General features: G+C 40.3%; 1 protein-coding gene across 5 annotated transcripts; it reads right to left on the bottom strand.

Annotated features, from left to right (window-relative positions):
* Nucleotides 1–9,891: 9,891 nt before the first annotated feature.
* On the bottom strand, nt 9,892–84,085 carry LOC136863361 (uncharacterized). 5 transcript variants are annotated; one of them, XR_010859207.2, is made up of 3 exons: nt 42,786–42,953; nt 41,162–41,450; nt 10,168–10,299 (listed from the first exon to the last, which is right to left on the bottom strand). XR_010859207.2 is itself a non-coding variant. In XM_067139754.2 (2 exons), exons 1-2 carry the CDS (start codon nt 83,963–83,965, stop codon nt 10,037–10,039), a joined length of 279 nt encoding a protein of 92 aa, XP_066995855.2. In that variant the 5' UTR covers nt 83,966–84,085; the 3' UTR covers nt 9,892–10,036. The 5 variants fall into 5 exon arrangements, 4 of the variants coding, with proteins under 4 accessions (XP_066995855.2, XP_066995853.2, XP_066995856.2 ...); XM_067139754.2 differs by lacking the exons at nt 41,162–41,450; nt 42,786–42,953 and adding an exon at nt 83,950–84,085 and having other exon boundaries at nt 9,892–10,299; XM_067139752.2 differs by lacking the exon at nt 41,162–41,450 and having other exon boundaries at nt 9,892–10,299; nt 42,735–42,953.
* Between the last annotated feature and the right edge of the window lie 37,811 nt (nt 84,086–121,896).

Below are 121,896 nucleotides of genomic sequence, written 5' to 3'. Positions count from 1 at the left end.
CATGTAAAGAAATTGGAGAAGATCTGTCCACTATGCGGTGTGTCATCCAATGCTATAAAACGAGGAATACCATTGTTAGTCAGCCTAGGAAAGGTGCTCCACCAAAACTTATAGAGATAAAAGACAAGTGTTAAAAATGGTGAAGAAAAATCCCAGAATAACATCAACAGAAATTAGAGCACATCTGGAAGAACATCTTGGGAAGGTGGTTCTTAAAGAACAGTTCATATGGTTCTGAACAGTAATGGCTACAATTTCAGAACCTGAAGAAGAAAATTAAACAAGAAAACGCATTTAGAGTTTGCCAATGAGAGTGTAACAAAGAACAATTAGTTCTGGGATCATGTGTTATGGTCAGATGATAACAAATTCTATGTACACCGAAGTGATGGACAATTAAAGGTGTGGAGACGAAAGAATGCCGAGTGGCATCCTAAAAATATGGAAGCTACGGTCAAACATGGGTGTGGCAGTGTAATGGTATGGGGATGTATGGTGTCAAGTGGTTTGGGTGAGCAAGCTTTTATTGATGGCAACATGAACAAGTGTGATAATAAGAACATGCTACAAGAACATCTGCCAGAAGTTGCTAGGTTATGGATCATCTATAACACACCCCCTACACTCAAAAGAACACCTCAATCACCTGAATTGAATCTGATCAAGAACATTTGGCAAGACTTGGAAGATGGGACCAGGAAACACCACATCACAAGCAAAACAAAACTAAAATACATTTTTATGCAGGAATGGAATAAATAGATTTGGACTTAACTAGCAAACACATACATTCAATGCCAAGGCGTTTGGCAGCAGTTATTCAGAGGAAAGGCATGATAATCAGTACTAGAGACCTGTGTTTTGTTTATTTGAATACATATGTCCAACTGTTGGGAGAACATTTTTCATTAAGAATATGTATTTACGTTTAATTTATGTACATACACATGACATTAAAAATTAAATAAAGGCAAGTTAAAACATAGAAGAGATTTGTTTACAGTAGTTCTTGTGTATGTTTTGGTAGTTAAATATCCTCTTGTAGTAGCATAATGTTGCATTTGAATACTTCTGTCTGGCTCTGTACGTGGTACCATACTGTCATTATTCAGTATAGACATATTCTTTGTTTTACTGCAATTAACATAAATAAAAATTAATAAGGTGTTACCAGTCAGTGCATATGAATGTTACTTTTAATATAATGTACGCGCTACTGAAGCTAATCATGTGATGAAAAAGACCTTTTCCCCGATTCCAAAATGTTGCAACCATAATTTTTTTTTGGCTAGGGGCGTTACGTCGCACCGACACAGAGAGGTCTTTTGGCGACAACCATAATTTAGCAGCCACCTGTACTAACCGCTATTTCTTCAGAAGAACAACAAGTGGCTGCTTGGCTTGACTGAGGCACTCCCAATTACTTGGGGTCAGATGACCTTACCGACACCAACCCTATGCAGAGGGATTAATTCACTACTGCACATTTCTGTGATGGCTGGTAGAGTGGTGTGTTGTGTGTAGATGACAAAATGTGCATTCAGACAAACCTAAACATAAGGACACAGCCAGGCATCAAACCCAGGACCCTGTAAACTAACTATTCAGCCAAGGAGCCAGATGAAGTTTGACACTGTAATAATGGAAATAACAATACAATATTACATTCTAAAGGAAGTGCACACAACTGTACGATATTCTGAAGTAGTAGCCTTGTTTACTGATGCATGATAACAGATTGTTTCAGTCTGAATTATTTCCCCTATTTTGCTCTGTGTTCACTTAGACTTTCACCAGGTTTAATCCAGATGTCTTTTTCTCCGTCAGAGAAGTAAATCTGAAATGAATCATTTCTATATTCTAGTGTATTTCTGTTGCCACTGCTGTCTTTATAAGCAATCCAGTTAGTTTTGAGACAACCAAAACATTACAAGGACTAGTCAGCAGGTAAGTCATGAATAGCTGTATAAAAAGTCATATTAAATGAAATACAAATTCATTTATGTGACCTTGTACTTCTCGAATTAATCTTCAATGAAAATCCACAGCCTGTTTCCAGTCATTTGACTGGGTCAGGAATGGAATGAATGAAGCCCCCATTTAGCGGCGAGGATAGGAATTGTGCCGGCTGCGAAGCCTGTCACACTCCCGTGGGGCAATGGTTAATGAATGACATACATACATACATACATACATACATACATACATACATACATACGTACATACATACATACACACGTTGTCATTAAAGACGGTTATGCCTTTCGGCGTTCAGTCTGCAAGCCTCTGTGAATTTACTAAATGTCGCCATAATCCTCTATTTGCAAGTAGTGCTGTGTCCTCATTTAGTTCCATACCTCTTATCTTTAAATCATTAGAAACTAAGTCTAACCATCGTCGTCTTGGTCCCCCTCTACTTCTCTTACCCTCCATAACACAGTCCATTACTCTCCTAGGTAACCTATCCTCCTCCACTCGCCTCACATGACCCCAACCACCGAAGCCGGTTTATGCGTACAGCTTCATCCATCGAGTTCATTCCTAGCCATTATCTCCTCATTCCGAGTACCCTCCTGCCATTGTTCCCACCTGTTTGTACCAGCAATCATTCTTGCTAGTTTCATGTCTTACTTCTAACTTATGAATAAGATATCCTGCGTCCACCCCGCTTTTGCTCCCGTAAAGCAAAGTTGGTCTGAAAACAGACCGCTGTAAAGCGAGTTTCGTCTGGGAGCTAACTTCCTTCTTACAGAATACTGTTGATCGCAACTGCGAGCTCACTGCATTACCTTTACTACACCTTGATTCAATCTCTCTCACTATATTACCATCCTGGGAAAACACACAACCTAAATACTTGAAATTATCGACCTGTTCTAGCTTTGTATCACCAATCTGACATTCAATTCTGTTGAATTTCTTACCTACTGACATAAATTTAGTCTTTGAAAGGCTAATTTTCATACCATACTCATTGCACCTATTTTTAAGTTCCAAGATATTAGACTGCAGGCTTTCGGCACAGTCTGCCATTACGACCAAGTCGTCAACATAGGCCAGACTGCTTACTACATTTCCACCTAACTGAATCCCTCCCTGCCACTTTATACCTTTCAGCAGATGATCCACGTAAACTACGAACAACAAAGGTGAAAGATTATAGCCTTGTCTAACCCCTGTAAGTACCCTGAACCAAGAACTCATTCTACCATCAATTCTCACTGAAGCCCAATTATCAACATAAATGCCTTTGATTGGTTTTAATAATCTACATTTGAAGCGTCTAGTATCAAAACCGGCCAAGTCACTCAAGGCATATTTTTCAATACGGACGAAAAACCTGTAGAGACAAAGCAATGATGGTCAGAAAATATTTTTTTTCACAGTTATATCCTTAATGGCTTAATATTTAAGTTCCGCTGTTTTGAGAAATCTAACTCATAATTAACCCATCTTTTTTGTTAATTTAAATTTTGACTTGGCCGTTTTTGTTGCAATTTTGTACAATTTCACAAGGTATGAAAGTAAATCTTTCAGTTCAACACTCGGAACAATATCCACGTTACAGCATACAATAATGACAAAATACGAGCACACCGGAAATGGGATTGCTTTGGCGCCAATGACGGTAAGAAGCCCGCAAATACGTAAATCAGTGTTGCAAACGAACAAAAGCAAAATATTATGACTTCAAAGAATATACATTACAAGGAACGATTTTGCCTACTGATATTATCACATTGTTGCTTAATGTAACAACACAAGATTCCAGATAATGATGCTGCATCATAAAGATTGTCGCTCGTTCCTTGACTTGGCCGGTTTTGAATTCACTGGCTGCATGACTTGGCCGATTCTGTTGCACGACCGAGATTTCAGTGCTCTATAACATGAAGACATGGACGATTTTAAAGCATATTCTTGTTTCACCTGATAGTGTTATACTTCTACTTCAAATTTATAACCTTAACTCATTTTCGTAAATTTTGTGACTTGGCCGGTTTTGATACTAGACGCCTCATTTAATTCCATAGTCCCCCAGTATGGTGAACAACTTTTCCCTCGCTACCCTGTCATATGCTTTCTCGATCTACGAAACATAAACACAACTGCCTATTCCTTTCATAGCGTTTTTCAATTACCTGGTGCATACTGAAAATCTGATCCTGACAGCCCCTCTGTGGTCTGAAACCACACTGGTTTTCATCCAACTTCCTCTCAACTACTGATCGCACCCTCCCTTTCAAGATGCCAGTGAATACTTTGCCTGGTATACTAATCAATAAGATACCTCGATAGTTGTTGCAATCTTTCCTGTTCCCCTGCTTATAGATAGGTGCAATTACTGAGTTTGTCCAATCTGAAGCTACCTTACCAACACTCCATGCTAATGTTACTACTCTATGAAGCCATTTCATCCCTGCCTTCCCACCATACTTCACCATTTCAGGTCTAATTTCATCTATTCCTGCTGCTTTATGATAATGGAGTTTATTTACTACCCTTTCCACTTCCCCAAGCGTAATTTCAGAACATCCTTTTCCTCCTCCCCATGAGCTTGGTTGGCTGTTCGTGACACCACCAGGAAGATTTCCTTTTACGTTGAGAAGATGTTCAAAATATTCCCTTCACCTCTCCAGTGATTCCCTGGGATCTATTATGAGTTCACCCGAATTACTCAAAACACTGTTAATTTCCTTTTTCCCTCCCTTCCTAAGATTCTTTATTACTATCCAGAAAGGTTTCCTTGCTGCTTGACCTAGCCTTTCCAGGTTATTACCAAAATCTTCCCACAACTTCTTTTTGGATGCAACAACTATTTGTTTCTCTCTGTTTCTTTCATCTATGTACAAATCCCTGTCTGCCTCGGGCCTTGTTTGGAGCCATTTCTGATAAGCCTTCTTTTTACGTTTACAAGCTGCTCTCACTTCATCATTCCACCAAGATGTTCGCCTTTTCCCATTTTTACACACAGTTGTTCCTAGGCATTCCTTGCTGTTTCTACTACAGCATCCCTGTATGCCACCTATTCTCTTTTGTATATCCTGAACCTGCTTACTGTCTACTGTTCGAAACTTCTCACTAATCATATCAATGTACTTCTGTCTAATTTCCTCGGCCTGGAGATTTTCTACCCTTATTCCTTTGCAGACAGATTTCACTTTCCCTACCCTAGAGATACTTAGTTCACTACAGATCAGATAGTGGTCTGTATCATCGAAAAATCCGCGGAAAACTCGTACATTCCTAATAGATTTCCTGAATTCGAAGTCGGTTAAAATATAGTCTATTATGAATCTTGTACCCCTAGCCTCCCATGTGTAGTGGTGAATAGCCTTATGCTTGAAGAATGTATTCGTAACTGCTAAACCCATACTAGCACAGAAGTCCAGCAAACGCTTCCCATTCCGATTAGCTTCCATATCTTCCCCACATTTACCAATCACCCTTTCGTATCCTCCTGTTCTATTCCCAACTCTTGCATTGAAATCGCCCATTAGCACTATTCTATCCTTGCTGTTGACCCTGACCACGATTTCACTCAATGGTTCATAAAACTTGTCAACTTCATCCTCATCTGCACCCTCACATGGTGAATACACCGAGACAATTCTCGTCCTAATTCCTCCAACTCCCAAATCTACCCACATCATTCGCTCATTTACGTGCCTAACAGAAACTATGTTGCATGCAATGGTATTCCTGATAAACAGCCCTACCCCACCCTCTACCCTTCCCTTTCTAACACCCGTAAAGTACACTTTATAATCTCCTATATCTTCCTCGTATCTCCCCTTACCCGAATATCACTTACTCCTAGCACATCCAGATGCATCCTCTTTGCTGACTCAGCCAGTTCTACCTTCTTTCTTCCATAAGCCCCATTAATATTGATAGCTCCCCATAGAATTCCATTTCGTTCGCCAAGTTGTTTCCAAGGAGTCCCTCGCCTGTCAAATGGGAGTGGGACTCCATTACTCCCATAGGTCCGAGGCTTGCTTAAAAGTTCTGAGCTCGGTAAATTCATGAAGCAGGATGCTACTCTACTTACACATAGTCCAAGTGAGGATCTCTCCTATAACGGGTTATGGACCACCGGTGGATTGTATAGTCCTAGCCGCCTGAGCACAAGGAGGGCCACGACTCAGAATATGTCCGAGATGCCCACTCCCATTCCATAGCAACTCGTATCCCGATTCTCAGAACCACTTACTAGGCCACTCAGCCATTGCCCCTGGTTCACGAACTAGGACGTGACTACAGTAACCTACACCATGAATGACAGATGAAATGAAATATTGGAGTGTGTTGCTGGAATGAATTATGACAGGGAAAACCAGAGTATCTGGAGAAAAACCTGTCCCGCCTCCGCTTTCTCCAGCACAAATCTCGCACAGAGTGACCAGGATTTGAACCACGGAACCCAGAGATGAGAGGCCGGCGCACTGCCGCCTGAGCCACAGAGGCTGTCCCAATTTAATCTTCACTAATGGTGGTAAATGAAAATGAAATGGAAGTACAAGAACAAGTTGTATGGAATCAGGTGATAGAAGAGAGTTTAGAATGAGAATAAATGTAGAGAAGAATAGAATGGTAGTAATGACAAGAGATAGGAAGGAAGAGGGAAGACAGATGTAAATAGAAATTGTGAAAAGTTTTAAATACTTGGGAGTGTATTCACAGAAGATGGGAAGATAACTGAGGAGACTGGAAAGAGAGTACAATTAACAAATGGCTTTTACCAGAGTGTGGGGGCTATACTGTGGAACCACTAAGTTCCAAGGAAATGCAAAAAATTTCTCTATTCAACCTATTATACATAGTCAAATTACATTATTACGACCAACTGCTTGTATCCGGAGTAACTAGCTAGATGTGTTGGATGTGACTCAGTTAGATGCTCATAGGTCTACACGAGTAACTGGAACCATGCTGTCTGCAGTGTCTCCCACAACCATTGAACGGTCCTTGGCAGAGGACATTGACTGTGAACACTACGACTGAGAGTGTCTCACAGATGTTCAACTGGATTGAGATCAGGGCTGTTTGGGGACCAGGGAAAAGCTTTGAAGTCTTGATCATGCTTTTCCAGCCATGTGTGGACACTTCTAACTATGTGGCAAGGCACAGGTATGGGTGGACGTGATTACCGAGGATGGATTCATAAGCAAAGCATAAGCACCTTCCAACTGGATGACAGGACGTAGAGAATACACTGGGAACATTCCCCACACCATAACACTAATCCAACTACCTTGTGCTCATCCAGCAGTGGTTGCAGGGTGTTGGTTCTCTGAAGTTTCTCGTCCGACAAGCTGATGTCCATCTGTTCTATACAGCTTAAAACAGGACTTTTCGGAGAAGGCCACCTGTCGCCCATCAGTAGTGGCCCATCTGCCATACTGTCAAGCAAATTCTAGTCAATTTCTTCGATGCACCTGTGTTAGCATGGGTGCAGTCACTCTCTGCCTACTTCGGAGACCCATTCGCAGAAGGATTCACTGAACCATTGCAGTAGAAATGTGTCTGGATGTCCTCTGATTCATTTGGAGGGTGAGCTGTTGCACTGTAGCCTGTAAGATGGCCATACCGTCGTAGTCGACGTTCACCTCGGACACCAATGGTGCATAGAGCTCCACAGTTTCCATGACAGTTATTCCCAGTGGTGCTACTTGTCCATTCATAATACACCTTTACCACACAGGCATTTGAACAGTTCACAAACGTCGCCATTTCCAAAATGCTGCTCTCCTTGGCCAGAACGTTAAATTTCTTCCCATACCCATGGCAGCCAGCCTGTTGGCCACATTATATATCCACATCACCAGCCCACGTCATAAGGAATATGTCGTGGGCTGCACGCAGCCAATGGCACTTCTAGCAGGTGGTCATAGTAATATGATTCGACTGTGTATAGCAATATTGACATATGCAGTAGGTTCATGGGCAACAACAAAATGAGACGAGGGTAATGTTCAGGTGGCTGAGATGAAATTCCTTAGAGATATCGTAGGGAAGACAAGAAAATATAAAAACAGAAAAGAAGATATTAGAAAAATAATTGAAGTTTTAAATCTACAGGACAGGATAGAAATAAGCAAACTGAAATGTAACAGGCAGTTGGTGCAAATATAAGAAAACCAAGTTCCAAAAGAAGTATTCACAGAGAAACCTACAGGAAAGAGACCATAAGGAAGGCCTCAGATTGAGGTGGATGGATACAACGGAGGAGTATATATATACATATATTTTTTGCTATTTTTTTATATCACACTGACATAGACTGGTGTTATGGCGATGGCGGGATAGGACAGGGGTAGGGTTAGGAAGGAAGCAACCATATCCTTAATTAAGGTGGTGTGAAAATGGGAAACCATGGAAAAACATCTTCAGGACTGCAGACAGCGGATTTGAACCCAGTATCTTCCAAAAGCAAGCTCACAGCTACGTTACCCAAACCACTTAACCTACTTGCTCCCTGAGGTGAGTAGAAAGAAGACAGGGAAAAAAAAGATAGAAGAAATAATGAAACCAGCAAAAAAGAGTAGCCGAGAGACAGGCAACGATGGAGGTCCTTGATTCATAACCTGACCCAGGAGAGAACTGGAAACAAGAACTGAATAAGATACTGATAAATGTGAACAGAGAGAGAACGGAATATGTTGGAGAATATACTGTATTTCTTTAGGACAGATTGTGTGTAGCAAGATCTAATCCCTGGAAACAAACAAAGGCAATAAATGTAGTGGTATCCAAGAAATGGACAACAGAGAAGTGGATGTCCATTGTCTAGGTGGTCTGATTATAGTGAGGCAAATTTTGGGGCATTGTGGATGAGAACTGCTCAAGGCAGATGGAAGATGATGTGGGAGGCCTTTGTTCCAAAAGGGATTGATCAGACTCCAATGACGATGATGATAATAATAATAATTTGATGAAGCTATTGCTAGCCTGGTGCATCCCTGACCCTGTATCAGGAAATGAGACTAATGATTTAAGTAACAACAAATTCATTAACATATGAGAAGTAATTTAGTGATGCTGTGCAATATTTACTGAAAACATTTTCATGTCTGTATGGCCATCTGTATTATGTGAGTTTCCACTTATCCAAGGTGGTCTCTGTCCCCAATACTTCAGATAATTAATTATGCGCACTTCCTTTGAATAAAGCTTTCTCCTCTTTTTTATAAAACTTTGTACTGAACTGTAAAATTATCGTTACTTATTCACAAAAAGGAACGATGAAGAACAGAACGTCATTTAAGCTACAAAAGCAGCTATATAAAACAATATACATTATTACTTGCAACTATACTTTCCTTTCTTCCTGTTTGCACGTACACCTACACTATTTGCTGTGAATGGAAGGTCAAACAGCTCCTGACTTGTCCATTTGACCGAGTCATCTCAGTGTACTGTGTGATGTAAGAAGTGTGCTCAGTCTTCTTAACAGACTGATGACAGGGGTCTTCCTCCGTCACACACGAGGCAAGTCCTCTCATTTCCAATCCATATTCCAACATTTTGTGCAGCCATATTAATTCAATGAAGTTCACTCACACTAGATAAGATTAGCAATTGGATGAGCAACTGATGAACTTGAGAAAAGGACTGGAGACTTGGATCTTGGTAAACTAACATACTGGTACTACTACTTACTTCACTCTGAAGTGAAGTATGTCAAAAAAACTATTCTGGTTTTTATCTGTATAGGGATTTATATTTATATAGAAAATTGTATACACCCTGAACAAGTACTTCTTTGTTTTGTTTTTTAAATCACAGGTTATTTAAATAAATTTAGATTCAACATTGAAAAAATGATGTTGAGGATCAGGGGTACAAATCTGCCATTTCTTTCAATATATTATCAAGTATAACAATGTGTTGGATGACACAATCTTTTGAAACCATTGAGCCTTTTTATTCACTTTAAAAATTATCATAGTGCCAACAATAACCATTCAGGTATTAAAATATTTTTCAAAATCACATCATATATTAAATCTCTCAAAATAAAACTACAAAAGAACTATAGTTCAGTATGTTGTTGAGCAGGAAATTTCTTAAGAATTGCATAATAAAGGTTCATAAATGCATAGAAACTAACACCAATAATCATAAGCAGAACAACTCCAAACACAACACTGAGAAAACTTCCATCAATTATGGATTCTCCCGAGAGCTTTTTTCTTTTCTGTCTCTTTCTTTCCAAATCATCACCCATAAGTCTTTTCATAGCATCCAAACGTGCACGGAGTTCTTCAACCGACTCCACGAATTCTTCAGAAGTTCCTGCAACAAATACAATCAGTTTCAGGGTTAAGTACACTATATAATATACATAAAAGCTCAGATTATTTGTTAAAGGTAACAATTTTTTATCTATTAAGGACAATTTCAAGGGATAGAGTAATAGCTGAAGATTTAAAAGCTACAAACAGGAAATTTGGAAAAATGGTTTTGAAGAAACACAAAATACACAAAAGTAAAGTAATTGGGAACATGCTGCATACACTGACATAAAGCACTATTGCACATATAATCAGGAGGGTTAGAAAACCTTACAGGTAGTTCATATATTCTGATAATAATGGCACTAATCTTAGAACATTTGGATTGTACTTCTGACATATTGCATATTGTCAATCTTCGCTGAGTAATGGAGAAAGCCAGAGAATATAAGTTCTTTTAAATAATGTATGCTTCATTGTTTGTTTAACATAACAAGACAAAGTTCACCCTCATTCAAACTCTGATCTTCTCTATCACGACCTATGCAGCAGAAACTTGGACAATGAAGACAGCAGATCGCCGCAGGATTGATGCTCTAGAAATGTGGTGCTATAGGAGATTACTGTGAATACTATGGACAGCACACCGCACTATCAACCAAAAACAATTCAGGTATTTTGGTCATATTGCCAGAAGACAGGAGGCAATAGAAATACTTATCATAGAGGAAAAAGTCGATGGCCAAAGACTTAGAGGACATGAAACATTACGATGGATGGACCAGATCACGAGCTTGACCAGGATGAGCTTACAGCAAGCAACTCACCATGCGCAAAGCAGAGACTCCTAGAAGAAGATCACCAGTGGGATTGTTGCGTGATGCCATTACACCCTTACGAAGGGTTGGACTAAAAGAGAGATGCTTTATCGTTTAACATGACAAGCCATGGTGTTACTGGAGGAAATCTGAACTTCAGCACACCTGATCAAACTAATTAGCTATCTACATCAATCAACAAGCAATCGTTCAAACGTCACATCAAACTGATTCAACATTAGGAAATGGACTCATCCAGGTTGTGCCCTATCACCTTCAGTTTTTAACATGTAAGCCAAAGCTTACCTTGGACTCATCAAACTTCCACAATTAAAGGCTAGAGCATCCCCCGGAAGCAACGCACGCCACTCTCGCCTGAATGATGTGAGAAATGGCCAGCAAAGTCTACTACCTGGTGATGGATGGAGCAGGCTGAAGACATTAGTCCACCGTCCACAACAACAGTAAATATGGCTTCCTACCATCAATATTGGTATGTTGACAGGTTGAAACTGAGTGTTTGCTGGTGTTATGAGATGCTGAAACGTAGACATAGCATGCATACAAGTAATCCAATGGACTGGTATTAAAGTGTGTGAATCGGAGATGGCTTAAAAATATTCCACAATGGGACCAATATCTACCGCAATGGTGAGTCGAAAACTTTGTGATAAGGTTGCCAAGTTGCATGAATATCTGACCAACTCATGTAAATTAGAACTGACATCGATGATCACACACTGCGAATGATATTCTGCTATGCACCACAAACTGAGTGTACTGAAGACTTCTGGATTAGCCTTGAAGCTCACCTGCATGTCATTGAAGATGAGATGCTTTTTGTAGGTGCTGACCTTAATGGTCATGTAGGAAATTTGCAGGATGACTTCCTCAGAATCAAGAGAGTCAATGTTAGACAAAAGGAAGATATATTTCATATTCTAGAATATGCAGAGGTATTTAACTTGGCTCTAGCTAACACTTTCTTTAAGAAAAGATCATCTCATCATATAACTTACAGCAGTGGAGGGCACAATACACAGATGTTTATTTTGCTATTTGATTAACGTCACACCAACACCAATATGTCTTACAGCAATGATGGTATTGGAAATGGCTAGGATTGAGATGGAAGTGACTGTGACCTTAAATAAGGCACAGCCTGGTGTGAAAATGGGAAACCACGAAAAACCATCCTCAGGGCTGCCGACAATGGGGTTCGAACTCACTATCTCGCAAATCATGTGGCCAAGTTGCTCTGCTTATACGCAGATAAGATCTCAAGCTCGTGACCGATACTAAATAATGATAATCCCATCCAATAATATCACAACATGACTCCACTTACTAATTCTTGACATTAGGATGCAGCTTAACATATGGCCAATATCCAAAACAATATCGTAACATATTAAGTGGTGGCAACTGCCTAAACAAAGCTGAGCTGAAATCAGCTCTAGGACCACTTTATGACAGGTATGGCCTGACAGTGACAAATTGTTTGGTTAAAACCTTTGAACTGCTTTGGGGGCATGAAGTTATTAGTACTCCTGCCTGTTTTATTCAATAGAATGGTTAGTGAAAACCAGATACTGTTAGCATGGCTCATGAGCACTTCCATTCCAACCTGGAAAGGAAAATGGTGACATCAGTGAATGCTCAAATTATAGACCAATTTGTTTATTAAGCCATACCATGACGACTTGGAGCAGACACAGGTACATCCATGAAACAGTAGGTATTATAACGGTTGCAGCTTACTTGATAAACATTTACTGCCGTATCTCTGTGCAATCGCATCACTCCGCCAATACTACTAGCTTTCGACGAGGTGAATCACATACTGAGCAACACTACTGGTGCATGAGCTTACCGTCTACGTCACCTGAGACGTCATGCTCGTCTTCAGCCTTCCATCAGAGTTCTAGCGAGTTCCATGCACTATGGTATAAATACGTCGGATCAACCATCCGGACACATCTTTGGTGTGATTGGAGGATGCTGCTCCTCACTTATTCTTTCCCTGTATATCTGGACTTCATAATATGGTGAGTTAAGGAGACTCTCTCATATATTTCTCACCCACGGAACTTGGGCAAGTTTCACTTTGCTTCAATTTCAAGTCGAATATACAGTATTTAGACAAGGTTCTTTTCTAATTATGAGTGGTTGACACTCAATTTTGTGAAGTTGTTTCAAACAATGTTAGGAATTGGACTCCGGAGATGCAAGATCTAAATCCATATTTAATTCACTTATTCTGCTAATTGAATTTTTAATACTTTTAACTCTTTATTTCTTTTTGAAATTACCATTTTCTCTAGAATCTTGTAAATATGTAGTCTTCAAATAATGTTTTAAGGACATGTAAGGCCTGATAATCTTTATGAATCTTATTGTTATGAATTAACTGGTCTGAAGAATTCTCTATTTGTTAGTTATATTTGTTTCTGCTGGTATAGGAACTTTGTTAACTGTTGATGTTCGGATTTTCTTCGATTCTAATTGCCTTATTGAAATTTCGGTGATCATTCCCTGTTTTTATTCATATATTTTCTGCCATCCAAGTACCTAAATTTCTAAACTAACAAGATACCCATGCTTCGCTACGGTATTATACTGAAATTTCTAATTGAATGCTTAACGTTTTATATATGTGCCAAATTACGCAATCTGACTCGTTTTCTGAGAGAATCCGGCTAAATTTGCTATCGGACTCATTTTCTGAGAGATTACGGCAAAGTTCCTCCCATTTTTCAATCTTTCTTTCCAGCATTCGATTTCGTACTTCCCGGACTAGCTCCAGGTATTCCACCCGGTCAGTTGGTCCATAAATCATTGCCATCTTTTCCTATAAGCATTTTTAATATGGATCAAATCCTTGAGGAGATTGGCTTGGGTGCCTTGGCAGAACGGAACCTGCGGCTGGACTGCATTCGTAGTCATTACCCGGCCAGGAGCCATTTCCAGCACGGTCCGCACATTTTGACGATGGTCCAGAACATTACTATTATTAGGGTGGGTGATATTAGTTGAATTTAGGTGGTTATTATTATTATTATTATTATTATTATTATTATTATTATTATTAATGTTCTGGACAATGCAGCAAGATGCAAGACTGCTACTTGGCGGTAAATTACATCTGCTGCATTGTCATTGCTGACAATGTGACCAGCACCATTGTCACGCGTAGGCAAGTGTGCGGGATTTCTGCCAATACAAATGATATACTTATCTTCATTATTGACCTTATTATAGAAGTGAACAATAGCATGGTCAATATCATTTCTTTTGTTTATTTCAAATGTGTTTAAATTTATATTTATATGCCAGGAGAATCTACTGTAATCTAACTAAGTTCTCCAAAGGAAAAGATGGCTCTTGAAAATGAACCCAGGAAAGATTAAAAATGATTGGTTTATGCTTGGAATAATTACATTATGAACAGTAAAATAGATTGGTCTTAACTCCTTTTTCACCCCACCACCATTAAGTTGATTTACGCCTCCCCCCCCCCCCCCCCGCAAAAAAAGGCGTGTTTCTTTATGTTTAAAGGACATTCCAGATACCAATGTTCATGCCTGATACCTTCAGTTTTGAGATATAAGTACTCCCATGAAAAGAATTCACATTTTTTTCACTTCCTTTCACACTCCCCACCTTAAGTGAATTTTCTGGGAAAAAATACAGTTTAAGATATGTGTCCTCATAAAAGGAATTCAACCCCTTTTCACCCCTGCTCCCCCCCCCCCACCAGATGGTTTCCCCCCAAAATGCGTTTTTCTTTGTTTTTAAAGGAGATCCAAATACCAATTTTCACGTCTGTAACATCTTCAGTTTTTGAGATATCGGTATCATAATAAAAAGAATTCAACCCCATTTCCAGTCATTTTTACCTCCCACCCAAGTGGTTTTTCTGAAAACAAAAAATACATGTTTCTTTATTTTTAATAGAGATTAAAAATACCATTTTTCACTTCTGTAAACATGTTAAGTTTTTGAGATATACTGTAGACATGCTCATTTTAAAATTTCACCCCCTTTTTAGCTCCCCTTAAGTGGAGTATCCGAAAACAAATCACCTATGTTTCTTTACTTTTCAGGCGGTTCCAAATACCAATTTTTATGTCTATAACATTTTATGTTTCTGAGATATACTGTAGATATAGTCTTTCTAAAAATTCACTCTATTTGTCACTCCTGTTTTACCCCCATTAATGGCTTTTCCAAAAACAAGAAAAGATGTGTTTCTTTATTTTTAAAGGAGATTCCAAATACCAATTTTTACATCTGTAAACTTTTAAAGTTTTGAGATATAGATACACTCATTTTAAAAATTCACTCCCCTTTTCACCCCCCTTAGTGACGGAATATCCAGGAATCCTCCCTTAGCAAGCACCTACATTGTAATATAAATGTATCCTCAAAATTTCATTTCTTTCTGTCCAGTAGTTTTGGCTTGGGGATGATGAGTCAGTCAGTCATTCAGGACATGTTCTTACATATTGCATTGTTGGATGCGCTTGAGAACGGTTGGCTGTTGAGAGAGCTCTTGCATTATTGTAGTGATAAAGTAGTGAAAACCTATTGAAATAGCTAAATTTTGTGTATATCTGATTCATTTAGTGCTGTTTATATAGTGGTGTTTAGTGCTTGTTGGTAGAAATTGGGAGTAGTGACATTTATTTAAATTTTGTAACAAGTAATTCAGTTGGTCCTCAGTAAATTACGTTTTCTAGGTTAAGTAGGCTAGCTAGGTGTACCTTCTTTCGATTTTAGGTTTAGGAAATACTTTAGGTAATAATATTAACTTTAAAAATATTTGTAAATATCTGTAGGTTCGTTGGTTATACTTACAAAGGTAGGTTATCATAAGGAATAGTACCGTAACTTCTGCAGCAACTTCTCCGCTATTTCGTATAGATAGCCATTCAAACTGTCGCGAAGGTAATAATTTACTACATTAAAAAAAACACGATACGCCTGTAAACCTCCATTTAAAAAGAAGTTAAAGAGATTACACGGTAATAGTTAACAGTCGTTGTATTGTTATTGATTATTGTCGGTCCTCATATTCAAATATTGCATTGTTGGCTAAGTTGTGAACAAAGGGTGTAGTGTAGTCAAGTAAATATAAATAAAAATCAGCTGATCTTGTATTCCATTCATTGGTACTTCTAAGCAGGTAGTTAAAGTATCCGTAATTTATATTTCGCTCCCTCGATCTTTCAATATTTATGAGCGGTTAGCTAATAATAATAAAGTTCATATATCCCAGTAATTGCAGTTCAAGTCCCTGGAGTAGTAGTAGTAGTAGTAGTAGTATTTATAGAAATATTTGAGAAATTACTGTAGACAACCTCGTATTTTTCAGTAGGCCTAATTAAGGACACTTTTATTTTCCGTCCCGTGGAGTAGGGAAAATAATAGTAATCCACCAGCTGTAATAATCACATAACCACATTTCAGTAGAATTGTAGTGAAGATAAGGTATAATATATTAGATAGTATCTTGCCAGTTATATTCGTGTTTTTCTTCGTGTACGGCAATCTTTTCGATACTTCAGCATTTAACCAAACGCAGGGTAGTGTAGTGTAGATACATTGTAGTATAGATACAGTACATTTAGATAGTGCCGTATCTTGCCTGCTATATTCGTGTGTTATTTTTCGTGTGTATCTATTAGACCGTAATACTAATAATAATTTGTCTAAGCATTTAGCTTCGTTGGTAATCTTTGAGTACAGTAGTTCTTGCAAATTTCATTTCTGTTGTGCTTAGTTTAGTGACATACGGTACGGTTCCGTAATTAGGATACGTCTGAAAGTAGTTTAACATTACTGTAGTGTACTGTACAGTAGTATACGAGTAATATCCTATTAGAATTTAGTGTGATTATTTTATTATTGTAAAATATTTGTGTAGTACTGGTGTAGTAGAGGTATCCGTAGAAACTCGTACTAAAATACTGTTGTTGTAATTAGAATAGGCTTAATTGCAGTTTGGAATTGTGTAGTTCTTGAGTAGGCTATTACTTTCGATATTCAGTAATTAACAGCAGTTTTTATCCTGTCAGGGGTTGTAGGATAAAAAAAATAGAGCACGACTAAGTAGTATTGTAGTGTAGTCGTATATTAATTACCTTATTGTCGTGTACTATCCCAGACAATATATCCCTCCGTTCATTTATTTTTTGCAAATAAGTTATTTTATTTTTAATTTCATTTTCCCCCCGTAAAGAATGGCTAAGGAGCGCGAGTGTAGTTTCTGTGGGTGTGGCGAGGCATTGAGGGGTATGAGGGAGGAGTTGGAAAGTTTGAGGGAGATAATTAGGATTCTCACAGAAGACAGGAGGGAAGATAGGACTCCCTCAAACAACGTACAGGTTACAGTAGGTGTACAAGAGGGAGGGGAAGGAAAGGGAGGAGTTGTAGAAGACAGGTGGTCTAATGTTCTAAGGGGAAGGAGATTGCAGGCTAAGAGCTCTATTCAGGATCAGAATTCAGGACAGGTGTCTGTGCAAAATAGGTACGAGTCACTACAGGTAGAACAACAGAGGGAAGATGAGGGACAGGGAACTGTTGCTGAGATGTGTGGGAGTAGGAGGAAGGGAAAAGGTAGGAAAGGAAAATGTAGAGTAGATGATAGGAAAAGACAGGTGGAACAGGGTCATGGGAAGGAGAAAAGGGAGGAGGAAATAGCTTCTGCAGTTATCAGGAAAGATAGGGCTGATCAGGAGGGGAGGGGATCAAACGAGGTGGGTAGGGTTGAGGCTCTGGTCATGGGAGATTCCATCGTTAGACACGTGGGGAAAGTGTGTGGAGGAAAGGGTACCAGGGTAGAGTGTTATCCAGGAATTAGGTTGAGGCAGATGTTGAGGAAAGTAGAAGAGAGGGAGGAGGGGAAGGAGAAGGTGGTAGTGTTTCACGTTGGTACCAACAACGTAAGGCAAGCTGATATAAGTACCAACATAGTTGGAGATGTGTGGGATCTGGTAAATGCAGCACGGGTGAAGTTTAAGAAAGCGGAGATTGTTATTAGTGGAATACTGTGTAGAAGGGATACTGACTGGAGGGTGATTGGGGATTTAAATGAGACTATGGAGTGGGTATGTGGGAAACTGGGAGTGAAATTTCTAGATCCAAATGGGTGGGTAGGAGATAGGGATCTGCGCTCAGATGGCCTTCATTTAAACCGCAGTGGTACGTATAAGTTAGGAAATTTGTTTGGAAGGGTAATAGGGAGGTACATTCAGGGAAACGGGATGGCCTAGGGAGCGGTGATAAGGGAACAGGGAACTGGAAATCAAGTAGGGATGACATAAAATTGTTAGTGTTGAACTGTAGAAGTATTGTAAGGAAAGGAATAGAATTAAGTAATTTAATAGATATATATTCACCAGATATTGTAATAGGTGTTGAATCATGGCTGAGAAATGATATAATGGATGCAGAAATTTTCCCACGGCGCTGGAGTGTGTATCGTAGAGATAGGATAGGAAGGGTGGGAGGCGGAGTGTTCATTCTGGTGAAAGAAGAATTTGTAAGCTACGAAAAAGTTAAAGATGAGACACATGAAATTCTAGGTGTAAGGCTCATTTCTAAAGATAATATTCAACTTGATATATTTGGAGTGTACAGATCGGGAAAGGGTAGCACTGACGCGGATTCAGAATTATTTGATAGGATAGTCAGCTATGTGGGAAACGACATGGAAAGAAATGTGATTGTAGCGGGAGATCTGAATTTGCCAGATGTCAATTGGGAAGGAAATGCGAACGACAGAAAGCATGACCAACAAATGGCAAATAAGTTAATATGGGAAGGACAGCTGATTCAGAAAGTGATGGAACCAACCAGAGGGAAAAATATCCTGGATGTCGTGCTGATAAAACCAGATGAGCTCTATAGGGAAACTGAAGTAATAGATGGTATTAGTGATCATGAAACTGTTTTTGTGGTAGTTAAAAATAAATGTGATAGAAAGGAAGGTCTTAAAAGTAGGAGTGTTAGGCAGTACCACATGGCTGATAAACCAGGCATGAGGCAGTTTCTAAAAAGTAGCTATGATCGGTGGAAAACGGTAAATATAAATGTAAACAGACTCTGGGATGGGTTTAAAGAAATTGTTGAGGAATGCGAAAACAGGTTTGTACCATTAAGGGTGGTAAGGAATCGTAAAGACCCACCTTATTATAATAGAGAAGTAAAGAGACTAAGAAGGAGGTGCAGACTGGAAAGAAATAGAGTTAGAAATGGCTGTGGAAGTAAGGAGAAATTGAAGGAACTTACTAGAAAATTGAATCAAGCAAAGAAGGCAGCTAAGGATAATATGATGGCAAGCATAATTGGCAGTCATACGAATTTTAGTGAAAAATGGAAGGGTATGTATAGGTATTTTAAGGCAGAAACAGGTTCCAAGAAGGACATTCCAGGAATAATTAATGAACAAGGGGAGTGTGTATGTAAGGATCTTCAAAAGGCAGAAGTATTCAGTCAGCAGTATGTAAAGATTGTTGGTTACAATGATAATGTCGAGATAGAGGAGGAGACTAAGGCCAAAGAAGAAATAAAATTTACATATGATAACAATGACATTTACAATAAGATACAAAAGTTAAAAACTAGAAAAGCGACTGGAATTGATCAGATTTCTGGGGATATACTAAAGACAATGGGTTGGGATATAGTACCATATCTGAAGTACTTATTTGATTATTGTTTGGTCGGAGGAGCTATACCAGATGAATGGAGAGTTGCTATAGTTGCCCCTGTGTATAAAGGAAAGGGTGATAGACATAAAGCTGAAAATTACAGGCCAGTAAGTTTGACATGCATTGTATGTAAGCTTTGGGAAGGCATTCTTTCTGATTATATTAGACATGTTTGTGAAATTAATAACTGGTTCGATAGAAGGCAATTCGGTTTTAGGAAAGGTTATTCCACTGAAGCTCAACTTGTAGGATTCCAGCAAGATATAGCAGATATCTTGGATTCAGGAGGTCAAATGGACTGTATCGCGATTGACCTGTCTAAAGCATTTGATAGGGTGGATCATGGGAGACTACTGGCAAAAATGAGTGCAATTGGACTAGACAAAAGAGTGACTGAATGGGTTGCTATATTTCTAGAAAATAGATCTCAGAGAATTAGAGTAGGTGAAGCTTTATCTGACCCTGTAATAATTAAGAGGGGAATTCCTCAAGGCAGTATTATCGGACCTTTATGTTTTCTTATATATATAAATGATATGAGTAAAGGAGTGGAATCGGAGGTAAGGCTTTTTGCGGATGATGTTATTCTCTATAGAGTGATAAATAAGTTACAAGATTGTGAGCAACTGCAACGTGACCTCGATAATGTGAGATGGACAGCAGGCAATGGTACCGGTATGTTGATAAACGGGGTTAAAAGTCAGGTTGTGAGTTTTACAAGTAGGAAAAGTCCTCTCAGTTTTAATTACTGCGTTGATGGGGTGAAAGTTCCTTTTGGGGATCATTGTAAGTATCTAGGTGTTAATATAAGGAAAGATCTTCATTGGGGTAATCACATAAATGGGATTGTAAATAAAGGGTACAGATCTTTGCACATGGTTATGAGGGTGTTTAGGGGTTGTAGTAAGGATGTAAAGGAGAGGGCATATAAGTCTCTGGTAAGACCCCAACTAGAGTATGGTTCCAGTGTATGGGACCCTCACCAGGATTAGGCCCCTACCTGATTCAAGAACTGGAAAAAATCCAAAGAAAAGCAGCTCGATTTGTTCTGGGCGATTTCCGACAAAAGAGTAGCGTTACAAAAATGTTGCAATGTTTGGGTTGGGAAGAATTGAGAGAAAGAAGAAGAGCTGCCCGACTAAGTGGTATGTTCCGGGCTGTCAGCGGAGAGATGGCGTGGAATGACATTAGTAGACGAATAAGTTTGAATGGCGTTTATAAAAGTAGGAAAGATCACAATATGAAGATAAAGTTGGAATTCAAGAGGACAAACTGGGGCAAATATTCATTTATAGGAAGGGGAGTTAGGGATTGGAATAACTTACCAAGAGGGATGTTCAATAAATTTCCAATTTCTTTGAAATCATTTAGGAAAAGGCTAGGAAAACAACAAATAGGGAATCTGCCACCTGGGCGACTGCCCTAAATGCAGATCAGTACTGATTGATTGATTGATAGACTAGCAATTACCTGCAGCTTCGCTCGCGTGGATTTCGTAATTTGATCAAAGTAATCGTTCCTCGGCATTGTACTAAGACATTATCTGAAAATTCCTAAAGTATAAAAACTCGCCCAAAAATTTAGTTTCATTTACCCCAGAAATTCTCTGTAAACCATGTTTGTGGTTTTACCTTTTGGGGCTAAGACGACCATGCAACATAGAATAGTACATGTGAGAAGAAGTCTTCTCTCAAATCGAAAAAATAAATACATGTCTTTTTATTTTTCCACATCTGTAACATCTTCATTTTTGAAATATACCTAATTATCCCCATAAAAAGAATTCAACCCCCTTGATCAGCCCTTCCCCAACTTCACCCCCATCTAAGTGTATTTTCCGAAAACAAAAATACAGGTTTCTTTATTTTTAAAGGAGATTGCCAATACCAATTTTCACATGTGTAACATCTTCAGTTTTTAAGATATAAGTATTTCATAAAAATCATTCAATTATTTTTCACTTCTTTTCACCCCCAAGTGCCTTCTCCGAAAACAAAAAGGTACATATTCCTGTAATTTTAAAGGACTTTCCAAATACAAAGTTTCTTGTCTCTAACATGTTACGATTTTGGCATATAACGTAAATACACCAGTATCATGTTCAAAATTCACCCGCTTTTCCAATTCATTTCAGCCCCTTAACTTAATTTACCAAAAACAAAAAAATATGTGTTTCATAATTTTTAAAGGAGATTTCAAATACCAGTTTTCATGTCAGTACGTCTTTTAACACCTTCAGTTTTTGAGATAAATGTATACTCATAAGAATAATTCAACTTCTTCTTCTTCTTCGCTTCTTTCCACCCCTCTCCCACCTTAAGCGGACTTTTGGAAAACAAAAAGTATGCGTTTCTTTATGCTGAAAGGAAATTCAAAATACAAACTTTCGCGTCTGTAACAGCTTCAGTTTTTAAGATAAAGTATCCTCATAAACATATTTCAACTCCTTATGTACTTATTTTCAACACCACACAACTTACGACGATTTTCCGAAAAAATAAATGCGTGTTTATTTATTTTTAAAGGAGATTCCAAATACTAATTTTCACGTATGTAACATTTCACTTCTTTTCACCCTCCCCCCCGTAAGTGAAGTTTCCGAAAACCAAAAATACTTGTTTATTTATAAAGGAGATTACAAACGCCAATCATCACGACTATAACATCTTCAGTTTGGAAACATATGTATCCTCATAAAAAGGAATAAAACTCCTTTTTCACCACCCACGCCCCCAAGTTGATTCCCCCCCAAAACGCGCGTTCCTTTACTTTTAAAGGAGATTCCAAATACTAATTTTCACGTCTGAAACATCTTTAGTTTTCGAGATATAAGTATTCTCATACATAGATGATGCTTGTAGCTTAAAGAGGCCTAACATCGAGGTCATCGGCCCCTAATGGTACAAAATGAAATGGCAATAAAAAGTTCAAAATCATCCACTGACCAAAATAAGAAAATGTCATGAAGAATGAATGGACATGAACAAAAAAAAAAAAAAAAAAAAAAAAAAAAGAACAGTGAATCCTATGCCAGAAAAGATCATAAACAATACTATTACTGACCAAGGGACCACTTATAAAGCATAATCCTGAATCGAGGATGCTTGATGTCTAAAGGGGTCCAAAATCCATATCTAAGTCCCCACAGAATGGTACATGTCACAAGTAAAGTAGAATCATGGTATTGGTCATGTTGGGGTACTAATCAAAAGTAGCAAAGACTCACGGCGTTCCACACAAGATGGTACTACTCACAAGTATTGTACTTCATACAGGTAACGCAGACCTATGGTATTTCTCACACAATGGCGCCACTCATAGCCAACGCAAACTGATGAGGTTCCTCACCTAGGTGTACTAGTCACGGGTGCCGGTATTCCCGTGGTGTTCCTCACATAGCGGGTACTAATCACAGGCAACGCATACACACGGTGTCACTCATATAGTGGTACAACTCACAGGCAACACCCAGACCCACGGTGTTGCTCATGTGGGTACGACGCACGGGTACTGGAAACCCACAGACCAGCCTCTTTGCTGCTACTAATCACAAACCTATTTCGTACCTAATATAGTGGTACTACTCGCAAGTACAGGCAACCCATGGTGTTCCCCGCGTGATGGTACGAATCAAAAGTAGTTTCATGGTTGGTTGCCCCTTTTAGTCGCCTCTCACGACAGGCAGGGGATACAGTGGGTGTATTATTCGTCTGGGTCCCCCACCCAATGGGGGTAAAGAGAGAGAGAAAAGAAGAAAAAAGGGATCCGTCACTTCGAAAGATGAAGTAACGGACGAAGAAAGGCAAGGGCCACGAAGGGCGTGAAAACGAAAGATTCCTTAGCCCTTGCTCTAATACCGTCGGAAAAGAACAAGAGTTGACCAAGGGAGGTCGGACAGGATAGACGAATGTGAGGAGCCTGGCACTAGTAAGTGGAAGCAATGCCAAGACTCAGCTAAGGGCCCCATGGTCGCCAACCCACGCTCCCCAAGTTGAGAGCCCCTTGGGCCCCTTTTAGTCGCCTCTTACAACAGGCAAGGGATACCGCGGGTGTAACTAATTTTTCAATTAATTCACCCCCCTTAAGTGGATTTTCGAAAGACAAAAGATTATGTGTTTCTCTACTTTGAAGGAAAATTACAAATACAAATTTTCATGTCTGTAACATCTTCAGTTTTTGAGATATAAGAATCCTCATGAAAATAATTCAACTCCTCTTTCAATCCACCCCCACCCCTTAAGTTGGATCCCCCCGACCCAAAAAATGCGTGTTTATTTTTAAAGGAGATTACAAATACCAATTTCCACATCTGTAACCTTCAGTTTTTAGATATAAATTTCTCCAGAAAAAGATCTTCATTTCTTTTCTTCCTTTCACACTCCCTCCCCACTCAAGTGAATTTTCCAAAAACAAACAGTACCCGTTTCTTTAAAAGAGCTTCCAAATACCAATTATCATGACTGTAACATCTTCAGTTTTATGACGATATATATATATATATCCTCATAATACGAATTCATCTCTGTTTTCATCCCCCCTACCAAGTTGATCCCCCCAAATGCGTGTATCTTTATTTTAAAGGAGATTCAAAATACCAGTTTTCACGTTTGTAACATCTTAAGATTTTTGTTGTATATACATACATTATCATACAAATAATTCAACTAATTTTTCAGTTCTTTCAGCCGCCCCTCCATTAATTGTTTTCTCCAAAAACCAAAGAATAGGCGTTTCCTTATTTTTAATGAAGTTTCAAAATACCAATGTTCACGTCTGCAAAATGGCAAATTTTGAGATATACTGTAGATATGCTAATTTTAAAAATTCACCCCATTTTCAGTTCCCCTTATGTGGATTTTCCAAAAAATATAGTTATGTTTCTTTACTTTTACTGGAAATTCCAAATACCAGTTTTCAAATCTGTAATAGGTTACATGTCTGAGATAATTTGCAGATATTGTCTTTTTAAAAATTCACCCCGTTTTTCACTCCTGTTCACCCCCTATTCATCAGATTATCCAAAAATACAAAAATACGTGTTTCTTTATTTTCAAAGGAGATTCCAAATACCGATTTTTATGTCTGTAACATCTTTAGTTTTTGAGATATAAGTCCCTTCATAATAGGGTGTTCAAGCCTTTTCCCCTTTTTTGACCCCCCCCCCCCCAATATCATTTTCCGAAAACAAAAAAATGTGTGTTCCTTTATTATTAAAGGAGATTCCATATACCAATTTTTACATCTGTAAACATTTAAGTTTTTGGGATATAGATATCCTCATTTTAAAAATCCACCCCCCTTTTCACCCCCTTAGCGACGGAATATCCAAAAATCCTCTCTTAGTGAGCACCTACATGTTAATATGATTGTATTCCCAAAATTTCATTTCCTTATGTCCAGTAGTTTTGGATCGGCGATGATGAATCAGTCAGTCAGGACAAGTTGTTTTATACATATATAGATGAGATTCTAAATACCAATTTCCACATCTGTAAAGTTTTAAAGTTTTGAGATACAGACACACTCATTTTAAAAATTTCTAAAAATTCACCCCATTTGTCATTCCTGTTTAACCCCCATTAATTGAATTTTCCAAAAACAAAAAATGTGTTTCTTTACTTTTAAAGGAGATCCCAAATACCAATTTTCAGGTCTTTTATATCTTCAGTTTCTGAGATATATGTATCCTCATTAAAGGCACTCAATCCCTTTTTCACCCCCTCCTAGAGGTATTTAAAAAAAAAAAAAAAAATGTTTATTTTTAAAGGAGATTCTAAACACCAATTTTTACACCTGTAAACTTTTAGTTTTGAGGAATGTGAAGGAAGTGGCCTGGCCTTAATATAAAAATGGGAAACCACAGAAAACCATCTTCAGGGCTGCCAACAATGGGGTTCAAACCCACTATCTCCCGGATGCAAACTCACAGCTGCGCGCCCCTCACTGCATGGCCAACTCACCTGGTGCTTCTCTACAATATCGCCAGCAGTTCAGTTTGCTGCGCAGCAGAAAACTCTCATCCACTCAATGTCCATGTGGGTGTTCACCAAGTTTCTGCCATATCACAACTGAGGGGCTTGGGAGCAAATAATGATAAAGGACGTGGCATGTTTAATAGCATCCACAAATTTGTCAACGTTTAGATTTATTTGTGGTTTTTATTACTTAAATAATGATGATTATGACGCTTGTTGTTTAAAGGGGCCTAACATCTAGGTCACTCGACCCCTAATGGTACGAAATTAGAAGAAATGCAATGACAATTTAAAATTACAAAATTCATCCACTGACCAGAATTCAAAACGTGATGATGAAGAATGAATGGATGAATATGAATTAAAAACAATCAGTGGATCTGACTCACAATGCCTCACCTATCAGAAACAATATTACTGACCAAGGGACTGCTTCCAAAGTACAATCCTGATGATGGTGATGATGCTTGTTGTCTAAAGGGGTTCAATACCCACGTCAATGGGCCCTCATAATGGTGCTTATCACTGGTAAAGTAGAACCATGGTATTTCTGAAATTGCGGTACTAATCAAAGGTAGCATAAACTCATGGTGTTCCAAACATAATGGTACTACACACAAGTATTGTACGTCGTACAGGTAACGCACATGTATGGCGTTTCTCACATAATGGCGCCACTCATAAGCACCGCATAGTGCACCTCACATAGGTGTACTAATCACAGGGACTCGCACCATCCCATGGTGTTCCTCACATTGTGGATACAAATCACAGGCAACACAGACCAACAGTGTCGCTCATAGTGGTACTAACCACAGGCAACACCCAGACCAGTGTTTTTTCTCATATAATGGTACAAATCACAGGCAACGTAAGCCTGTGATGTTCCGCATATAGTGGTACTAATCACAGGTATTGGAAATCCACAGCAAACCGCTCTCTACTGCTACTAATCACAAACCTATTGTGTACCCGACATAGTGGTACTACTCGCATGCAAAGGCGACCCATGGCTTTCCCTGCGTGATGGTACTAATCACAAGTAGTTTCATGGTTCTAATTAAATCATCCCTTGGTCGCCCCTTTTAGTTGCCTCTTACGACAGGCAGGGGATACTGTGGGCGTATTCTTCGTCTGCGTCCCCCACTCACAGGGGGTAAATAAATAAATTAATTGAATTAATTAATGGTAGGGGACATGGCATGTTTAATAGCAACCGCAAGTGAATCACAATATTAACAAGTTTGTGGTTGCTATTAAACATGCCATGTCCCATACCACTGTTTACTCCTGAGCCCCTCAGTTACTCTTTTTTCTCTGCATTGACACAGTCGCCAAGGATTTATGTACACCACATCCCTGGACCTTGTTTTACAGTGATGACATGATGGTGGCATCTGAGTTACGACCTACACTTGAACGATTAGTCCAGGGGCGGAAAGCCCACCTTGATGAATATGGATTGCATTTCAACATCAAAAAGACAGAATATCTTGATGTGGGGAGCAAACAGGGTGAACATTATCCACTGATGGCTTCAAACTTATTACTGATTTGCATTAACTTGGATAGCATCTGACATCTGACTGAGGCACCTTAACAGGGTCAGTGCCACCTGGATGAAATGGCGTCAAGTTACAGGGGTTCTCTGTGACAGTAAAATTCCCGTATAACTCAAGTCTACAACACCATGATAAGAACTGTGCCACTGTATGAAGAAGCACGTTGGCCATTACTAGAAAACAGGAACAAAAGGTCCATGTAGCAGAAATTAGGATGCTGCATTGCTCACTGGGTCATATCAAATTTGATCACATAAGAAATAGAGATCAGGGAAAAACTGTTTAGTCCCCATACTCGGCAAAATGAAAGAAAAGCACCTACAATGATACGATCATGTATTCCGAAGTTCTGAAAATTCTGCACTTAACGTCTCTCCTGCAGGGCCCCAACCAAGAGGACAGCCTAAGAAACAGTGAATGAGCGTTGTCAAACAGGATGTGGTCAGAGTGGAGTGACAGCTGACAATGCCGAAGATCATGTGAAGTGGCAAGTCATGTGCGGTACAGCAAATGCTGCTATTTGGGACAAACACAAAGAAGAAGAAGAAAAGAAAGAAGAAGCCAAGTCTGTTATGTGAACAGCTAGTCTGGTGAATCTAATATTATTGTGAAAATTGAATAATCATAATAATGAATAATTTTTGGTACACTGATTATACAACCAGAATGGTGGAAAGAGAAGAGGATCTTGAATACCTGATAAGGAAAGTGAAGGATGAATATGAGAACACTGAAGGTCATACACTTAACCGCACATAAACCAGCCGTTGCAGAAGATTACTTTCTTTCAAAATCCTTGTTTGAAACAGGATGACGATACTGTGCAGGTGGTAGGATTTAAAGCATCATCTCTTCAGCCAATGGTTATCCACAGTATACGAACATCCTTGCATTCTGAGAATGTATCAAATTAAATTTTTCTTTGCCAGCCAATTTTTGTGTGGTTGAGTGTACATGATCATCAAACTATGGAAACAACAGTACATTCAAATATAAAACAAAGATTAATTATGACTTTATTGTTAGGGGTTTAACATTGCACTAATACATCGAAGGTTTTTGGTGATGCGAGAGTGAGAAAGAGCTACGATTGCGAAGGTAGCGGCTGTGGCCTTAATTAAGGTATAGCTCCAGCATTTGTCTGGCGTAAAAATCTTAAACACAGATAAACCATCTTCAGGGCTGTCAATGGTGAGATTCAAACCCACCAGCTCCTGAATGCAATCTCACAGCCATGCAATGCTAATCACACGACCAACTCGCCCGGTCAATTAATTATGAAGAAAGCCAGGTGGTCAAAGATTTCATCTTTCTCTAAAATTGACTATGATTGTGACCGCTCCTCTGGCACCAAGAATGCTATAAATAGCTTGACGAACATATGGAAAAGCATAAACAACAACAGGGTCCCTAAATGTAGAATGGTCAGTGTCAATGCTTTTCTCAATTATGGCTATGATACTTGGACCCTGAAGAAAACTGACAGGAGAAGAGAACTACAAGAGGCAATAGACCAGGAAGAAGAACAGACAAGGCCAAGTCAAAATCTCCTTTGAGAACAAGATAGGGAGACAAAGGCTATTTCACTTCAGCTACATAATAAGGATGTGATGTCATGCTCAGAATGTTGGATGGCAAAACAAGAACTGGTGGGCCACAAACTCAATGGCTGAACTGCATAAGAACTGAGTTATAATCATCACAAAATATCAAAGCCATTACATTAAAACATCTGTTGGTATTATTATGAAAATTTGAACAGCAGATATCAGCAGATATTTTTTGGTTCAGAACCGATTTTCAGACTCTAAGGTCCATCATTAGTAATTAAAAATTATTTACAATAATAATTTTGTGTGGCTATTTCTAGCTGAGTGCAGACATTGTAAGGCAGACCCTTCGATGAGGGTGGGCAGCATCTGCCATGTGGTGGAGGATAGTGTTGTGTGTGGTGTGCGAGTTGTAGGGATGTTGGGGACAGCACAAACACCCAGCTCCTGGGCCAATGGAATTAACCAATGAAGGTTAAAATCCCCGACCCGGCCGGGAATCGAAACCGGGACCCTCTGAACCGAAGGCCAGTACGCTGACCATTCAGCTAACGAGTCAGACATTAAAAATGACTTAAAATATGTTAAGCCGCATAGGTGTGTTGTCAAGATGAAGCCTGGATGAAATAAACATTAGAAGGGCCGGCTGGACATGTCATTTAAGCTGTTGGGCAGGTACCAGTATAAGAATCACTGAACTAAAAGCAGCAGTCCAGGACATGAGAACAAATGATCCATAGGATGAACATGAATGATCCCAATTTTTGTAGCCAACATCTAAGATAGGATGTCTTCGTATACAGCAGGCCTTGGCAAGACAGTTTGGCAGTCAGCAAGAATTGATCTAGCCTGGTGCGAGCATTCACTGCGCAGTGTCAGTTTCTGAGTACTAAGCGCTAGAATCTGTTCAAGCACAGGCCTTCTTTCTTGCAATTGAAGTTGATGGAATGCACCATTCTTTCAGTCACCTCTTGAAGTAAAAGAGCACAGATAGTGATGATTGTGTTCTTATATTAACTGTAACTGTCATCTGAATCAACTGGAGAACTCTAGATGTAACTGAGCATGCACCCACTCATCTGGACCTTATCACACATTTCAAGGAAACTGATGTGTAGTTAAACAATCACTCACAAATAATATGCAGTCGCTTCGTATTTAATTTGGCGCATTATCAAATGCAACCACGGCCTAACTGCGACACCACCAGTCAAATTCTTTTCTTTTTTTCCTACTGTTTAACCTCGCGCTAACAAGTAGGTTTCTGTAGGGTAAGAGAGCAAGGACAAGAAAAGTACAGGCCATGGCCTTAAGGTAAATCTTCACCATGTGCCTGCAGTGTAAAAAGGAAAACTACCTTCAGGGCTGCAGAGATTGGGGATCAAACCCACCATCAACTGCACACAAACTTACAACTACACAACTCACAATGTGTGGCCATTTCATTGGTAACATCAAAATAAATAGAGAAATGTAGAATCAAAGAGTTCAGGCACTTTTAGCAGTCAAAATGAAAGAAAAAACTTTTACTATTTGAAATTATTCATATGTTTTTTTTTTTTTTTTTTCTTTTTTCTTTTGGGGCAGTAATTATCTTACATAAACCTTTAATAAACAGCAAATCAAAGCAAACCGATCTTGGTACAGGCCATACAGAGGAAAATAAAGGCTTTTACTCACTAACTACTACCTTGGCACTGAGTGGGATAGTGCAATTTGTTTTATCCGCATTCCTAATCAACTCCACAAATTACCTCCTCCTCCCCCACCACCCGCGGAGGTCATCACTTTGGAGGGAGGAGTGGCAACCTTGAAGTTCCTAGCTGAATGTAGCCTACTTGCACCAGGCTAGTCATTTTCGTATCGAACCTTCCTTGGTTAACTCGTATTTTCTTCTGACCATGGCTGTATTAAGTTTGTGAGGCCTCGGAAAGCTTTCATTTTTATGTCCTCTTTGTCCCTTTCCTTTCTTTTGCCAATACCTTAATTTTCCCAGAGTCCTGCATCTTCCCTTTTGCCAAGCTCGATGGCTCAGACAGTACAGCACTGGCCCTGGCCTTCTGAGTTCAAGTTAGTGGGTTCTATCCCACTTTAGTCTTGGTAGTATTTGAAGGAGTTCAAATACTTACCCATGTGTTGGTAGATTTATTGGGACATAAAAGGACTGCTGCAGGACAAAATTGCAGTACCTCAGGAACTACGAAAACTGTAAAAGTAGTTAGTGGGATGTGAAGCTAATAACATTATGTTAATTACACTGACCTGAGAATTCAAACTTTCCGATCATTACATGAAGTTTACATAGTGATCTTTTATATTTCGAGCATGCTGATTCCGGAACTGAAGTCAGTTTTCCCCTATCACATCAGGTTTTTGTGCAAATTCAAAATGAAAATTTGATAAATATGCAGCATGCGCACATGCAAGATTACTATTATCACATGTAAAGAACGCTTCTTTCTTATTATTTTCACCCTTTTGAACACTCCTATCTTACACTGGTATACTTATGAACACAATATAAAGATATGTAGTGTATTGTGTTAACAGATCTGTAGAAAGCACAGCCAAATGGACCAAAATTCACCATGCATTAAGCCTTATAACGTACTGAGAATAGTAAGTCTACGGTTTCAATTTTATAATGTCCTACCTTAATAAATAAGAAACGTCTTCACCTTGCTTTTCGTGCGTGAAGAGTAGTTGGACCTTTTCTCTTTAGTAACCAGCAATAATCTGCCAGCATGTTTTTGTTCCATTTCCCTTGATATCTGCGTTCTATTTCCTGTAGATCCTGATGGAATCTTTCTCCTTGTTCTTTGCTCAGCATTCCTAGGTTCTCAGGGAAATAGTCCAGATGTGAATGTAACATGTGCACTTTCAAGCTCAGTTTGCAGCCTAAATCTTGGAAATCTCGGAAACAAGCAATCTATCCACCATTTGTTTGTGGTCTGAATCCTTTGTTTCCAAGAAAGTTTTTGACCACATTCCAGAACGCTGTCCATGCCGACTGCTCTGCAGCGCACATAACATCTTCAAAATTAGCATCACAAAGAAGTTTTCTGATATCTGGACCTGTGAAAATACCCTCCTTGATATTGGAATTACTGATGCCTGGGAATCCATGACACAGGTACTGAAAGCATTCACCTTCATTGTTTAGGGCCTTAACAAATTACTTCATAAGCCCTAGTTTGATATGAAGAGGAGGTAACAGTATTTTGCTCTTGTGAACAAGAGTTTCTTGTTTTATGCCTTTCGACCTTACAATCCATTGTCAACGTGGCCATTCTTTTTGAGTCCAGTGATGTAACCTTGCTGGACTGTCCAACTCGCACAGAAAGCAGGGGTGCTTTGTGTAACCTCCTTATAAACCTAACAAAATACATATCACTTTGAAATCACCACACACTTGCCACTTGTGTTCCTGGTACTTCAGTTTACACAACAGCATTTTGAGATTTCCATATGTTTCTTGCATAATAACTGAATGAGCAATGGAAATGGATGTAAGTTTGTTTTCATTGTGAAGAAGGATGCACTTCAAACTACGCTTGGAGGCGTCGATGAAAAGTCTCCAGTCAATAGGGTCATACAGTGATGCTCCTAGTTTTGAGATAACCTCCGGAATGTTGTTGCAGTAAACCAAGGCTCCCTCTTCAGAAAAGAAGGGTGTAAATTCTCGTTCACGATGTCTGTACCAATAGTACATCGTCCCTGGTGCCAACATGTTCCTTTCATGAATTCCAGAGCCGAGTAAGTCGGTAGATTCCTTTGTAAGGCCAAGATCTCGAACAAAGTCATTTAATGCACTTTGCTCGAACAGTTTTGATTCTTTTTTAACACATTCAGGGGAGAAATCACAGTCAGAGTTAGTGCCCTCCATTTCTGCGTCAAATTCAGAAGAGGGACAATCCTGTAAATGTTCTGGATGCTGTGGTACTGGTGTATCAGGGCCATGAGGAATGGGTAAAATTGCAGATCAAATATTGCTTGGATACACAATGTTACCTTTGTTGCTGCTGTTAAATCCCTTCACATTCACAGAACAGCAGTAGCAGTGAGTACTGTGGTCTGGGGGTTCTCATCACGCCATTGGAATACCAAATGAAAACTCACTTCACTTACCGTTCACCCATTGCCGTAACTGCTCTATACAGGTTCTACAAGCCTTATGTGGTGCCAACGGCTTGTCATGGTCTCCAAGTTTCGAGCCAAAGTAGGCATAGTAGGCCTTTCTCACGAACTGTGTTATATTGCGCCGCTGTCTCATCGGCACTAAACTTCCACATACATAGCAGAATGTACCTGGATTGTTCTTGCAGCCACGTCGTGGCATGTTGATAGATGTACGTTCAATAAAAATATTAACACAGTGAGTCACTCACATATAGAACTCTTATGAAGACAAAAATCTCTTCACTAGCAAGCGAAACAACTCAGACCGTCACGGACGAAGCACAACGAGAGAACAATGCCACTCAGCCAAAACCGCACGTTGCCAGCTATGTTGTACATAGTTGCCAGCTCTACACTCTGAGCGTGATAATACAGGACTACGAGATGGCTGGAGGAAGTTGAATTAACAAAATAATAAAATAAATTAATAAAAGAATATGGAAATCTGAAGCAACACTCTTCCCAACAATGTAAGAAGTGCATTAGTGCATGTGATGAAATAAACTTAATGTAGGATTTTTGAGAAACTGTGATGTGATGGGGAAAAATTAACATCGGATCCTGATTCAGGATGCAGAAGTCATCCTAAAAAGCAATACAGGATGGTGGCAATGAAAACATCACAGAACAGTGTTATTACCTCTCCGTTTTTCACTTATGATTAGTAATAATAATGGCGTGTGGCCTCCGGAGAGGCCTGGTGCAGGTCTTTCAATTTTATGCCGTATAGGCGACCTGCGCGTCTATGAGGATGGGACCCTACCTATGATGAATTACAATGCTGAAGACGGCACACACATCCAGCCCCCGAGCCATTGGAATTAATCAAAGGTTAAAATCCCCGACCCGGCCAGAAATCGAACCCGGGACCCTCTGGACCAGTGATAAAAGAGGATGGTTATCATGTACCTCCCCATAAAACCATTAATACCACTTTTTCGAATAAACCTGTTGCGAACTAAGTCACATCCAGGTCCATATGCTTCTCCAAAAGCGGAAGTCTCCTTTCTAAATTTCTTGACTTCCTGACTCAGAAATGAATCAGTAACCTTCCAGGTGAACAAAGCATGCCGTTAATGCTTTTATTAGGCAGGTTGCCTTTACTAAAGAGGATTTACTGTAGCTTAAAGTGGAAACAGTCCCTAGTCCTATAAGATTCCACGAAACATAACTTTTACAGTATATCAGTACTACTTGACTTAAAAACGACATGAGACAGAACTAATTTACACGAATTACATTCTACAGTCTGCAAGACTCTAAACAAACTAAGCACCTCCAGGATCCTCGATTCATAGTTCACAGCTAGTGTGCTGTATGCACTTCTTCATATCTTCAACTCACGACATACTAAATCTTACCAGTATCTCTTAAGTGTCTTTGGTCTCCGAAAACCGTAAAAGTAGTTAGTGGGACGTAAAGCCAATAACATTACTGTGTGAATATTGGCTTCTTTTATCCACTGTCTGATTCAGTTAGGCCTCTAGGCAATCCACTCCTTCTTTGAATTCCACAATAATAATAATAATAATAATAATAATAATAATAATAATAATAATAATAATAATAATAATAATAATAATTGTAACCTTTACTACGGTGGTTACACAAAACAAGTACTAAACACAATAAAGGGGGGAAGAAAGAGCAACTACACACTATCAGAAAACACTATACACTGAGAGAAACATCAGCTGGCCTACGCGGATCTCAGCCATCAACAACATAATACGAAATATCAGTAGGGCCAACTAGTGGACAATGAATCAGGAAAATGGAAGGAACTACGACCTTGTGAGGGCATGGATATGGCTTAGGTTGCAGATTCTGAAATAATTCGCCGTGATCCTTAAATTTGAAAAATATTATTTACAAGTGAAAATTTTACAAATACTTTCCGAACAAAATCCACCAATTTACAACTTACGAACTATACGCTCCGTGATACACATATCTTAAAGGTTCTTTGATAATGGGCTTCACTACGAGTTTCAAACTTCAAACCAACTATACAACTAGTTACAAATCCAGTAGTACAATGCAAGTTAGTAGGTTAAAAGCAACATAAAAACAATTACAATTTACAGTGAAGTGAATGTACTCTCCTAAACTCTAGCGTATATCAAGAGACACTGAACTACCAGAGGCAAACCCCAAGGTAAATGTATTAAATTACAATCTACATATTTAGTGAAGTAAGAAATGGGAATGCCTCGAAAACAAACAGGGAACCCCAGCAGAAAAGCTAAGGCGTCGTAAATAATTAATTTGGCGAATCTAGGTTAGGCTAGGGCAGACTCCTATACGAAATTGCAACCGAAAATTACGGAAATTTTAGCCGGATGGAATTCAAGAGTGCTTACCCGAAGGTGTGCCATCCCGGAAGCGAGGCGTCGCACATGACGCAGATCAGGCCAAGACAAGACCGAATTCCCTCAAACACTGCCTCGCTCACTATATATAGAAAACCCTGGCCTAGGAGTAGCCAATCAGAATGCATGAGTCCGCCCATCCCCTCCTAGGTTCACCAATCACAATTCCTACTCCCGTCGCAAACTTTAACTAACATTCTCAAATACACACGTTCGCGAATCTTCCATTTCGAGAACAGTTAGAAAATTCCTTCTAGAAAACATAACCCACAAAAGGCACACACCCTGTTCAACAATTTTCTAGATACTTCCAGTAAGTACAGAATAGAAATCTACTATTTACAAATACATATGTTACAAATATTACACAGTACAGGTTAGGTCATTACAAATAAAACATTATATCATACTTTACAAATAAAGTCTTCAAAAACACTTTCCACTTCCACTATATTGTTCACCTGTGACAATAATAATAATAATAATAATAATAATAATAATAATAATAATAATAATATTGATTTTACATCCCACTAACTACATTTTTGTTGTTTTCAGAAATGCCAAGGTGCTGGGAATTTTAACCCACAGACGTTCTTTCACATGCCAGCAGATCTACAGACACGATGCTGACATATCTGAGCACCTTCAAATACTATCTGACAGAGCCAGGTTGGGCTCAGAAGGTCAGCGCTCTACCGCCTGAGCTACTCTGCTCTTCCACACCTGATTTAATTCATAAAGAATGCTGCTTCTACACTCTTAATCTCTAAACTGGCTGAAGAGAACAATAAACATACTCCAAGATCTTTGTAGTATGGCATGGAGATGCAGTTTATTTGTACGATTCATCAATATAATATATTTTGTATATTAATACGTTGGCTGCCATGGGGGTCCAATTGGACTGGCAGCATACATATTCATAAAGAACTCCACTCGTCCAAACGGGCGGGCAACACCTGGTTGCAAGGTAATGAAAAAAGAACTTTTATACTAGCTGCATGCATTCTAGCACAGTAATGAAGAACCATGGTATCTTAACGACACTTTGCTGTAAGACAATGAGCCAGGCTGAGTGGCTCAGACGGTTGAGGCACTGGCCTTCTGACCCCAACTTGGCAGGTTCGATTCTGGCTCAGTCCAGTGATATTGGAAGGTGCTCAAATATGTTAGCCTCCTGTCGGTAGATTTATGGGCACGTAAAAGAACTTCTGAAAGACTAAATTCCACCATTTTGGATTCTCCGAAAACCGTAAAAAAACAAAAAAGTAGTTAGTGGGACGTAAAGCCACTAAACGTTATTACTGGAAGACAATGAGCAATGTCACCCGACTAGTTCAGCTGGCAGCATAGAACACATAAAATGGTGTAGTATGTGATGTTTATTGGCCCGACTGGGTTAGCATATAATTTTATGCAGTAATGACCAAGGTGAGATTGAGAATTTGTACACATTTTTTGACAATACAATATATTTCAGTTGAAAACTATACAAGCATCATTTGCTTGCACTGAAAGATGAAAAATAATCAATTTTAAATATCTGAAATGACCAAAAGTAAACATGCAGACACAATCAGCATGGCACTTGTGAGCACCTGTATTTGAATATTATTTCCTTGTTTATGGTAAAATAAACAAGGAGATGCAGACAAAATAAGCCCCCCTGGGGTAGCCTAAATTAACGTGGCAGCTAACGTGTTAAATATACAAAGGTAGTTCATAAGTCATGACAATGGTGTTACACTGTCTGAACATGTGGCAGCATGGGAAGACCACTTATTACGTCAGAAACCCTGTGGCATACGCTACCAAAGACCACCAACAGGTCATGTCTGTAGGCAGGGATGGGTGGGTGGCGCCCGATACAGTCCGTGTGCATCCAGCCAAGCTCCAAGACGAGTGAATGACTTAATTCCTGTTGCAAGAGCATAGGGCTTCCGTGAAACACGTCATCTGGTCCTATTGTTGCCCAGTCTCTTCACTTCATTCCAAGTCTTTCCCATTCCTAGGCATTCTTCCTCAACCATATTCTTCAAAGTCTTCTTCGGATGGCCACATTTTTTAGCACCTTGTGGAGTCCAGTCGAGTGCTATCTTTTCAATGGTTCCAGTGGTCTTCTTTAATGGTTAGTCCACACCAAAGTTAATAAACAATGTTAACGAAACAAAGTTAATAAACAATGTTAACGAAAACATTTCTCAAGATGTTAATAAACTTTTGTTAACAAACCTCTTTAACATTGTGTCCACACCAAATAAACTTTTGTTAACAAACTTCTTTAACATTGTGTCCACACCAAAATATCTGTTTGTGAGGTTACAATGGATAGGGTCAGGAAGAAGAAAATACAGCTGCAGTTTTCATTATTTTAATGAGTGCAATTAGAGAAAAATGCAGACGCAAAGTGTGGCAAAGAAAAATATTGGAAAAGCGTTTAGAATTAAGTTTGGAGAGGACACTTAGGCCTATGTCAGAACTTTCAATTCATGATGCAGCAGGCTTTCAAAACTTTCTGAGAATGTCCCCACAAGACTTTCAGTTCTTGTTGACAGTAATTGAGTCTGAAATTGCAAGAAATTATACAAATTTGTTGGAATGTCATCTGCATTAATGTTAGACTAAGTATAACTTGAAGATTCCTAGCGACTGGTGATTCCTACCAAGGATCATGTAAGAGAAATACTCCTACACTTATGTATTTGTATGGTGTATATGAGTTGCTTGCGATTCGACAGTCGATTTCGAAAAATTAATAAAAGTATTGTATTCCGCACTACGAATTTGCGTGTTCTAATTGCGTCTTTGTGCATGTTCGAACCGAAATGTTAACGAAAACACGAAATGTTAATGAAAAGTTTCATTCACAAAATTTAAAGAAATTTTGTTTATCAACATGCTCGAAAAGTTAATGAACACGCTATTTTGTTTATTAACAGACAGAAATGTTCATGAACATTGTTCATTAACAATGTTTATTAACAAAGTTAACAAAAACATCTTGGTGTGGACGCACCTTAAGAGTGTGGCTTATCCAACACCTCTTTTTCTCCTTTATCTGGATTTCAATTGGCAGCTGATTTGTTTCCTCCCATAGATCTTCATTTGATCTATATATATATATATATATATATATATAAAATAACATGTAATGACTGACTGACTGAATCATCATCGCCGAGCCAAAACTATTGGACATAAAGAAATGAAATTTTGAGGATACATTTATATTAGGGTGTAGGTGCTCACTAAGGAAGGATTTTATGGTATTCCGTTGCTAAGGGGGTGAAAAGGGGGGAAATTTTTAAATGAGGATATCCATATCTCAAAAACTTAAAAGTTTACACATGTGTGAATGGGTATTTGGAATCTCCTTTAAAAATAAAGAAACACGTGTTCTTTTGTTTTCGCAAAATACCATTAAGCGGGGTGAAAAAAGGGAAGAAAAGTGGTTGAATACCTTTTATGAGGATACTTATATCTGAAAAACTGAAGATGTTACAGACATGAAAATTGGTATTTGCAGTCTCTTTTAAAAATAAAGAAACACATGTTTTTTAAATCCAATGAATGGGGGGGGGGGGGGGGGGAGTGACAAACGGGGTGGAATTTAAAAAAAATATACATCTAGGCCTACAATATATCTCAGACAATTAACATGTTGCAGACTTGAAAACTGGTATTTGGAATCTCCTGTAAAAGTAAAGAAACATAGATAATTTGTTTTCAGAAAATCCACTTAAGGGGAACTGAAAAAGGGGGTGAATTTTTAAAATGGGCATATCTACAGAACATCTCGAAGCTTAACATGATAAAAGATGTGAAAATTGGTATTTTTAATCTTTTAAAAATTAAGAAACATGTATTTTTTTGTTTTCAGAAGAAACCACATAAGAGGGGGTGGGGGGGTAAAAAGGACTGAGAAGGGGGGGGGGGTTGAATTTTTTTACCAAGATAGTGATATCTCAAAAACTGAAGATGTTTCAGACGTGAAAATTGGTATTTGGAATCTCCTTTAAAAATAAAGAAACAAGGATGCTTTTGTTTTTGGAAAATCCACTTAAGGGGGTGAAAGAATGGAAAAATGAATCGAATTATTTGTAGGGGAGTGCTTATATCCAAAAATCTAAAGATATTACTGCGTTAAAACAGATAAGTGGAATATCTTTTAAAAATAAAGAATCACGCATTCTGGGAGGAAATCAACTTGGGAGGGGGGGGGGGGAGGAATTGAATTCTTTTTATGAGGATAAATATATCTCAAACTGAAGATGTTACAGTCATGATAAATGGCATTTGGAAGATCCTTTAAATATAAACACATATTTTTTTGTTTTCGGAAAATTCACTTGTGGGGGGCATGTGAAGGTAAGTGGAAAACGTTGAATTCTTTTTATGGAGAACCTTATATTTCAAAAACTGAAGGTTACAGACGTGAAAATTGGTATTTCAAAACTCCTTTAAAAATAAAGAAACACTTATTTTGAGAGGGGGGTGAGGTGAAGAATGAATTGTGTTCTTTTTGTGAGAATAATTATATCTCAAAAACTAAAGATGTTACAGACGTGAAAAGTGGTATTTGGAATCTCCTTTAAAAATAAAGAAAACACGCATTTTTGAGTATGGTGTGTGTATGTGGCGATCAGATTAACGGGCGAGGGTGAGGGAGACTGAAAAATGAGTTGAATTCTTTTTATGAGGATACCTACAGCTCAAAAACAGAAGATTTTACAGACATGAAAATTTGTATTTGGAATCTTCTTTCAAATGAAAAAAATACCTATTCTTTTGTCTTCCAAAAATCCACTTACGGGGGGAAGGGTGTGAATGAATTGAAAAATTAGTTGATTTCTTTGTATGAGGATACTTAAATCTCAAAACCTGAAGGTGTTACAGACGTGCAGATGTGAAAACTGGGATTTGGAATCCCCTTTAAAAATAATGAAACATGTATTTTTTCGCTTTCAGAAAATCCATTTAAGGGGCTGAAATGAATTGAAAAAGCGGGTGAACTTTTAAAATTATTTCCGGTATATCTACAGTATATGTCAAGAACATGTGAGAGACAAGAAACTTGGTATTTGGAAAGCCCTTTAAAAATACAGGAACAGGTATGTTTTTGTTTTCAGAAAGGGCACTTAACATGGGTGAAAGTAAGTTGAAAAGTGAGTTGATTTATATTTTATAAAGATACTTATATCTCAAAAAATGAAAATGTTACAGAAATGGAAATTGGTATTTGAAATCTCCTCTAAAAATAAAGAAACTTGTATTTTTTCAACTTGAGACGAGACTGTTTCTCACATGTACAGTTCTGTGTCACATGGTCGTCTTAGCCCCAAAAGGCAATACATCAAACTTGATTTACAAAGAGTTTCTGGGGTAAATGAAACTCTATTTTTCGGTGAGTTTTTATACTTTAGGGACTTTCAGATAATGTCTTTGTACAGTGCCGAGGAACGATTACTTTGATCAAATTACGTAATCGACGCGAGCAAAGCCGCGGGTAACTGCTAGCATATATATATACATATTTTGCTAGTGGCTTTACGTCGCACTAACACAGATAGGTCTTATGGCGACGTTGGGATAGGAAAGGCTTGTAGTCGTTGTCGTACTCTTCTGGGTGACTTTCCAAGTTTTGCAACCATGAAGGAGATCGAACTTATTTATGTTAAAAAGTCTTAACTTAGTCCACGAAGAATCATTTCTGTTCCTCCAAATAGGATACAGTTGAACATAAGTACCATTTGCTTTCCTGATACAGCTGACCCCTGCTGAATTGTTTCATCCCATAGATCTTCATTTGTTATGACATCCAGCCATCTTCTGTTGATGAAACATCTCAAGCAGCAATTCATGAAGACTTGCAGTTGTTTAGTAGTCTTCTGGGAGACATTCCAGGTTTCAAGCACCTTAGGGGCTCCAGGAAGTGCAATCCTTTCAATGGCTCCAGTGGGGTTCCTTATGAGTGTGGCATATATGTATAGACAATTTATCAACAATATACAATTCATTCTTTTACTGTTATTAAATCTGCGATAGGAAACAATTTCATCAGTTAGGTTATTAAGCAAGTATAGCTGTGTTGTTTCCAGGTTAGTGAAAATTGAAAGTTACAATTTCTTAACAATTATCACAAATTTTACTGTTGCAACTGCCACACCTGTAACCAAGGATTTGCCCATCTTGTTTATGTACCAAAATCAGAAGTTGTATCCAGTTCTGGAGTAGTAAATGAATATCATAACAATGCATGCATTATAGCAGGGATGTATTTTCTTCAAATATATTTTATTCAGATATGAATTACTGTTGTATTAATGCACACACACTGAAGATCCTTACAAAATAATCTTTAAAAAAAAATTTTCTGTAAAAGCAATTCACCCACCCTCATCAATTCCGCACTTGTATTATGCTGCTGCATGGTGTAAGACACTACTAATGTTTCTGAACCTACTGCCATTTTACCCGACTGCCCCAAGCAGTGACTGTGCCATGGCGAACACGCATACAGTACATGCAGTACTAGCGAGTTCAACTTGCTAGTCAACCGGTCTTAACAATACACAGCTCCCACAAAGGAATTATAGCCTATGCATGCATTTTACCTACGTATACATAAAAATGCTTTTGTACATATTTTGGTACAGAATCACAAACCTCGCCTGTAACAACATATCCACAACCAATAAAGGCATACAGTCTTTCAACACAAGTTATAGCAAGTCAGTTCATATTATACAAAGGAATTCTGTCGAACATGGAATGATTGGTACGCATCATAATTTAAACAAAGAATGCAATACCCCAATAAATCCGAGGCCTTTCACCAGTAGCAAATTATTTTTATTGGAGATTAGAAGCTGTTATTTAGAAATGTATTGAAGTTCCAGGCCATCTGTGTCTCTTTTCAGGTAGTAAGACGTATTCTTCCTCACACACAGCAATAAAAAGAAACTTCAATAAGTTTAAAACATTAAAAAACGCAAAAAATCTCAATGATCCACACATCAAACCTACCAGTAATCACAAAGGATAAAGACATACCAAACTACATGAACACAATACAAGGACCATTATTCTATACCAGATCAAATTACCCTCACAAGCATTTGAGAAAAGGAGGAATATTAGCCAGAGTCCCGTGATGACAGCAGCTGCACGCAGAAAGCACCTAAACAAGTCGTTTCGAATTAAAACTAATATAATCGAAAATTTAAAGTTCCAAAAACCAGGTCGCATACTAAAGCTATTGGCTAGATACGTCATCAAAACATAGTTCATTTTAAATTCTACGCAAATTCTATCACATACCAAGTAGGCCAACTAGTGTCTCTAGGTTAAGGCAATGAAGTTTTAACGAACCACAATGCAGCATGATCTGAGTACATCACGTTATCCCAAGAAATTAGGCAGAAGGGCAGTATAATTTAACTATCAATCATCCTCTAAATTGAACTTAGCAGGATGACATTTCCAAAAGTTTTATAATGGGTTGGAGTTATGGTTTCTCGATTTCAACACTCCCCCTCTTTCACGCCAAAGAATAACCGCGACTATACGCAGTACGCACGCAGCTTGTCAAATTCATCAGTATCGCCAACAGTGAAATACAATTACCGACTAAACAGGTGCTAGAAAAACACTAGAAAACCTTAGCTCCCTTCACGTTCTAAAGGTAAAACTATTCGAAAAAATGTTGCAATTTGAACCAAATACAGTCGAGACAATACGCGACACTTCCGGTTATAGCCTTGTTAAAATGAGAGATAATTCACAAGTGGCGCTTCTAGTGGCGTGACCTGGAAATTCGCGCTAAATTAAAATATCAAATGAAATGCATATACGAAAATGGAAAAATAAATTACGTCTAAAATGAAAGTGTAATTAAGATATTAACTTCAACGTTGGTAAATCAATTCTGGATAAACGAATGAAGAATTATTTAACAGGTTATTATTTAAAGACTGAAATTAGACATATAATCAAGATGTGGAATGGACTGCTGTGGTAGGGCCTGTGTGCCGTTTCGCGTGTAATCATAATCAATTGGATCGCCAACCTTCGAAGGGAGACGGCGTCATAAAAAGAAGAAAGTAGGGCCTGATCTTTCATTTATGCATTACTTCTTTAGCTTTAGCATTCCTTACTGAAGTTTTACGGCTATATTTGTCTTTTTGTCCTTATTCTCATTACTAAGCATTGTATCATCACACTAAGACAATCGTCAATAAAAATATCGGCACATTCCTTACACACATTATTTAATGAATTAACACTAAAGAGCTGGACAATTTTCCTCTTTACTTGAAGACTACTAACAGAAAGAAAATCTATAAATTTAGCCTCAAAAACATTCAAAATTTCCCTATAAGCAACACTTGCCATTACATTAGGGTAAAACAAGTTTGCATCATCATTTTGTTTCAACAAAATATGTAAGTTACCCTACATTTCTTAAGTCACCCATATTTTCTTCAGTGTTTGACTACGCATTACGGCATTCCAAATGGGGAAACTTGGAACACAAGCAGCCACACACATATGCATATGCATTTTCCTGAATTAAATCAAAACCCACAGATCGCACCTACAACACATCGGTATTGAAGGTTAACTGCTGCACTATTATATTTTAAGCAAGTTAAAATATGGGTCGCGCAGGTTAAATATTTAGGAAGTAGGCCTACTATAAAAATCTCGTGTCACTTGAGGAATATATATACCAGGTGGCTCTCGAACGCCGTACTTTCTACTTATAAATGCCCCGCATGCACAAATGATGAACGGGATGTCTACCAACTGATTTTCACAGGGGAACTACTGCCAGCGGGCAGGTTACGTCAGAATATGAAGAGATAAGAAACGGAGTGTTGCTCGCAGCATGGTACTTAGCGCTACAGGTCTAATGCAACCCTTGCATTAGTAAACATCGTTTTCGACTGCATAGTTCTAAGCTGGTGCATGGTACAGCCGCACTATATTTGCTGTCTGCAGATCGGCAATGACTAGTGTGATCAGCAGCGGTGAATACACATACTTACTTTAAGCTGGACAAGCTGGTCGGAGTGCAACAGAAGCTCCAAACAGACGTACGCCTTCTACACACATATTTCGCCGAATAGTATTAGTTTTTGTTCCATAGAATCAACTCCTTTATCGAGTGCAATATCTACACATGTGTAAATTAATAAGTTATTAGATTTCATTTACTGCATCTTTGGCGTATTTACAAACAGTATCGGGTGGTTAGGGGGTGGGGTGAGGAGGGAAAGTCACTCCCACCCCCACCTTGTAGAGTAAAGATTACATTTTATTCCACTTTAGCCAGCTGGAACTAGGAATTATTTTTAAAAAAGCTATTGGTACAAGCCTTGTTGTCTTACATGCTAAATCTTTCCTTTATTGTATAGCACTACGGCAAGTAGTGGAGACTTTGCATGTGCTGTGAAGAAGGGTAGTAGGGGTACATTTTTTGCCGAGGTCGTGGCTACTGAGTTATTATTCGCCCACTTGCAGCGCGCATTCATCAGTCTGGCAGTCTCTTTAGTGTCTGCTAGTTTCTTAGTGAGTATTCAAATACTAAATGATTTTTAATTGCATAATGATGTCGTACTTCTATTTAATTATACCGGGCGAGGTGGCCGTGGGGTTACGGGCGCGCAGCTCTGAGCTTGTACTCGGGAGATAGTAGTTTCCAATCCCACTATCAGCAGCTCTGAAGATGGTTTTCCGTGGTTTCCCATTTTCACACCAGGCAAGTGCTGGGGGTGTACCTTATTTAAGGCCACGGTCGCTTCCTTTCCACGCGTAGCGTTTTCCTGTATCATCGTCGCCATAAATCCTATCTATGTCGGTGCGACGTAAATCCAATTGTAAAAAAAAATATTCATTTGTAATCGAATTTCAGTGGGAGTTAATACCAACGTTCCTAAATTATGTCTTTGTGTTATGTTATTTATTAAGTAAATGCCCCGCAGTATGTTTGTGAGACCTGGTGAAAATGATATTATACAGCATTGAATCAAAATCTAAAAAAACTATTATTACGAATAATCCACGGGGTAGATTAATTACATATAATATAACATAATACAAACGAAATAATATAGTCCGGTGAAAGTAAAGTTGGTATTCTCTCACGTTGAAATTACAATTACAATTAAATATATATTTTTTTACAATAATTGACTTTACGTCGCACCGACACAGGTAGAACTTATGGGAAGGAAGCGGCCGTGGCCTTAATTAAGGTACAGCCTCAGCATTTGCCTGGTATGAAATTGGGAAACCACGGAAAACCATCTTCAGGGCTGTCGACAGTGGGATTCAAAACCACTATCTCCCGAGTGCAAGCTCACAACTGCGCGCCCGTAACCCCACGGCCACCTCGCCCGGTATAATTAAATAGAAGTACGGCATCATTATGTAATTAAAATCATTTAGTATTTGAATACTAACTAAGAAATTAACAGACAATAAAGAGACTGCCAGACTGATGAATGCGCGGGGCGAGCGGGTGAATTATAACTCAGTGGCCAAGATCTCGGCAAAAAAATATGTACCCGTACTACCCTTCCTCACAGCACATGCAAAGTCTCCACTACCTGCCTTAGCGCTATACAATAAAGGAAAGATTTGGCATATAAAACAACAAGGGTTGTACAAATAGCTCTTTTAAAATAATTCCTAGTTTCAGCTGGCTAAAGTGGAATAAAATGTAATCTTTACTCTACAAAGTTGGGGTGGGAGCGACTGTCCCTCCTCACCCCACCCCCTAACCACCGATACTGTTTGTAGACACGCCAAAGATGCAGTAAATGAAATCTAATAACTTATTAATTTATACACATGTAGACATTCCACTCGATAAACGAGTTGATTGTATGAAACAAAAACTAATACTATTCGGCGAAATATGTGTGTAGAAGGCGTACGTCTGTTTGGAGCTTCTGTTGCACTCCGACCAGCTTGTCCAGCTTAAAATAATGTATGTGTATTCACCGCTGCTGATCACACTAGCCATTGCCGATATGCAGACAGCAAATATAGTGCGGCTCTACCATACACCAGCCTAGAACTATGCGGTCGAAAACGATGTTTACTAATAGAAGGGTTGCATTAGACCTGTAGCGCTGAGTAACATGCTGCGAGCGAGACTCCGTTTCTTATCTCTTCATATTCTGACGTAACCTGCCCGCTGGCAGTAGTTCCCCTGTGAAAATCAGTTGGTAGACATCCCATTCATCATGCGGGGCATTTATAAGTAGAAAGTACGGCGTTCGAGAGCCACCTGGTATATATATATGTGTGCAAACACAATATTTACTTACATTTTCTTGTCGCGAGGGAAACGGAATAAAGATCGCGAACCCTTCTGCACTTCATAGTTACTGCAGCCAAACACAGCACATATCTTTTCCACTCATGTTGAGAGGAAATATAAAGGAATAACACACGCTACTATTTACTTATGCCAACTTACTGCAAACGCATAATCATCGCCGAATACTTCACAAACAAATACACGTGCTCTTATGACTGAATCATTAACTCCAGGTCACTCCGCTAGACAGAGCTCTAATCGCTGTCCCTCGATATCTTGAAGAGTGTCGCGTATTGTCTCTACTGTATTTGTTTGAACTTATCTAACAATCCAGTGATTAATTCAAACATTTCAATAGAGGGTGCAGAAGTAGAAACAGATGACTGATTCGTTTTCGCAGTCCCTATTGTTAGTAATCAATTAGTAATAAGATATTCCGGAGTAAGTGTAAATTTGGAGGAAATTGAACCCCTGGATATCGCCACGTAAATTATATATGAAGTGGCGCTGCTAACGGGATTTTATTTGTACCAGTTTTGATATAACAAAAAATCACGTCAATTGAGCTGTTGATATGCCTCTGTTGGGATGTGTGTTGCACCAAATACACCTTAGAGAATACATGCTACTTTACGAGATATCGCAAGACGTTGATTGCCAGCGCACCTAGCGGTCCGGCCAAAACAGAGTGTAGTAGTTAACCGATTAGCTGATGTAATGTGAAATTTTGATCTTGGATTTGCGATAAGAAGATTTTCGTGAAAATTTAATTTATTCGGGGACAAAAAACGTTCTTGGTATTACAATCAGACAAGCATTGAACCATTGTCTGGTAAGGTCTACGCTGCAGTAAATTTGACCTTGTGAAGATATCGAATATTTTCTTCCGCTTTCCTCGAGACAAAACAGTGTAAGCAAATTCCAATATTATAAAATATTAGTGTACACATCACATTAGGTTTAACATTTATTTATCAACAAGTATTCTTATCTTAGATTAATTATATCAATCCAAAGTAAACAATGGCCTACAAGTTGCACTCATAGGTTAGATTTTTATATGTTGTTTTATTTCGTTGTAGGTGTGATCAATGGGCTATAAAATGCAGGAGATGTGTTTTAAATTACATTCACAAGAAAGAAGGACCTGCCTACATTTTAGCACTTAAAAATCCGAGGTCTTTTGATGAACTGTTTATGTGGTAGTTGGCAGTGTAGTGTGTTGTTTGAATACGAAGAGAAAAATGTTGGAACAAATATAAACACCCAGTCCACGAACTGGAAGATTTTTCTTTTTCCCCCTAAGTTTTCATTCCCCTTCCTGAAGGGGAGGGGCGGACCACCTTAAAGGTTACCCCTTCACCCCGGCCATGAGTTTCGGCGAGTTGGGGAAGGAGCAATTGCGTTAGGAAGAAGGGAAAATGACGTGATGAATAGGGAGGTGTGCGGAGGGTTTTTTCCTTTTTATATTTGATTTTGTTTTTATATCAGTTTTTATTTTTAATTTTCTTCATGTGCAGAATAATAAAAGGATTTACAATAGTGTAATGCATAACTTTAAAAGTACAAGTGAAGAATTGTAACCTAATATAATATTATAATCATAATATGATTTACAACAAAAAACATTCTTATTAATAGATACATATACCTTTTTATTATTACAAGTACAGTATTATATCATAATATATTAATATAAGAGTGATGAAAAAACAGAAAAAGTAAGTAATGTGAGATAATGGATCATAATGAGCGGATTACATATTCATATTGGAGAATGATGTAGGATGTATACTGCGAAGAGGAGGAGGACAGAGTAGACGTAGAATAGATCTATAATTGAAATTATTGATTTAAGTGCATAGTGTGATGATATGGAAGGTGAACGGGGAGAATGATATCCTAAACCCCCACGCTTGTTGGAATTGCCTGGTGGAACTCGAGTGTAAGCGCAATATGTAGGGGTGGTCACGAATCAATTTTACGGTGTCCGTCACAGTCTCTGCATAGTCACCACCCTAGGGTGGGGGGTAGGAATGAAATAGGTGATATGGGGTCTGGACGAAGTGCGGGGAGGGAGTGGGTGGACCGCGGAGGAGGTGGTTCAGGAAGGTATGATCTCGGCCGTTGGATTGGGCGTTGGAAATGGGTGAGGACATAGGTATCGAGGTTTGGGAAAGGGAAGATGTCGTGGAGATCGGAAGTGTGGTACGTGAACGGAGGGCGGAGGGCATGGCGGACAGTACGGCGATCGATGGAAAGAAGGGAGCGGAAGATGTTCCGGTGGAAATGGGCTACGGCTACCCAGGCGGTGAGGTCATAAATTACAGGGGTCGAAGAAAGGTCTTGTAGATGAGGATGAGGAGGGATGAATTCAGACCGCACCGGGTGCCGGCCGAGCGACGTACCGGGCGAGCACGGATGACAGTCTTGGTTTTGAGGTGAAGGGAATGTGGACGGGGTGGAAGTGTTGGTCGAAATGTATCCCAAGGTACTTAAGGATGGGTTGGGTTCGAATAGAGGTGTCGCGAATGAGGACTTGAAGATTGTTGGAGTCACGGGTACTGCTAGACATGCCACCACGGCGACGGAAGGGAATGGCTTGGCTTTTGGTAGGATTAAGCTTGGATTGCCATTGGTCACACCAGGATAAGAAGGAATTTTGGTAGCGTTGCACTTCGAGGTTAATTGACTGAACGGAATAGGGAGGAGCAAGGATGGCAGTGTCATCGGCAAATTGGAACAGTTGAAGTGGTTGGGGGCTTGGGGAATGTTGGCGACGAATAGTATGCTGAGGAGGGGTGAGAGCGAAAAACCTTCGGGAACACCTACGGTTAAGGGGAAAGGGTGAGTAGAGAGGGAGGTAGATGGAGATCTCGGTGGTTCGATTGAGAGGTAGGATGAAATGAGCCGGACGTAGGAGACTGGGATAGCAAAGAATCGGAGTTTGAACAGGAGTGCAGAGAGCCAGATGTTGTCAAATTCTGGGTTGAAGTAAAAATGATGAGGAGTGTAGGACGGGCGCGGGTGATATTATTCGAAGTGATCTGTACAATGCGTAGGAGTTGGTCGGTTGTGGATAGTCCAGGACGGAAAACGAATAGGGAAGGGGGAAGCCGATGGTTACTTTGAAGGTGGGGGTGAAGACGACGGACTAAGTTTTTGTCTAGGATTTTTGCAAGGACTGTGATGAGGATGATGGGGCGATGGGAGTCAAGTACAGAAAGAGATTTGCCTGGTTTTGGAAAGAGGAGCTTGGTGGTGTGTTTCCAGGAGGTGGGATAAAAGCCGGTTTTGTGGATGAAGGTATAGAGGGTAGCCAGGATGGTTAGAAGGGGTAATGGGGCTTGACGGGTTTGAAGGTAACGGTTTTTGTCAGGTCCTGGGGCGGTGTTCCGGGATTTAGGGAGGACAGATTGAATTTCGGACGGTGTGATGGGCGTGCCTAGGGGTTGATTGGAAAGGGTATTGAAAGTGGAGGGAGTGAGTGGAGGGGAAGAGGCTAAGGTAAGGTAGAGTTCTGAGTCGGTGTAGTCGAAATCGGAATCGAGATGTGTGTTGAAGCAGTTTTGACAGTGTTCGGCAAAGATCTCCAGTTTTACGTACTGTTTACTGGAGCTATGCCGTGATGGAAAATCGGGTATTGGGATGTGGTCTTGGAGCCTAGGGGACTATTGAGTTTTCGCCACTAATTAGAGGGATAGATGTGAAGAGAATTGAAGGTGGTGAAGGTTTGAGCGCCCAGGATAGGCGGGAATGAGCGGCAAGATAGTTGTGGATGGATCGGAGTGTTAGGCGGTGAAGACGAAGAGAATATGGGACACGAGAGGATGTGAATTCTCGGAGATAGGATTGGGAGTGCTTCTGCAGGTGGACAAAACGTGGTGGAAGTCTGGGCTGTGAGGGGGATCTGAGAATGTGTGGGATGCTGAAATCAAAAGCAGAGGAAATAGTGGAAAGGATTAATGTATTGAGGAGGTCCACGGGCTGTTAGTTATAGAGGGAAAGAGGACGGTTTTCTAGGGCTTGAGACAGATGGGTACGGTAGGATGGCCAGTCTTCTTTTGAAAATTTAACGATGGGGATTGGTGGAGGAGGGGTAGGGCGGTTGGTGGAGGGAATCTGGAGGAGGGGAATGTGATCGCTGCCGATGCTGGGTAGGAGTTTGACTTTCAGGAGGTGAACGAGGGAGTTGTGTACTATGATGGCATCCAGTGTGGTGTTGGAAGCGGGACGGGTGGGGCCTTGGATGGGGACGAGGGAAAAGTCTCTATCACTAAGAAGGGATTGTAGGTCATTTAGTTCACGGCGGGATCGGTAAATGAAGTTGATGTCAGCAAGAAGCAGGAAGTGGGGTAAGGTGTCAGAGAGATAGGTGAGGTAGTCTAGGTGTAAGGGAACGTGTGACCGATCATATATGGCAGCGAGATGAAGGATTCGGGATCGGAATTAAACGGTTACACTGATGAATTCGGGGAAGGAAAGGTGATGAGGAGGGGTGTGGTTACTGATAGGAAGGGATGAGCGGGTGGCGATAGCTGAACCCCGTGTGCTACGTCATGGGTGTGGTCAGCACGGTGAAATGTAAATCTGGGGTGGTGGGCAGACTGTTGGGGGAGCAGCATGGATTCTTTAAGGAGGAGGACGTGTGAGGGGTGTTGGGTGCTGAGAACTTGGAAGTGGAGACGCTTGGAGTGGACAGATCCACATTTTTTACTTGGTTGCTTCTTCTTCACGGAGTACCTTCGAGTTTGTCCAGTCAATACTTTCGTATTTCTCTGCTCAGAACTAAATTACGTGATAATACACCTTGTTAACGTTCAACAACTTCATCCACTGTATACTTTGAGACAAAACCTGAAAGCTTCATTTCCTGGAAGGGAGCTGGAAGCCACCAGTTAATCACTCCCTGCACCCAGCTGAGTTAATTTTAAGTGATCCTTGTTTGGTGTGGGGAAGTTGCCAAACTACTTTCTTCCAAACTCTCTTCGGTCTTTACCCTTTTATCGTGTCGAGTGCAGTAGACGATTTGGCATGTCCTGCTATAGTAGACGTAGAAAATACTATAAGCCGCTAATAGACACCTTGCTGCCGCTGGAGAGTAGTGGTGTGTTGCGAAGTCGTCATGTTTTGTCCCCAAGTATAACAGCGTGAAACTAATACAGATGGACACTAAATAACGGCGGATAAATGTATAACACTAAATAAAACCCCCATTTTATGATATTTCTAACTTCCACATACGCATTCGATGGCTATACTGTCAAGTCACACGCTCTTACTGAAAACATGGTTATATGATTGCCGCGTCCGTAATACTAGAGCAATTTCTAACGTTGACTTTTCCCACCTACTGACCCGCTTGGCTTTAGCAAATCCACTGGACAGTATCTGCTCGTGGAGTGACCTTGTGTAACAAGTGGTTTTACGGATACTATATCAAGAAGTGTAGATATTACACCAAGATTAAATCAGTATTAGAGAAAGCAATATGGGTTTCTCTTGGACCAGATTAAATTATCCGCCGGGGAAAGTGTAACTCCTATTAGGTTCAACATTGCCCATCAGGTTAGTAATCAAACAATTCGATCCTGAAATCGTGCGCACGTATGTTCGTAAAACTCAGCCACCATCCTATTGCAAGGACGATTTGAAGTTTGCTGTAAACTCTGTTAAAAGTGGACCATTAATATTCTATTAGGTTTCATTGACGTACAAAATAACAAAACCATTGTTATTTAAAAATGTGAAATGACAAAGAGGTGTTAAAAGTGTGACTATGGGTCACTTCTATTCTTTACGAAGAAGAGAAAATAATTGCTGATGCTTTAAAAATAATGGAGAAATGGGGCTTTGGTTTCTCAAAACAGAAAATTGTATTCATGATAGAACGATATTTAAATGAAAATAATTTTTAGACTGTCTTCAAGTGTGAAGTACCAGACAACAATTACTTCATATCGTTCCAAAAACATTTAATCTGAGCCAGAAGAATCCCAAAGTGTAGGATTGGCTAAAATAAGGGGTATTGACCCTGTTGTCATTCCGTCTTATTTTAAACTGCTGAAAAATTCACCGATAATGTTCATCCATCACTTTTTTTTTTAATTTCGTGTGGCTATTTCTAGCCGAGTGCAGCCCTTGTAAGGCAGACCCTCCGATGAGGGTGGGCGGCATCTGCCATGTGTAGGTAACTGCGTGTTATTGTGGTGGAGGATAGTGTTATGTGTGGTGTGTGGGTTGCAGGGATGTTGGGGACAGCACAAACACCCAGCCCTCGGGCCATTGGAATTAACCAATGAAGGTTAAAATCCCCGACCCGGCCGGGAATCGAACCCGGGACCCTCTGAACCGAAGGCTAGTACGCTGACCATTCAGCCAACGAGTCGGACATCCATCACTGATGAAACCAGTTTTTGTTTCGACCCAAATAGAACTAAGGCATTCGGTGAAAATAAAGCTGCTGCCCATAAAGCAACACGTGCTCCAGAAAACTTAATATCTCAGTATTAATGGGAGGAAATGCAGCTGGAAAACATTGCCCCCACTAATTATATTCAAGAGGAAGAATGTATGGGACTCTTGCATTTTAAAGGAAGTAGGGGAGTATCATAGAATGACTTCTGGAGCTACACTAAATGGATGGATACTTTCGATAACATATTTTAAACAATTTCTTAAAGAATATTCCCTCCGAAAAACGGCAACGAAATAGTTACAAGAATCAACTTTTAAGAAACTGTTTCTTTCATTTGATACTGGCAAAGTTTGTTACAAATAATAACCGTGAATGAGTTGATAGCTATGCTGGCTTGGAAAATAAATAAGCCACCTCGAAAGTTACATTTCCTACACCTCTGAAGGATATTCGTTACTTTGAAGAGAAAGATAATACAGTATTTCTATTACTGTTTTCAAATATTTTTTGCCTTACATAACGACTTTATTAGTAGCTATTCTTCAAAGTCAAAGGTAGTAAAATTTCAGAAGTAAGATTTATTAACAAATAAATCATCCATCCTCCAGTGAGGGTGACCATTAAGGTCCGGAATACATAATTTATAGTATGTAATTATAATAAAATAATCATATATTTTCTGGAAAATTTATCGTAAGGAGATACGATTAAATGAAACTGTGTAATTTGATGACAACCTCTTATGGCCTGTAATACGTTTTTCTCTATGTCGTAGAAAGAATTTTTAAAATTTTAAAAGGTAATGGCTGTGTTCTTCGGCAGGGTACTTTTGGATCCAAATACGAGGTCTCTGACAACCCATTGACGAAGAGCAATATTATATTTAGCTGATAGATAAGGCAGATATGGTGTATAATTTGATTCTTTATCCAGATTAACATCCCGAAATTGTTTCAGGTCCCTCTCGAAGCGAATGGTAGGATCTAACACCATCGCTTTATTCTCTTTCTATTAATAGCTTTGATGTCCACTCTTCTCGTTGAGTCGTTGGTAGAGAAACAGTAAAATTCTCCGTGCACCTCCCATCCACGCTACCTCAGGCCTTGAGCAATTGATGTCCTTACTCGATGGTGACGATTGTTACGCAGTAATTCGGTGCTTCTACAGAACTCCAGCATATGTCCAAGCGTCTCGGTCTCATTGCAACAGTCTTGGTGGCAAAGTTCTGCCGGGAACCGAACTTAAAGCGGTCAGGTTGCGTGAAATTTTTATAACATTTGTGTATTCGGATGAAGATAAAGGCGACTTGCGAGACATCCAGGAGTTTGCTTTCGGATGATAGTTGTGCAAAACCACTCCTCTCTCTTCATGGGGTAATTGACACCATAACTGAAAATTTCGATCTCTCATTATTTCTCGCAGCCTATTTCCATTGGTTTTAGAGGGAAGAATTTCTTTATTGATGGTCAGGTTACGGAGCGCCATATTCAGCTCATCGAAAAATTTTCGTACATGATGCAGCTGTACGTTCTTAATTGGGAGTAAGCGACTGCAGATATTATAATGCTCCCATTCGGCGCAGAATACTCCGATACCTCTGAATTTCTTTGGACTGTATAACATGGAGTTTGGTGTATCATCGGACAGCATCATTATTTCTTTAACTGAACTTGCTATCATTTTGTCCAGATCTTTAAGAAAAGTGCTGGATAACTGAGTTAGAGGTGCGCACTGTAGTGGGTATCTCAATCATGGCCAACTAAATTCATTGATTATTTAACTTTCTATTCCGATTATAAAAGTGTAGTTTTAACCAAGTTGTGTAAATCAGAATTTAGGATATTAATTACTTAAATTTGTCAAGAGGTATTTCGTTATTGAAATCAATTCCTAGACTTGATTCGTTCCTTATTTGATGTTACTGATGGTATTACTGATCCTTGAATAGTGGTTATTTTTTCCTGCAACCACTTATCCTTTCTTTAAGATAATAGATTTACTTTCTTGTGAGTTGATGTTTAGACCTATTTCTCTGAAGCTACTTATGCTTAAATTAAGTCAAATTATTGTATCTTCTTCGATTCAGCTGATTATTGCTATATCATCAGCGAATACGAAAGCAAACGATGGTGCGATTTCTTCGGATAAAACGTATCCGTACTTATCGCTGATGTCATAGTATGTAAGAGCACGTAATATTTTATTAATTCCCAAATTGAAAAGGAATAGTGAAGTAGGAGAACCTTGTGCTACTCTACATTTAATTTCTATAGGTTTGGATTTCTTAAAATCTGCTTCTACTTGAATACTGTTCTGCAAAAGGGAAGCTATAGTAAGTTCACGTAAATTGTCTGGAATGACAGACTGCTGAAGAGACCATCTGATGTGCTGATGACGAATAGAAACAAACACTTTCGATATGTCGAGAAAAATGACGTAACAGTCCCTCCAGCAGCACTTTGCATCTTGAAGGCAACAATTGACAAGAGAGGCGCTATTATGGGTTCCAGGTAGTGGCATAAAACCACAGTGAGATGAATTTAAAGTGATGTGTGCGCGTAGATGATCGTCTAACACACGTTCTATGATCCTTCTGACCACAGAATATATGGTAATAGGTCTCCATTCCCTGCTGTCGTTTATCCCCTCCCCCTTTGTGTACCAATATGGTTCGTCCCCTTTTAAGCTGTGAAGGTACGTAAGAGTATTGCAGCATTGCGTTAATGAGCAACGTGAGAAGTCTAATGGCTTTAAGATGTCTTAAAACACGAACTGTTATACGGTCGGGACCATGTGACTTGTGAACTTTTATGCCGTTAGTCATTTTCACTAATGGCAATATCAGCAGGTAAGCCAATATTTTCTTTCTGTATCTGGGAGAGGGATGTTGCTGTTTTTCGACACCCAATGTATTTTTAAAATTTTCTGTTATTATTGGCATTGGAATTTGCAAAGTTGACGCTTGTTCACTTTTCCGTTACTTTACGGACAATTTTTCGTTTTTGGTTATAAAACTGGTATTGAGCTACCTCGTAATCATAACATTCTCAATTTTTCCCGTTGTCTTAGACCTTACTTTTGGATTATTAGATGTTTTATGATCGTATTTATGATTACTTTTCAGCTTTCTAGTTTTCAAGTATTTGACTGAAGGTTGTTGAGGACCAAGCAATTCAGTTACTTGGTCCGAGAAAAACTGTAAAATTTTAGACGTCAGGGTTTCTAACTGATCAACATTCCCAGTTTGCATTATACTAGAGATTTGGTTTTCCTACTCCTGCATTACAATAGCATTTTCGTTTGGGATACCTTCGACTACTGGATTACTCCGTATTGGTTCTACGCGTCCGTCATCGTTTCTATTCTCAGTGGCTTGGACTATGGAATTAGAATTACAAGGGGCTGTGTTGTTTATAGCATATTGCATAGATAATTTATTTCTCCTGCATTCCGGGTGAGCTTTACCGACTTGAATGTTAATACCTAGAGATGATTTACCTAGCTTAGTACAAGTATAGCATAGTAATTCTAGGTCGGACTGTGTATCATTACTACTCGACACTCTTTATCAAATCTATGCCTGACGATGAAACGAAGATTTATAAAAAATGTAGCCCCGCCAATTGGTTTAGAATGGTCGTAGTTGTATTCAGATCCGTTTATAATTTTAGTGCTGGTGTGATGACATGGTTATGGACGCAAATGACGTCTCCCAAGAAAAACTTATTAAAATAATCAAAACGCAGATGTCCTAACCTGGTACAAACTTGACTGTACGTATGAGAAGATGTAACAGACTAATGGTAACAGCTATAAGAGCTACTGGTTCAAGTTCCGCAAGATGGCGATACTCTCAGACATAATCGTCGTTTCTCTTTGAAAACAAGCGAGCAGAATAATATACCATCAATGCTGAATGTTAATGAACAAGGTTGCAGTAGCCTCTCACACAAACTCGAATCTATAATTTTTAGTGTGTCACAGAAAATCAACACGCGCCATAAAGACAACATCGTCGTTCACGCAAAACATTATTATGCTACAAGGTAAGCAACCGTATCTCTGAAAACACCTATTTGGTGAGAGCGCAATTGTTGTTTCATGCTGTGTGAAGTCGTGTGGTTGAAATAAATCATGGCCTTCTCCAGTTGTGATAAGACTTTTTTGGCCTAAGGACCTCGGCTGGGTAATAGAATTTTAATCGTGAACGGTTAATTCCCTTGTCTCAGGGACTGTGTGCCATTGCAGTATTCAACATTCCTGCAGCTCAAATTCTTTGATTCAGGTACTGGGTGTTTGTGCAGTCACGAACATTCCTTCAACTCAAACACCACAGTTTCCTCCAACATTATTATATGCAGTATCCCATTCACGGCAGACGCCACTCGCCATCATCTGAGGGTCTGCCTTACAAGGCTAATATTTTTCCACGAACGGAGCTTGACCCAGATAACCATGTAAAGTCTCAATGCCTGAACATTGCGTTAACGCAACAGGAAGAGGACAATGATCGGGAGGAAGGGGGTAGTTTGTAAAAATTGCTACCCGGGATCATGTGACAGGTATCCCGATGACCGTGATTTCAAAAGGGCCACTTCTTTTCCCGCAGAGTTGAACAGCTGGTAGAAAGTTACGTAATTGCAGGAAAACTTCACACCAACATAACTGAATGAGACTATCACGTGAGGTGTGTTAAGTAAACAATTAGTATTAGAGCATAGAATTAATTTGAAGAAGAGTGTTACGCGTGCATGAAAATAAGTGTTATCGTGTGTTATCAGTGTACAAGTTGAGCCATTTGCATTGGCTATTATCATGTCAACATATTGTATTACTGTAATGGCGTCTTGCCACTTCAATTCGTAAGAGTTAAAATAATGCCATGTGTGTACGAGATATGGCGGACATCTCGGCATTGGTCACCGAAGGTCAAACTTCCTGCCACCTGGGAATATTTTATCTCCTTGACTGTGTTTGTTTTCGTTATTCTTGGGGACAGTAAGAAAAATGGCTTCTCTGCACATTGGAGCGGCGTTTCTGATTTATCAGAATGTTTTTAAACGTTTTAAGTGTATCTACAACTACCTTACATTTTACTGTTTGAGTCCTTGATAGCTCCAGGTATTTGTCGAGTCTTTGAGAGCTCCTATATTAGTAAGTTATCTTATATTTAAATTTTGCTCTTTCTTATTTTCGATACCGGTATGCAATGTTTACTCCGTTGTATGAATGGACTGTGTGCATGTGATCTTGATACTTGATTGATATGCCTTTTCTTGGATATAAGACGGTCCAGCATATACAGTATTATTGTGTCTGCTTTGTCGTTTGCCATGAACTATCAGATTACGATTGCCTTTCGTGTCATCGCGAGAACACTCTTGCCTTGTACGAATTGCGGTCGTGATGGAAATACTTTGGCACGCTGGATTGCACGGTCTTGCTGTCGTATTCCTTTGCGCACGTTCCTGTGTCCGTCTGAGTGACCCTTGGATGACCTCGGAGTCGCAATATTAGTGATGCTATTTTATATTGGATCTGTGCGGCTTGTCCTATTTCTGCATATCAGTGCCGAAATGTATGGCTGTGTGGGTGAGTGAATGGATGTGTTGGAGTACATGTGTGATGTCGATAACCCATTTAGACTATTCATTTCCGTTTTATCTTTTTATGCCGATTCTTGGCTTGTAGTTTTGTACCCGTGTTGGCTCGTAACTATATTATTTCTTGTATTGCCAACTCGTTTAATTAATTTGGTCCCATCGTTTTTCGCACTGTTTTGACCTCAGTCATTTGTTTTGTTTTGTCATTGATGAGCGAGCTCATCTACTTTTCTTTTAACTTCCTGGAGCTCTAGAAACATATATGACCTTTTGCCTATTCCTTGATGCCGGGAGGGATAACAAAAGATGATGGGTTGTTGAAAAAAGATGTGATGTGTGCGGGTGGATGAAATTAAATATTTTCGAGGAATAACATGTCCCCAGGAAAGTGTGACCTTCGTGGTTCTGTTTTAAAATTACTAAAAATTACCCCATAGTGCGATGTGTAAAGAATTTAAAATTACCATAGCGATTGTTCTCATGTTGATGTTGTTTAATCGCACTACGTTGTGAATGACCAGGATACTATTTAAATGCCGGCGATTGTAATACGGGTATGTGTATACGGTATGTGTTCCTATCACTATGTTTCCTTTAATTCAATTCATCTTGTTTTAATTTTGTTTCTCCTCATTTGAATAAACCTAGTTTTATTAAATTCTTATTTCATTCCAGTAGCATTTGGACTCTTAACTGCTGTAAGATTAGAGCCCGATTTCCAGCTCGGGGCCTTAGTTTATCCGCCTTTCCCGGTCACGGTCCATGGATTTGTGTTCGCATACTATATTCCTCCGATGTTTTGGTTGTATTTGTTTATCGGGGAGTTTTCTTGCGGGTGGGGTTCTGTTCAAATGGTAGCAGATACGCGGTTCTGACTGAAATATCTCCTCCGAAAGAGTATCGCTCGAGGTAGAGCTGGAGATTCACAATGCTACGCTTGGTTCACTGAATTTGTTCTCATTATTCTTCGGTCCTGATGTATGAGGCCATCACGACCTATTTTCAATTTAAACATGCGATCATTTGTATGTTCATCATAACTGAAAGTTCGTTTTTGGTATGGAACGTTATAATATCCTTAACTTTAGTAACGAGAGCGAAATTTTCACTGGTGAAATGTCCAATCTTGAAAAAGAGGAAAGGCAAGTTTTCGAACAAAGCGAGGTTTTGTCGGCATCAGATAGTTATGGGGTTAGGTGCTCAGAAAATAGGGATACCCTTGCCTGTAGAGACAGAGCCCTCGTTGATAATCATGCGGAATCAATTCCACCGATTACTATACCTGTCAGTGATCATTTTCCAATTGTCAATCCAGTTTTTATATAGTCCGTAAATGGCAAATATTTTTTTTCTGGGGAACCGAACAGCTCTAGTGTTATTGAGTTTCTTGAGAGAGTTCAAGACATTGCTTGGATGTAGCTCCTTATCCCTAGACCTTTTCGTGCCGGTCATTCCGGGAATGTTAGAAGGACCTGCTTTGAGATGGTATAGGTTAATTAAAGCGAATGTGCGATCGTGGGACGATTTCGCCAAACAAAATTGCACAGAGGTTTGGGTTGTCTGATATGGACTATTGCTTAAAACAAGAAATAATCAACAGAACACAAGGGATTGGTGAATCCATAGATGACTATGCTACTGGCATCCTAATCCTATTCAACCGATTGTGTGTTAAGGTCCCTGAATCGGAAGTCTTCGATCAATTTTACAGAAAAATAGCCCCTGATTACAAATTGTACATCAAAAGATCCCAGGTTGACAACGTTGACGAAATTATTGATTTAGGTCGCGGTTCGAGTCGATCATGTGTCAGAATAAATCGTACGACCTTCTCCTGCTCCGTTCAATTGTTCCTTTCCTGACGTCGCCTGTCATGCGTCGTTAAAATGTGTCTCCTTTCGCGAAACCCCCTCGTCGCCTCGTTCCTCTGGCAACTCTGACCGCAAACCCACCTCGGTATCCCCTTCTCGACACGGTGTCAATCGTGTCCAATCCTGTAACTCGGCCGTCGGCAGGGACACCGGGAGTAAGAAATGCTGGAATTGTGGGAAAACTGGACATATTTTTAAGCATTGTAGGTCTGAATCCCCTTTAAAATGCTTCAATTGTGGTTTAACTGGCGTTTCCATGGAACGTATGCCCGAAGTGTAACCCTCGGCGGGGAAACTGAATCCGCGCCGGTGTGATGGCTCGTCGCTGGCGCCGAATAGGGATGTGATTAAAAAGATTTGGGGTCTTCCCTCGTCCACACCCTGGGCCAAGATTCTCTTTGAATCGCGCGTATTGTATGCGCCATTGGACACTGGGTCTTGTAGATCCTTCATTAGCCAATCCTTTGTATCTAGCATAAAATTAAAATATCTCCATGGTTGTGAGAGCTCAGGGGATTTTATGTGTGCAGATGTCATCGAGTATGCCCTGTAGGTCGCGTGGAATGTCACATTAAAATTCATGACCTATCCTGGAACTGGGTATTCTATGTTGTTCCCGACCTATCTGTCCCTGTCATCATAGGAAGCGATTTTATGCTAGCTACCGGTCTATCTATTGACTTTATCTCCCGGACCTTCGCTTTTCGCTTTAAATCTGGCACAAATTACCCTTTTGAAATGCCCTTCCAAAGTGCTACTGTTTGCTCCGTATCTCAAACCCAACTTCCCCAGGCCTCTTGCGATCTGACTGACCATCATAATTTACTGTTGAACAGTTTGCTGGAAGAATTTCGTGATGTGCTAACCGCCGATTTAGGTCGTGCTAGAAATTATAAACTAATAGAATTGAAAGATGATACTCCTGTCAGGTCCCCGCCTTTCAGCTGCTCGCCCCCTAAACTGGCCGCTATGGGAGAGTGCGTCGATGATCTCTTGAAGAAAAAGGTAATTAGTCCCTCTAAGTGTCCTTTCAGTAGTCCGGCGTTCCTCGTGTCCAAGAAAGACGGTAGATTAACATTTATTGTTGACTATAGGAAGGTAAATAAAAATATTGTCTTCGACAGCTTCCCTCTGCCCACCATCGAAAGTACTTTTCAACATTTCCATGGTGCCAAGTTTTTCACTGTTTTCGATTTCAATTCAGCCTACTATCAAATCCCTTTGCATCCCAATAGTCGTCCCTATACTGCTTTCGCTAACCCTTTTGGTCTCTTCGAATTCAATACCGTGCCTATTGTATTTCCATTGGCAGACAAGCGCTCAGTCGCATTCTGGACTCTATTCTTGGTGACCTCAAATTTTCTTACGTGTTTAATTTTCTTGATGACCTTCTCATATACTCTGCCAGTTTTGACGAGCACCTCGATCACCTTCATGAGGTACTTGGCCGTTTGCGTAAACACGGGTTTACTATAAACCCCGAGAAGTTGTCTCATTGCTCCAAGTGTTTGAATTTCCTAGCGCATGTCATATCTGACTCGGGTATCGCTGTGAATCCCGACAGGGTCAAATGTGTTCTTTATTTCCCTCAGCCCAAAACTATCCAGGGTGTGAGAAGATTCTTGTGCATGGTTGGCTTTTACAGCCGTTTCATCAAAAATTTATCTCAGATTTCGGCCCCTGAATAGTCTTAGAAGGAAATATTGCCGTTTCGTCTGGAGCGAAGACCAAAGCCGTGCTTTCGATATGTTAAGAAAAGCCCTATGTGAAGCCCCTGTACTGCACAGTCCGGATTTTTCCCGTGATTTCTTGCTACAGTGCGACTCCAGCGAGATCGCTGTTTCGGCTGTCCTAAATCAACGTCTCGACGGCGGGAAACTAGTGCCCATTGCCTATTTCAGCAAACTTTTACGCGGAGCCGAATTGTGGTATCCGATATATGAGAAAGAATGTCTAGCCGTAGTTTTGGGTGTGGAAAAATTCCACTCGTATAATTCTTATTTCATATTAGCAGCATTTGGACTCTTAACTGCTGTAAGATTAGAGCCCGATTTCCAGCTCGGGGCCTTAGTTTATCGGCCTTTCCCGGTCACGGTCCATGGATTTGTGTTCGCATACTATATTCCTCCGATGCTTTGGTTGTATTTGTTTATCGGGGAGTTTTCTTGCGGGTGGGGTCTGGTTCAAAGTAATATGTTCAAATTTGGATATACACCAATCTTCACCATCACAACGCTCATATTTACGATGGCTTAAATCCCCAGGAGGTGCCGACAGGACAGCATGTGATAGCCTAACAACGCAGCTTGGATGATGTGAGTACTAGGTTATTGAAATCATGTTTTAATTAATTTGTAAATAATTAACTATATCAGTGATCACTCTGTCATCCGATGGATATAATTATGCCAACTTTTAATCTTGTGTTTTAGGAAGGACGGCTAAAGTCTCCTTAATAATAAATGTAACGTAAGGTCACGTACCGTAAATTACGGGCAAGTCTTGAGTTAATGATAAGTGCCCGGCATGAAATCATTATCTGCTTTACGAGTATGATTTCATTATATTCCGGTTTCGGGATATTTACCGTGTCACGAAAGTATATTTACCGTGTCCATAATTTAAGTCATATGAAAATAATAATAATAATAATAATAATAATAATAATAATAATAATAATAATAATAATAATAATAATAATAATGTCGTGAACTGAATGCGTTATTTTGCCAACTCTAAATTATGGTATTACCATGTTTTCAACATAATGTCAGGATTAGAAGATATTCATATCCGTAGAGGGATCTGGTATTGATAGCCATACAGTAATAAAATAATTGGGAATTTCTAAGAAATGTAATGACAGATGGTTTTTATTGTCTACGTAAACAATAAGTTAATTGACGCAGTGCTGACAGGATAAGTAGAATAGAATTCAGGACTGAAATATGTGAGAAGTATCGAGTATTAATTCAATCTTGTCCTACGGTGAGAAATGTTACGTGGCAATACCAGAGAGGAATCCTGGGCTAGTACGAGGCGTGTTAAGCTGCGTAGATGAGAGCAGATGTCTACAAATAATTGTGGAAATGATATAAATAAAGCTACGAGGAAGGAATAAGAGAGAAATGGAAATACGAATCTACTTCGAAAATAAGAAGAGATGAAATAAATAGGAACCAGACCCTTGTGATAGAGAAAGGCAGATGCCCGATTATAAGTGCTCGGACATAGGAATCTACTCGCTATCACAGTGTATCGGAGACTAAAGAAAAATTCTTACTCATATCATCTATAAAGGTTTGAGTGAGTCAGTAACCTTGAAAACGAACAAGTCTAAACATGGATAACTATGATGACGTCATCGCCGCAGGTTAGAAACAGAATAATAGAACGTCTTCACTCCTGCCATGCGTAAAGCCTTAAGCATAAGATCGAGTTGTCATAGTTATGCATGTTTAGACTTGTCGGATAGTAACATAAAGCCATAAGCTGGTCTCTTATGCCCCGTCGAAAGAGAAGAAGGAGGAGGAGGAGACGGCTATAATAGGCTATTTATAGCCGCTATCTTGCGCAGTAGCCTCTAGGCTAGATTTCGCCATAAGAGCCTGTGTATAGCCGCCATCTTGGGCAAATGTCCTTCGGCCGTCTCGTAAGAGCCTATGTATAGCTGCCATCTTGTGCAGTAGGCCCCTAGGCCGTTTCATAGCCGCTAACTTTTTATATATAACTGAAAATATATCATAGCCTACAGTTCGAAAGATTTAAAAACATTACAACCAACTATCAATTGCTTGTGTTATATAGGTCAAGTAAGAAACATAACATCAGTTCAAACGACTTCGAAATTTTACAGCTGATCAGTAGGTAGCTATGCAATCTGATCAATAGGAGCCTCATGATGTGATCAGTAGGGAGTCTTGGGATCAACAGCAAGAAATAATAAAAAATCGACTTTTTTGATTGGCTAATCGCTCCCCGAGTATAAATGTCGAAAATTCTACTGCGTTTAATTGGCTGTCCATTTACCACATAAATATTTTTAAAGGCTGTTTAATTGGCTGTCAATTTCTCACATAAAATTTTTGAAATGAGGCGGCCATCCTAGAAAATTCAAAATGGCGGCGTAACAAATTCACTGATTGGACAAATGGTGGCCATATTAGAAAATTCAACATGGTGACGGTAGCGTTCTTGGAACATTCAACATGGCGATGGCTGCCATCTTGGAAAATTCAACATGGCGGCATCCAATGCCGGCAGCCATATTGGAATATCAAGATGGCGGTGCCCGCGGGCGGCGGTCATATAGCTCAGTCATTGCTCCTCATGATTTACCTCCTACCTTTTTATACTACTGTCTTACCTGTTACAAGATATCCATGTATATATGATATACTCGATCGTTGTAGTTTAGTATTTCATGCTTGCAAAATACAACACGTATTATTTACAGAAGAATGGAAAGATAACTTGAAATTGAGTTGTGAGAAGATCAATATTGACTTCAGAAGAAATGTGGGAACACGTGAAGCAATCCTGACTTTACATCTGATCTTAAGAGGACCGAATTGAGAAAGACAAGCCCACGTACATGGCGTTCGTAAATATAGAAAATGCATTTAATAATGTTGATTGGACCAAACCATTTGAGATCCTGAAGGTGATCGGGATCAGATACCGTGATACCGAGACAGAAGAATTATCTACAATCGAAACAAAAATCTGTGTGTAGAGATAAGAATCGAGGGCTATGAAAAAGAAGTAGAAATCCAGAAATGAGTGAGGCAATGCTGCAGTTTGTCCTCTCTACATTTCAAAATGTATACAGAGTAGGAGGTAAAGGAAATCAAACAAGAATTTGGAAAGGGAATCACAATCCTAGGAGAGGAAATCAAAACTGTGAGATTTGCTGATGATACTGTTATTGAAAGCAATGAGAATGTTTGCTGGTACAAACAGGTGGCAACAATGGCAGAAGGGTACGCGAAATGAGGAGATAAAGGCTAAGTTGGGAATAACATCGATGGGTGAAGCAGTTGCATAAACCGGCTTCGGTAGTGGGGCGAATGGAGGAGGATATGTTACGTAGGAGAATAATGGACTCAATTATGGAGGGGAAAAGAAGTAGAAGGAGACCAAGACGACGATGGTTGGACTCAGTTTCTAACGATTTATAGATAAGAGGAATGGAACTACAGTAAACGAGGCCACATAACTGCTTACAAATAGAGTATTGTGGCGTTGGTTATTAAATTCACAGAGGGGTGCAGACTGAACGCTGAAAGGCATAGACTATAATGAAATGTATATGTTTATGTATTGTTGTTTTATCTGAGTGTGGAGAGGATCTGGATAAATTGCTGAATGGTATGGGCACTGCCTTGGAGAAGGAGTACAAGATTTTAAAAAATCAAAAACAAAAGTAATGGAGTGCAGTCGAACGACGAAAAAGTTAATTATGAGACACATGAAATTCTAGGTGTAAGGCTTATTTCTAAAGATAATAGGCAACTTGATATATTTCGAGTGTCCAGATCGGGAAAGGGTAGCACTGACGCGGATTCGGAATTATTTGATAGGATAGTCAGCTATGTGGGAAACGACATGGAAAGAAATGTGATTGTAGCGGGAGATCTGAATTTGCCAGATGTCAATTGGGAAGGAAATGCGAACGAAGGGAAGCATGGCCAACAAATGACAAATAAGTTAATATGGGAAGGATAGCTGATTCAGAAAGTGATGGAACCAACCAGATTGAAAAATAACCTGGATGTGGTGCTGATAAAACCAGATGAGCTCTATAGGGAAACTGAAGTAATAGATGGTATTAGTAATCATGAAGCTGTTTTTGTCGTAGTCAAAAATAAATGTGATAGAAAGGAAGGTCTTAAAAGTAGGACTATTAGGCAGTACCATATGACTGATAAAGCAGGCATGAGGCAGTTTCTAAAAAGTAACTATGATCGGTGGAAAACGGTAAATAAAAATATAAACAGACTCTGGGATGGGTTTAAATAAATTGTTGAGGAATGCAAAAGCAGGTTTGTACCTTTAAGGGAGGTAAGGAATGGTAAAGACCCACCTTATTATAATAGAGAAATAAAGAGACTAAGAAGGAGGTGCAGACTGGAAAGAAATAGAATTAGAAATGGCTGTGGAAGTAAGGATAAATTGAAGGAACTTACTAGAAAATTGAATCTAGCAAAGAAGGCAGCTAAGGATAACATGATGGTAAGCATAATTGGCAGTCATACACATTTTAGTGAAAAATGGAAGGGTATGTATAGGTATTTTAAGGCAGAAACAGGTTCCAAAAAGGACATTCCAGGAATAATTAATAAAAATGGGGAGTGTGTATGTGAGGATCTTCAAAAAGGCAGAAGTATTCAGTCAGCAGTATGTAAAGATTGTTGGTTACAAGGAAAATGTCGAGATAGAGGAGGAGACTAAGGCCAATGAAGTATTAACATTTACATATGATAACAATGACATTTACAATAAGATACAAAAGTTGAAAACTAGAAAAGCAGCTGGAATTGATCAGATTTCTGGGGATATACTAAAGACAATGGGTTGGGTTATAGTACCATATCTGAGGTACTTATTTAATTATTGTTTGGTCGGAGGTGCTATACCAGATGAATGGAGAGTTGCTATTGTAGCCCCTGTGTATAAAGGAAAGGGTGATAGGCATAAAGCTGAAAATTACAGGCCAGTAAGTTTGACATGCGTTGTATGTAAGCTTTGGGAAGGCATTCATTCTGATCATATTAGACATGTTGTGAAATTAATAACTGGTTCGATAGAAGGCAGTTCGGTTTTAGGAAAGGTTATTCCACTGAAGCTCAACTTGTAGGATTCCAGCAAGATATAGCAGACATAATGGATTCTGGAGGTCAAATGGACTGTATCGCGATTGATCTGTCTAAAGCATTTGATAGGGTGGATCATGGAAGACTACTGGTAAAAATGAGTGCAATCGGACTAGACAAAAGAGTGACTGAATGGGTTGCTATATTTCTAGAAAATAGATCTCAGAGAATTAGAATAGGTGAAGCTTTATCTGACCCTGTAATAATTAAGAGGGGAATTCCTCAAGGCAGTAATATCGGACCTTTATGTTTTCTTATATATATAAATGATATGAGTAAAGGAGTGGAATCGGAGGTAAGGCTTTTTGCGGATGATGTTATTCTGTATAGAGTAATAAATAATTTACAGGATTCTGAGCAACTGCAACGTGACCTCGATAATGTGAGATGGACAGCAGGCAATGGTACCGGTATGTTGATAAACGGGGTTAAAAGTCAGGTTGTGAGTTTCACAAATAGAAAAAGTCCTCTCAGTTTTAACTACTGCGTTGATGGGGTGAAAGTTCCTGTTGGGGATCATTGTAAGTAACTAGGTGTTAATATAAGGAAAGACCTTCATTGGGTAATCACATAAATGGGATTGTAAATAAAGGGTACAGATCTCTGCACATGGTTATGAGGGTGATTAGGGTTGTAGTAAGGATGTAAAGGAGAGGGCATATAAGTGTCTGGTAAGACCCCAACTAGAGTATGGTTCCAGTGTATGGGACCCTCACCAGGATTACCTGATTCAAGAATTGGAAAAATCTAAAGAAAAGCAGCTCGATTTGTTCTGGGCGATTTCCGACAAAAGAGTAGCGTTACAAAAATGTTGCAAAGTTTGGGTTGGGAAGAACTGAGAGAAAGAAGAAGAGTTGCTCGACTAAGTGGTATGTTCCGAGCTGTCAGCGGGGAAATGGCGTGGAATGACATTAGTAGACGAATAAGTTTGAGTGGCGTTTATAAAAGTAGGAAAGATCACAATATGAAGATAATGTTGGAATTCAAGAGGACAAACTGGGGCAAATATTCATTTATAGGAAGGGGAGTTAGGGATTGGAATAACTTACCAAGGGAGACGTTTAATAAATTTCCAATTTCTTTGAAATCATTTAGGAAAAGGCTAGGAAAACAGCAGATAGGGAATCTGCCACCTGGGCGACTGCCCTAAATGCAGATTAGTATTGATTGATTGACTGATTGAAGTCAGGTGGTATAGGAAATATTATACTTATATGAATATTGTTACTCAGGTAGTAGAATAACTAATGATTACAGAAGTAAGGATGAGGTAAAATTTAGACGAGTACAGGCAAGGAAAGCCTTTCTTAAGAAAATAAGATTTGTTCACTTACAACTTTGATATAGGAATTAGAAAGATTTTTTGAAGACTTTCGTCTGTAGTGTGGCATTGTGTGGAGGTGAAACATGGACAATAACTACCACAGAAAGAAAGTGAATGGAAGCTTTTGAAATGTGGTGTTACAGAAGAATGCTGAAGGTGAGATAGGTAGATCGAATCACGAATGTTGATATACTGAATGGAACTGGTGAGAGGAGACCGATTTGGAATAAAAAATGACGGGAAGAAGAAACAGAATGATTGACACATCTTAAGACACCCAGAACTTGTTCAGTTTTTTTTGAGGGAAGTGTAGGCAGTAAGAATAGTAGGGGTAGACCAAGGCATGAATATGATCAACAAATTACAGCAGATGTAGGATGTAGTAGCAACGTAGAAATATAAAGGTTAGCACAGGATAGGGTGACATGGAGGGCTACATCAAACCCGCTTATGGACTGATGACCCAAACAACAGCTCACATATTATAGTTGACCTAAAATATTGCAGTAGACTAACATGAACAGCAATAATGAAGAATAGTGTAAAAAGAAAAATGTCCGACCCCTTGGCTGAATGGTCAGCGTTGCAACCCTCAGTTCAGAGGCTCCCGGGTTCGATTTCCAATGGGGTCGGTGATTTTAAGCGCGTCTGGTTAGTTCATCTGGCTACGGGACAGTATGTTTGTATTTATGTTGTATATTCCTTTCCACATGCATACAACACTTCTCATTACCATCCACCACAGAAACACGAATTCATCACTACGCATAGGGTTGACGTTAGGAAGGGCATTTGGCCAAAAAGCAGGCCACGTGTGCGATATATTTCAGACTGTGAAAAGTGGTGGAAGTGGCCTTAATTAAGGAACAATAACAGCATTTTCCAAGAATAAAAATGGGAAAACACAGAACGACCTTCAGGGCTGCTGAGAGGGGGATTCGAACCCACCACCTCCCGAATGAAAGCTCACAGCTACGTGACCCAAACTGTGCACCCAACTCACTCGGTGGAATTACATTTAAAAGATGGACTGATAACTTCAGAAAGAAAAAACAATCGTTATTTTGAAGGGAGATTTATTTCACAATCTCAGAGAAGACAAACAAGATCGGTTTATATTGTAGTCACAACAACTATAAACCACCCTATATTATTAAGAATAGACCTATAATGGGCATGCATGTTCAAAACTTAAGGCTATGAAGGATTAGTGGGTGTTAACAAATATAAACAGGAATAGCCCCAAATAATTCATAGCATAACTGACCGAAAGAACAGCTCGTAGTGCAGACCGCTCAATATCCTACACGAGCTACCTACGGGGTCTCTCATTTTAAGATCGTCGAAGCGTCGTTCTTACTCTCCGTTACGTAAGCTGCAGTATTGGAGGCGCGCGCACAGTTCTTGACCCTGCAAACAGCCTGCACGTGTTCGACCTGGCAAGCATGAGTCGCAAGTCTGAATCTCAGCTGCTAACATGGTGAGAAGTTATCATTGCAACACCGCACTTTCGTATGTAAGAATTCTGTTTTCATCTTAATGGCCGTGTGAACAGTCATAACTCTCGCTATTGGTGTGCAGAAAATCCTAATGCTGTTTATGAAGCCCCTCATTATGATAAGAGGATTGGTATTTGGTGTGCTGCTAGTGCAAAACTGAGCCTACTATTTTCGAGATGACATTAAAAGCAGAGAAGTACAAAGATGACATTTTGACGCCGTTTTTCCATCAGTTAATAGAAGAAGTCTCGCTCCATGGCTAAATGGTTAGCGTGCTGGTCTTTGGTCACAGGGGTACCGGGTTCGATTCCCGGCAGGGTCGGGAATTTTAACCATAATTGGTTAATTTCGCTGGCACTTGGGCTGGGTGCATGTGTCTCTTCATCGTCATTTCATCCTCATCATGACACGTAGGTCGCCTACGGACGTCAAATCAAAAGACCTGGACCTAGCGAGCCAAAGTCCTCGGACTCATCCCGGCAATAACAGACATACGCCATTTCATTTTTTCATGGAATAAGAAAAATCGCTTGGGTGGTTTCAACAAGATACAGTTCCTGCTTATACAGTATAAGATTCCCTTCTTACAATCTCAGAAGTGTTTGCAGACAGAGTGACCTGCGCTGTCTATTTCGCCTTCGTTCTCCAGATCTAACAGTGTGTGATTTTTACTTGTGGGGTAAACTGAAAGAAAAAGCGTATCGAACAAATCCTCACACATTGGAGGAACTGAAAGAAAACATTACGAATGAAATCAGAAACATTACAGTGATAGAACTTACTCTTGTCAGCCAGAATGTGGTTACCAGATACAATGCCTGCATACTGTAACCCAGGAAGGACGACACTTCCAGCATCTTTTATAAGGTAAGATTTCATATAAGATAATACACTGACTGAGCAAATGTCATGGGATAGTGGAGCACTGATGCACAGGTGTGTTGTCTGCGCACTACACGCCCCCTGTGCCAGCGGCAGTTGTATAGGAGACCTTGTGAGCAGTGGCTGTGTATGTGACAGGTGTAACATGGAACGTCGTCGTGAGCTGGCACCGTTCGAACGGGGTATGGTGGTCGGTGCCCGACGGATGGGAAGTGCGATTTCGGAAGTGGCGCGGGAATTCGGCTTCACGCGATCAACCGTGTCCAGGGTGTATCGTGAATGGTTAAATGGGGGTGTCACCGTTCACAACAGACGAACGACCGGCCGTCCAGCCACCCTCGATGACCGTGACCGGCGACATCTGAGACGGATTGTCAATAGTGACAGACGGGAAACCGTGCAACAAATCACGGCTCAATTTAACACAGGCCGTGCTAGACACGTCTCCCAGTGGACAATCCGTAGGAACATGGGTTCTATGAGGTATGGGAGCCGGCGCCGCAAACGGGTGCCACTGTTAACCCAACGCCATCGGGCACAACAACGCGCATTTGTCGCCAGTCGCCAGGGATGGACACTGGAACAATAGCGTAACGTGATATGGTCGGACGAATCACGATTTCAGCTGCACCACGCCGATGGGAGGCACCGTGTATGGCGCAGACCACATGAAGCGATGGATCCCGCCTGCCTCGAAGGTGTGATCCAGGGCGATGGTGTCTCTGTTATGGTCTGGGGTGCATTTTCCTGGTATGGAATGGCCCCCCTAGTGGTTCTGGAAGAGACTTTAAATGGTACGCGGTATGTTGAGCTGCTCGGAGACCATCTCCACCCATTTCTGTCCTTCCAGCGCCCAGACGATTCTGCGGTGTTTCAAGATGACAACGCGCCGCCACATCGCTCCCACGTCGCCCGGGAATGGTTCCAGGAACATGCAGCGGAGGTCCAACGACTGCCATGGCCACCCAGGAGCCCCGATATGAACCCTATCGAGCATATCTGGGAAGTCCTGGAACGCAGGCTCCGTGCAATGGATCCTGCACCCACGAACAGACCAGCATTGGCGGCCGCTCTGCAAACGATTTGGTGTCAGCTGCGTCCAGAGGACTACCAGGGACTTGTCAACTCACTTCCACGGCGTCTCACTGCAGTTCGCAGGGCCAGAGGAGGCCGCACACGCTGTTAGGTGACTATCCCATGACATTTGCTAAGTCAGTGTATACACGCTTAAAGCAGGGCGGCCGCGACATAAGTTGGGCTGAGGCAGCTGCCGTAGCGCAGAGTACAAACACCGTGCGTTCGGTCTTACTTTATAAGAGAGACTTTGTATGTGAGGTTGTGGATGTTCCGTGGAGGTACACTTGTGTGCAGAAGATCTGGACCACACCTGTAGATCGTGATAGTGCCTTTTTTGACTTAACCGACACCTGACTCCACCCAGCCCTTAATGCTGACTGGCTTCAAGCAAATCCAGAGAAACAATTACGAATCAATCAACGATTTTGTGTTCAGTGTGAAGTGAAGAGAGGTTACTGTGTTGATGGGGGTAAAAGTACCTAATGGCGATCACTCTAAGTAGTTAGGTGTTAACATATGGAGAGATCTTTACTGGGGAAATCACATTAAAGAGGTTGTGTATAAAGGTTACATATCTGTCCATGTGGTTATGAGGGTATTTAGGGTAAAAAGTGAGTAAGTTCGTGTCCTCGTCCCGAGATAGTGCAGCTTTTTTCAGGCACATCCCCAATGGAAGTGAGGAGCATGTACCATTTTAACTACATACCCCCCCCCCCCCCACTCCTGTCATTCTAACATTTTTGGCAGAAACGGGTCCAGCCTGGGCCTTCGAACATGGCAGCTAACCGTGCTAACAGTTACTCTACGAACACGGACATTAAGTGGTTATAGTAAGGATGTAAAAGTGAGGGCGTATAAGTCTGTGGAGTATGATTCAACTGTATGGATCTTCCCCAGGATTACTTGATTCGAGAACTGGAAAAGATCCAAAGGAGAGCAGCACGGTTTGTCCCGGGCGATTTCCGACAAAGGAGTAGCGTTACGAAAATGTTGCAAACTTTGGGCTGGGAAGACTTGGGAGTAAGGAGACGAGCTGCTCGACTAAGCGGTATGTTCCGAGCTGTCAGTGGAGAGGTGACGTAGGATGACAGTAGTAGAGGTGTAAGCTTGAATGGAGTTTTTACGAGTAGGAAAGATGAGATGAAGATAAAGTTGGAATTCAAGAGGACAAAATGGAGGCAAATACTCCTTTATAGGAAGAGAAATTAGATATTGGAATAATTTACCAAAGGGGAAGTTCGATAGATAGCCAACTTCTTTGAAATCATTAAAAACATATCAGGTAAACAAACTGTAGGGAATCTACCACCTGGGCGACAGCTCTAAATACAGATCAATGGTGATCGATCTGCCGATTGATTGATTGATTGATTGATTGATTGATTGATTGATTGATTGATTGATTGATTGATTGATTGATTGATTGATTGATTGATTGATTGATTGATTGATTGATTGATTGATTGATTGATTGATTGATTGGCCCTTGTAGAGGGAGAGCGGTGAAGTTAGACAATTCATTATCAACGTACACTGACTGACAGACAGAGCAAATGCAACACCAAGAAGGAGTGGTCAGAACTTTATGCCAATTGCAGGGTAGACTGACGTCACTGAGGTATGCTCATGATGTGAAATGCGCCGCTGTGCTGCGCACGTAGCGAACGATAAATGGGACACGGCGTTGGCGAATGGCCCACTTCGTACCGTGATTTCTCAGCCGACAGTCATTGTAGAACGTGTTGTCGTGTGCCACAGGACACGTGTATAGCTAAGAATGCCAGGCCGCCGTCAACGGAGGCATTTCCAGCAGACAGACGACTTTACGAGGGGTATAGTGATCGGGCTGAGAAGGGCAGGTTGGTCGCTTCGTCAAATCGCAGCCGATACCCATAGGGATGTGTCCACGGTGCAGCGCCTGTGGCGAAGATGGTTGGCGCAGGGGCATGTGGCACGTGCGAGGGGTCCAGGCGCAGCCCGAGTGACGTCAGCACGCGAGGATCGGCGCATCCGCCGCCAAGCGGTGGCAGCCCCGCACGCCACGTCAACCGCCATTCTTCAGCATGTGCAAGACACCCTGGCTGTTCCAATATCGACCAGAACAATTTCCCGTCGATTGGTTGAAGGAGGCCTGCACTCCCGGCGTCCGCTCAGAAGACTACCATTGACTCCACAGCATAGACGTGCACGCCTGGCATGGTGCCGGGCTAGAGCGACTTGGATGAGGGAATGGCGGAACGTCGTGTTCTCCGATGAGTCACGCTTCTGTTCTGTCAGTGATAGTCACCGCAGACGAGTGTGGCGTCGGCGTGGAGAAAGGTCAAATCCGGCAGTAACTGTGGAGCGCCCTACCGCTAGACAACGCGGCATCATGGTTTGGGGCGCTATTGCGTATGATTCCACGTCACCTCTAGTGCGTATTCAAGGCACGTTAAATGCCCACCGCTACGTGCAGCATGTGCTGCGGCCGGTGGCACTCCCGTACTTTCAGGGGCTGCCCAATGCTCTGTTTCAGCAGGATAATGTCCGCCCACACACTGCTCGCATCTCCCAACAGGCTCTACGAGGTGTACAGATGCTTCCGTGGCCAGCGTACTCTCCGGATCTCTCACCAATCGAACACGTGTGGGATCTCATTGGACGCCGTTTCCAAACTCTGCCCCAGCCTCGTACGGACGACCAACTGTGGCAAATGGTTGACAGAGAATGGAGAACCATCCCTCAGGACACCATCCACGCTCTTATTGACTCTGTACCTCGACGTGTTTCTGCGTGCATCGCCGCTCGCGGTGGTCCTACATCCTACTGAGTCGATGCCGTGCGCATTGTGAAACCTGCATATCGGTTTGAAATAAACATCAATTATTCATCCGTGCCGTCTCTGTTTTTTCCTCAACTTTCATCCCTTTCGAACCACTCCTCCTTGGTGTTGCATTGTCACTGTCAGTCAGTGTAAATCGACGTTGCTATATGAACCACATTTTTTCCTCGCAGCTCTGTTTTGAAGTAATCACCGAAAAACCAACTAACTTCATTGCGTTCTTTGTGGGGCGTAACTTCTTGTATACATTAAATTTTGTCTTAATGCACCTCCGGTCTATGACACAGAATGCATTAACGGTGAGCTACCGTATATAAAATGCTTCCTGTACAGATATCTTTATAATCTGAATATTGTGCGTGCAGTCGAAACACAAACCTGCTATATTGTCATTTTCTGTACACTTCTGTTCTACATTCTTTCTTTCTTTCTTAATCCGTTTACCCTCCAGGGTTCATTTTCCCCTCGGACTCAGCGAGGGATCCCACCTCTACCGCCGTAAGGGCAGTGTCCTCTAGCGTGGGACTTTGGGTCTGGGTATACAACAGTGGAGAAGGACCAGTACCTCGCCGAGGCTGCCACACTTGCAATGCTGATGAGGGGCCTTGTGGGGGGGATGGGAAGAGCGGACGATATAGGCAAGGAAGAGGAAAGGAAGCGGGCGTGTCCTTAAGTTCGGTTCCATCCCGGCATATGCCTGGAGGAGAAGTGGGAAACCACGGAAAGCCACTTCGAGTATGGCTGAGGTGGGAATCGAGCCCCCCTCTACTCAGTTGACCTCCTGAGGCTGAGTGGACCCCTTTCCAGCCCTCATACCACTTTTCAAATTTCATGGCAGAGCCGGGAATCGAACCCGGGCCTCCGGGGGTGGCAGCTAATCACACTAACCGCTACACCACAGAGGCTGACATAGTTTTCTTGTAAGATATATAATTAATAGCGTAAAATTTCGTACCTAAGTTTCTGTCTTTCAGTAACAACAAGAGTCCACAAAATTTAAAAACTGATGAGCAGTAACAAAGAACTGTATCTTTTTACAGAAATTGAGCAATTACTGAGGCTTAGTATTGAACTAATTGAAGACTCTTCTATGCTTCCCATGCTGATGCTAACTTGTTTTATTGTTCGCCTGTAAAATTTACGTTTTTGGACTAGTGCCGTTTATGCAGCTACCGATTCAACTAAATTCTACATCTTCAACATCTAACTACCAACGTTAATACTTTTTAGAATTCTTTGCACTAACATCACTGGACAGTGGAGGGCTTGATAGCCAAGTGTCAACTTCTCACTAAGGTGGCGACGGTTCGAAAAGTGGTTCAGATTCCATATAAAACTCGAGGTCCCGGCGCTCTGATCACAATGAAATGAAAATCCACCCCTGTTTCCAGTCAGTTATTCGACCGGGTCAGGAATGGTATGAATGAAGCCCCATCTAGCGGCGAGGATAGGAATTGTGCCAGCTGCCGAAATCTGTCGCACTCCTCTGGGGCAATGATTAATGAATGACAGATGCAATGAAATGATAGTTGAGAGTGTTGTTGGACTGAAATATGACAGGCAAAACCGGAGTACCCGGAGAAGAACCTGTCCCTCTTCTGCTTTGTCCATAAAAAATCTCACATGGAGTGACCGGGATTTGAACCACGGAACCCAGCGGTGAGGCACTTCTGATCGCAATATCATCATATTATTGGACATATGTAATGGATGTTCTTGAGGTAAGTTATCTTTTTTTATGTTAGTGGCTTTATGTCGCACCGACACAGATAGGTCTTATGGCGACGATGGGATAGGAAAGGCCTAGGAGTTGTAAGGAATCGGCCGTGGCCTTAATTAAGGTGGCGTGAAAATGGGAAACCATGGAAAACCATCTTCAGGGCAGCCGACAGTGGGATTCAAACACACTATCTCCCGTCTGCAAGCTCACAGCCGTGCGCCCCTAACCGCACGGCCAACTCGCCCGGTAGGTACTGTAAATTATCAATCCAGTGGGAACGACATTTGTCATTCGTCAGCAGATATATAAAAGCAATCTCGCTTCCAAGAATGCCTGTTGTGTTGTGTGTTTTTTGTGGCGAGTGTTTAGTAGTCCAGTTGCGAGTCGTGAGCTGAGAATTCAGTGTGTGGAGCGGTTACGTGAGTTGAAAGTGCGGGTTACTGGTCTTGTCTGGAGTCGATCCAAGTGCACAGCAGTCGTGCGTTGATATAGACAACATCCGTGTGTTCGAATCCGACCACATGGAACTGCTGTGTAAAGTAATCGGTCGATGCATAAGTTCGTGCGGTATTCTTTTGGGTTGGCAACAATGCGGCGTGAAGGGATTGCTTATCGTAATTCCGTTGTTTAAACTGAGTTTGGAGTTTGTGTGTTGTGAAACACAGGTTTTCTTGATTGTGAACGTATTATTCGTGTATATTTCAGACAAACGGATATGGAATGTCAAGCTGAGAAATATGAGCATTTCCGACGCATTTTACCCTTTGAGTTTAACCGAGGATCCAGTGCAGCAGGAGCAGCGAGAACAATTTGTGAAGTGTACGGAAATGAAGCAATTGCTGAAGGAACAGCACAAAAATGGTTTTTACGCTTTCGAGCAGGTCGGTTTGACATGTTTGATGATCCACGTTCTGGAAGACCTTCAGATCGCTTGAATGAGTTGCTTCATGAGAATCCTCGTTAAACAACGCGGGAAATGGCGCATGCTTTTTAATGCGAACAGTTAACCGTTGTACGCCATTTGCATTCAGTGGGTAAGGCACAGAAATTGGGTATATGGGTACCACATGTGCTAAGTGACAGTAACAAAAATCAACGAGTAAACATCTGTTCGTCATTGCTTGGCCGGCACCGGTTAGCTTGTGATAGGCACAAAGCATTCCTTTCGAACATTGTCACCGTTGAGGAGAAATGATGCCTGTATGTCAACATGAGGAAGTCCGACTCGTTGGCTGAATGGTCAGCATAATGGCCTTCGGTTCAGAGGGTCCCGGGTTCGATTCCCGGCCGGGTCGGGGATTTTAACCTTCATTGGTTAATTCCAGTGGCTCGGGGGCTGGGTGTTTGTGATGTCCCCAACATCCCTGCAACTCACACACCACACATAACACTATCCTCCGCCACAATAACACGCAGTTACCTACACATGGCAGATGCCGCCCACCCTCATCGGAGGGTCTGCCTTACAAGGGCTGCACTCGGCTTTAAATAGCCATACGAAATTATTATTATATTAACATGAAGAAGAGGAAAGAGTGGCTCAGCTCATAAAAAAATGAACTCCCCGTACCAAGTATAGTACCCATCCACAGAAAATCATGTTGTGTGTTTGGTAGAACAAACACGGCATTCTTCACCATGAACTTCTTCCGAAAAACGTAACGTTACCTCTGCTGTGTATAGTGACCAGCTAAGACGACTTGCCGTTGCTATTGACAACAAAAGACAAAGACAACAACCAGTCTTATTGCTCCATGATAACGCTCGTCCGCATACAGCGCAATTGACCAAAGGTGTGAGTGCTGAACTTGGCTGGGAACCTCTTCCTCATCCTCCGTATTGTCATGACCTTGCCCCCTCAGATTTCCATCTTTTCCGCTCTCTTTCTAACCATATTCAGGGGCAAGTGTTTCCTGATGAAGCTTCTCTTGACCAGTGACTAACAGATTTCTTCGATTCAAAACCAAAACAGTTCTACAGGCGAGGCATTCAACTGTTACCCGAACGTTGGCAGAAGTTCATAGAAAACAGGGGTGAATACATCACTGAGTGATTGTGATTGTGAGTTACAGTGCGTGACAGTGACAGTAAAACAAAATAAAATATAAAATATAAGAAATGCATGAACTTATTCATCGACCCAATACAACATAAAATTCCTTGGGCTGAATTACGGTTACCTGAGAAAAAATGTACTCAATTACAATTACTAATTACTTTTTCAAAAGTAATTAGTAAAATTACAAGTACAATTACTTCACAGAACGCGAGTCTTTATGGAATCACTGACCCTTTTTTAACATGACAGCCGGGCTGAGTGGCTCAGACGGTTAAGGCGCTGGCCTTCTAACCCCAACTTGGCAGGTTCGACCCTGGCTCAGTCCGGTGGTATTTGAAGGTGCTCAAATACGACAGCCCCGTGTCGGTAGATTTACAGGCACGTAAAAGAACTCCTGCGGGACTAAATTCCAGCACCTCGGCGTCTCCGAAGACCTTAAAAAGTAGTTAGTGGGACGTAAAGCAAATAACATTATTATTATTATTAACATGACAATGAAAGGAAACCGCAATTTGCAAGGAAAAATACTTTACTCCACTTTGTGTTCCTTAGCATAGCGACATTAAGTAGCTACGATCACTAGATGAGACCAGTCAGGCCCGGTTTATTCAACCTCATTTAATATTTAACAGCATGTTAAAATAATTTAACAGTGAACTTAACCAAATTAGCATTTATTCAACATTGGTTAAGACTAACAATCTGTTAAGCTCTCAGTTAACTTAACTGCCCAGGTTCAAGGAATTAAATTCTCTGTTAGCTCAAAATGTGGCAGGTGCATTAAATGCAGAACTTCTGTATCTTGAATATTTGGAATATGACAGGCCTTAGAAACAAAAGAGATGATTCCCATACAGTTGTTTCAGTTGCTTGATCGTATGTTGGCTAATGGTCAGTATGCACACTGAATTCACAAGATATTTTTTTGCCAAGCGTCACTTTCAGTTTTGATCACGGATCCATTAGTTTGTTCACCTCCTATAATATGTATATGGTTGAAAATAATATCCAAAAGAAGAGAAATTTGAACCACGCATTCTCTTCTCGGTTTTTTTCATATTGATCTATAGAGCAACAGAAAATTTACAGTCAAGACAAAAAATTATATTAAACGTTGACTTCACGCGCCTTGGTTTACAGCTGTACACAAACAAAAGCGCATCGGAGCGCGCTCAAAACCTGCATGCTTCTGCCACTCTAACTGATCGTAACTCTTGTCAGAGTTAACGCCGTGTCAGCTAACAGTTCCCAGGATTTTTTTTTTTTTTTTGCTTTACGTCGCACTGACACAGATAGGTCTTACGGCGACGACGGGACAGGAAAGGGCTAGGCGTGGGAAGGAAGCGGCCGTGGCCTTAATTAAGGTACAGCCTCAGCATTTGCCTAGTATGAAAATGGGAAACCATGGAAAACCATATTCGGGGCTGCCGACAGTGAGGTTCGAACCCACTCTCTCCCGAATACTGAATACTGGCCGCACTTAAGCGACTGCAGCTATCGAGCTTGGATAACGGAAGAATCTTAACATGCTGCTAATTTTTTTAACGCTATGTTAACAAACAGTGCGTTAGTGTTCTTTTAACTGTGATTGAATAAACCTGGCGTAAGACTTTCAAAAACCGGGCAAGTTGGCCGTGCGGTTAGGGGCGCGCAGCTGTGAGCTTGCATCCGGGAGATAGTGGATTCGAAACCCCACTGTCGGCAGCCCTGAAAATGGTTTTCTGTGGCTTCCCATTTTCACACCAGGCAAATGCTGGGGCTAATTCTTTCCTTTAATTTATTTAATTATTGAGAAAAATACTTAGCGAAAATACGCACAAAATGTCGTTCGTCGCGGCTAACCGAATTGTACAGCGTCACAGCAAGTAGTGGAGCAATGTGCAGGATGTTCTGCGACAAAGAATAGCAGGGGTATATTTTTGCCAAGGTCACTCGCTTGTTGCGCGCATTCGTCAGTCCGGCACTGTCACTCAGTCAGTTTGCCTGTTCAGTTCTGTCTAGTGTCTGTTACTTTATTACTGTGTAGTGAAACACTAAATGACTTTTTAATCGTATACCCACGGCGTACTTCTATTTAATTGTAATACATGCGTAATTATTGCTCCTTTGGTGAAAGTTTTATCGTGTAGTAGGCCTACTATTGTTACCGCACGTAAGTTGGTAGACTGTCAACCTTTATGTATTTACCGAAATTCGCTCAGAGAGCATCAATAACTTACCATTTTATGGCTATTTTTTTCGATTTTGATGTCTAACCCCCCTCAACTTCTTATTCCCAATCGCCGCTACTGGGTGGCTGGGAGGGGGAGGGGGAGGGGGATCCCTCCCTCATTCCACAATGGCTCTTTGTAGTAAGAGCACCAGGCGAGTTGGCCGTGCGGTTAGGGGTGCGCAGCTGTGAGCTTGCATCAGGGAGATAGTGGGTTCGAACCCCACAGTGTTGAATGTACGTATATTATTGTTAATTGTTGTCAATAATCAAATTAAAGTGAGAAAACTTTCTTTCTTTCTTTCTTTCTTAATCCGTTTACTCACCAGGGTTGGTTTATCCCTCGGACTCAGTGAGGGATTCCACCTCTACGCCTCAAGAGCAGTGTCATCGAGCGTGAAAATTTGGGTCGTGGGGATACAACTGAGGAGGAGGACCAGTGCCTCGCCTAGGCGGCCTCACCTGCTATGCTGAATAAGGGCCTTGTGCGGTGATGGGAAGGGATATACAAGGATGTGGGAAGGAATCGGCCGTGGTATTATGTTAGTTACCATCCTGGCATTTACCTGGAGCAGCAGTGGGAAACCACGGAAAACCACTTTGAGGATGGCTGAGGAGGGAACCGAACCCCCACCCCTAATCAGTTGACCTCCAGAGGCTGAGTGGACCCCGTTCCAGCCGTCGTACCACTTTTCAAATTTCGTGGCAGAGCCGAAAATCGAATCCCGGCCTCCGGGGGTGGCAGCTAATTACACTAAACCACAGAGGCGGACAGTGAGAAAACTACTTATCAATAATCTCCATTTTTTTCAAGTGACAACATCCTGTCAATTTCACGTGGAGTACAAGTTATCTTTGCTAGTTGCTTTACGTCGCACCGACACAGATAGGTCTTATGGCGACGATGGGACAGGGAAGGGCTAGGAGTGGGAAAGAAGCGGCCGTGGCCATAATTAAGGTACAGCCCCAGCATTTGCCTGGTGTGAAAATGGGAAACCACGGAAAACAATTTTCAGGGCTGCCGACAGTGGGGTTCGAACCTACTATCTCCCGAATACTGGATACTGACCGCACTTAAGCGACTGCAGCTATCAAGCTCGGTGTACAAGTTATCGATGTGCGCAAAAGGACATATCTAAACATAAACCTTGTCTCCCGCATACTACTCAACACTCAACACGTTTGCTAAACCTGTCGAACCTTCGTTTGAGTGAGATAATGTCGACTTACTTAGGCTACAAAGCCTCCGCGGCTCAGGCGGCAGCGATCCGGTCTCTCACCGCTGGGTTCCGTGGTTGAAATCTCGGTTACTCCATGTGAGATTTGTGCTGGACAAAGCGGAGGTGAGACAGGCTTTTTCTCCGGGTACTCCGGTTTTCCCTGTCATATTTCATTCCGGCAACACACTCCAATATCATTTCATTTCATGTGTTATTCATTAATCATTGCCCCAGAGGAGTGCGACAGGTTTCGACAGCCGGCACAATTCCTATCCTCGCGGCTAGATGGGGGCTTCATTCCTTCCATTCGTGACCCGGTCGAGTGACATTTTTCATTACTTAGGCTACACCTATATGAAAATATAAAATTGTTTTAAAGAAATATTAGGAATGAAAGCTCTGTTTCCTTGATTGATTCCATATTTCCACTTCTTGTGCTGTCGGTTCCAACCTCCCCTCCGGTACAGTACAGATCTCCCGTGTAAAATGGTCTCAATTCAACACTGCTCATTTCCGTGTGCAAGTATAAACGTTCTTTAACAAAATAGTAGTGAAGTGTGCTGTTGAAAGGATGGTCATTAAAGCTGCCACGAGAATTCCTTCAGAAGGAAAACACCGTAACAATGAATCCATGACGACAATAAATATTTTAAAATTAAAACTGTCTTTTTCAAAAATATATTCGACTTTTGATGCGAAGTATAGCTGATGTGCTGGAACACAAAACAACGCTTGCTGTCACGTGTTTAGTATTCCACTGCAGTGTACATTTCACTGCATCCGCAATATAGTGGGTTCGAACCCCACTGTCGGCAGCCCTGAAGATGGTTTTCCGTGGTTTCCCATTTTCATACCAGGAAAATTCTGGGGTTGTACCATAATTAAGGCCACGGCCGCTTTCTTCCCACTCCTAGGCCTTTCCTATCCCATCGTCGTCATAAGACCTATCTGTGTCGGTGCGACGTAAAGCAAATTGTACTTTTCACTGCCAGTCCACTACCACAAATATAAAAATTCGTGCCTCTTATTGGTCAATAGGTCTAATAGGCTAATATGCAGTACTGTGAGCTCGCATCCGGGAGATAGTGGGTTCTAACCCCACTGTCGGCGGCCCTGAAGATGGTTTTCCGTGGTTTCGCGTTTTCACACCAGGCAATGCTGGGGCTGTACCTTAATTAAGGCCACGGCCGCTTCCTTCCCATTCCTAGGCCTTTCCTATCCTATCGTCGCCATAAGACCTATCTGTGTCGGTGCGACGTAAAGCAAATAGCAAAGAAAGAAGAGTATCATTTCGAGGGAAATTTGCGAGTGAACATTAATAAGAATAGGTCGTCATCCTAACTGCTAATAGACGAACATGGAGACGGTTCACAGAGGTTTCCAGTCTGAATGTTGAATGTACAGTAGGTTGTAATAGAAATCCCATGTACGCAATATGTACGTACTCTACTTTTGAAAATTGACAACACAGCTTTAACGAGTCATCCACCAAAGCACCAGAACAGGATCAAAATCATCACTTAAGCACTGCAATTAGTCCTTATAACAATTTTCTTAATCAAGGATTTCTTTAATTATTCTTAATGTTCGGAATGCAGCTTCAACAAAATACATTAGCCACTTACCTTCGTTATTAATCATGTTAGTTGCTAGAAGGGTGTCCGCCCTTGTGATAATTTTCGTGATTTTGTCAGTATTTCAGATAAACTGTACAACAGATGGGAAACGCAATGATGTGAGAGGCACTCGCATCCCGCTGCATCCCTCACAGGATGAAGAGTATTGATCGCCGAAACCAACAGCGCACACTCCTCGCTCCATACGAAAGGTAGCCCTGTGCTTACACGTTCTTCTTGTAGTCCTGCACATAATAAACTTATTCCGGCTCAAGACCCCATAATATAATGAATAGGGTAATTCCGGGAGAGTTGCCGCACTTTTTATGTCTTTTGTTATATCTCGGTATATTTACTTTAAAAATTGTTGCAAATTCATCGAGCATAATTTGAAAACATGTACATTTGATCAGGGATGAACAAAATATTGGCAATTGAAAGTAAATGGGAGAAAGGAGGGAACAAAGGAATTGTTGCATCTGCGGCGTCTCTCCCTGGATCCCGGTATAGATGCCGACTTTGCTCGGGAGAGATGCCGCAAGTAAAATAATTAATGACAAAATCAAATTTAAGCCAATTTCTTCAACTTTAATATAACCGAACACTAGAACGTACTACAAGGCAATTATATCCACATAATATAATCATTCAATGGAAAAAATATATCTGATAATTTACAACATTAAATTAATCGTATTTTAATTTCGATTTACTATAAATGTGCATGTGCAGTGGATTCTTCACTGTGTTATATAAAACCCCACGGCACTTAACACACTTGAAAGGGCTCTGGCCTGCACAGCGACCGCTGCTCAGCCCGAATGCCTTCAGATTACGAGGAGCCGTGTGGTCAGCACGTCGCATCCTCCCGGCCGTTATTCTGGGCTTTCGAGACCGGGGCCGCCATGTCACCGTCAGATAGATTCTCAATTCCAATCAAGTAGGCTGAGTGGACCTCGAACCAGCCCTCAGGTCGAGAGAAAAACCCCTGACCTGGCCGGGAATCAAACCCGGAGCCTCCGGGCGAGAGGCAGGCACGCTATCCCTACACCACGGGACCGTCGTGTTATATAATGGAAACATCAAAATCATAATGAATATAATTCTGTCCTGACACAGTAATTTGGAAACATGTCTAGGGCGGGATTCTTGAATCAAAAACTGATGTTTATCCTCTTACAAGTTTTTACAGATTGTTTCTTAAAAATTTGTTCTCTAGCAATTTTGCTGCAACAGTCGTTATATGTAGAGCAAGATTCATGCAGTCACTGTTTGTAACTCAAACACTGGATACAGTCATCCTTTTTTGGATATCATTTTGACTTCGGTGATTATTGAAGTAGCTATACCTGCTGGACCCAGAGAGCCCTTTTCCAGATTTCGTGACTGCATTCTAAGTTTCAGTGTTCGTTCCGGAATTCTGTAGTATCATTCTGCCTCCCTGATCAGTATTTCCTTGGCTTTCAGTCTTTTAATAGCCTCTCTTAAATTTTCCTGTGTCCATTGAGGTCTTTTAACAGTGCCCTTACCTTTATACTGAGCAGGCATGTCGCAAATTTTTATTGCTGAAAATAATATAATTTTATATAATAAAATAATGTTACCAATGAAAAATAGATTATGTATATCAAGAATCGTGAGAAGATAAAATATTCGAATAAAATACCGGCACACTCTGAATAGTATTGAATGTTTCCAGATCGCTTGTAGAATCTGATAGCAATGAGGCATCTCAGCCGGATTGTTGTGCGGCAACTCTCCCAACTATCAGGGAGAGACGCCGCACCCTCCTGTTTTCATACCTCAAGGCTATCATGGCCCAAAATTAGCTTACTCTCAACTACAGTTATGTTTCTGACGTCTACTGTACTAAAAACGTCTGATTTAAGCATTTGAAGCCAACTTAATATACAATAAATTAACACACGCAAAAATTTGTCAGGAGGAAACATGTACTCGCCTCATGATATCGGCTATAATTGGCGTAATATACGAGCAAATTTCGTCACACTCGCAGACAGTAGTTCTTCCTTAGAAACTGAAAAACCACGCATATTGCCATCTAGCTGTAACGATGGGAACCTTTAGCTACAGTGTATGCGGCATCTCTACCGGGGTGGCATCTGTCCCGGATTTACCTTAAAGTTTATAGTACTGTTTTCTTTACTACTGGGTCCACTACTGGGACCTTTGTGTCTCCTTCTATTCGTTAATGATCTGCCATTCGAGTAACTACCGGTACCTGCTCTATGCTGATGACCTTAAACTCTAGAGGGTAATTGAAAAGATGAATGACTGTGAATTGTTATAGTCTGATAAATAATATTAGTGAATGGTGCAAAAACTGGCATTTATTCTTAAATATTTCAAAGTGCAGTGCAGTATCATTCACACCGAGCTCGATAGCTGCAGTCGCTTAAGTGCGGCCAGTATCCAGTAATCGGGAGATAGTGGATTCGAGCCCCAATGTCGGCAGCCCTGAAGATGGTTGTTCGTGGTTTCCCATTTTCACACCAGGCAAATGCCGGGGCTGTACCTGAATTAAGGCCACGGCCGCTTCCTTCCACTTCCTAGGCCTTTCCTATCCCATCGTCGCCATAACCGTCGGTGCGACGTTAAGCAACTAGCAAAAAAAAAAAAAAAAAAATTATCATTCACGAGAAAATCGCAAGTTAATGTATTCAGTTATCATATAAAGGATCAAGAAGTGAAGCGTATTACTAAAATGAACTATCTTGGTATTATTTTTAGTAATCAAAATGGTCTATCTTTCAATGATCAAGTGTTAAATATCAGTAACAAGGCATTTAAAACGTCAGGGTTCCTCAAAAGAAATTGCTGGAGTATTAAATCTGTTATCTCATTGAAAACCCTGTATTTCTCGCTTATAAGATCGAGTCTAGATACTGCTCTGAAGTGTATCTTTCCAATTAATGCCTTAGAGCGAGTACAGATCAGATTCTCAAAATGGATCAGTAAAAAGTATTTGGCTATCAAGTTGTCATCGATAGATTATGATTTGTTTTGTACAAAGATGCGTATTGAGTCTCTTAGAACTAGGCGCAGGTATGTGAATGCACGTTTTATACACAAATGTATCGGCAGTGTCCTTGATTGTCCTAATTTACTCCAGTTTCTACCATTTCATGTTCCTTCCAGCAACACCCGACAGGCTGTCACCTTTCACTTACCCTGGTACAGAACTGAATCACACAGGGACTCTTGGTTTATGCAGGCCCTAAGGTCCCTGAATGAAATCAGCAGGATGGTGGATATATTTCACTCGTCAGCTAGTGAAATTCGGACGCCTCATAGACAGAGAGTTCCTTGGATCCTTTTCTGTGTATTTGGTAACTGAAAGTTATATTTCCTTCGGTCATTTCAAATATATAGATATTTTTCTATTTTCATGTTCTTTCTTCCGTTTGTGTTTTGTAAATATTTATATATTGTTTAGTTATTAGTAGCAGTAGTAGTAAATTATGTTAATATTGTTCGTTCGTTTGTAGTCTGTTTACCCTCCAGGGCCGGTTTTATCCCTCGGACTCAGCGAGGGATCCCACCTCTACCGCCTCAAGTGCAGTGTCCTGGAGCTTCAGACTCTGGGTCTGGGGATACAACTGGGGAGGATGACCAGTACCTCGCCCAGGCGGCCTCACCTGCTATTCTGAACAGGGGTCTTGTTGGGGAATGGGAAGTTTGGAAGGGATAGACAAGGAAGAGGGAAGGAAGCGGTCGTGGCTTAAGTTAGGTACCATTCCGGCATTTGCCTGGAGGAGAAGTGGGAAACCACGGAAAACCACTTCCAGGACGGCTGAGGAGGGAATCGAACCCCCCTCTACTCAGTTGACCTCCCGAGGCTGAGTGGACCCCGTTCCGGCCCTCGTACCACTTTTCAAATTTCGTGGCAGAGCCTGGAATCGAACCCGGGCCTCTGGGGGTGGCAGCTAGTCACACTAACCACTATACGACAGAGGCGGACGTTAGTATTGTTATTATTTGAATTTATTATATCATCTGTAATTGGAGAAGTAATAACTATGTTGATGATAAATAAACAAATCAAATCAGATGTGTCAGTGTGAATCACTTTCAGATTTAACTATTGTTTCAGGATGCCGAGAGGAGGTACTATCGCATAAACATGTCTCCAATTGGCAGTGTGTGTGGAGTTGCATCTGTTTGTGTGGCACGCATAATAACAAATCATGAGCAACGACGTGGGAATACCATTGCAAAAGTCTATGAAAACTGAAAAGCCTCGGGGTCATTACAAATGAAACCTTAGCCTGGAATGAACAAATAACCGATCCTTGCAGGAAAGTAGGCCTATATGTTCGCCTCGCCCACTCAGAATTCACCAGTAGCTTATTCCGCAAAATGTGAAAATAAGATTAATTCAGACGCTTGTATTACCCATACTCAGCTATTGCGATGTTGTGTTAGTTCACGCTACCGAGGAACAAACTGCAGAAGGCCGTTTTATTTTTACATTAAGTATACCATTCATGAGCAAATGAACATTTTGATGACATGTCATCTTTTAACTCGTGCATCATACACATTGCTAACTTCTTACATAAATCCTGGTCAAAGCCCCCTGATCACAGAAATTCGTATTTATTAAGTCATTTCTCGTCATTTTTGTCATTTGTTACTTTTGGTTTTTTCTTCAATTTTTTGACATTTTCAGTAATTCGTTACATTAAATTCTTGTTTATAAGTCATTTTTCTTTGTCTGCGCAGTTATTTAGCCATTCTTATGCATTTACGTTGTGTAATTCAACATATCTGAATATCGTTGATGCTTGATGATACTTGTTGTTTAAAGGGGCCTAACATCGAGGTCATCGGCCCCTATCTGAATATCATCCGACCTTTTAATAAACGAGAATACTCAAACATCAAAAGGTTCAGTACACAGTTGGAACTCTTTGGAAAACCACATCCCTAGAGAGCGACGTGTGGATAAAAATGAAATGGCGTATGGTTTTTTTAGTGCCGGGAGTGTCCGAGGACAAGTTCGGCTCGTCAGATGCAGGTCTTTTGATTTGACGCGCGTCGTGATGAGGATGAAATCATGATGAAGACGACACATACACCCAGCCCCCGTGCCAGTGAAATTAACCAATTATGGTTAAAAATTCCTGACCCTGCCGTGAATCGAACCCGGGACCCCTGTGACCAAAGGCCAGCACGCTAACCATTTAGCCATGGAGCCGGAGTGAGAGGTATTATCATTGTAGTAGGTAAAAATTCTCATAACAGTCGGGCTGTTGAAGTGCCCGAGTACTAACATACGTATAGTAGCCTATAGCTTACGTGCTAGTTACTTTCATTTGACACAGTGCGAGTGTTATTTATTCGTGTGTGATTTACTTCAAGTGTTAGAATGCCACATATGAAGCTTTAGCTGTCCATTGCAGGAAACTATTTCACAATTGAGCGAGTTCTACAGATGATCAGATATCTTTCTGAGAAATGTATGAAGTAAAAGTGGCAACAGATAAAAGATTTACCATTCAGCAACATGTGGATCGCAACAAATACGAGGCATGCGGAATATCATTCGAGGACATGTAGATTCTCAATTGTTTTGCTTGTAAGAACTGCATTTTAAAAGTAGGACTGAAATATTATTCTCTCGGATGTTTCTGTATCTATCATTATTAGTATTATTACTAGCAGTTTCCCGCTGGCTCCGCCCGCAATGTACAATGTATGGTGTTGTTCGTTACTATCCTCACGGATGTATCTGCAAAGTTCAGATTTAATGAAATAAAGCACATGATCTGCTGCGGTAATAGAATGTAATATTTTGTCAAGAAAACACTTGAAAATACATTACACAGAGAAATTGAATTAAACTTTCCTTGGAACAACACTACGCGCCGAACTATTAAAAAGTCCTTCAAAGATCTTCGTCATGGAGACAAATGTACTCATAACTATTCTCATAATATACCAATGTAAGTAGTTATTACCTCAAAAGAAAGCGCTTGATCCACTGAATGTTTTTAGACCAAAACGAACTGCGTACCTCAATTAGAACGAAAGATTGAATTGCTTCAATGAGAAAAAATGTTGAAGAAATGAGACGTCAAATTTAATGTGCACTCATAACTTTGCTCAGAATCAACCAATTTGAATAGTTAAGAGCTGAAATGAAAGAACCTGATCCACTGAGTGTTCTTAGTCCAAAACGAACTCCGTACCTCAATTAGAACCAAAGATGTGATTGCTTCGAAGATACAAAAAATGGAAAAAATGAAATAATTTGAGGAAGGTGGAAGTTAAGTGATTTATAGTACCTGATGACAAATTTGTGCATGAATACCTGTAAGTTAAAACAAAAATGAAGGAAATCTGTATTCTATCCGGTCAATTTCCTTCATTTTCTTTTTTACTGAAAGGTATTCATGCACAGATTTGTCATCAGGTACTATATAAATCACTTAACTTCCGCCTTCGTCAAAATTATTTGATTTTTTCAATTTTTTGTCTCTTTGAAGCAATCATATCTTTGGTTCTAATTGAGGTACGGAGTTCATTTTGGACTAAGAACACTCATTGGATCAAGCTCTTTCATTTCAGCTCTTAACTATTCAAATTGGTTGATTCTGAGGAAAGTTATGAGTGCACATTCAATTTGACGTCCCATTTCTTCAACATTTTCTCTCATTAAAGCAATCATATCTTTCGTTCTAATTGAGGTACGCTATTCGTTTTGGTTTAAAACACTCAGTGAATCAAGCGCTTTTTTTTGAGGTAATAACTACTTCAATTGGTAGATTATGAGAAAAATTATGAGTACATTTGTCTCCATACGAAGATCTTTGAAGGACTTTTCAACAGTTCGGCGCGTAGAGTTGTTCCAAGGAATGTTTAATTGAATTTCTTTGTGTGATGTATTTTCAAGTGTTTCGTTGACATAATATTACATTCTATTACCACAGCAGATCATGTGCTTTTTTTTTATTAACTCGAAACTTTGCAAGTACATCCGTGAGGATAGTAACGAAGAACACCATACTTTGTACATTGCGAGCGGAGCCAGCGGGAAACTGCTAGTTATTATTATTATTATTATTATTATTATTATTATTATTATTATTATTATTATTATTGGAGGAGGATAGGTTACCTAGGAGAATAATGGGCTCTATTATGGAGGGTAAGAGAAATAAAGGTGGACCAAGATGACGATGGTTAGACTCAGTTTCAACTGATTTAAAGACAAGAGGTATAGAACTAAACAAGGTCAAAAAAACTAGTTACAAATTGAGGACTGTGGCGGTGTTTAATAAATTCACAGACGCTTGCAGACTGAACGCTGATATGCATAATGGCCTATAACGAATTATTATTATTATTATTATTATTTTATATTATTCTTTGTACTGTCCCCAACAACCCTTTAGCTCACACACCCCACACACAACACTATCCTTCACTACAAAACACGCAATTCCCATACACGGCAGATGCCGCCCACCCTCGTTGGGGGGTCTGCCTTACAAAGGCTGTCCCAGGTTAGAAATAGCCACACGAAATTATTATATTATTATTTCTTCTTCTTTCTTAATCTGTTTACCCTCCAGGGTTGGTTTTTTCCCTCGGACTCAGCGAGGGATCCCACCTCTACCGCCTCAAGGGCAGTGTCCTGGAGCGTGAGATTTTAGGTCGGGGATAAAATTGGGGAGGAGGACCAGTACCGCGCCCAGGCTCCATCACCTGCTATGCTGAACAGGGGCCTTGAGCGGGGATGGGAAGATCGGAAGGAATAGATAAGGAAGAGGGAAGGAAGCGGCCGTAGCCTTAAATTAGGTACAGTACCATTCGGGCATTTGTCTGGAGGAGAAGTGGGAAACCACGCGAAATCACTTCCAGGATGGCTGAGGATGAAGTCGAATCCTCCTCCACTCAGTTGACCTCCCGAGACTGAGTGGACCCGTTTCCACCTCGTACCACTTTTCAAATTTCGTGGCTGAACCTTGAATCGAACAGGGGCCTCCGGGGGTGGCAGCTGATCACACTAACCACTACACCATTGAAGCAGACATTATTATTATTATTATTATTATTATTATTATTATTATTATTATTATTATTATTATTATTATTATTATTATTATTATTATTATTATTATTACTAGCAGTTTCCCGCTGGCTCCGCCCGCAATATACAAAGTATGGTGTTGTTCGTTACTATCCTCACGGATGTATTTGCAAAGTTTCGAGTTAATGAAATAAAGCACATGATCTGCTGTGGTAATAGAATGTAATATTATGTCAACAAAACACTTGAAAATACATCACACAAAGAAATTGATTTAAACGTTCCCTGGAACAACACTACGCGCCGAACTGTTAAAAAGTCCTTCAAAGATCTTTGTTGGAGACAAATGTACTCATAACCTTTCTCAGAATCTACTAATTTAAGTAGTCATTACCTAAAAAGAAAGCGCTTGGAGTGTTTTTAGACCAAAACGAACTGCGTATCTTAATTAGAACGAAAGATATGATTGCCTCAATGAGAAAAAAATGTTGAAGAAATGAGACGTCATTGAATGTGCACTCATAACTTTCCTCAGAATCAACCAATTTGAATAGTTAAGAGCTGAAATGAAAGAGCTTGATCCACTGAGTGTTCTTAGGCCAAAATGAACTCCGCACCTCAATTAGAACCAAAGATATGATTGCTTCAAAGAGACAAAAAATTGAAAAAATCAAATAATTTGAGGAATTTGGAAGTTAAGTGATTTATAGTACCTGATGACAAATCTGTGCATGAATACCTTTCAGTTAAAAAGAAAATGAAGGAAATCGACCGGATAGAATGACCGGACTGACTGACTTTAGTTTTCATAAATTTTTTAATATATAGACTAGCAGTTTCACGCTGGCTCCGCCCGCAATGTACAATGTATGGTGTTGTTCGTTACTATCCTCACGGATGTATTTGCAAAGTTCCGACTTAATGAAATAAAGCACATGATCTGCTGCGGTAATAGAATTTAATATGTATCAAGAAAACACTTGAAAATACATTACACAAAGAAATTGAATTAAACGTTCCTTGGAACAACACTACGCGCCGAACTATTAAAAAGGCCTTCAAAGATCTTCGTCATGGAGACAAATGTACTCATAACTATTCTCATAATCTACCAATGTAAGTAATTATTACCTCAAAAGAAAGCGCTTTAGAATGCAATATTATGTCAACAAAACACTTAAAAATGCATCACACAAAGAAATTGAATTAAACGTTCCTTGCAACAACACTACGCGCTGAATTGTTGAAAAGTCCTTGAAAGATCTTCGTCGAGGAGACAAATGTACTCATAACTTTTCTCAGAATCTAGCAATTTAAGTAGTTATTACCTCAAAAGAAAGCGCTTGATCCACTGAATGTTTTTAGACCAAAACGAACTGCGTACCTCAATTAGAACGAAAGATTGAATTGCTTCAATGAGAAAAAAAATGTTGAAGAAATGGGACATCAAATTGAATGTGCACTCATAACTTTCCTCAGAATCAACCTATTTGAATAGTTAAGAGCTGAAATGAAAGATCTTGATCCTCTGAGTGTTCTTAGGTCAAAACGAACTCCGTACCTCAATTAGAGCCAAATATATGATAGCTTCAAAGAGACAAAAAATTGAAGAATCAAATAATTTGAGGAAGGTGAAAGTTAAGTGATTTATAGTGCCTGATGACAAATCTGTGCATGAATACCTTTCAGTTAAAAAGATGAAGGAAATCGACCGGATAGAATGGCCGTACTGACTGACTTTATTTTTCATCAATTTTTTTAAATATATCGATTATTATTATTATTATTATTATTATTATTATTATTATTATTATTATTATTATTATTATTATTATTATTCACATTTATGAGCCTGGAGAGGTGCTGGTATAATAATAATTTGAGGAAACTCAACTATAGATAATAATTATACTACTAATTTTACCTGTCCTTACTGTAACATTATGGAGGGCTTCCATAACATACATCTACGAAGATCAAGTGGTCGTGCAACACCCCACCATCGGCCGCTCAGCGGAGTATGGCATGTCAACATACACTCGTAGGTAACGAAGTAATATACAATATTTCCTAAACCTTCAGTTATCATGAGCATGAATTCTCATGACAGAGAGTAGATTCCCAGATGGACTGAGCACGACAGAATGAACATTCAGAGAATTTACACACATTTAATTATATCAGGTGCAAAAGCTAACAAATACATACCAACAAATAGACAGGTGATAGGACGCTCCTAATTACAAATGATAAGAATGAATGTTATCGATTGAGAGATTGATCGGCCGTTAAAAAAATATGATCAATAACAGGTATGGGAAGACAGTACTTACTAAAACAATCGTAAATAACAGTAATAATCTGTTGTTTGAGTCATCAGTCCATAGACTGGTTTGATACAGCCCTCCATGCCACCCTATCCTGTGCTAAACTTTTCATTTCTACATAACTCTTGCATCCCGCATCTGCTCAAATCAGCTTGTCATATTCGTACCTTGGTCTACCCCTACCGTTCTTACCACCTACACTTACCTCAAAAGCCAACTGTAGAAGTCATAGGTGTCTTAAAATGGGCGCTATCATTCAATCTCTTCTTCTGGTCAAATTTAGCCGATTCGATCTCCTCTCACCAATTCGATTCAGTACCTCTTCATTCGTGATTCTATCTACCCATCTCACCTCCACCATGCTTCTGTAACATCACATTTCAAAAGCTTCTATTCTCTTTCTTTCTGAGATAGTTATCGTCCATGTTTCACTTCCATACAATGCCACGCTCCACACGAAAGTCTTCAAAAACATATTTCAAATTCGTATATCAAAGTTCGAGGTGAACAAATTTATTCTCTAAAGAAAGGTTTTCCTTAATTGTGCTAGTCTGCATTTTATGTCCTCCTTACTTCTTCCATCATTAGTTACTTAACTAACCAAGTAACAACAGTCATCTACTCCCTTAAGACTTAATTTCCTAATATAATATTTTCTTCACCACCTGACTTCGTTCGACCGCACTCCATTACTTTTGTTTTGGACTTATTTATTTTCATCTTGTATTCCTTCCCCAAGACTCTGTCCATTCCATTCAGCAATTCCTCCAGATCTTTTGCAGAGTCAGATAAAATAACAATATCATCGATAAATCTCAGAGTTTTGGTTTCCTCTGCCTGGATTTTGATTCGCTTCCCAAATTCCTCTTTGATTTCCTTTGTCGTCTGTTCTATGTAAATATTGAAAAAGAGGGGGGAGAAGCTGCAGCCTTGCCTCACTCCTTTATCTATTGCTGCCTCTTTTTCAAAGCCCTTGATTCTTATCACTGCACACTGATTTTTGTATAGATTGTAGATAATTCTCCTTTCTCGGTATATGATCCCGATCACCTTCAGAATCTCAAACAGCTTGGTTCAGTCACATTATCAATCTACGTACGTCATGTAGGCTACGTGGGCTTGTTTTTCTTAATTCGTGAAGTCAGAATTGCTCCACGTGTTCCCACATTTCTTCTGAAGCCAAATTGATCTTCCCCCAACTCAGTTTCAAACTCTCTTTCCATTCTTCTGTAAATAATACGTGTTAAAATTTTGCAGGCGTGAGATAATAAACTAATGGTGCGGTAGCTTTCACACTTGCCAGCACCGCCTTTCTTGGGAATATGTATAACAACATTTTGCCGAAAATTGGATGGCACTTCTCCTGTATCATACTGAACCCTTGAATTTACCGTTCCATCGTCGGTCGTGCCTCGGCTACTTCTGTAGAATGATATTGATTCTTAGATCTAGGGTCGTGTAGGATTCTTTTCAGTCACTTCATTGTTCGATCGACTGGGTTCAGAGGAGAGCATAACTACTTCAAATGAGAAGCAAAAATGTACTTACTAAAATGTATTCAACGAAATCACGATAATCATGTTATACTGAATCCCCCACTAAGAAAACTCAATTAAATTTCTCACATGTTATAACGCCGTCAAAATGCACAACGTGAATGGTGAAAGGATCTTGAAATTATATACATTAGTGTCTTTCAAAGTGTGAAAAAACAATGTAAGACTTGTGGGCAGCAAAACCAGAAAAAACAATAGAAAACATGAAAATCGGGCAACATTGACCCAAACGATAACTGAGAGTTAACCCACACGAACCGTGGAAAATCTAACCGTCAGCGAGTAGAATTCCAGATTTACATTTAATGAAGGTTATCCACCAGTCGACTATCCTCTCGGAAACCAGAACATCCCCCGAACGGGTCGTTAATCGAACCAAATAAATTATCTGTTGCTTTGGATATGTTGCGAAATATTATTTTGAAAGCATGGTGTTTATTACAATTTAACAGCAATCTGAAATAAAATTTCACCATGTGTTGTCATTTCCTGACACCCTTAAACTATTGATGAGTCCCGATGCTGAAACATGCATCACCCCAAAGAGATGTTCAGAATGAACCAATAACACTTGATCCGAGGGGATCTTACGTTACATCGTTCTGAGGAAAAAAACCCTGCGAAATGCAGGGAAACATTGATTCACTATGCGTTTAGAAGAAATGCCAAACACTGAAGTTAAATAACAGTGATAAGTCACAGGAAAAGTCTTCTTACGAAACCAACTTTCAGGTTATGAAACAGTTACGTCGTTGAATTCTTTAAAGTACAAGTCCACAATACAAAACAAACTACATGAAATGTTTACAGTTTTACATAACTACAACTACAGTTACAAATCTGTCTACCTACACTTGTCCCCATAAAGTAAACTACAAGTGATCGGTAGATAAACGTCTCACCTAAATAACGTAAAATAAAATATCATAACCGCTGTCGAATCGAAACCGCATTCGTAGTGTAAATACTGCAAAAATATTAACTAAATGTCAACACACTGCACTATCGTAACACACCGTACACCCGAACAATAAATGTAGAAGTAAAAAAAAAAAAAAAGTGTCAAAATGGAAAACGAAAGTTCATCGAACTTGAAGACACGCGGCTAAGTAGTGGGGACCAGTCTCCATTAGCCAGGTTTCCACGTGGGACAGCCCTTGTATTTAACACGTTCCGTGCGGTTCGGGTCACCATGTGCCCCGAAACATGGTACTCTTACCGTCGGTGCGAACTTCCCAAAATTGCGAAGTAAGTAACAACGTCCTAGTTAAGAATTTCCGTTAACTAATGGCAACATAGTGTTCCAATTGACGTAAAGGATCGAGGCATACTGCTAGTTTTGATCGGCCCACCGGTGACCCGAAGGAAGTTTTTTCATCTTCCATTCATATCGCTTCGGGTTACCCTGAGTCCCGATTGTTGTCTGACCTATATTTTTACGCGGGAATCGCTTAGCGCGGTTACGGTGAATGAAGCCTAGAGTGTTGCTGCCCGCAGATGGTAGATTGTTGTTTAAGGAGTACCACTCTTCTGATATCTGCTTTCTACATTGCTCTTAGGTAAGCGAACAGAGGTTATTGGAGTAGTTACTGACATATTTATAATCTTCCGTAGATAATATTTACAAGCAATTTCACGTCCTTGTTTAGGCATGGAGCCTTCACATTCTGACACACCGGTGGCACGGAAAAGAAAGAGTGTTAGGACAGCACTGGATCCCGGACGATTTGTTCATTATTTGGAACAAAGTGATCTTAGTGACAGTGATTTCTCTCCTGTATCTGATGATGACCCTACGTACAACCTCCAAGATAGTGACTCCAGTGGCGGTTCGTGCATGAAGGGCTTTCGGGCGCCGCCCCGCCGCCTTTACTAAAACACGTAACATAATTTCACTCCGTAGCTGGTTATATAAAGAGATGGACAATGTAGCAAAGTCTAACTTATGGTACTGTGTTATTCAGTTATTCAATGCTATCTTTATTGTTTTGGCTGTAAACGTTTCACTTTTTTTATTTTCAAAGACAAGGCAAAGGCTGTCTGACCGTGGCATCCGTTCAGCAAGCACGATGTTTTCTCTTTGGTCCAGCACAATGTTTTCTCTTTAGACATTAGGCGGTCGGGTGCTCGCAGGAGAGCCCCCAGTAAGCTCCTAGAGTTTAACAAGAGTGAGGGGTGCGGGAGGAGCCTTGGAAGACGATTTGGGTTTGTCAGGGGAAGGAAGAGTGCAGGCGGGGTGTATGCTTAGAGCATTTAATACTTGAAGGTTATATGGGCTGTCCGGCAGAGCCCGTAGCAATGTCGCCAACCACTTTACAATGTACCTAGGCCTTTTCCCACACGTCTTACGTTAACTGTTGTTAGAGGTTAATTCCAAAACTGTTTACAAAACAATGGATTCCATTAGACTGACTATTTAAACAATTCAGTTCTAAAAATAAGCTAAAATAAATATTTAAAATCTAATCATAAGGTGATGGCACTATTTGTACGTTGGTCACATTTCTTTGAGATTTGAGGAAGCCGAAAGGAATTCTGGCGTGCTTTGTTTATTTGTTCTCGTGAATGTCATTGTCGTTTGTGATCAGTGAAACAGGAGTAGCCGTGATTGCAGTAGCTGTTAGCCGGCTAATGTGTGTGTGTTTAAATGCCATTGTAGTGTAATGTTGCTGTGCAAGTGTCCAGTAGATAAAACTACGGTACCATAATAGTTTAAATAACATTGTAAATTCTACCTTCAGTTTTAAGTGTCATTTTAATATCTTCATTCGTGTGTTTAGTACTTACCTGCCCATTTGAAAACTAAATGTTACAGTCTTCATTTAGGAAGACAAGGAAGATGAATTCTGAAAATAGTATTTTAAGTAGTGACGGGAATTTAAGTTTTGAACATAGGATAGAACTGAAGAAATTTGGGTCTCCTCGGCCGAATTTAAATATTGCACAAGAACAAAAATGCATATACTAGGAAATTCAGTCCGTCACTTTATAAGCAGGCTGACTGGCTGTGCGGATGTGAGATAAAGAATGCGTTCTTCTGTTACGGTACTCTTGTTTAGCAATGAATGTCGTTGACGCTCCATGGACATCATTCGGGGTATCCGACATAAAACACCTAGGTGAAAAAGTGAAAAAGCATAAAATGAGCGAGAAACATATAAACGCTGGTATTGAATTTGCTATGCTTGGTAGAGTAGATATTCGATGCGAATTAGACAGCGCATACAGACTTAAAATTAAACAAACAAATGAACAGGTTTCGAAGAATCGATACATTCTTAGTAAATTAATTGATGCTATTAAGTTCTGTGGGAAGTTTGAACTAGCGCTCAGGGACCACGTCTGTCTGATAAACCAGGCATTTTTCGAGGTTTAGTCAATTTAATGTCAGAGCTAGATAGCACACTGAAAGAACATATCGAAAGAGCAAAAAACAGAGTATTTGTTGGGTTATCTAATACCATACAGAACGAGCTTCTGAATTCAATCTATGCCGTGTGCCATCAAATGATTTCGGAAGAAATCTCTCAGACAAATTTTGTGGCAATTCAAGTTGATGAAACCACCGATTGTTCCACCTTATCTTAACTCGTTTTTGTTGTACGGTACGAGCTGGGTAGCAAAATAAATGAAAAATTCATAAGTTTTGTGTTGCCTGATAATCACTCAGCAGAAGTATTCTGCAGTATTCCAGGAGTTGGAAAAACTTAAGCTGGACCAAACTCCGGACAAAGTCATTGCGCAGACGTACGACGGCCATTCAGTAATGAGTGGAAGGCAGACTGGCGTTCAAGCAAGGGTCAAGGTCGTTTACAAAAACGCTCATTTTTGTGCACTGCTACGCGCATCAATTAAATTTAATTGTTGAGCGATGCGCTACTCAGAATAAGCAGGTCAGGATCTTTTTTTAGTAATTTAGAAGGGTTTTCATAATTTTTTCAAAACCTGCGAAACGAACTGCTGTTTTGGACGAAGTGGTAAAAAGGCGCATCCCAAGAAATGCCACCAGAAGGTGGAACTTCAAGGCACGATGTGTAAGTACGGTTTTTATGTACAGAAATCTGATTTTCGCTACGTGATCGTTCTGCCTCGGATGAAGATACATACAGTATTTAGGCAGTGTCATCGGATTATTATTATTATTATTATTATTATTATTATTATTATTATTATTATTATTATTATTATTATATTTCATCTACAATTATCGTGGTGCTGGACAGTGAAAACTGGGCCGTTGGAAGGGGGGGGGGGCGAGATGACGGCATAGCCCTGCCAGAGTAAAATGTCACGAACCGCCACTGAGTGACTCGTCTTCTGACACAGACAGTGACTCTGAAGCATGTGGGTCGGCCATTTATGGGGACGGAACGCTAAGTGATAACTCTCCAAGCAAGTTGGGGCCGCGGCCCTCCTCTAGCTCTCGGGAAAAGACAAAACTCTAGTGTAGTCACGTGTTTTCCTTTCAAGAAAATCACTTAAAAGTCAGTATTACGTAAAAGCGGTAGTACCGTCCCCCACCAACAGGCAGGGGATACCGTGGGTTATTCTACCGCAGAGTAGAAATCGCCAGTTATCTTCCAAAATATTAAAATTACTACGTACCCCCAGGTCTGCGCCCCACTCTGGAAACTGTCATATGGGCGCCCATGTCTCCAAGTCAGATTGTTGGTAATGGCGATGTAAGTGATGACGATGTACCAAGGTGGGGTCCAGTGGGGGGCGTGACATTGGCATACCCATTTTCTGTGATGACACAGAAGTGAACATTGTGACTAATTTTGATAGCCCTCTGATATTTATAACATGTTTGTAACACAGCATATTATACAGACTATGGTAACTGAAACAAACAGACTTGCTGCACAAAAGTTAGAAAAGTGTCCACCAAAGAAAGGGAGGCGGTTATCCAAATGGATTGATACCACTGAGGAAGAAATGGCCAAGTTTTGGGGGATATTACTTGTTACGGGGTTAAATTATGTCCCCGAACTGGCACTTTATTGGTCGAAGAAATCTTTATATAAGAATAAAGTAATAAAAGCCACTATGACTCGTGATCGCTTCTTAGATTTGCTCTCATGTTGACATTTGTGCGATAATGAAGCCCTTAGGGAGAGAAATGAAAGAGGGTATAAAGTGAAACCTCTAGTAGACCAGCTTCAGGAAAATTTTCAGAATGCCTTAACCCCTGGGAAAAATGTTGTAATAGACGAGTCTATGGTGCCGGGGAGGGGAAGATTGCTTTTGCAGTAAGAGTTTATTAAGGGAAAGATTAGAGCTGCAAGGGAAGGTCACGCCGAAGCGGTAATCATGAACATGTGTGAGCCATTGTTGGGAAAAGGTCGCATCTTGTTCGCCGACAAGTTTTATACAAGTGTTCAATTGGCACAGAATCTATTGGACAAGCAAACACTCCTCTGTGGAACAATTCGACCTAATTAGAGCGGTCTCCCCAGAGATGTGGTTAATATGCGTCTTCAAAGGGGGGAAATTTGTGGAACAGAGAATGAAAAGAGGGTTAAGATAATTAACTGGACGGACAAGAGGAGAGTTTTGATGATATCCACTGTACCACATCATGGTGATATTCTGGAAGACATCGGAAAAAGGAACAGGAAAGGAGATCCAATTTTAAAGCCGAACTCTGTGTTGCACTACAAGATCAAAAAGGGTGTTGATCTTGGTGATCAAATGTCGTTATATTACACCCCATTGAGAAAGGGTGTAAAATGGTGGAGGAAAGTTGCCATTGAACTTCTCCAAGGTACTGCAGTTGTAAATACCTGGATCCTACAATGCAAGCGCAGTTCTGAAAAAAAAAATCTTTTCGTAATTTTAAGGAATCTCTTGCCTTCTCTCTATGTCGGTTCAGCACTGCTACATCTTGTACACCTCCAACAAGGAACAGGGCGCACACACACGGGGTAAACTGGAAGGACCAGCCAGAAAAAAGCGGCGACATTGCACAGTGTGCTACAAGAAGATATTTGCACAGCATGGTAAGAAAACTGCCGACAACAAAACAAAGAAGGTGGTGACATTCTGTGCAGAGTGTCCAGGAGCACCAAAAATGTGTATCGATGAAACTCACGTGAAAAAGTGCCAGTGAACGTGTAAAACGCAACGGTGACAGTGTTTGTGTTATATCTCGTCTGGAAATTAGTACTTAATTTTACTTGATGACTTCTCTGAAAAGTATTGGCAAATGACGTTATATTTTTGTTCCGTTTTTACTGTAAATAGCTGGGATTGTTTTCGTGTCTAGTAAATATTGTTCCGAACTTATATCCTTTCTCTTTTGTGATATTACATTTTTTACTAAGCATAATATGAAAATAATTAACATAGGCCTCTCATATTCCCATAAAAACATATCAATGAACGAGAATCTAACAATTATTTCCGGGGTCATTTCTGTTTCACGCAATTGTTGAATCGGAACACTGTCGCACAGGTAAATACGCTGGAATGTCTCCTCAACAATAACGCACACAACAAGTGCACATGCATTGTTTAGGATTTCATACTAGGGAGTAAACAAAGTCAAATTCGTCAGGTCACCGGTGACCCGAACCGATAATACATGTAATTAAAGGCAACATCGGGGTACCGGTGGGCCGATACGACGTAACATTAAGTCATCGAAATTCACTGCCGTAGGAAACGTGTAGCAACTACTGATGCGTCGCTATTATGGGAGCACCTTCCAACTAGTACGGGCTATGCCCAAAACATGGCCTAAATAGTACCTGCTAATATCTTCCGTACATGCATCCATTACTGCAGGCACTATCATCGTTCAAGGCGATTCGTAAAAATGCCTAATCTATGACTTTGCTACACAAAAATAGCGCCCCGATTCTATCGTTGAGCCAACGCTACAGTGTCTACACACCTCTAACGATAATTATATACAAGCGGCATACCGAACCTATCGTTGAGCCAACACAAAACTATATAAACATCCCTAATAATAATAATAATAATAATATAAGTGAGGGATTCTGCCACCGCCACCGCCGCAGGCCCCTCCGCACCGGCCTCCTCCGCCTCCACCTCCACCTCCACACGCACTCGGGAGAGTGCTCCGCCGCATTGACTGCGCTGGCTAAGAGCGCGAGCCTAAACTCACATCCGCATCTTGGAGTGGCTTAACCTAACTTTTATGCGTAAGAGAGCTAGCCTAACCTCATGGAGGGGCCTAGCCTCAATTTTTACGGTCGGATGCCCTTCCTGACGCCTAAGAGAGCGAGATTAACCTCACATCTGCTATCTTGGAGGGCCTTATCCTAACTTTTGAGGCACAAGACAGCAAGCCTAACCTCATGGAAGGGCCTAACCTCAGTTTTACGGCTGGATAACCTTCCCAACGCCAATTGCACAAGATGGCGGCTACAAGATGGGGGCTATACACAGCTCCTTATGACACGGCTTAAGGGTGCTTGCGCAAGATGGATGCTGCTCTTATGAGACGCCCTAGGGACGCTTGAGCAAGATGGAGGCTATACACGGCTCCTTATGAGACGCCTTAAGGGTGCTTGCGCAAGATAGTGGTTGCAAGATGGCTGCTATACACATCTCCTTATGAGACCACTAGGGATGCTTGCGCAAGACGGCGGAAACAAGATGCCGGCTATACATGGCTCCTTATGAGACGCCCTGGGGACGCTTGCGCAAGATGGCGGCTATACACAACTCGTTATGAGACGGTTTAAGGGTGCTTGCACATGATGGTGCTGCTCTTATGAGGCTCCCTAGGGACGCTTGCACAAGATGGCGGCTATCTAATTGCTCAAGATGGCGCTGAGAGCGGCCATCTATAATCAACAGAGCACCGTGCTGCTATCTTTACGGCTACTACCTTAAGCACGTGGTGGTGGGCAATTTAAAATTCCACGTGCTTTTAAAGCCGCATGCTTTTTGACAGCTGCCATCTTTAATCAACAGAACACCGTGCTGCCATCTTTAGTTACTACCTTTGAAATGTGGTGGCGGCAATTTCTATATGCTTTTTAGATAAGCCGTCATCTTTAACTACATGCGCATGGCTTACTACTACTATCTTGACGGAAGTAAACTTTATAGCATGGAATTTTACAGGACAAGCAAGCAAGCTGCCCTTCTTACGATCTTATAGCATGCTGCCCTTCTCAACATACTATTGCCCCCTTTATCCCGAGCTAAGCCCATCCATCGAGCGAGAGATCCCAAGGTGGACCGTTCGATCGTTGGCTATCACTTTCTAGAGGCATTTAAGGGATGTTAAGGATTGATGACCAAGCAGGATAAAAACAAATGTTAAAACAACACTCTGACATTTATTCACATAAGCAACAACAAATAAATAAAATACTCTTGCTGATATGTTTTACAGAATAGAACTTCCATAATATTGCATTTCTTCATTTATGGTAACACGTGCTCTTAATCTCCAGCCTTACTGTGCTGTAATGGAAACCAAAGAAAAATTAGGCCTCCTGCCTTTCCAAATCAAAATATGTGATTGAAAGAATTAAATAAATTAACATAGAAGTCCATAAAATCATAAACAGCTGTCTTGCTAACGAGGGTTTTACAATAAACGTGTTCAAAGCTTTACCAACTCATAGTAGTCTCAACACGTGGTTTTAAGATGTACTTAACTGAATTTATTATTTACAGTATTTAATATGAGTTAATGAGACCAACATGAACTTCAGTAGAAAATGAAAATTGATTTCAAAATTCTCAAAATTAATTAATTATTATTCTGATTATTATTATTATTAATTTCTCATCATTTAATTATCCAATGTTTCATTGTCACACGATCGTGTTCACATTACTTTTCCACTGCATCATTTACCTAATGATCGTCATTAGCATTTCAGAATACTTATTTTCAATTAATTATTAATGACTTATTTTCACCATAACTCCAAGTAATTATGCGGCTAACGAACCACACCTTTGGTCTTTGTATTTCATTTTCATTCCAATTTATCTTAAAATATTTCAAAGTTCAACTATAAATGCGTCAGAAATTTACATTATCCACGTGTGAGCTAGTTAAATAAATTTTATTTACAAATCGAGTGCCTTCGCAAAATAACGAGATGATCTTTCCTTTTAAATCTCGATAATGAAGAAAATAAATCCTTTTTCTAGTCTTCCTCGACTTAAGTTGATCAAACTTTCCCTTAAGGGCATGAAAATTACTTCTTAAGGCAACACACAATGATGAGTGTAATCTGCGTCGCAGCAGGTGCACGACCAGATCAAATTAAATGGGACCAACATGATACAAGAGAAATATACATATTTACATTCACACACACATTCACACTAGGAAACACGTCTTTTATGTACATTATTTACATCGAATCCTGTCTTGGCAAGTTTATTCATGATTTTTAGAGTTGGTCAGGTCGCGTAATATCTAGCAGAAATAATCTGTGTACTGAAATTAACCTTCATTTATGGTGGCTAGTGATCGAAGTCACGGGTATCACTTGGTAGAAACACATTTCACATATCAACGTAAGTTCATCTAACTCATGAAATTATAATGGAAGATTCTATTAAAATCCATAAGCACTACCATCGTTTGGGCTACAGGTTGAAACTATCGCGAGCGTGAGCCTTAATCGTCTTATTTTTATTCCCTACTTGTGAAATACACTCGCAACACGTGCTCCAATAATTATAATCTATCTTGCGTTCCCAATACACAAGAATATGTCAAATATCACCATTAAATCATCAATTGCTCAATTATACAACAAGTATCCCTCAGGATTGGTCATATTCCAGACCCTTCATGAACAGAGCACATTCAATCTCACATATAAGGACTCTACAGTAAATTTATGGCTCACGAGCGTTTAATTCTGTTTTACCCGATGTTTAGTCAATATTATTATTATTTAAGTGATTATTACATCTACTGATCCTCGTGGAATATCGTAAAATTAGATGACATCATCATAAATACAACAAGTGATCTTGAAAGACGCTAGGTTCGACCCTATTCACTCAAAATGTACACGTAAATTTCAGTCCAGTAACTTTCAATATTACAAGGAAAGTAGATTTACCGCGTGGTCAGTGATTATTAAGTATAAAGCTCCTAAGCATGGGAAATCATTCAAAGACAACCTACATGTCTACTCTAATAGATTCAAAAATTTCATTCACACGTACCTAGTCTACCACGACACCTTAAGAAGTGGAAAAATGAAATATTTCTAACTACAACAAACTAATAGATCTACGACTTAAAGAAGAAAGACCTCTAGTTGTACAAAAGGTAAGACAGATAAATTAAAATAAAAAGGTACTCAAGTTTTGATGGAGTTCGATTCCCGTCGACAGTCAATTATTTCAGCATTCTCCTCCGGTCAGTCTCCTTCCAATTACCAGATACGCCTCACATTTTTACAGCTCCATGGAGGCTCCGTAGCAGGTGTCCCTCGATGAAATTGTGTTGTCGGTGGTTGTGGAATTGTCCATCTTGAGGTGTTCAACTTCCAAGACGACTTCGGTAGAACGCTGGTCACAAGCTGTAACTGAGATGACAAAATTAAGTATATTGCACAAGCGCACGTCGAATATAGATAGCTCGTCTACACAGTCACACTTAACTTGATTTTTAAAGCGTTTTTATTCCATAGAAATTCGCTAATTATTTCCCTAAATTCTAGCAGAACGGCGTCGACTTGAACTGAAAATTACTTCTTCACGTGGTCCGATAACAGCAGCACAGCGAAGAATATTCAGAGCTTCAGAGTAAGAGTTTCAAGAGTTTCAAGAGAGCGATTTACTCGAAACAAGGCCTTTTTATATTATCAGCCTGGGAGGTGTGATCTTCAACGAGAACGGTAATTGGCTGATGGTCTCGTTTAATTGGTTCAGACTATTCCAGAAACAATGTGAGGTGCGCGCGTGCAGCGGCAGTCACGTGGTTTGCTCTGACCTTGGCACAGTCTTGGCCGGTGTGTCACCCCTCTGAACGACGAAAAAAACTCGTTCTTAGCTCGCCAACACTCCCCAAATGATATGCTGCAGTTCCAAGCAGTCAATAAAACTTTTACTTTCCACTTGTTGAAAATATTCATAAGATCGCCAATTTTAACGGGGACACTATTATGTTAGTTTTTTAAACAAGATGCTGTTAGAGATGCTAGCTATGGGCGTTTGCACAGAGGCTACTGCGCAAGATGGCGGCTGCTGCTATGAAGAAAGCTAGCTTAGAGGCTACTACACAAGATGGCGGCAGCTCTTATGGCCTTCTCCTCTGTTAGGGCATATTTCTCTCTATCGAACAAGTTTAGACATGCATTGCGAAGGCTAGAGTGAGCACGTGCTGCAACGATGACGTCATCATAGTTGTGCATGTTTAGACTTGATCGTTTTCTCAAGAATAAGTAGGTGTAAGGAATGCAATAAGTACAACATTTTGAATGCAATAAAATATTTATTTACAATGTGCTACAACAGTGTTAGTTTTGCTGCTGACAAGGTTGCTATGTTTCTTAACAACGTTGTGCAAAGAGGTAGCATGCTTCCGAAATGCCTCCTGCAACATTCAAATTAAACAAAACATTTAGAAATATATTATACTAACTATGTTACACTTTACAAAGAAGATAATGCACTTCTTACCTTGTTATTCCTTTTCTGAATCATTGACTTGAGGTACTGGAAAAAGTTAATCCATACACTGTGTACAGTGTTCAATCCTCGGATTTGGTCCATCCCAATCATCATCACCATTTTCCCCTCGACGCATGTAATGACGCTGACAAGTTCTGCATAAAGCTACATCGATATGCATCTTACTGTGTAGAGGAAGGATGTCCCAAACATCATGTACGTTAAGGGCAGCGTACGTAGATAAAAATCATGGCGGTAAGTTTTGAATAAGATGTTTTGGCATCGAGGTTCTATGTTTATGGAACATCTTAATAGCCTCACTTACTCGTGTAAGATAAATTAGATGTTTTGTATGAGCATGCAAACAGCATGCACATTTACAGTTTTGTTCCTTGTTCTGTTCCATAGCGTACGATGTCGAAGCACACACTAATGTTGATGATAAAGGGCTATCCTCATTTATAGTCTGGTAACCATATTCGTTGGTGGATGGTAAGTAACATCACTCATATGAATAACAATACAATAGGCTGCTCTGTTAGCATGAATGTTTTCAGATGTTTCAAATTCTAAACGAATATCAACATGAGATTCTCTTATAGATTCTTCGTGATTAGAGCAGTCTATAACTACAATCGGTGCTTTATTTTGTAATTCTTGAGGTGAAAATAGCGGACGATCTTCTTTCTGATAATACGATGATTGGAATTTACAAAATATGTCATATAGCATCCCAAATATATTGTTCTCAAAGTTAATGTCTATGTTTTCGTAGGGATACGTAATTCCGTTGAGATATAGTCTAACGTGTCTTAATTTACATTGATCAAACAGTGAGCTATATTTTTCGTGATTGAATTTACGATTCGTTTGAAATCTAAAATGAATATACAAGGGCTTCTCAGTAAAACGTGATGTTTTTGAACTATCCCGCACAAACACAAATCCACACAGTGTCCGCACCGGTAGCAACAAGACAAGGAAATATAGGGAAAAACCTAAACAAATTGGGAGCAAAAGTCATCCCATAAAAAACCACCACAATAAAAGGGTACTTACCGCAATTAAGGCAGGTGACCAGATCCCGTGGAAAGAATGAAAATAACTATCGCTGTATGGTTTCAAATTACTACAAGAATGACATGTCCAGGTACTTTTGAAATAAATAAGTATATTTAATAAGAGAAAGAAGTAAAATTAAGATCAACTCTGGACTCAAAAGAGAACTTCAACAGGAATGAGAAAAATATGAAATAGAGAAATAACACAAAAAACAACTACCCTACGGTTCGAACCGGCCTAGATTATTGGGACCCAATATTAGTTTCCATTACTAGCATAACCTACCTGCCTAGTTATAATTTACAAATAAATCATGATACGGTTTGATGCCTTTGGTTTAGATTAAATCTTTACACATCTTTAATTTAGTTAATTTGCATGAAATAAATTTGTTAACTTGTCTTGGAAAATGCACTAAGCGAACAAGGAAATGCACTTGAAGTACTAGGCGAGGAGTTTATACAAGATTACGATACCCACGCGCAAATGGAGGAAAACAAGGAAAATCCCGTAACTAAATTAGGGAAAATCAGGAAAATCAAATCACGCGGGTAAACAGAGATATCAAGAAATAAATCAAATCACACATAGATAATCGAGCCGAAAATTAAGGACAAACGAACTTAGCATCCAACATTATAGTATCCCACCGGGGCATAAAAATAATTTTCAAGTCAACAACCTTAATATCACGTCCCCATAGCAACAACAACAATGAATGTTCACCCCAGATGGAGTGAAGCAATCCCAATCAGGATCGCAACAATGCCATAAACAAACCGCATGAAAAATCGAAAAACAATTTCCCAGAGTGAAAAGAAAAGCCCGAAAGAAAGGCAGAAATAAGCAGAAAAAGGAAATAACCGCACACAAAAACCTTATGAAAACTGCCTCGCTTAGTATCTTTCATTACCCTAATACAGCCCCTCTAGCAAGGGCTTAAGCTATCACCTTTTTTGCAAAGAAAATAATGGAAAAGTGACCAGAATAAATATTACAATATTTGTAACACATTTCTAAGGTTTCCAATTTTGAACAATTCCTAGTTTGAAAGACGATACAAAAGCATGGGAAATGATTTCTAATCACAGCACGCCGGCGAGAAAGTTATTATTATTATTATTATTATTATTATTATTATTATTATTATTATTATTATTATTATTATTATTATTATTATTATTATTATTATTATTATTATTATTATTATTATTAAATTCAAGTTCGGGTAAATTTCGATGTCGTTACTCCAGGAGAGGCATTCCATGAGTCACCAACCAACTACCACAAGCACTTCGATGAAATCGCAGCAAAATGAAGTTACAGAAAAAAATTTCAAACTTACAGTCTTGGAGTCGTTGAAGGAGGAAGGCGTACTTACATTAGGCCGAAGTTCAAATTAAATAAAATTAGTAGGAAATACAACATCTGCGATGCTCCAAACGTCCGTCCAGTGTAGAGGAACACATAAATCGGGGAATGTGACCCCGAATATCCACTGGATCATCCCGGTACCATCTTGTAGTTGAATATCATAGCGAAGCTATGCACGCACGTCTGTTCGGCTTCCATGTTCTCGGCAGACAACATCTCTCTTGCTCTTGCAACGGTAGCCGGAAATTGGCTTAGTCACTCCAGGATCGCACTGCGCCGGAGGGCTACGCAATAGGTTACAGTCCACCCAGAACTTAAACAACTCCCGGTAGAGTATATTAACAGATAGGGGCTTACAGTCCCGACATAACTACGAGCAGCAGCGTATAATTAAGTCTCAAATGAATAGTAACTTATCCTCTGTCATAGGAGAAGGAAGCAGTTCATGATTTTTAAGTCACTATAAAGATTAAATCCATACCTCGCCGGGAGATAAAACGAAATAATTTCAACGGAGATAGACTCCAACTCGAAAATGTCAAAGAAGGAGACAATTTATCAGTTCTGTCTCCGCCTCCCGCCCAGAAACCACACGTACACTCGTACATTATGTCACATACTGCAGTGGTCCAGAAATATACTAAATTTTGGTGAAGGAGTCCATATTAGAAAACGACACACCGAGATAAATTCATTTCATTGCACTGCCTTAACACGATTGAATTATGCCCCAGAAACACCAACATACCAATGTACATGCTTTCCAATTGTAGTTAGTACCATTAAACCCAATACTTGTTTAGTACAGATATCACAAGAATAATAAGTCTGCTGTACTACACCAACCACATAACCAAAATATTGATTCATAGTTCACATATAGTAGATAAATGCATTACCATTACAATGAACACCCAGAATTATCTTCCTCAAAAGAAAATTAATTTGCAAGTTCTTGGTTTTTTACCATAATTATATCGTTTCTTTACCCGAACGTGTTTCAGTTATTTAATAGAAAATCGCCAAACATCAAGTTTAAACCTTTTGAGATAGCAATAGAGATATTCTCAATCTTAATATCAGTTTTATTTATCAAGTTCCCATTTACTTACTAAGAAATGCAGTCTTCTTGTTTCGATACCAAGATTAAACGAACATTACCACCCGAAAATAATGAACGCAAGGGAGCAAGAAACAGGAAACAAGAAAAGGGTCATAAATTGGTGTATGCAGTACTACATGATACCCAAGATCCAAGTATTAGCTTTAATTGAAATATTCAAGCTACTCTCGACTGAGCCAGGGCCCGAGTATACCAAAGAACATACCCCAAATAATGCATAACACAAGCAGAAACTAGGTAGCCAGAACTAATTCCAACAAGTAGAACAGAAGAGACGCAGATCTTCAACACAGCGAGCTTGCAAAATTCCAAAATTTCTCTAATACACCAGTAAAGATACTAAATAAATTTCCAACTAAATTAGGCTCAGCATTCCACATTCACGCCATGCATAACCAAATTGAACAAGAAAAGGTGGAGGCAACCAATACACAATCAATTAGCGATGTATCAGGTGACCAGGAATAGGGTATTCAATATGGAAAAATCCAAAGCTTAAAAGGTAAACAAATTCCGAGCAAGGGAAAAGTAGGCAGGATCGGTTGGAGACCTCAATAATGTCAAGATAGAGGGTGCGCAATAAGGTTTGTCATCAACAACAGATCAACCAACTAATACCAAGCTACCAAAACTTACAGATCAAGCGTTAATACAACATTGGACCATAATAAGCTCCGTGGAACCAACAGGGCAGAAATAGGGACAGGAGAAACTCAGGAGGGAACACCATCTGGAATCAAGTAACCAAGCCACCACACGGTATTACCAAAAATATTCGTTCCACAACGGGACATCTAAGCAAAATCAAAGGCAATGAAACACCTCAGATCAGAAGCCCGACAAGGAAGGTAACGTGCAATGACCTACACTAAGTAAACCACCGGTTGTTCTTTACAGAACCTCGGCAATAATCCGGTCTAGTAATACGTGATATCCACAACACACTGTCCCTTTACGGCAATAGGCACCTTCTCCTATCCACCAGGAGAGCAGGCAAATAAAACATAAGTGGTGGAATACAAGTCAAGTCAATGGAAAATGCTCAAAGTAACATGAAGAACCAGTACACTACTAATAGACCCCATAATCCATCAGCAGTGAGATTCCAGTACCGACTAGGGGAGTATTGGTTAGTCCCATACCTAACAAGAAAACCCGCAGAACGGTAGGATGACCAACGAACAATGTCAACAGACACAAGAAGATCCACTGAGAGAAAAACACCATAGAGTGGCAGATAAAATTAAAATGAGCTTTACAGAAGAACCAATAACAGGCACCATGACATCAGATCAACCGGAAATGCAGGCAGACAGGAAATGAAGCACCCAGGAAACACGAAACCAGCAAATTACAACAAGGTAAGATAGTTCCAAATGAGTAGCAAAGCCATGCGAAGGGTTATTCCCAAATCTACAGAGGCACAAGGTATAACATCAAGGCAACACATCGCCCTTACCTGACATGCCATAATTACAAATACACACACCACAATAATAAAACCATAAAAACTACCCCAAGCCACGTGTTAGCCCTTAAGGGGATAAAAGGAATACACCATCCTCAACAACATGCTCAGTAATCAATATGCAAATCCCAAAACCAAACTTACGGTACCGTACACATTCCTTCAAACACAGGATCTCGACCAAACCATTACAGGTTAAAAGGAACTTAGTCCTCAGGTGTTATGACCCTACTGCATCACTCAACTCCATAACAATAAGAAGGTAAGGTAGTGGGTTGCATAGAACTCACAACTCGAAATGGAACTAGGCAAATAACGAAAGTTAAATTAATTTGCAGTAGAAGTATACCTAGACACATAATGCCTTCAACAGGGTAAGAGATCATATATGCCGAGAACCACCAGATACAAGAACCTCCATACATGATCAAACATTTACACCAGAATGACAAGAAGATTAAGATTTCCAGACAAAACCACCTAGTTTAATTATTCCACACCAGAAAATTCATCCGCAAGAACACTCGAGGCAGGCCACACAACGTACGAATACTTTACAACCAGGTTATAAACAGAATGAATAAGAGGGCGCAAGACACGACGGAAACAGAGAACCACGTACAATCAATAGCTAGGAAAAGGGAAAACAAGAAAAGACACTAAAATGTCCAAGCGCGATGCCAACAAGTCTTCCACACTAAAATCGATTATCAGAGCTCAACTATAACACATAACTACCCAATAACAGATGACATAAAGTAACATGTCTCCGTCCACCACATAACGACACACCAAACCGACACCACAGCATGACAGGGTAAAAATGGGAACCACTCATGCAATAAGCATAGGCAAGTCTTCCAGCTAGCACCGATCAGCAATCGCTCAGCGAACACGGAAACACATCACAACCGACAGGTTGTATAATATATAAATGATGACTTCCAAGTAGATATAAGCCTCTACACTTCAAGTCAATTTACCCTCGGGACTAATGGTAACTAAACAAGGTTAGGAAACATTTACCAGGCCAAGTAAAAGTAAAGATTTTCTAAGAAACAACCGACCCAATGTAAAAGAGCATCACAGGCGGCATTAATTATAAAGTTCAACAATCATCAAGAATCAAGGACTCGAAAGAAACAGTTACAGGCATGCACACAATCCCATTTAAGCCCAAGTTGGTAGCAAAGCATAATTGCATTCGCACAGAGCGAATAAAAGTAACACGCACATGCCAACCACATAAACCAGAAAAGGTTTAAAACAGGTTCATAGACAGTAACGATGGGAGGGTATGATGAATTGCCAAACAGTTCAGCAGTAAATAACACCCATACTGACCAGGCACAAAGTAGATATGCCAATAGATTAAGTACATGCAAGGTTCACACGCTGTTGGCAACACAGTAGGTAAAATTAACAACGGTAGTTTCCCGCAGAATAATTTTAGCACGTACACAGTCGAAGCATCATGTCGGGTAAAATAATAATAATAATAATAATAATAATAATAATAATAAAGCTGGGAATCAATATAAAACGCCAAGACAGGTAAAGTAATATGTTCCCAGAGTACAGGTCAACGATCACCATTCAGTGAAACAAATAACGTCACACGCAACATATCCGACCAAAACAAATAACACGCTTAAAACGCTATTAATTCCTTAACCACAGATTAGATAATTTTCGCCGATAGACAATGAAGGTACTCAACAGATAACTACCATGAAAATCACAGAGCACGCTGCAAACTGTGGTACACTCGTAGCCCAAAGCCAATCGATTCATGCTCAAGTGTCGATCATTTCACAATTTTATAAAGATAAATGATAATAAATTCAAATTTTAGAGTAATTGATGAAGTTTAAAACTCACCAATTTACGAAGAAACAAAGAAGGAATAGATACAAGGCACCTGAAAGCAGTAAGGCAGGAAGGCCGGAAACACACGAACAGCAGTAGGTAGAGGACTACCAGCATCACGTACTCAATCCAAAAAGCTTGCACAGCACGACAGCGAACCTGACAAAACACCCCGAAGATATTTACAGGAAAAAACATTTTGCACAGTTAAACAAGATGAATGCATTTCCTTTACAATCATTTTTCAATAGATATATTACTTGCTTTTCATAACCCAGACACACCTTTCAAAACCATACAGTGACAACGTTCAGGGGATGCCAAGACGGTCAGATACGAGCCCACGAAACACAATAACACAAGGCTCTACTAATCGGCGAGTTGTTCTAAAGGAACAGCTCGCATATCGTACAGAGCAAGCGCAAAACAAATGACAACCACGCTCTGCTACCACTGAACTATCCCGCAAAAACACCCATCCCTACAGTGTCCGCACAGGTAGCAACAAGACAAAGAAAAATAGGGAAAAAACTAAACAAGGTGGAAGCAAAGTCATCCCATAAGGAAACCACTACAATTAAAGGGTACTTACCGCGATTTAGGCAGGTGACCAGAGCCCGTGGAAAGAATGAAAATAACTATCGCTGTATGGTTTCAAATTACTACAAGAATGACATGTCCAGGTACTTTTGAAATAAATATGTTTAATAAGAGAAATAAATAAAATTAAGATCAATTCTGGACTCAAAAGAGAACATCAACAGGAATGAGAAAAATATGAAATAGAGAAATAACAAAAAGCAACTATCCTACGGTTCGAACCGGCCTAGATTATTGGGACCCAATATTAGTGTCATATATCCTACGATTAAGCAGTTATCAGATATCCCCTTTATCCTTTTTCTATAAACTATACTTTATTATTCCGTCCCATACTATGTGAACAGATCTTCAAAATATACAGCTTTTTATTATAAAGGAGATTACACACAGAAACAAAACACACTAGCTCCTCCCAAAGAGGTCCAAGAAGTACAATTAAAGTTCTGTGATTCACGCTGGTGCTGCCACATCCTCCCACCTAATTTTCTGAAATGAAAATTACTAAACATAGTGACAAGGTATCTTCCTTTTCTGCAAGTCTAAACGATGCGGCGCTTTCACCAGTCTTCCAGATCGAGTAACTTGAGGGTCAATACTAAGACCTGGCGGTATCTAAACGACACTGGTGACTCACTGGTGATAACGTTCTTCTTTGTAAGACAGCCCATCTGAGTAGCTTTCTCCCACAAACTGATGTTTAGACTGAGCTTGTCACTCTTACGATCCCATTTCAGCCCTAGCATAGGAGCCGACTCTTCAGAAGAGTCACCTAAGAGCTCCCACCCTCTGAGATTAAATCCTGCTTTAGCCATAACACATGTAGCAAGAGTCGGCAGATATTCAGCCTCTGAAGGACTGTCTACACTCATAGCTAAGTTATCGACATAAAATCTGGTCTTCAGCTTGTTCAAAACTGCACCATCTTCTACAGGATAACTCTCAACACATTTACTGAGATGGTGATCGAGAACTGCGGCTAAGATGAAAGGGCTACAGATCACCCCGAAAACCACGCGGGAGTGTCTCAATGTCATTAACCTGCTGTCACTGTCCCACCACAGGAACTTGAGATAGCCTCTATCATCAGGATGAATCTCAATCTCTAGAAAGTCTTTCTCTAGGTCCGCTGAGACACCCACGGTTTTCTTTCGAAATCTCATCAAAATGTCGGGTAACAGTTCAGTGAGATTCGGTCCTTGTTCCAAGTATTCATTAAGAGAAGGAAAACCAGCAATTTTTGCAGAGGCGTCAAAGACGGGGCGCACCTTTGTGGTATTGCTAGTCTCTTTTATCACTGGACGATGGGGCAAGTAGTGTCCATTACCGTTCTCCTTCGCCTTTTCAAAGTTGTTAAGCTTCAACCTTTCACGAAATAATGAATCGTAATCTTCAAATAAATTGTTGGAACGGCGCATCTTTCTTGTTGTTCTCACCAGCCGACCCTCTGCCACTTCAAGATTAGAAGGCAATTCTGAAACAAGGGACCACGGAAGTCGAACCTGGTATAGACCGTCCACATATTCAACAATACTCTTAAAATGTTCCAAAACAGTTAATCGCTTAGCTTTTCGATCTTGCTTCTCAGCTGGGTCACAGGTACCAATGGCCTCAAGTTTCCACGGATCAGCAATGTCCCCATCAACTACAATTGTCATAGTGTAGGTTTTGGCAAGATTGGTACAGCAGCTGGCAATGGGTGTCTTCTTCTCACTGCCCATTAGAGTTCAGCCAAATAAAGTTTCAACAGCCACAACACCAGAAGAAAGAATTACTCTGTTGCCTGACCAGATCTTGCCAGCTATATCAGCTCCTATCAGTACATCTATGGGCCCAGGCATGTCTTCAATGAGCTTGAAACCTAATTGTTGAAGCTCTTCCTTCATTTCCGTGCTGGGACTGGCCAACGGGATAAACGAAGCGATGCTGGCTTGGTCCAGTACTGAAAACCTACAGGCGAAGTCTCTATCTAACCCTCGTAGATGAGCTTTATAACATCGGTGCCTCACCAATCCGAGGTTACAGCCTCCAAACAGAGAATGAATAAGACTTTCTTCACCAATGACATTATACTTCATTTCTCTCGCCAAGCTACTTATGATATAGGAGCGTTGTGATCCACTATCTATTAAAACACGAACCCTTCGCTGCATATCACCATTGTACAGAATAGCAGCGAAGGACTGCAAGAACACTTCATTTGAGACACCAAACATCAAGTTATGATTAGTAGCAAGGAGATCTAATTTCGAAGAAGGACGTGCCACAACGTTTCCCTTTTCTACCTCAGAACTGGCCGTGACTTTGCTACACATCACCAGAATGTGTCGGCCTCTACAAGAACTACACCTCGCCCGACATCGATTTGCAAGATGCCCTTCTTGGTGCAGGCGAAACAACAACCAGCCTGAGCCAGAAGCTTCCTTTTCTCACCAATAGACATGGTCACGGCCTTCTGACAGTCAATGGTACTGTGTTTGCCTTCACAAAATAGGCACTGATTCGTAAGACTGAGATTGGCTAAGTCAGCTGCGGTAGCACATAGCTGAGTCCCACAAGAAGAAGAATTTCCTCTATCCATCGGTTGCGAATTAGAAGTACCGAAACGAGTATTAGCAAGGGCCACACGCTCTTCCGCCTGTACTTCTCTCTTGACAAAAGTAGTTAAATTATCCATTTGTTGCTCTAAGGTCCTATCACAATCTCCATTGGTACGCTCCCACTGCTTCAACGTCTTTAGTGGCAAAAATGACTCGACTAACGGGAAGAGAATGGCAGCGTAATTATCGGATTTTATCTGCAACGATTCTAATGCACGTAATTGTGTTTCTAATCTGTCATAAAGTACTGACAGTTTCATGTTCCTATAATCAGTAACTAGTTTTAACAATTCCCTAATGTAATGTTGTACCAAGATATTCTTACGACCGAACCTCTCCTTCAGTGATTGAAGGCGGAAAACTTTCTACAATGGACCTGGCCCTAGATTTAGGTACTGTAGCCTGCAACAGGTATTGGAATTTTTCCTCGTTACTAAGTTCCGGGTCGCTATCAATATGGGAAAACTGTGCCCAGAATCCAATCCACAGGGAGATCTCGCCACCATATCTAGCCGATTCCAACTTCGGTAACCAAAGCCGATTTCTTCCCGAATCACATGACTCGGAAAGAGATCGTGCCACATTTACTTGGGACTTCTTCAGTTCATCAATCTTGCCTTTCAGTGTACAATACTTCTCTTTGTACTCATCAACTGTCTCAAACTCTTGTAAGATTTCCTCGTCGGTACACTCACTTAAATAAAGTAAATCCTGTATATCATTATCGAGGGCCACAACATCGTCATACCTGATCTCAAGTACAGAAAACTTAGAGACAACTTCGTCTACAGCGACTTTCTTACTAATCATTTATATGACGGCGTTATAGTGCTTCGTGAATACTGGCCTTAAAATTCTACGCTTCTTTAAGGCCGATTTCCAAATGTCTTCTTTTTCCACAGTCGTCATCGCGATGGTCGCAAAATAAAATAAAAACTACTCCGGAAGAATAGACGATATTCAATAATAACCGAACCTGATAGCACAAACAAGGTTCAGTGAAACATCAACTCCAATACAACAGACAGGTCCTGTCACGGTCGCCAAATGTCATATATCCTACGATTAAGCAGTTATCAGATATCCCCTTTATCCTTTTTCTATAAACTATACTTTATTATTCCGTCCCATACTATGTGAAGAGACCTTCAAAATATACAGCTTTTTATTATAAAGGAGATTACACACAGAAACAAAACACACTAGCTCCTCCCAAAGAGGTCCGAGAAGTACAATTAAAGTTATGTGATTTACGCTCGTGCTGCCACATCTAGTTTCCATTACTAGCCTAACCTACCTGCCTAGTTATAATTTACAAATAAATCATGATACGGTTTGATGCCTTTGGTTAAGATTAAATCTTTACACATCTTTAATTTAGTTAATTTGTATGAAATAAATTTGTTAACTTTTTTCTCTTGGAAAATACACTAAGCGAACAAGGAAATGCTCTTGAAGTACTAGGCGAGGAATTAATACAAGGTTACTATACCCACGCGCAAATGGAGAAAAACAAGGAAAATCCCGTAACTAAATTAGGGAAAAATCAGGAAAATCAAATCACGCGGGTAAACAGAGATACCAAGAAATAAATCAAATCACACATAGATAATCGGGCCGAAAATTAAGGACAAACGAACTTAGCATCCAACATTATAGCATCCCATCGGGGCATAAAAATAAATTTCAAGTCAACAACCATAATATCACAACCCCATGGCAACAACAACAATGAATGTTCACCCCAGAGGGAGTGAACCAATGCCAATCAGGATCGTAACAATGCCATAAACAAACCGCATGAAAAATCGAAAAACAATTTTCCAGAGGGAAAGGAAAGGCAGAAATAAGCAGAAAAAAGGAAATAACCGCACAGAAACACCTTATGAAAACTGCCTCGCTTAGTATCTTTCATTACCCTAATACAGCCCCTCTAACAAGGGCTTAAGGCATCACCTTTTTTGAAAGAAAATAATGGAAAAGTGACCAGAATAAATGTTACAATATTTGTAACACATTTTTAAGGTTTCCATAAAAAATTAAGACCTGTAGGGTACTTGGCCAACGAAACAGGGGCTAATCCCAATCTACTGAGGTAGCGCGAATGGAGATAACTTTAATACATTAGAGAAATAAATGTGGTACCTCAAACCAAGATGAAGGGGAGCTCGAGAGGGTAAAACACTCTCTATCCCCGGATTACATTTAAAGATTTATGAAATTTTACGTAAGCCGAACGGAGAATTACATTTTAAGGAAGTTGGCTACATAATAAAGTTTCGAACCTTTCCCTCGGGTTAAACTGCGGAGCAAGCAAAAGTGAAGATGGTAAGTGGCCATACCTTGCCGAAGAACTGCTGCTTGATGGAAGAGGCGCCTCCCGCCCCCCGCGTGACACACACACTTAGTTAGATGTTGATCAAATGGCCAGGAGACGTGAAAAACTACAGTTTATAAACCTCGGGGAAAGTTCGAGACCTTTCACGAATAAAACAGCCACACCCTCACAATTTTATTGGTGAATGAAAAGGATACACTCAAAATCGAAGAAGAAATACGGGATTGGTTGAAAATTAATTCCAGAAATTCTTGATTGGCTAAATTCAAAACTGGCGGAAGGAAAAGATAAATATTACCAACCTAAAGATGAATGAACAAAATTTAGTAAGGAGAAAACTTATGAATACAAAATTTCTTCAAAGAAGTTCTTTCACTTCGCACCAGGGTGCATGATCATAGTTTGTTAGTAGTGACATCTATGAGGGAATGTTCAAACTTCTTGATGAATGGAAAACAAAAACAAGTAGAAATTCGCACAGTTCACAATAACAAATTTTAGTGGTGCCATCTTCAGAGAAAATTTATAAGTGGGTCCAGTTTCAAGTTCACGGTTTCTCCCGTAGAGGAGTTCTTTAAGGCGCAAGATTTAAATGTGCGGCGTAGAGGTGTACCTCCCGGTACAGACCTCCCCCACCCCAAATGTAGTTCCAAGGGGTGACACAGAAGAATTTTGTAAAATTATTATTTCATTTTGGAGAAAACAAAAAATTTCAAAGTTTTGTTGATGGGTAGAAACCAGTTAAACTTCAGTTTAAGAGCGTCTTTGTTGGCATAAATACATGTGAAATACATATGAATATTTTTGACGAAGTCCTGCCGCCGCTGCCCATATCCAGTTGAGGTCGTCCGGACCGCTCAAGTACCCTCAGATACATCTCTCCTGCTACTATGAGAGGGGTAGTTGTGGTGAAGGACGCCGCAAATAAGAAGTGTATTTACAGTCCCCGAATGAGTTGCTGGTAGGCGCGCCGCACTGCAGCCTTTGGCGGGAGATGAACTCCGGCGCGCCGTACACAAGAAGACATCACGGGAGTGGAGTGGGCCCGTACCCCACCTCAGTGGTTTTACGGCGATGAACGGCTGCGGGGCACTGAAACAGTAAGATCTCTGCGACAGAAAAGTGTTGTTGGTGAGTTGAGAATAGGGTGTACGATCTTTATTTGGTGATGCTGAGGGGCCGGCGGCGTGTAAGGTTTTTCGTGCCATAGGTGTTGATGTGCAGGAGGCGAGGGCTTGGTAATGGCCACTAAGGAATTGACAGCAAGAAAACCAGAGGGGAAGATCGAACATCAGTATACACATATATATAATACAATACAACAAAGGGACAGAAGGCCTTAGATTTAAAGAAAAATATAACCTTCAAGCTCCTGCTAAAATGTTGATAGCTGAGTTAACAATGACGTTACACAGGTTTTATTTGCTAGATGTGGACTCTAAAGATCTTCTCCGTTGCTGGATTGCTCACCAATAATGTAACATGAGTCAGGAAATCTAAAATGATGCAGGACCCATGAAATCTGGGGGCAAGCTTGCCCGCAGGAACAACGTTTTTAACCATGACTTAATCTCTTACTTTAAAATTGGTGGGCCTCCGTCCACGATCATATCTTTCCCTAACCTCTTCATGAGAAGCTTTCAGATTGGCTTTAGCCTTCTTCCATAGATCTCTAATGTTATCGGGATATATTGTTTCTGGTATAATATAATTGAGTGACCTAGAGAGCGGCGTGTTGGGCACAAATTTAAACATCAAGGAAGCTGGAGTGAACGTATGAGATTCATAAACCGCCGAATTCAAAGCGAAGGCCAACCAATGCAGGGATGTATCCCACCTGGAATGATCATCATGATGAAATGCAATGAGCGCCGATCTCAGATTACGATTGACCCGCTCAGCCAGAGATACTTGAGGATAATACGCTGAAGTAGTTACGTGTG

This window comes from Anabrus simplex, chromosome 2 (assembly GCF_040414725.1).
Source record: "Anabrus simplex isolate iqAnaSimp1 chromosome 2, ASM4041472v1, whole genome shotgun sequence".
Classification (NCBI taxonomy): Eukaryota; Metazoa; Arthropoda; class Insecta; order Orthoptera; family Tettigoniidae; genus Anabrus; species Anabrus simplex.
The sequence above is the reverse complement of the archived record's forward strand: the minus strand, read 5'-3'. Positions and strand labels throughout refer to the sequence as shown.

Coding starts and splice junctions, on each gene's coding strand:
- LOC136863361 (XM_067139752.2), bottom strand. CDS start 42,798: ATGCTGCATTGTGGTTCGTTAAAACTTCATTGCCTTAACCTAGAGACA. Junction 10,300..42,734: donor GACACTAGTTGGCCTACTTG/GTATGTGATAGA, acceptor TATTTGTTGCAG/GAACTTCTGAAGAATTCGTG.